We start from the raw sequence: 144,179 nt of genomic DNA on the forward strand, positions 1-144,179 counted from the left end.
GAAAGGGAAACTGAGTAGCACGGTGTCAGCAATGACTAGTTCAAATGTCATAGATTCCAGCCCTCGCAAAACTTGCTCAGACCAATCCTATTTATTACAGAGGCATTTAGACCACCTGTAAAATGTTAGCTGTCACTCTCACGCATGGGCACGGAGGTCTGGTGTATGCCAGATGCAGGAAATTAGCTCCTCCCTAGATTATTTGCAAAAAACATTTGATGCAACATAATGTCACAAATGTCAGGTCTAAAAAAACCCAGACAGAACAACTACTTTTTCAGTGGGCCTAATTCCCAGTAAAAGTGCAGATGCTTCCTTGTTAAATAATTTGACACTAGAACACGTTCAGACAAGACAAAATTCTCCACCCAGTCTAACCAGTCTTGCTCTCTACCTTGCAGTGACACTGCAAATTTCTGAATGCTTTCAGCTTTCGGAGACTAAAGCAGCAGTAGAGGCGGGAGAGTGTTTAATGGAGCTGCGGTAGGGCTGTGCTGCTGGGATGGGGATGAGGATGAAGACGAAGACGTGAAGGGAGCTGCTGGTTTCTTTCAAGCTCCAGCCCTTGGCAGTCGTCTTCAGCAAAAGTAACGAAGGCGCTGGAAAGCCTCGGCCCGCACTCGGTGGTAACCGAAGCGGGAAGGACGGGATAAAGGACCTCCAGGACACCCCCTCCCCGCTCCGGCAGGCCCTGCCGCGGGGGGGAGCGCGGCGGCCGGCTCTCCCGGAGCAGAACTACATTTCCCAGCACCCTTCCTTCCCCGCCGGGCTGGGCGCACGCCCGTGCCCGGAGCCGCACGGCGGCACTACAGCCCCCGACAGTCCCGGCCGCCTCTCCGCGCCCTCGCCTGTGGCGGCAGCGGTACGTCGCCCCCTGGCAGAGGCGGTTGGAGCCGCGGCCGTGCCCGGTGCTGCGCGGGAGGGGGCGGGCGCCATGGCTGACAGCGGAGAGCCCCCGGCGGCTCCGGCCGCGGCCCCTCCGGGCTCGCCGGCGCAGAGGCGGCGGCCGGGCGGCTCCCCCAGCGCTGGTGCCGCCGGGGCGGAGGGCGCGGCGGCGGCCATGCCGCGGCTGCCGTTGGGCGGCCCGGGCGGGGCAGCGGGGATGTCGCTGCCGCGGCTGGAGAAGCCGATCAAGCAGGCCTTCTACAACACCGGGGCGCTGCTGTTTGCGGGGCTGTGCTGTGGCGCCGCCGTCCTGGTCTACTTCATCCTAGAGGCCTTCTTGCGGCCGCTGCTCTGGGCTGTGCTCTGCGGCACCTTCCTGCACCCCTTCAAGAGCTCCCTGACGGCGCTGGGCCGCCGCTGGCTCAGCCGCCTGCACCGCTCCCGCACGCCGGTCCTGCTGGCCGCCCTCCTCCTCCCCATCTGCTTCGCCAACTACGGGGTGGAGGCGCTGGGCGAGCAGGTGCTACGGCGGCGGCGGCTCCTGCTGCTTCTGGGCGCCGGGGGACCGCTGCTTTACGGGCTCTACTGCCTGGGCAGCTCCCTGGGCGTGCAGGTGTTGCTGGCTCAAGCCGCCCACCTCATCTGCCAGGGGCTGGATTACTTCAGTAGCCAGTGGGTGAGTGCCCGTCGCGGGCGGGAAGGGACTTTCGGAGGTGGCCGAGTTCCCCTGGTGCCTCAGAGGTGCGCGGCCCACGGGGAGGGGCGGGACGTGGGGCTGCCCGGCGGCGGCCGTTGCGCTGCCCTGGGGGGGCGGTTGCGGCGCGCAGTCTGGGGCGCGGCGCCGGCCGCCATCTCACTTGTTGCGCCGGGGCAGCAGGCTTGCGGACGCAAGCGTTTAAAATCGTAAGGCGCCTATCTGAAGTCACCCGGATTTTTTATTTCACTTTATTTACGCAGAACGCAGAAACTCCTCGCAGCACGTGGGTGCGACTTTTCGCGGGGCGCCCGGCACTGCTCGGAGGGCGCGGCAGCGCCAGGGATGCCCGGGGCAAAGCCACCGGCTGTCACCGCATCGCGGTGGTGTAGGGCAAACCGCGCCTTCGCTATAAAAACCCGGTGTAAAATAGCTTTAAAAAAAAGCTCCCGAGTTATAACCCACGTCGTGGAGAGGTGCTGTGTATCAAGTGGGTGCAGCAGAAGTAGATACGTTTTCTCGGTCGGTATTTCATGCCCGTAGTTTAGTCATGCCCCAGTTTTGAGATGCTGTTAAGTCAAAGGTGTAATTGAAGTGAGATCTTGGGCAAACGTCGACTCTGTTGAGCCGTAAGATGTGTTTTAAGTGTTGTGAAATAGCAGAAAAGCTCCGCAATTGATTTGGTGGAGAAAGGCATCTTAAGGCTTGTTTCTCAGTGTACTATTTTTGTTTTTTTTTTTTTTCCTTCTTAAAGTATTAAGCGGTGCAAACTCTGTTTGAACATTAAAGACTAGAGCTGTTTATTTAACTTATAAATGTTACTTAGGGTAAAGATTCTAGGAGCCTGCTTTTCCCTGTGTTCTGTTCAGTGGGTAGACTAGTTAAAACCTCTGGCAGAACTCATTTTCATTTTGTTAATTATAATCGAAAATGCAAAAATAGTACATATCTGAAGTAAATGGATATGTGAAAGCACAGAAGGTCAGTAAGTTGTACTTTTATTAAATACTGATGTACAATTGGCATGCTCAGATTTCTTAGTGTCAAAGGCTTTCGTTAAGCTGCTCTAGTTTTTTTAAACAAAACACACCTGGAGTGGAAAATGACATAGGTAGTTGGTTTAATGGGGATATACGTGGAAATAAAACTGAAGAACTACCTAAAACTGATCTTACGTGGGCAAGAGAGAGAAACTGTCAAGAAAAAAAAAAAAAGAGCAAAACCAAGCTTGTCCAGGCTTCTGATTTTGAATTACACATGTTCTTTGAATACTAGTTTTATTCCTTTGGTGGAGCTGGTGCATGCTGAAATCTCAAACGCAGCTTTGGAGGTGTATACCAGAAACAAAAAAGTAATAGTTCTCTTGAATGTACTGGCGAAGGATATTTTGAGCTCTTTCTAGTTTGAGTAGAGTGGACTGGAGAATGCGGTTTTGTCTCTTGAAGGCAAACATTCGAAGAAGAGATTTTCTTGGCTTTCTATTCCGAAGTTTTGTCATACGCTGGAAAATGTCAGGAGAGGCGCGTTTCTAGTCTGCAGAAGTATAATGAAGACTGAGTAGATAGACAGGGACACACTCTGTATTGTTGTAAAGAAGCAAAATACAACCATTTTTACCTTGAGCTGAGTGGTGGAAGAATGTAAGCATGGCTTGGTACTGATGGGAAGTTTTGATTTAATTGCCACACAATTTACTTGATAAGCTTAAGACTTTCCTTTGCATTAGCCTACCCATTTTATTTTTAACAAATCAGCAATATTGCTACACTAACCGACTTGGCTAAGTCCAGTCCTTTATTCGATCTTGGTTAGTTAAGCTATACTTACATGGGATAAGTTGCTCTGATTGAACCTCATAACTATGGTTGTAATGCACTACTGGATGCCTGTGCATGCTCAGTGCAATTTTGTTTGGCGGTGTCTGATACTTTTGTTTTACCCTGGTGTTTTTGATATGATGTTTGTGTCCGTTGAAGTGCTATAAGATTTTAACTGGGCAAAAGTCAGTAAACTCCCAGAACTCTTCTGAGTTGAGTTCCTTGGGATTGATTTCATGTCAAAATAACTGACCATGGACTTCCTTAAGCTAATCAGTTGTAGTAGCTTTCTAAGCAAGCTGCCTGTGTTTCTTTCTGGGGACCTATATGAGAGAGGAGCCGTGGGCTTCCCTTTGTAAATAACCTCAACTTAGCCTAGCATCATTTATACACTTTACAGGGTTTTTCTATTCCAGTTTGTGGTTTGTTTTTGTTTTGGGTTTTGGATTTTTTTTAAATTTTGCTGTTGCCTGATTTGTATTATCTCAGAGCTGTAGCAGCGTAACGTAATTTTTTTTTAATCCTTGCTGCTGAGGAACCTTGAGCTGGATCAGTTAATAGTGTCTGCTTTAATTTCAGTTAAGTATTTTAAAGCCGTTTAATTGCCATGTTATATTGTAGGACTCTGTTTGCATGTGTAGTCTGCTTGTTAGCTGCACAGGAATTTTGGATATCGTGAGTCAGTTTGCTCCATGGTACTGTTCTTCTCTAGGATCTGAATCCTCCATGGTTCCTTCTGAACGTTATCTTGCATGAAGATTACAAATATTTTTGTTTGTAGATACTCTGTGTGATAAGTAAAAGTAATGGTAATTTCATTTCTTGCACTGTGTATTTTAGCAGCCCACTAAGCCAATCTAGGTTTCTGTGTTTTGAAATACTTTGATTTGGAATAACTTAATTAACGTAAAATAAGTAAATTTTCCCTGTAGACAGCAAGGAATACTTTCTTGCCAAGAGTATAATATAGAAATCATTTGTTAAGAGCATAAAAGAGATGGGCAAGCATGGCTTGTTTTAAGTGTACCAGTATCTGACTAGCATAGTACATTTGTTTATGGTAAATTTCATCTTGTGAACCATGAATGTCTGTGCTCCAGCCACCAACCATTCTGCCTTGGGCTGCAAAGGTGTACAGTGTATTTAATCTTAGTTGGAGCTTTCCCTCACCTGGGTGGCCCTGCTGCTTATAGAGAGGAAGAACACGCATGGTTGCCTTCTCCCTTTCTGATTCCCTGTGCTGTACTCGAGAAGTCAGAGCATGCCTGTCATTGGAATTTGACTGAGACCAGTTACAGGGTTTGGGGATACCAGTTTGGTGTTCTTTAACTAAAGGTATTTTTATGGTATCTACCAGGCAATGATGCAGTTCCAGGAAAAAATCTTCTCCAAATGCAGGAATTGCATGTGATAATGGCATAGTAAGCTGTATCTTGGCACCAGTGTGTTACAGAGCTTTCTTGTACTGTTGTCAAATCTGAGAAAGCCATTCATGGTGTTGATGAGTGAAGATTTGCAAATGGCTATATTCCTGTCTGTGGTTGTTAAGTCACACCTGCAATTTAGGAATTAGGAATCCTAGATACCGCCATGATAGGACCGTTTGATAAGTGATTGCAAAACACTGCATTTGAAGAACAGTTCCAAGATCTTAAGCTAGTCTAACAAGCATCTTGTTCCCACTATCTCCTTGTTCCCACCATCTCCTTTTCTTTCCCTTTGTGCTTTACAGTTCCTGCGTCATCTCTAAAGAAGCTTGCTGAAGAAATGTAGTAGGCTGCTGGGCCTTAAAGTTAGGAGCTGGTTATAAATTTCAGATGAGTTCCTTGGTCTGACTCCAGCCTTCTCTATGGGTTGTTTGCAGAAGTCTTGTGTAGAGGATATGCGCTCTACATGAACTTCAGTTATGTCATAGGGAAGGGAAATGTTTTTCTGTTGTGTTGTGTTGGGGTTTTTTTTATGAAAAGGAGGGGAGTTTGGTCCATAGTGGACTGAATATACCCTTTCATGTTTGTATGCTATGACAAATTCTGCATGGTTACCCTTGCAGTTAGCATACCTTCTGAAGACTAATCTTAACACTGCCTTGTCCCAGTTTTGTAGGCAGTATGCTTGTATCCATCACTGTATCTAAGGGACAGGAAATTCTTCTGCTTTGTGACAAGACTTCAAACGCCATTAGCCTGACATTTTACACTTACAGTAATATACAGGAAATGCCAGCTATTGGTTGTATTTTCTTTCTTTTTTTTTTTTTTTTTTTCCCCAGCAGGGTTCACATGCTTATATTTATTTAGAAAATAGTTTGTAGATCCCAGCAGATGAAATGAATTACACAGCTGCTCTGCGTTGACTCTGAAGTTCATCTTAGTAAATTAAATCTGATATAATCATAATTGGCAGAATTCTCTGGAGTGAACTTGATTACAGGGCTGTCAAAATCTTTCTCCCATGGCCAATCTTTCTTCCTTGGTTTGTCACCGTTTGCCATGACTACTGCATTGGAATATTGTCAAAGCAGGCGTTGTCTGTTTTGGCCAGTCAACTGTCTGCTCCCTGTCAGGGAAGCTATCAAAGACATCCACCAGAAAAACCTCCATTTGTGTTGGCACTATATGTCAGCAGTCCCTAAAGTAACCTTTGCAGACTGAAATTCTCAAATGTGCTTCTTGGCAAAAGTTTTGAGTCACAGGATCCAAGGTGCTTGGCTTCCACAATGCTGTTGAATACCACCTGTGGAGGTGAAAAAAAATTAATCTACATTTTATCAAGTTCATGTGACAGGGCAGTTTTTCTGCTAGCAAAGGAAAGGGTTAAATATGACTATAATGTGGGAACATCTATAAATGAGGAAAACACAGTTCTGATTTTTGAATTGCATATAATTCCTATTCTTTAAGTGTTTCAGATAGGGTTTGGTTTTTTAGTTTGGTTTTTTTTTCCTTCCCTTTCTCCTTAGAGCAGGCTTCCAGGTTTTTAAAACTTGCCCACCATAAAAGCCACACACCTGAAAAAGCCCTTGAGTATTCTTTCTGCTGTTTCATTACTTGATATCATGACTTACAAATCACACAGCCAGGTACAGACTGTAAACATACCTTACCAAACCCACAGTTTTTGATTTATTTTCACAACTTGGTAGAGATCAAGGGTGTGGAGACCACATGTGGCCTACTTAAAAACAGGATGGGGAGGGGCTGGGAAAGACTGAGATGTTGATGGTGTTTTCTTTTCCACCTCTGTTTTTCCCTTCCGCACCCACCCTCAGTTTTGGGAGAACCTGCTGTGAGGTACCTTTCTTGAAAAGGCTTATGAGCTTGTTTAGATTTATATGTATGAACTGCAGCCCCAGGCACCAAGCTGATGCTAGCCTTGAGCCTAATGATATATGTTACATAAAATTAGTTATTTTTTGGTATTTATATGTATTATTTGAACACAATATTTCTTTTTCTACCACCTCTGAAAGGAATGATTGTTATGGAATTGTACAGCAAAATTTTAACTCTTCTCTCTATAGTAAAGCAAGAAGGCAAAGAAGTTGCGTGTGTTGACGAGCTCTCTCTTGTGAAAGTGTCATCATGAAGCATGTCAGAGCAGTTGCAGGGAGAGAATTTGATGTGCTCTGAAAAAATTATTTTCATGGGTGAATCTTGAAAAGTTTGATTTCTGAATAGTGTTTTTATTAACGATGTTTCTCACAAATGACTTTTGTATTAAGACAGGAAAGGTAAACTAAAGGAGGAGCATTTTCAACATCCATAGCTGCAATCTTCTTCTGAGATGTAATGGACTTCCTTAAAATCACAGTGTGGGAAACGTTGGAGGACACATGTGGCAGTGTTGATTTTGATGGTCATTCCCCCCCCCACCTCAGGATTCTAGTTATGAGTTCATACTTTTGTCCCTTCAAAAAGGGGTAGTCTTGCTAAACACCAGGTTTCTGTTTCACGTCGTTTAGCAGTCTGTGTGTGTTAATGCCAAACATACCTATGTGGATAGATGTCACAGTTGAGGGTTCTAGTTCTTTGGACTTAAGGAATAACCCAGTCTGTCAGGTTTATGCTTACATGTGTTCACTTAGGAAAAAAAATTAGGATGCCATTTACCTGCTTAGGTAAATGATGGCTTCTTTAGTGAAGGGAAGAGGTGGTTGAGTTTGCTCTGAGGTGGGCAATAGTATCATATGTGTGATTACTTGGTTTGGGGTTTTTTGTTCTAGTATGTATTTGACAAAGTCTGTCTCCATGGTAAACGAAGGTCAGTTATACTTTCTTCATTCTGCCAAACTGCACATTGTGGGATATTTCCTCTTGTGTATTGTGGAATATACAGTAAAAGCCACATGGAATTAATTTTGGTTCTGAAAACTGGAATCAAAATGGCATTTTCATAATTCCTCACCTCGTTCCTTATTATCTCTTTTATTGTTTAGAAAGCTATTTTCAGATGAACAGACGGATAAAGAAAACACTGGGATGTTACTAACAGCAAACACAGTTTTCCTTTCAGCAATGCATTTAATTTCTTGTGTCACTTTATTTTTCAAGTTCAACACTATTCTGCTTGGCTTTTATGTAGGTTCATTTTCCTTTGCCTTGCCACTGAGGAGGGAGAGGAAGAAGTAATGATCTGCTGTCATAAGATCACTTCTTCAACCAGCTTCACTCAGTGCAGCACTCTCTTAAAAAAGTTTGCAAGAGTTCTATGGGAATGTTTGGTCAAGTTTTTAAGGATTTCCTATTTTAAGAAAAACTAATGAAAATGTCTGTTTCAAAATGAAAATTTTATTTTTCAATGTTAAAGGGAAGTAGTGAGATAGGATGACTTTTTTGTCATAGCCCTGAAACAAACTGGAAAATAGGAAGCTGTTTGAATTAGATCCATAGTTTCATCAAACAGTTTTAAGTATCTCAAAAAACACCCAGCCAAACAAACAAAAAACCCCCAAACGAAATGTTAAAAAACTTTGCCATATGATTTCCAAGTGGAAAAGAGCAGCCTGTGAAAAAACAACACTTTGAAATGGCAAAAGGAGAGGGTAGAGCTACACCTAGAAAAGGTTGAAACATGCCATTTGGTATGTCCTGACTTGTTTAAAACTGGACACTTTTGGAAGGTTGGCAGGGCATATATCGAAAGAAGTAACTCTGTTGGTTATTCTGCTTGGTCTTGACAGTTGTGTTTACCATGGGGTGATTTACATGAAGAAGGTAGGAAATGTGTTTGTTGCTGGATGCTGAATTGTTGGGGCAACGTTCCAAGGAAGGCTGAATTGTTCTGACAGCTTTGCTACCAGTGAGGAGCTGTTCTGCTTATTCTGCTTCTGACATAGGCTTCAGTTGCCCTGATATCCGTGCCTGTCTTATCTCTTGAGCCTGTTTAGCTGTAACTGAATTAGATTATAAACTCTTGGGGGTTTTTTCTGGATAGTTGTTGTTTGGGGTTTTTTTGGGGGGGGGGCTGGATTTTTTTTTTTTTTTAAGATCAGCTTAGGGACTTTGGCTGGACAAACATTGAAGTTGGTATGCAGAAGAGGTGGGACTGCCTGACTGGCAGTGGGAGAGCATGGACTGCTGCTTTCAGTAGCACTGAGCTATTACATGAGCCCATCTGTAAAACCTCTCCCTTAAAGATTAACTTGCTGATAGGAAGAAAAAAGGGAGTGAACTGTGTAAATAAAGAATTTTACTCTTCAATATAAATGTTGTCAAAGTTGAGTAGGAAGAAAGAGTTCACTTTCATTGAAAAATGATGCCAAACCCAAAGGAGTGTCTTAGATTTTCAAATTCTCTCAACTTTAACTGGAACTGGAAACAAACATTCAGTAACATTGGTGGTACAGTCATGCTGATAAATGCTAGACTTTCCAACACTGAAATTTAAAAGAAAAATCAAAACACTGAAGCAGATGCTTGAGCTTAATATAAAAGCTGCATCTTTGTATGGTGTAATTTTGCCTCCAATTGGCAATTTAAAGAGAACTGAAGCCCTTCAGACTTGCCTAGATGTCTCTAAATCTGGCTTTTTAAATTTACCACTGTAACCCAAAAGTAGATGCTGAAATCCAAGAAGTTACGCTACAATCTTACAGCTGTAAGAATGAAGATGAGGGAAGAAAGAAAAAGGAAAGCTTACAGGATTACACCATCCTAAATTTCTGGTATATGGGAGTTGTGCACATCTGTAAATATTAATTGTGATTGAATAGGCACTTAAAATCTCAGAGTACATGGTGAAAGTTAGGCATCTGCAACTGACTTCAGCTTGATAAATAGATGGTTTATGGTAGCTAATGCATTCTGCAGTATCTGAACTGTGTCTATTAGTTACCTGGTTAGCTATATACTCTTATAAATCGAATTTATAGGCATTTTGGTTTAGCATGGAATTTGTGTCTGTTCTAGTTTCAGTGCAATGTAATTACAGTAGCTTAATTTTAATGAAAGTAGACAGTATCTTTTATTCTTCATTTCCATTATGTCATTTGTTGAAATGGACATATAATAGTAAACAAGCTATTAATATTCTCATGCTTTTGCAGCCATAACCTTTGGAGACCCTTCAAAAAAACAGTGGGAAGGGTTATATAACATGCACTTAAAGGGTTAAGGAGGAAAAAAAAAAAAAAGTGGGCTGTTGCCAAGTTAGTATGAGATGAAATCCTAGTCCATGTCATTTTAAGTTAATTTGCTTTGTCAGTTGCTTTCAGCTATGAATTATTGTGAAAGTAGGCTACCCAAGTTAGAGAAGTAGGCTACCCTAGTTCCCATGCAGTGTATTTCTTGCAGCATAGGGAAGTGCTTGGCCGTAACATTAACTGATAAAGAACTGATTAGTCCATGGTGTACTGAAATTAAACCTCTTGCACCAGTCAATTGACTACATAGGGTTTTTGTACAGGGCTTCTGGATTGTTATTGTTTGATCTCCAAAACAAGATGACTTGTTTATTTTGAAATACGCTATTTCTCTCTATTCAGTAGAAATAAATACTTTTACTTGGGTCATTTGCTAAGCTTTTAGAAATGAGAATTGATGAATTCTTGTAGCTTACAACACAAAAAATTATTGAATACCTAAACCCTGAAATGCTAGCTTTTAGTTCAGCTACATGCATAGCTAAAAGCAGTGTTATGTGGTTGCTTTGTTGGCTGTTAAATATAGGCTTATGCCCTGTTAGACTCCTACTTTTGGTGTATTTTTAATCAGAAAGTTTAATTTATTGAATTTACTGAGTCTCTCAATTGTAATTTATCATTGAACTTAAAAGCTAAAAATTGCCTTGATGCTGGAATATTTGTTATGCAAAGATCCTGTATGGCTGGCATTAGGGAGTAGGATAGCACCTTCATGCTGAATTATCGCTGGCAATTACAGCCGTGCTGTAATATGCCTTGTGAGTGAATTAATGTTACAAACCTACACTGTATAAGGAGTGCTGCCGTGCATTTCAGATAAAAATATTTTTGTTTATGACTTTCGTCTTAATGTCTAAGAGTTGTGTTAGTTTTAGACATTTGTCTTGAGTCCACATTTGGCCATAAGCATTATGCAGCTCTGTTGATGCAAAACTAGAGGTAGGTAGCAGGGAAAAGTTGGACTGATGAGTTTTGATGAGAAAGATTAGTATGAGAAGGGTATACATTTGTTCACATTTCTTAAGTGATTTTAAATTAACTTGTATGTATGAGCATTCCCTCTGAAGTTAATGCTTGTCTGCTGAATTCAGTACAAATAAGATCTCCTCTACACCAAGTAGGTACATGGGAGTAGTCACACAAACCGGCTTTTCACAGGGACTGTTGCCTCTTCAGAGTGAGTCATATAGCACAGAGTAAAGAGGTGAAATCTCTTTTGGTGTCTTCTCTCTTACTCTGTGTCTCTGCCAATGCATTCTTACAGTGATGTCTGATTCAGCAAATGCTGTTAATAGAAGTTCTGTTTAAACTTTATTGGGATTTATGGATTTATAAGCATAAATTTGAAGGTGTCCTTAACTGGTTATGGATAGGGAATGTTTGTGGACTTTGAGCCAGAAATGTCAGATTTTTTTTTTTTTTTAAGAAAGCAACAGGGAGTTTTTATTTTTACAGATTTTCATACCTGTTGTATTGCACATCTGCTGAGTACCAGCTTTTCACCTCCTGTTGCCTCTTCTGGTTTCTGCTTTCTTCTTTTCAGCATTTTCAAGTTCAAATTCTTGATCTCAAGATTCTTAATTAGAATTCTGTATTGTGATGTGTCTGATGAGCCAAGTTGTAGAAGGCAGTTAGAAACAGCAAAAGCAAAATGATCGCATCTGCCTCTTGATACATTGTCGTGGACCTTTTTCTGTCTCTTCAGTGTTTTTAGTTAAATGTTTGATAAAATGATATGTCACAAGTTATTCGAAGGTATGACTGTTTTGTGGACCAACACTGCTGAGGAACAGCAATTTCTGTTGCTTTTCCTAATGTTTATCTTTGGCTTAAACACCCCCCCCCCCCCCCGCTTTGTCTCTTTGGACTGGAACACAGGAGCTGGCAAGCTGCTCTGTGCTGGAATGAGTGGTGCGCTGCTGGCTCTGTGACCCTGTGGCCCCACTGGTGCTGCTGGTGGCCCTGTTTCATTTAGGTTCTCACCTTGCAATAGTAGTTATAGAGTAATTGTTTGGTCTCAGCTGCAAAAACATGTTCCTTCAGGGTTTGTGTCTAGCAAAAGAGAGCCATACTGGAGGCAGACCAAAGGCATGTCTAGCCTATTCTTACACTTCGCACAAACTTTACATTTCTCTTACATGGAGCAAAACCTCCCATAATTACTTGACAGTTCTGAAATGTGGACTTCTTAAAGAATTGGAACTGGACTTCATTTTTCTCAATATAGCAGCTAGGGGTACGTGCATGTGTGTATATACACACACATCAAAATATAGCTGTATTGTACTCAAATATGTATACATACCTGTGTGTATCTTTGTCTTAAAGATATGGACGTTGGTAGTTGGTTACCTGCTGATGGTTTCATTCAAGTGGAATATAAGCACTGAACGTTACTTAAAAGCAATCTCTGTCCCTGTCTGGATTATGCTGCTCTTTCACTTAGGTGAGTAACAAGAATTTATTATTCTAATGCATCTGCTGGGATTCTGTTATCTTCCAAAGCTACTCACTTGTTCTTCCGCTAAATCCATATAATGGATGTTTAGCTAGGATGCAGGCTGTTTTCTCTGCTCAGTAACTCTGGCTGCATGTGGCCAGCAGGGTGCATGGAATGGGAAGGCAACGAGATGCTGAGCAACATGTGTCTTCCACTCCTCCTGCCCAGTTTGTACTTTCCATGGTTTTCCCTTATTTGGCTCTTGCAGTCACAGACCTGGTGCTGACTGCCTGACAGTGGGGAAGGGCTGGGGTCACGTGGGTGGATTTAGACTTTCACTCGTGATGATTTTTAATACTATTATTTTCTTGAGAGCCTGCAATTGGCCAAGGCTGAAGCTGTAAAATGCATTTAATAGTAGTAATAGAAGCAAGAAAAACCACAGACTCTTATCAGGTAGTCAACAAGCATGTCAGTATGATATCAACAATATCAAATAAATTTTCCAGTAATCTATATGATGTTAATACAAATATAAGATTATAGTGATCTATTAGTATTAGATTTATTCTACATATTTCATATAACAGATTATCTGAATATATTATGAGAGTTTGTGGTGAAAGTATCATGCAGATAATAGATGACTGTCATGATGGAAGTTTCACAGTGTATTTCATGATTTACTTTGCTTTAGCAGCGGTTTTCAAGGGTTGTTCTGACCATGTGGGGACACTGTCCTGAGGTTTTAAGCTACACAGAATGGCTTTGCGTTTGCTTACTTTTTGACAGTCTTGTATTTGCTGGAAGTACTAGCTGAAAAGCCAAAACCCAAGAAGGCACTGCTTGGTGCCACTCTGTGGAGATTGAACATAAATACAGAGTTTATTTTTTTGAGAGGGAACTTGAATTGCCTCTGATATCTAAAATGTTTTTATTTTGTGTGTATTTTCATGTAATTTTGCATGTTGTTTTTAAAATTGTTCTCTAAAGTATATCAGCATAAAGTCACTGAAGTTAGGAATGGTAACAACTTGGTTTATTCATTGAGAAACTTGTTCACCTGTTTTTTTTTCTATTCTTGCTTTCTGTGAACGTAGAAAACTTCTTAGTTTCTGCCCAGATTGTTCTTGGTTGATGTGGTGCCTTCCTTGGTTTTGCTAAATGTAGGGTATATTAGTGGCATAATTTTTCTTATAAAAAACCCCTTGTATCTTTCAGCTTCTGTGGCAGGTTCCTGGAGAATTCCTGTATTTCTGGTTATAGTCGTTCTGATGACTGTAGGCATGTTGCATGAACAGCATAATGGAAAGGAGTCTTCTGGTAAGAAAGGAGTCACTATTTCTTTTGGAAGGCCAAAAAGCAAACATCAGGTGTTAATTTCTAGTACTAGCTGTGTGATTATTTTGGGAAACTTTTTTCCTGTCTTGCTGTTTTAGTTTTCTTTAAAGTCATCATAAACTTTGTTAAGTAAAATAGATTATCTTTTATAGAGATTTTTAGATTAATCAGACTGCCGACAACTGCAAATGAGTTGGTCAGTAGTAGTACAATAGCAAGGAAAATGCTAAGCAAATAACTGTTTTTGTGGGTTTGGTTCCAGGTGTATTGTAATACTAAAATTAATAGCACTCATTCCTTTTGGATTGTATTGATTACATACAATACATATTAAAAACCAACAGTGTCTATCCATATAATTTCTGTTGCTTGTCAGCTTCAGTGGATATCAAGCAACAAATAAAACATTTTAAGACTTAAGCTTTTCTTTATTTACATACACATATCTATTTCACAGGGGCAGAGCTTCCTGGTCAGATGATTTCCATTGCTGCTTCAACAATTGCCATGGCAATTTCAATGACAGAGGATGACTCCAGTAGTGAACATTCCTCACAACCCTCAGGTGACTGAATACTCTGTAAGAAAACATTTGAATTTGCTCTAAAGGCATGAAATTGGAGGGAGCTAAGAACAAATTTCAAAATAGTCCCTATCCTGTTCATCCTGACCAAAATTGCACATTTATACTTACCTTGTGAAACAAGTTTATCTGTTTTTAAAAATGTTATGAAGATGGTAATATAAAAGCTATCTTTCAAATGATAGTTTACATTACTGTCTGTACATTTAGAAAGCCTGACTAGAAGAATTTATTATTTTATTATTATTTTAAAGTGCGGGCGTGGTTTTTCCCTATTCTTTATTATTCTAATTTTTTAATTTTCCCTAGCCTTCTTTTGGTTTGTTGGCAGTTCCGAGATATATGTACTGGATTTCTGGACCAGGTACAGACAGACTGGAATAATTTTTGTGTACGTCACAGTGACAAAAACCCACTTTGCTCTGTTTAACTATGGTATGCTCAAAGTCTTTCCTGCAGTGAGTTTACTTGGCATTGTAGCTTGACTCACAGTACTTTCACTTGCAATAACACAACTAGAAATCTGTAAGAAATGGCTTGAAAGAGTTGCAAAGAAGGTGCTTAGATGTCCATCTCTGCTTTTGAACCTTACCGTCATTTTTCTGGTTAGGCCTTTGATGGAATGCAATACTAGAAAAATAAGCTATTACGGAGATCTCTGGAAATTGAAAGGTTTCATCCATTTCCTGGAAGTAGACAAAACAGGTTGTTCAACTTGACAGAATGTGAACTTCCAAAATTTCAGTTTGAAATTGGCTGTGTGTAAGAGTTGTCTACTTCAAGACAGTATGTTCTTAATATTTTTTGTAATGTGTAAATGTGCTCCAGAGGAGGAAACATGGTGATTGTGTAGGAAAGAATGCTTTGAGCAGCTTCTGGCTAAAGGCCAGTTCATGAAACTAAAAAGTTCATGAAACTAAAAAGCTTACTTCAGCCACCATGTGAAATGGTGTAGAACAAGCTCATCAGAAATCTTTTGATGAAATGTAGGCACACTTCCTAATTTTAAATATGTCAATGTAAGCTGTTGAAAACATATTTCATTTTTAAATATAAAAAGGGCAGCTTTCGACAGCTTATTATTTTCTTATCTTTGTTTCTACATTTTACGTGACTATCATAAAAATAAATATAAAGCCCTATGGATGTCCTGAAACTTAAGAACAGCATCAAGGTGACAGTTTTCCTATATTGCTGTCTCTAATCTTTAATTTTGGAAATGAGATTATTTTTTTTAGCTGGATTTTGAATATCTGGCCAAGCAACAGTCTCCCACAAATGTGTTATGTAAGTGGTTGTGTTCTTGTTTGTGGCTTGTGTGGTGGTTTGTTTGGTTTTTTTTTTCAAATTTACATACCAGTTTTAATTTTTTTCTCTTCTTTAAGACTTTTTTTTTTCCTCCTTTCAAGTTGTAACTTCTCTTGGCCAAAAGAAAACTACAGCGGTTTTACAAGGATGTCTCTTATAGTGAATTTTTTTTTGACTTACTTTCTTGAGACAGTTAACCCGATTTTTTTTTTTTCTTTTTCTTTTTGTCTTGCAAATTCTGTTGTTGTTTTCCTTCACAGCAGGAAAAGAACAAATACGGAGTTTCCTGCTTACTCCTGTCCTGTCCCACTTGGTGGGTGAGAGTGAGGTTAATTTTTTAATTCTCTGCACGGTAGTCGGGAGTAATGACAATTAGTTGAGAGATTCAAATAAATTACAGATTTACTTAAACTCAGCGGAACTATGAAAGATAATGGCTTAGCAAAACTTGTAGCGATATTACCCTAATGTGCCGAAAATGAAGTTACACACAAAGAGAGTGGTGGAGAGGAAAAGAAAGAGAGAAAGAAAGAGAAGATATCACCACCCTTGGATCCAGCGATGTTTTCTGCTCATAGTGGTAGTCCTCAGGTGGCAGGTGCGCACCAAAGACTTAGATTTCCCCTTTTTGTAATCCAATGTGCCCGCCCTGTAGGTGAGGGTCTGTCATCACTGAGCAGGCACAATATGTACTCAGGAATATTCAGAAATGTTCTAGAAATGAATCAGTAGGTTGTGAGAGTCTTGGGGGTCTCACTGTCTCCCGGATTCGGGGCTGACCAAGTGATAATCTTTAACAGGCACACGCACAGAAGACAGATGCTCTTTGCATGTTTCAGGAATAGGGCAGTTGGCTCACGAGGCGGTATCCTGCCTTCATGGGTTCTGTTCTTGGTCAACACTCCCTCATCATCAGCCCATCCCCACCCATGTCAAGACGGTTATTTGCGACATTCACTTGTTATCAGAGCCTTACCACTCCTAACAATAGTTTATATAATTTTCCAACAGTCTGTTGGGAATTAGCGTTCTGTTCCGTGATGTGTAATAAGTGTCCTTTTGGTCATCTCTGGTTTGGATCTTCTGTGCTAATGGTGATGAAACTTTATTCTTATACAGCAAAAGGTTTTACCTGCAGGGTTAAACTGCAACTCCTTTGGTTTTCCTCTGCGGTGATTTTTGGATGTTTTGTTATCTTGCTTTGGAACTTGTAATGTAACACGCATCTATTTTATGAGAAGTTTAAGATTTTGAAAGTTTTTGTATCTTCAGCCAGGTGGATAGCAGACTTCAGGAAGAGATTTTTCCTTCTATGTATTGTAAATATGTCAGTGGTTGTGATGATTGATTGATTGTCAGTAGCAATAACAATGCTTATACTGTATTAAAGCATTTATAGGACAGTCAGTGCTACATGTTTTTACTGATCTCCTTATGCTTAAATTTGTTCATGAAAAAACCAGGAGAGAAAATAAGCTGTATTGATTTCACAGGTTTTTCTGAACACTCATATTTTTCCTTATTTTGTTGTTGAATACTGGTATTTAGTGTTGAGGGTGAGGAGTTTAATTATACCAGTGAAGGTGGTCTAACTTGTCCTTCCTGGTGTCCCAAGAATTTCCAGTGTATACAGCAAATAAGGAGTCCACAACTTAAGAAGCAGATACCACTGCAGTATTTTTTTATCTGCCCTGTAGGCAAGATTCTGTTGTCTTGTTAGTTTTGAATATGATAGATACTGAAATCCTTAAATGTAGTCATGTCTCTTACCCTTCTTCTCCCCCTTCTTTGTTTTCTTAAAAAAAAATAAAAATCTTTTTCTCTTGAAATTACAGAAAGATGTGATTATTCATGAAGGGGTACCTTAGTCCTGGTGTTCTGAAAGACTTTTTCATTAGTAATAACAAAATCACTGATTCATCTTAACTCTGAAGATTTTGTTCTGATACTCAGCTCCATAGAGATACGGACACACGCCTTCCTGTTTATGCTGCTTTTCCTTTTATTTAAGGAAGGGGAAGGAGAATAATTCAAAATGCTGTGGCCAGCAAGAAGTTGACTTGACAGAGAACATATTCTGTAAAGAAGAGAACAGCCTGGAAAACTGACTTTTTTTTGGTTGTTTTTATTATATTCAAATAAGTACCATACATTCTGATGTATGACATCCTGATGAGACGTTGTGGCAGCCCCATCCCTGGAAATGTTCAAGGCCAGGTTGGATGAGGTCTAGAACCAGGTCTAGTGGAAAGTGTCCCTGCCCATGGCGGGGGTTTGGAACTAGATGATCTTTGAAGTCCCTTCCAACCCAAACCATTCTATGATTCTGTATGATTCTATGATTTTGCTAGAATTCTTTATTGAATATTATGCTAGCCATTTGGGAAAGGCTGTCATACGTTGATTAGTTGAAGATAGAAAGGTGTTTTTCAGGTTTCATCTCTAAAAATATCATCAAGCACACTAACTGGGGTTTTACAGAACCTGAAGTTACTCTAAATCAATATTCTGATAGACCTTTCTTCCCTGTTTGTGTTGACAAGGCACTCATGCCTTGGTTTGCAGAGCATATCTTACTAACTGTCGTGGTTTTACCCCAGCCGGCAGCTGAGCACCATGCAGCCACTCGCTCGCTCCCCCCCAGCAGGATGGGGGGAGAGAATTGGAAGAAAAAACAGTGAGAAAACTCGTGGGTTGAGATAAAGACAGTTTAATAGATAAAGCAAAAAGCCGTGCGCACAAGCAAAGCAAAGGAATTCATTCACCACTTCCCATGGGCAGGCAGGTGTTCAGCCATCTCAAGGACAGCAGGGCTCCATCATGCGTGACAGTTACTTGGGAAGACAAATGCCATCACTCCGAACGCCGCCACGCCCTGTCCTTCCTCTTCCCCAAGCCCCTTATAAAGTGAGCATGATGCCATATGGTATGGAATATTCCTTTGGTCAGTTAGGGTCAGCCATCCTGTCTGTGTCCCCTCCCAACTTATTGTGCAGCCCCAGCCATCGTGCTGGTGGGGTGGTGCAAGAAGCAGAAAAAGCCTTGGCTCTGTGTCTGCTCAACAACAACAAAAATGTGTCCATATAACAAAAACATCTCTATATTATCAACACTGGTTCCAGCACAAATCTAAAACATAGCTCCATACTAGCTAGTATGAAGAAAATTAACACTCTCTCAGTTGAAACCAGGACACTAACAAAATGTGACTTTTTTTCATTTGCAAAGTTTGGTGGGTTTTTTGGGTGGGTCAACTTTGTGAACTGACTTACGATACAGAACTGAATGGCAGTTCCGATGCTAAGGAGTCTGGCATGGAGAGAATACTGGCTCATTGGCAGTGCCAATTTAGTTTGGCATAAAGGGCTGCAGAACTGCATTCTGAAAAAGCTTTCTTAGAATCATAGAATGGTTAGGGTTGGAAGGGACCTCAAAGATCATCTAGTTCCAGCCCCCCTGCTGCGGGCAGGGACACCCTCCACTAGACCACGTTGCCCAAAGCCCCATCCAACCTGGCCTTGAACACTTCCAGGCATGGGGCCTCCACAACCTCTCTGGGAAACCTGTTCCAGTGCCTCACCACCCTCACAGGAAAGAATTTCCTCCTACAATCTAATCTAAATCTACGCTTCTTCAGCTTGAACCCATTACCCCGTGTCCTGTCACTACACTCCCCCATAAACAGCCCCTCACCAGCTTTCCTGTAGGCCCCTTCAGGTGCTGGTAAGCTGCAATTAGATCTCCCTGGAGCCGCCTTTTCTCCAGGCTGAACAACCCCAACTCTCTCAGCCTGTCCTCACAGGAGAGGTGTTCCAGCTCTCTCATCAGCTTCGTGGCCTCCTCTGGACTCGCTCCAACAGCTCCATGTCTCTCCTATACTGGGGCCCCCAGAGCTGGACGCAGTATTCCAGGTGGGGTCTCGCCAGAGCAGAGTAGAGGGGCAGGATCACCTCCTTCGACCTGCTGGTCACACCTCTTTTGATGCAGCCCAGGACACGGTTGGCTTTCTGGGCTGCAGGCGCACACTGCTGGCTCATGTTGAGCTTCCCATCAATCAACACCCCCAAGTCCTTCTCCTCAGGGCTGTTTTCAATCCATTCCTCACCCAGCTGATAGTTGTGCTTGGGATTGCAACGACCCACATGCAGGACCTTGCATTTGGCCTTGTTGAACTTCATGGGAACTTCTTGTCTTGGGATCCCCTAGGAATTTTTAGTCTATTTTTAATTTTTTTTTTTTTCTTCCTGTCAGTTCTCTCCTATCTGTGTTTTGCATTCTATGTACAGTCTGCTTAAGTTAATAGGGAAACTGTAAGAGAATGAGGCAGTTTAATTGGTACTACTCTTAACATTACTTTTGCTCTTATTTAATTTTTTCATTGCAAAATCATGTTGATCAAATTTTTCATTACCGAAAGAAGGAATATACTTTTTTTTTTTTTTTTTTTTCATAAAAGTGACTTTACTAAGGGCTTTGGGGGCAAAAAGTGTTGGATGACTTTATTTTTGAGGTATAGGCTTCAGCATATTAAATTCTTCTGTTTTTTCTATTTTGACTTTTAGCACTTCCTTCCCTTTGATAAATATTTGAGTTTCTGCTTGTTGTCAGGTTACTTCTTATGTTTATTATATTAATGTTGGAGGGGAAAAAAGTGAAAAGTGTTAAGTTGAATTGTTAGGGGAGAATTCTCAATTATGGATATACTGCTTTCAAATTTGTGATTCTTTAGTGCATTGTAAGCTGGATCCATTTTTTTCTGTTATTATTCTGCTTCGTTAAAAATAGACTGAGAAGTACAGAGGAATGATAGACTCTCTATTTCTTATGTCAAAACCACTTTGTCTGTCTTTTTAGGAAAGCTGCTGTTTACAGGTAACTTTGTCTCCCCTTACGAAAAAATAACTTGTGTCTTTTTCTCCAATGTGTAGTTTGTATATGACAGGGCTGGCCTTCATCCCTTTGAGATATGAACTGATTTGCCAAGAAGCACTACACCTGAAGCTGCTGCTGTGTTCAGCTGCTTGCAGAGTTCCTTTTTGCAGGTTGTATTGGGAATATTCTGTTCCACCAAAAGTGGAAAAAAGTTCTGCCAAATATGCTACCAGCAACCAGCTCATGTTTCTGTCATCGTGCTGGTGTCTATCAATTGGTTGAATCAATAGATCTGTGTTATTTGTATTAGTGTGGTGGGGAAGTGTTGATAAGCTCTAAAAATAGTTCCACTTGCTTGTAGAACACCAGTGCAGATTTCCACAACAGAAGAAGAGTGTTCATCTAGTGTGTGAGGCTGCAGAATTTGTCACTTGCCACTACTGTACATGTATGACAAATCTGTCTTGTCTTTTTTACGTTCTAGCTGTCATGCTTTAGGCTAGGATGGGCTTTAGTAACACATTGCAGTTAAAACCCACCTGCGTGGAACGTGAGTTGTTTGATTCATGTGCATGTAGTATATTGTAACGCAGTTTTTACAGCAGTTTTTGTTTATGGCAGGAAAGTGGTTGGTGTTGATGTGACACAAGTCCAGTGAAAGAGTTGTGTTCATTGCTTACCTGCTGCAGTACGTACCAACATAACAAATTGCCTTTTATTCTTCAGCGTAGAGTAACTTTTCAGGTTTTCTTGTGTGTGCGTTCTTCCACCATGGCTGCAAATTTTTTTCAAGTAATGGTGAGTGGGAAGTATGTGTATTTCACCATCAGCGTGAGGCCTCAGTAAAAGTTGATACTGGTGGTGTCAGGAAGAGATTCTACATACAGTGACTGTGATGGATTTGGTGTCAAGCAGACTAGTCTGATACTAGGCAGATGTGCCAAATAAAAAGTTAAATGAATAAATTACTATGTTCTCTATACAAGAATTTTAATTTGGATGTAATATTTTTGCCTGAAATGACTATTTGCTGTTTGTTTATAAGTGCCTTTAACACATCAGTTCACATTTTTGAAATTAATTTCATGTTTACTAACTTACGAATGAGACAATGACAACATTTGTTAATGACTAATTTATGCTTGCTGATGTTACTAAAATACGTTACACAAACAAGTCATTTAGGATCACAGTGTGAGTGCTATGTTTGTAATGTGAGTGTTTGGGAAAAGAAAAAGTGTAATAAGACATTTGTAAGATACAAGCTTCCTCTTGAATATACGCTGTATTTTTTCGTTTTGCTTAAATGAGCTTTGAGCAAATCTAAGATTTCTTTCTTTTTGAGTATTTGAAATAGAAGTAAAAGATTTCTTTTAAGACTTTAGATTTCTTTTAGAAGTGAATTACACTTTGTGTTTTTCAGGGTTTTAAGGTTATTTGATAAAATGTATTTGACTTGTAATTTGCCTGCAGTGACAGGAGGCCTCTTAGAGGCTGTGGCATCTTTTCTTCTCTCCTTCTCCTGGCACTGCTTGGCATGGTGTTGCATGATGTGGCAGAGCATACACAGCCTTGTTCTAGGGACTAGGGAGCATATTGTCTTCTGTGGTGAACATTAATGTGATAATTTCCACTTCTTTGTTTGCATTTGTTTGTTTTAGGATCAACAGAAGGTGATCAGCCTCCGCATGCTTCATCATCTTTCTCCTCCTCTTCATCCTCTTCTGGGAGCAGACAAAGACCTGAGATTGGATCTTTTCTTAGAAAAAAGAAAACTAGTGATATTTACTTTGTTACACTTGTGTGGGCCATTGTCATTGTCCAGATATGGCTAAATTTCTGGATTGTGCAGCTATTGCCAGTGCCTTTTGCAGGTAATAATGCAATTATTTGAAATGTATGTTAAATGTTGACTTTGGATAGCCTTAGGCTTTGTGTTAAATAAAACAGAAGGAAAGGCTTGTAGGCTTTTATGAGTTTTAATTTAAAACTTTTCCAAGATTTTTTGTTAGGAACATCAGGAACATAATGTTCGTGAACATTATTATGTTCTTGATGAATTGTAGCTTCAAATAGGAAGATTGAAGTGCACTGTCTGTTACCATGTAGTGGACAAGCCTGTAAAATTGCTTTGTCTGTCAACTGTTGTGGTTACCTGGAATAATTTAGTGCCATACCTTTCATTGTAAGAATGCTTTTGGTTTGGAGTACTTTGTTTTTATTCCTCTTTATATCTTGTCTTTTCATGTTTTTGCACCTATAGATAAAGAATATTTTAGCTGTTATTCAGTACTGAAGTACAGCTCGTGCTACCTTTTAATTTCCATGAAAAGTGGGTTGCTAGGCTCTGTGGACAAGTTGCAAGATAAATTTGGTTCTAATTCTAGCTCGGGGGTTAATTAGCTTTGTTGCTTCACATCTACATGCATCTGTTCTCTTATATATCAAGCAAGAATTGAGTAGTTATGATAGCTATCTAAAGAGGTTATTTTAAAACTGAATGCTACTTTTTCCAATACTCTTTTGGGGGCTGAATAGGGAAGATGGGAACTCAGGAAATACGCATGAGCTACTATGAATCTGAAGGCATTTCCTCCAATCCCCCTTCTGTAAACAAAGTGAGTTTCCTAATTTGCTTGGATTTTCTCTAAACTTCAGTTAAAATGCTAGTTTTCTGCATTTTTTAATGTATTTAACACTTAAATGTAGCTATGTTCCCTTTTACCTGGTGTGGTGGGTTGGCCCCAACTAGCAGCCACAGAGCCACTCACTCTTTTCCTGTCTTCCAGTGTGGGCTCATCCATGAGCAGCAGTCCGTTTCGGGAAGTACCAGCTCAGGCATCTCCTCATCCCTAGGCAGTCCCTTCAAGAGATGTACCTACTCTAGCATGGGTCCATAGGCCGCAATCCCTCAGAGTGGTGTGCCTGCTCCACCATGGAGCACTTCTACTCCCCTGGCCTTTTTATTCCCTCTGTTCATCCCTCTGTTCCCTCTTCCACTCTATTCACTTGCTCTGTGTTCCCTCCTCTTCTCACTCTCTAGTGTTCTCTGCCCTTCTTAAATATATTTTCACAGCCATGCCTGATGGGCTCAGCTTTGGCCTGTGGTGGGTCTGTTGTGGAGTCAGCCCGAACAGACTGTGTCTGGTGCAGGGCACCCCTTGGTCTTTCCCCATGGAGGCCACCCCAGCGGCCACCCTGCTACCAAAACCTTGCAATTTACACCCAATACACAAAGTCCAGTTCTGGAAATCTGGACATTGGGACTGTGGGGCCATGCTTACAGGTTCGAGGGGCTCTGAACTCTGAGAGGCACGGTGAAAGGAACAGCTGCACGTTTGGCTGTGGCACTGTAGCAGCAGCTAAAGGGTAGTGTGATGATTAGGCGTATAAATGCTGAATACAGGGTAAGAGGAGAGAGGGGTTTGATCTTTGTTTCAGTCCTGTGTAGTTGCTACTGAAGAAACTGCCCAGTTTTGATGTCTGGGCAGCATGGGAAATGGTGATGGCAGGTTGGATATAGCTTATAAACGCATTATAAAAATAATAAAGGGATTAGAAGATAAATTTTAGACTCACTAGAAGCAGAGCTTAGTGGCTTAATTTATTGAAAAGTGAGGGAGTGACTTAACCAGTGTTTAGAAATACCTACCTGGGTGGGAGGAAAAATAGGTGTAATAGTTGTGCAGTTAGGCAGACGACAATGGCTGGTTTTAAACTTGAGCCAGACAAATGTAGATTAAAGTGCACATCTGTAGCTGAAATGGATGAATGCTCCTGCTACCAGTCACTAGGTCTAAATTAGCTACGTGAGCAATAAATTCACGCTAAACTAGAAATTAGTTTTAAGACTGTATGTGACCTGTTGCCTTAGGAGTAACACTGGGCCATTAAGTGCTTTTTCTTGGCATATGACTGAATATAACTCAATCACCACAAGAATATTATGAAAAAACAGTATAATGATGAACACGTTAAGTGTTCATTAAGTGGACCACATTAAGTGTCAGAGAGTGAATGATAACCTGGATTTTAGAAAGAGAGGTGGTATTAAAAATACTTAGTACTGGAAAATAGTAAGACTTATAAAGCAAGTTTCCTTGTGACTTTTCAAGTTTAAGGAGACTAATAGCTTTAAGCATTTCTGAGACCTTCAGGAGAATGCTTCTAGTATGTAGAAATAAAAGTAATAAAAACCACCCCTAAAACCTTAAATAGAAGGATGTTAATTTCACCAGTCCCCTGTATTAGTAGACAAGACCTACATGAAGTAACATTTAGATTATTAGAAGTATATTGGTACCATTAACATTTTTCCTTGAATGCATTTGTACTTCGGTAGAATGAGATGCTCTTTTAAAATTGCTTAATGTAGAGGGTGGAAAAATTATACCATAAAATGAAAAGATGAAAAAATGACTTCTGAATTCAAAAGCTAAGCAATAAATGAGGATGTGGAACACTTTTGCAGCGTTTTGCTCAGTGATGTGAGCGTGGGAATCCTGTTATTGTCTCTTTTTAAGATCTTTCATTTACTTCCTTTCTTGTTCTGTTGCATTTTTTTTTTTTTAAGTTCTATTTTTGTCTTCAGGTCATTTTCTGCATCCTAGAGATGTTTGGAATTTCTTACTATGCAGCCTTTCTCTTCTTTTGTTCATATCTTTCCAATAACAGTCATCCTCTAGCTTTTTCTCTCTTGCTTCTTTTTAACATAATATAACTACAGCTGTGTGATTGACTGTAGCACCTCCTGGTGTCATCTTGTAATGAGCGTACACCCAGTTATTTTAGAGGATAGTATTTAAATACTTATTTTTAAATAATAGCAGAAGGTTAGAATGCCATTCCAGGTATGTTGTTCACCTTGTAAAATGCAAGCTTGCCCTGTTTTGCTGAGCAGCATTTTGTATATTTACCATGAGTTGCATTTCGTCATACAAAACTTCAACCTGCAAGTTAAGTGCTGGCACTTGCACTGTATTTTCCCCTTTTTTGTATGTTTGCCACATGATCTGCTGTAGAAAGATTATTAGATTATTCTCTGTCTGCAAGAGAATCCCATGTTTGCCACATGGTGGTGCCAGAGGGTAAGTAAACCAAGTATCAGAAAACCGTTGAATGAGCTCTCCATGAACAAGAATGTAAACTGTTGCACAAGCGGCTTACAAATAATGGGCTCTTGTGGAACTTTGGTAAATGTCCTGTGGATTTTAAAAGTTAACCTTTTCGACTCTGTATGTCATTTTACAGCTGTCCAAGTAGAAGCATGATGTGAATTTTTGAGGACGAGGGAATTATTGTGGTGTTGATGTATGGCAGTAAGCAATGAATCAAGTTTGGAGAATAGTCTTTCGTAACAAAAAAAAAAGCTTTATTAAAAGTACAGTTGGATCTAATGATGGGGAATTTAGTATCAAATGTTGCTATAAGTACTATATAATTGGAGGAGCTCTGCTAATGTTTTCACAGAAAGTTATTTTACTGTGTAAGTAGAATTTTTAACACCATCTGTAATTTTTGATCTACATGTGATGTTCACTGTTACTAAATTCTGGTTAAAAAAAAAATTAGGGAAAATCTAGGAGAGTTATGTGATTCTATTGCTAAAAGTTTCATTTTGTTTCCTTTAGAACCATGGTTTTCAGTATTTGGGGATGCAGTATGCTTTTGTTTAGAGGTTTGTGTGTCAGTAGGTCATGGCAGGACCAGGTTGTGAGACCTACTGGTACATATAATAATTATGATCCTTTAAGTTGATGTATCATGTAGGGATGTTTTTGTGACTGGTATGTTTGCATCAATGCTCCAGTAAAATCAGTTGTAATTAATTCACATTATAAACAAAGATTTGTATTAACTCCTCTGTTCTGATGTTAAATTTGCTATTGACTTTGGAAGATTGCTCACCTGCCTTTTCAGTGATGAGAAGATAGGTAACTTGAGTGGTATAACATTTTGTTGGATAAAAAAAGAATATGGCAAATATTTCATTACTATTAAAGGTCTGTTAGCTTCCAAGGGAAGTTTCATATGCATCATGCTTTTTTGCTTTTACATTCCTGATTGTGATGATTTACAAGTTTTGCACGTACACTCAGTAAATGAGGGAGAGCAGTGCCATCGCAGCTTTCGAACCATAAGCCTTATGCAAAAGTGTGTGGACTTTATTTCATGGCAAGTAAATGGACATGAGCTTTTATTTCTGTAACTCTAATGCTAGACATTTCTCGTGTTACTTTCAGAACCCACATCTGTGAAGCATGGCTGTAAAGCAAATGAGATTAGTACTAAAACCACTTGAAAATTCTGAAAGTGGTTTCTAGTGGGAAATAAAACTCAAGAATTTCTTTTTTTTTTATAAGTCTTTTAGAATGGAGTAGGTAGGTAGTCTTGTCGTGCTCCTCTGAAATCTCTAATACTTGATTTCCTTCTTGTGGTTACAGTTTGGGCACTTAAAAAACTTGTGATTCATTTTGGAGTTTTGAACTTCATGGCAAACCATTGCAAAAGTTGGTGGCAACTTGTTGAAAATTTTGTGAAGGAACGTCAGGAAGCTCTTGCTCCACGGCCTATCAGAGGGCTTGGAAGAGTCATGTTAAAGCTTGACAGTAAGGTATTTCTACTTATTTCCTTAAGCAACCAGAAAGTTTGTTTTATTCTCTGTTCACTGTATGCTGAGATGCTTTAATTCTAAAATAAATGTCTGTCACTAATGGACATGTCTTTCATGTAAAACTATCTGTTTTATGGTGTATTTTAAACCATGTCTCTTCTGTCACTATTCACACTTAAGTACACATTTAAATTTCATTAAATGATTATGTGCAAAGCTTGACAGAAGTCACTTTAAAAATGTTGAGTTAGCTTTGGAAAGATTCCTTACCTGAGTAAGGCAAACTTCTCATGGTTCAGTCACCTTACTCGATTATAAAGATTTTGAACTTACTGAGCTTTAATCTGAAGGATGAGACGTTCCTACTTCCGTTGTGAAAACTTAACTTGAAAAGCAACCCATTTTATTCTGTAAGCAGGGCCCGAGCTAGTTTGAACACATTCGTTTATAGTGTGTGGAACTATAGTTGTTGAACACAGTGGTGTGGTGGTACAGAAGGGAGGCTTCCCTCTGTAAGAGAAGAAATATGTGGGATAAGGTATTTGGGAAGTGCCATAGAATAAGGCCACTGTGCTCCCCTCCCTTCTCCCCCACTCAAAATGCACCCATATTCGCATTTGTAAATTGCAAAGTTGGAAAGCTCCATAAAATTTACGAAGGCTCCTCCATTCAGAATTGCAGGTTTTGACTTAACCTGATAGATTATTTTGTTTGTAATAGCTATGCCAGTATCTAAGAATGTGCTTTCAGTAACTGTGTTGTTGAAGTGTTCTCTGCTTTAGAAAAAGCCTTTACCTCAGAGTTTCTATAACTGAAGAGCTGAACCCTATAAGTACATTTGTCAGACCATCTGTACTTCAGCAGATCTGTCTGCAGTTTATAGCTCTGAATTCCAAAAGCATTAGAATGGCTGTAGGAAAATAGTTTTGCAGAGTTCATTGAGGAAGACTTTGAAAAAGGAAAAGCCTTTCAGACTACAGCTATAAAGAAGATAAAGGGGGTTTCCAAAGGTAATGGAAAGTATTAACATGTTAGGATAACAGCTTACATTATACAAAGCTTCTCATTAAAAGCTTTTGTTCTGTAAGTAAGAAAACTCTCTAGACACAATATTGTATGTATTGTATTTCATGAGTTGTCAAGTTTAGTGCCCTTGTATTGCATAACTATATGATGTAGTATCCTTCCTAATCCCGCTAAGTCTTTTCTTCTTAAAGAAGGTAGGGCTTTTGTTGTAATGTGCAGCAGAGCTTCCCACTCTTCAGCTTAAATGTATTTAAGGTCAGTTTATATTCATGTTGTTCTTGTATGGGCAAAAGAGCAGTGTTGGCACAACTCATTTCTCCATCCCCCCCCCCCCATTTTTTAGACAGTCATATTCTTTCTGAGTCTGTTCTGTGTGTTTTAAAGCAATTCAAGCTCTTCTAGCCTTTATAAGAAAGATATTTGATACTCTGCATGATTCTGTTGTCCTCGTTTTGCCTATTCTAATTACAGTTCACCTCGCTTTATTATGGGTGGCTGGAATTATATATGGTCTTCCAATACTTACCACACTAATGCTTTCACATCTTTTAAGTTCTACTGGGTATGCTTATTCTGTGCATTGTAAGGATCATCGATGCATCTTATCTCTGAGAATTTGGGACGCAATGCCATAGGATATTGACAATTGTAATTTTTGTGGAGACAGGGAAAGGAGAGGAATGAAAATTACATCCTTCCAAGTTTTTTTTTCTAGAAAGGATGGATGAGCTGTTTTTAAGTTGGATTACCAAACATTTTGCCTTCAATAGGCACTGTTGAAGAGGAAGTGAAAATACACAAACACAGAATAGAAATTCATGGAGTAAGTTGTAATAGCTTACCTTTTGTGTGTGTGTGTGAGAAACCAAGATTGAAGGACCATTTCCTTTGCAATTACATGTTTAATTTTTTAGTATTTTATTTGTACTTTCTTTTCCTAGGAGCTGAAGCTACTTAGTGATATTTTTGTTTGTTTCGGTTTTGTTTTTTGTATACTGAGTCAATGGGAGGCTGAATCTTAGCATCAGAATGTATTGGGGCTCTTGACTAAGTACAACAAGCCATTGGCAAGGTCTGTTTCACACAAATATCTAGTTATACTACTTGGTCTTTCTAAAGTGGTATGGCTGATTAGAAAATAGTTCCAGTTTTGAGTGAAAGGTAGTGAGGACGAGGAAGAAATCTTAGATTGGCATGCCTTTTTCTCCCAAACGAAGTTTAGGAGGGTAGTGTAGATGATCCGGAAAATAACCCATTGTGAGAAATTATGGGAGAGTACTGCTTGTGCATGCCAATCTTTGAGCTTTACTGAATATGTCTATTTCTTAAATAAAAGCAGTAAGGAAAGAACTGCTCCTCTTCTTTCCCACTGCTCAGCAACATCTGATTATCTTGGTAATACAGACAAATTCGAACTGAAGAGAAGTTCTGATCAAGTGGAGAGAAAGTAGGGCATTGCTTTTCATTTTCATTATAAATGGTAGGTCAAGCTGTGCCTGTATGTGCAGGCTTGCTTTAAATATGGACTATGAAAATAAGATGTCCTTACTGTATTCTTTAGTTCCTGGTTGTGCATTTACCCAATGGAGCCAACAGATACAGCAGTTCAGATATGAGAGACTTCCTGGAGGAAAGAGTAGGGAGGTTTCTCTTGTCATCCATTGAGTCTTTTTAAAACTTAACAGATACGGTATCATGCATGTTCTCATACACAGTCAAGAACTACTAATTTGCTGCACTGATATTTTTTTTTTTTAAAAACGACTTGTCTTTTAATATGGTGACTAGTTTGATTAGAGTTTGTGAGGGAGTGCAGCAGCATAGGCAGTTGCTAAACTGCATGCGCTAGACCTTTACTAATTGCAATGTGCTAGTATTTTGCATGCATGCTTTCTGGTAGACTTCAGTGAATCGTGTAGTTATTATATGCTTTTTGTAGGTATAGCATACAAGAATTTTATATTTAGAGGACTGTAATAGATTATTTGGACTTTGGGTAAAGTCAAGGTTTGGTACCAAGTTTAGCATGTAGTTAAAACAGGCACAGAAAACAAGCAGAATCTCTATCAGTTCATGTATTATTCTAGGAAATATGTCCATCGACCTGTAAGATCTTATATAAATAGTTTTCCAATAAAATACTGGAAAAGTGGTTGTAGCATTATTAATTTTGGATGACTTGAAGATTAGAATTAAGCTGTAGCCTATTTTTAAATGTAGATTGATTACATTTGCAGAATTACTTAGTAATTACCACTATTGGTGAGATAGTAGGCAGGTAGAGCCTCCCAGATATTGTCTTAAACATTAATAAAAAATGATTGTTATTTTTTACATATAATGTTATTTCCTGGTTATTGTAATTATCATTATATTCCAGGAGGCTGAAATTATAGAAAAATACCGAAGACTTCCTTTCACATTCTGCTAAAATCTCAGTCTAACAACAGAGCTGTAGCTTTTGTTGTATTGGAGTTGCAAAGTGGAGAAATAGAGCCATGAGATCTACGTTCTTTCCAAAATAAACCTAATGTATAGTAGGTTTTAATATGCAGAAGTAAAGTTAAAGCCAAAAGTATGTTGTTGAATCAGTAAACAACTTTACCTTTTTTTCACTGATAAATTATTCCATAGGTGAAGAGGTAAACTAGAAACAAATTCTATAATGTTAATTTGAGGCTTTTCAAGCTTTGTCATTGCTTTATGTTACTGTTACTCTTTCCATGAGTAGTAAAAGCTGGTAAACTGGGTGCTTTGTGACATATTTTACTTTCATGTTTCCTGATGTTCATGTTTGTCCGTTAATCTGCTTCTTGCTTCCGATAGAACTTAGTTAGCATTCTGAGGTTTTATTATTATTATTATTATTTGAAAGGTTCTTACATTTTGGTTTTATTGGGAGCTAATAGAATTTCTGGCTACTGGTAAAAACACTAGATTTATTGAGCATTCAATGATCTTGTTTTCATGGAGAAACAAACTTCACTTACTTGGTCTTAACCTCTAACACAGATGCGTAATAACATTAAAGCTTTTCCATATTATGATTATACTGCTAACTGATTACTAATGGTTAGAATTAAGAGTATAGTCCTACATAAACTAGGTCTTAAGATGGATGTACTTGAGTATGACTGAGAATTAGTAAGGAAAAATAACTAGTACAAAAGGAGAAATTGACTGTTGAGAAGTGCAAAGAGCCTTCTGCACAACCAATAAAATTATATGAAATCCATACATTTATTTGATCTACAATTTGCTGTTGTGTATCACATTTAATTACGTATCTGATGTTATGCCATTGAATGTGAATGTTGTAATACAAATGTGGCACTAAAAAAACATGTAAATTTTGTTTAACAGTAGTTGACATAATAGGAGTGGTTTGAAATACATAGGAAGCTGCCTGAATGAGAGCATTAAATGCAATAAACAAGAATCTCATGTTAAGTTTTGTTGTTTTGGTAAAGTGCCCTCGTCAGAGTACTTTTACAAGTCCTACTCTGAAATCAGAAATGTTAGCTCTCTGTATGATTAAACTGGAATTGCCCAAATGATACTGGTAGTTCTGTTAATATCTTTGAAGTTGTTCTTAATTTTTATATCCGTCTTTGTTTCAAAAAGTGCATGTTAATAGTAAAATCTAGATTCTTGAATTAGAAGTTGTTATGATCTTTCCTTCCTATTGCAATTTACCTTTGTGTCTGGAACAATTTCATTTTCATTCTGTGGATGACTTTGCCTGCCTGTCACTGCTTTTTTCCTCTATTACTGCATTTTTCAATAATTTTCCACTATGTTCTTGTCTTTTTTTTCCCCTTTTCTTCCATTTCCCCCTGCCACTGACAAGCTGTGGCACTGGCTTAATAAGAAGGTAAATAAACAGAAAAATTGTGATTCCAACTAATGGATTCTGTGGTTTTGGGGAGTTGGTTTTTGGTTTTTGGCTTTTTTTTTTCAGCATGAACACTCCTTAACATGCCTTGCTTCTTAGTTTTCTCTCCCAAGTGTCTTTTCCAGCTCTTGCTATAAGCTACTGAAGGTCATATAATTCTACCTGGTCTCTTGTCATCTGCTAAAGTGAATGCACATAGTAAAATGTTTTGCACAGCAGAATATTGCATTAGCCTTTCAAGCGGTAGTATGATTTAGTGGCACTTTTATTTAAGAACAGTTGATCTCCACCTGGTCCCCACTTGTATACATAACAAAACCAGTTCTCTGCTGCAATGGAGAACTGTTCTCTTCTCAGAGAAAGTATCAGTTAACTGAATTAACATGGGAGTGGTGAGGGTGAAGCACAGTTGTAAAGCTACAAATATAAGTGCTTGCAAATAGAGCATTGACTGGCTCCGGTCAGTGCTGTTAATCTTTTACTTTTGTAGTGTCACATTGGCCTGTATATACTCAGTGGTATTCAGTGTAGGAGTGACATGAGAATGTTCACAGTCCTAGAACTGCTGAATCTAATGACAGTCTTAAGGGAAGTGAGGCTAGTTAAAAAAAAAAAATAAAGCAATTGCTATAGCTACAATAATTTTTCTTTTGTGTGACTTTTAAAAGTGTGTGGTGTGATTTATAAGATATTTACCCCTCAGTTCCCATGGTTCATCTTAGGCCACTAGGGTTAACTATTGTTCTTTGAGGAACTGTTGTCCCAAGAGAAGTTAAAACTGATTCAGACCAAGTTTGGTCTCGTGTGACTCCTCAATGCAGTGATCTCTCTCTGGGACAGCATCATTGCTTCAGACAAGCACAGAGCTGGAGAGGGATGCCTGTAGTATGTGTACATCTGGAGGACCTCAGAGTTTTAAAGAGGAAATTCTTGTATGTGATAAAATATATGAAAACCAAGTAATTAAGTGAAAGAGAAAAAATTAAATGCTGTATCTGGAAATGGTTTATGCTTCCAGCAGCAACTGTTATCCTCACTTTACCACTTCAGTATTAGTGGGAGAGTCAGAATGATTGCTATGGTTTTATAAACAACAATCTATCCTTTCTATTCAGTAGCAATTGCAATAGAAACCCTAGATCTTCCTTGAATGTTGTGAATGACACCTGAGATACTGTCATTCTGAAAGCTGTTGAAAACAAGCAGAACAGAGTAGAGTGTGCAGGCCAAGGGGGCACTGGCACAACTCTCTAAAAGGTTCTTGTGAACAAGGAAATGGGGCTGCACAGCTGGTATCTGCTGTGGGTGGCAGCTGGGAATAAAGCGGTGTGTAGTGTCCAGGCTGAGCAGCTATAAGGAATTTAGAAAGTTTGATCTTCAGTATTTAATGGGTGAGGTCAGGGTTATATGATGGGGGACTGCCTGTGTTTCTGAACAAGAGGGTAGAGTTGCTTGCTTTATGATTCAGTTATAATTGTCCACTAAGAGGGCAAACTTTGAGTGTTCTTTGCCCTTGAATATAGTTTAGTTGGTTTAAAATTTCATTTTTATTTCCTGACTTTGAAATGTTTGTGTTATGTGAGTGACTTATGATTAGTTAATATGTGCAACTGTAACCCTTCATAAAAATTTTTTGATTAGGTGTTGGTTTGTTAGGACAGTTCAGGCACAGAGCTGAGTTCAGCAGGCCACAGGTGAAAATTTAGTCTCAACTACTTTTTTTCTGGCTCGGAGTTTGTCACTGGCTTGTTTGAAAATTCATGTATGTAGATCAATTTTTGCCTTGATAGGTTACAAAAATAATTTCACTGTAATTACTTTGAACTCTAAAATGTCTGGATTTTATTTTTACTTTAGAGATTTCAGAGGTCAGGGGAGGTGATTCTCCCCCTCTGCTCCACTCTTGTGAGACCCCACCTGCAGTACTTCATCCAGCTCTGGGGTCCCCAGTACAAGAGAGATATGGAGCTGTTGGAGCGAGTCCAGAGGAGGGCCACGAAGCTGATGAGAGGGCTGGAGCACCTCTCCTATGAGGACAGGCTGAGAGAGTTGGGGTTGTTCAGCCTGGAGAAGAGAAGGCTCCGGGGAGATCTAATTGTGGCCTTCCAGTACCTGAAGGGGCCTACAGGAAAGCTGGAGAGGGACTGTTTACAAGGGCAAGTAGTGATAGGACAAGGGGTAATGGCCTTAAGCTGAAGAAGCTTAGATTTAGATTAGATTGTAGGAGGAAATTCTTCCCTGTGAGGGTGGTGAGGCACTGGAACAGGTTGCCCAGAGAGGTTGTGGATGCCCCATCCCTGGAAGTGTTCAAGGCCAGGTTGGATGGGGCTTTGGGCAATGTGGTCTAGTGGAGGGTGTCCCTGCCCATGGCAGGGGAGTTGGAGCTAGGTGATCTTTAAGGTTCCTTCCAACCCCCAAACTGTTCTACGATTCTGTGATTATTGAGCGAAACCCCATCAATATAGTTTCTTAAGGGAGGGGTGTGTTTAGTTCCTAGGAGCTATTTTTGAAAACTACTGTTTTACTTTACAGTTTCATAGGAGGAGATCCTGAAAGTCTTACAGCGTTACATGCAGTGCTGATACCTTTGCACGACAAGCAAGTAGTAATAATATTATAATCAAGATGGAAAAAAAAGGCAAAAAAATACTGTGCAAACTGTATCAAGTTCTTGCAGCTTTGTTTTGTTGGGTTTTTTCTCTTTTTTGAAATAGAGTATGATTTTTTTTTTTTTTTTAATATAATTAGAGGCAAAGGAGGAGATTTGTAATACTGAACTCTGGATGCAGTTAGAAGATTGCTTCCTTTGCACCTTTCTCCTTTTTGCCTGTGTTTGAAGGGAATTACTTGTGAGAACACCTAGATGAATTTCTGATAATCCACCAAGAAACTAAAAATATACCACCTAGAGATGGCAGAGTTTGAAATGATGGTTGATTATGGTTGCTAGTGATAAACATTTTGTTCTTCGTGTTCTAAGAGCACCTGTCAAAGAGCTGCTTGAAACTCTTTGCTTTCGGCAAACAAGAATATATAATCACATAGTTTAACATGATATATGTAGCCCAAAATAAAGAATAGGTTCAGTTGGGCTAGTATCATTTGTTCTTTGTAATATTGTCTGTGGCAGGAGTCTTTAGAAATAATTGCTAAATTCTGCTGTTGCTCGGACACTGGTATGAGTAGACTTGAGACCTCATATAGACTGTTCTCTGTCTTTTCTAAATTAACTACTCATCTGATTCATTTCAACGTAACCCTGAGATATGTCCTGATTACAGGCTTCCTGTGGTTCTCATCAGATTATATTAATAAGATGATATCCTCAAATATTAACTGAACTAAAGGGAAGTGTCAACAAGTCTAAGAAATGTCTTGGAAAACATTGTGATAGATAGTCAAGCTGTTTAAAGAAAAAAAAAATAATAGTCCTGTTTGGTAATTTCATGTAGATTTAATTGAAAATAATGTAGATGTCCGCTGTGGATGTTTCACTGTGTGGGTAATGCAGTAGATAAAACATACTAGGAAAGCTAGCATTCTAATGACTATGCAGTGTGAAATACATGAAAATATGAATTCATAGTTAATGTATAACATACTACATAACATAAAGAACCTGTCTAGATAGTAGGATTCCCAATTGTTAAGCATAAGCTGTAGTTCTGTTACAGCTCAGTGTAATATGGTTTGTATCATCACCCAAAAGTTGAAAATTGAGAGGCATTTTAACAGAATGCAACTCATTTTAATAACTTTTTTTTTTTACTGTGAGCTCAATTAAAAAAATTAAAATAGATTGATACCTTTCCCTTCAAAACTGTGACAATTAAGAATAGTTTTTTGTGGACAGTCTATCACAAATCAGTAACATTTCGGTTTGGTTTTACAAGTGTGACCTTCTGTAGCTTAGGAGCCTGGCTTTCCTTTACCTTTGCATAATTTTGGATGTCATGGCAGCATCCGCTTCCTGCTCTTGACTAACCTTTAGATTAGAAGCTTGGATCTGAATTTAAAACTTCATGATCTCTGGCTAATGACTAGTGTTTAGTCAGCATATGTTTGTCTTTGTGTGCATGTCCATGGTCTACAGGAAGGATGTAAAGGGGGGGTCTGACAGGGTTGGGGTAAGAACAGAGTCTGGACCTGATTCAGTGGTAAGTACAAGCACACAGGGATTTAACAGTCTAGCTTACCTGCAGTAACATAGCACCTATGCATTTTGTAGCATGAGTGTGCAAAGGTGAGTGCTTCCTAAGGAAGTATTGTGGGTAAATGTAGAGGAAGGAAAGCAGATTTAATAGCAAGCAAATTAAAGGAGAGGGAGTAAATACAGCCCTAAAGGAATATTGTGCATCTGCTTTTGCTTCTACAATACTCAGTCCAATTCAGTCTTCTCCTGTGATTTGTCTGTACCAGTTGTATAACTTGGATCTCCTTAAGACTGTGGTGAGAGATGTAATTGCAGTACCTGTAGACATACCAGAGTTGGCTTTCATCTAGCGTGCTTGGGCCGCCCAAGTAAATAAACACAAGGTGGGCTTGCGTGGCTGAGGCTGCTGCCTCTTCTGGTACAATGTCAGTGCTGCCATTACCTTACTAACTAGATTAAAGGTAATTCAGGCTGTACACATGCTGCAGCCACACCTCAATGGCAATGTAGGTATACTCCAGCCCGCAGTAAGGAGTGTCAAGAAAAAATCCTGTTGGTCATGTTCCAGTTCAGAGGGAGTCCTCATCGTGGTCTTTTGGAGCTTGTTCTTCCAGTAGTTGCTACAAGGGTAAAACACCTGCAGCATCCAGCTCCAGCAGCATTGAGATTTCATCTGTTGGATACCACTTTCACAATCACTGAGGCGTTTTTGGAAATCTCTGACAGTACCTCCAGTTTCTTGGATTCAGTGATTCTGATTAAGATGCTATATGTAAAACTAGTAGGTTTCTTTTATCTCTAACTTAGAAAGTAAATAGCAATTAGTTTGAACTTTGTTAAATAAGAAATAGCAAGGGCAGCTTTAATTTTTAATAGCTTCATTTTGAAACCTATGCTATAAAATTTCCATCCCCTGGCATTTTTCAGTGATGTTTTTGATTTCTGACCTTTAAGACAGGGACTTTTATTTCTTGCTTCTCTTGCATAATTCTTAGTTGTATCTGAGGCTTGGAAGGGCACAGCAAATCCTGTTTTGATTCTTATTTCCGAAGAGGTAGCAGCCCCAGGTAGAGACTACTCAGATTTTTTTCAGACAGCTGCAGTACTGCTGCAGGCAGGTAACCTCCCTCTAGCACTGGCAAGGTATTTCTGATGGCTGAAATATTTCAGCAATGCTGAAAAATGTTAAAAATATCTTAGACAAAAGATTTTGCAGATTCCTTCAGGTTCTCTGAATTCCTTTCTGCAGGTTATAATATAGCACAGACTTTGTTACCAATACTTGCTGGCTCAAACACTTTTTTTTAAAAGGATGTTTTCTTCATCATTTTGAACAACAGTTCTAAAATGCTGAATATAATCCTTGTGTTAATTTAGGTCAAACAAGGAGCTGGTTGTAAAAGAACTTGAATTGTAAAAATAATTGCTTAATGTACATTAACTGCTCAGATGCTGCAGGATGAGCACCAAAAAAAAATCCTTACTTTTTTTCCAAATAGGAGCTATAACTTCAGTGTTAACCAATTAAATCATCACACAGCAGACTGTAGAAGTTACTTGTTCCAGGGCCAATTCCATGTTTAGGAATAGGGTAAATAATGATGAAAGAACTCATGTAAGCCATCACCAAGCATATTAGTAGTTTTGTAAGATCTCTAACTAAAAAGTTACCAGCCTAATCATTGAATATATAACTTGTACTCACTGGGACATATTTTTATCTACTGCACATTGGTTTTGACCTCAGTTCTCTTAATGTACAACTTTTACAGCTGTACTTCTACTGCTTTTTCCTGCAGAAGTGCCAGATGAAGTAGAAATAGCCTTGGTATTTGAACCATGGAAGCTAGAAAAATGTATTTGGTCATATTTGCATGGGCTTTCACAGCTTTTTATGTAAACATTCAATTTGTGTATGAGACAAAGCTCAGCTTGCACCATTCTAGAGCACTCTGCATAGTCACGTGGCTGAGCAGTTTTATGATTTTGAATGACATTATCAGAATTTCTCTAATCTTAAGTGGTGTCACTGTTTGTTTGTGGACATCTATAGAATGGCCCTTTCCATAAACTGACAGAACAACATATACGCCTGTTTCCTGTATGAGTAGGTTTAGTTGATGCATGTTTAATGCTGACCACCCTTTCAAGATTGAAAGTGAATGGAAATAGTGCTGAGTATTTGGCCTTATGTTCAAAACTGTAGAAAACCTCCAGCCCCATTTCAGTACAAAAGGGGATGAACAGCTTTAAAAACTTGGTAACTTGCAGAAATTCCTCATTTGTCATTTAGATGGCTGTTAGCTATTCAAATTTGAAAGTTGTGATTGTACTTTACGTATACCTTGAGAACTTCCAAGTGCTGTGCAGACAGCATCTGTAAGTTTCCGAGTTGCCGAAGGACAAGAAACAAATATCTAGGTTTATAGCTGACATGAATGCCAGCTTCTTTAGGTCTAGTAAGTAAATGCTGAATTATTGCTTGCTTTGCAGAGGGCTTGCTGTGTCTTGTGGTAACGTGTAAATGTTGTTTGCAAAATCCAATGTCATACCATGACCTTAATCATGCTAACATTGCTTGTTAATTGTTCATCTCCAAGCTTGGGCGTAAATGCTGTTTGATTAGAGCCTGATTTTGCACTCTGTAAATAAAAATAGTAATACTGCCATATAACACATAGCATTGCTTTCATTAAAGATTGATGTATATGCTATGATTTGTTTTTTCTTTTTTCTGAACAGATGATCGTGTGGTTGGAGAAAATGCTAGATAAAATAATCAGCATTTTCATAATATTTTTGCTAGTGATAGGAACCCTTCTGCTAGCCCTGCTCCTTACTGCAAAGGTACAGTGCACTGAGGAATGTAATCATAGAGCTCATTTTAAATGCTGAATGAAAGTTACTGATATTTATGCAAAATTGTTTAGCTTTTTTTTTTTTTGAAAAATTTAGCAGCTAACTGCTCTGTAGTTGAACTTGTTACCATGCCAAGACTTGTTATATATAAAATTCTATATATTTATATTTCTTTATTTTGTATATATGTTTATATATATGACAAAACTAATATATAGATGTTTGGAAATACGAAATTTATTCTAGTAAAACAATTACTAGCTTATGTATTACAGAAACAGATTTGTTTTGCATCCTGTTACACTTTTCTTGTCAATGGTAGAGCCACTTAGATTTCTTTTCTTTTTAATTTACTTTGCATCAGAAATATATTAGAAAAATGCTGAGGTGTACTTGTCAATTTGTTTGTGTAATAGCCTGTAATAACCTCATGGTATCCTGTTCTGAGTTTAAATGTGCTGAGATTCATGATCACATGTTGTCTGAATGTAACTTTTGGGTTGTGGTTGGGGGTTTTTTTGCTCACCGGAAGAGGTCGCTCGTGTACTTTTACTTTTTTTAAAATGGAGCTGTGCTCCTACTTAAAACAGTTAATGGAGATTGAATGTTTGTGTTGAATACAGTTACGGAACAAAAATCACTGGGTTCTGATGTCAATCTCCTTTTTCCAAAATGTAGCCTTATATACTGCTGAGTACTTAAAATCAAAAGCTTTAAAAGTTGTGCAAACGTTCCTGCCTAAAACTTCCGTATATTCATAAAAGGAATATTAAGATATTTATAAAAGGTGCATTTTATCATTCTTATTGAAGAATTAATTTGGTGAAGCACTTCATAGCATGGTTTGTCATGTTAGAGCTGAGCATTCATTAATTTTTGCACTTCTTTGATCCATGGCTTTAAAACGTATATCTGAAACTGTGCTTCCATTGACAGCACTGCTGTATTGTTAGAATTTTTTCCACTGATGAGATGAGGTTTAAATTTCCATTTGCTATTACTAGTCACACTGTGTGTGACCAAAATTGTCAGATGAGAATGATGATGATTGTATTGACTGCTTTTGGGGGTTAATGGCACTTTATTTATCATGATGGGCTGTCTGCGTTGGAAGAATTATTCTTTAAATGTACAAACTGGTCACCCCACCCTCCCCCAAAAAAACCCCAAAGGCTCTTTGAATGTAGGAAGAGTTCTAGTTTGCATTATATAACATTTCTCCTCTCTATATTTAATTTAGGTACATCAAGAGAGCGTTCACATGATTCAAGTCACGAGCAGCTTGATCAATGAGACAGTAGCCAGTCACCCAGAATGGGCAAAGTAAGAATCCTGAAGTTAAGTGAGTAGTATAGGGTGGATAAACAAGCCTCCAGGTGCTGTTATGCACAGGTTTTAATTTAAAAAAATCTCCTAGGTAAATAGAAATGGGAGTGACTGTTACAGCAGATCTCAGGCAGCAGTAGAGTTTATGCATTACTCTGGGAGACTGTCAATGTGGTATCTCATTTGAGGACTGGTTGGACTTTGGTGGAGAGGGACAGGTGTATAAACTTTTCTAGTTACAGTTTTGGAGAAAAACTTGCATAGTGCAGAGAATAAAGAGGTCATATTCTTTTCCCTTTTACCTGCAAAAGAAAAGTAATGGCAAAGAATGCTCTCTGTAGAAGGTTGCGAGATGAAAGCTGAGTTATTTTTTTAATGTGGAGAGCTGGCTGCAGAATGCCTTTGAGGGAATAGGAGTTGAAGAAAATGTTTTCAGAGTGAGCTGAAAAAGAGTTTGAGGGTGGAAAGAATGGTGGATGGGGACAGTTTGGTATGAATCATTTGGGAAGGGCTGTTCCTGTTAAGAGTAGATGTGTATAGTGTACACAGTGGGAACTTTATAAGATATGGTCTGTGTAATGATTAAAGCAAACACCAAGGCAAATATTAAGAGAGAGAGAAGATTTCGAGAGGAAAACAAGGGCACACTGGTGAGCAAAGAAGTGATTGCATGAGCAGCAGAGGGGGAATAGGTAAGACTGACAAGTGTGACTTTAAAGGGAGGATGTTCCAGTTTGCTTTCATTCTACTTCAGCTAAACAGACATTGAGTAAAGGTGAGTCCAGGCACTTCCCAGGAAAAAATAATTGTCTCCTGGACAAGAATGGTTGATGCTTTTCAAGGGCATTGTCTAAACAAAAGTGATGATGGTTTAACAGGATTGAAAGAAGGTGCATGCTGTATTATAAGAGCAAGATAAATTTTCAAAAACAGAACTAAAATGATAGAGTTAATAAATGCTATAGTAGTATGTGCTTTACTAATACTTAAGTAATCACAATCAAGAGAACAGAAAGCACTTAATGTGTTTGTTTATTCCTTCATGGCATTTCTTGTGTTATTTGGCCTTTCCATTTTGTCATAGGATGTAAATAAGTAGAACTAATGAAAATGGAAATTTGACTGTCAGAAGCTTATTCACATAATGAAAATACTGCAGCACTAGTTGAGTAATTAACAGAATTTTAGATAAATTTTTTACTTCCAGTGTTTGCATCCAAATTTAAAGCATCCCAAACACTGTCTTTTAATCCATTAGGAGTAAGTATATCTCAAGCTTCAGAGCTTGATGTTCACATTACATTTAGAGGTGAGTGACTGAAATGGCTTGGAATTCCAGTACAGAACATTTCTGAAGGGTTACACAGACAGAAAAGCTTCCATGTTGATCTTCAGTCAGGTGAACAAATGCAGCAGTTTTATTTCCTGAATACTTTATTGTTTTGGAAGGGCTCTAACATGTGCCATTGAATCAAGATGTAGAAAGAAAGTCAAAGCAGAGAATGTGTTCCCTGTATTCACAAGTGTTGGAATGCTGGCATCTCAGTAGGTCCATTGCCTGAGAATGACATGAATCCCTGAAGATGGTTTGGTGGGGACTTAGAAATAGCTGGTGCCCAAACCTGTTGCTTCATCTGGTCATTTTTTCAGGGAAACTATGTTAACAATTTACATTCAATTCATAATTGAAAAGGTTATCTTTGCAGCTAGATGAGACTGCTTCATACAGTATTTTCAGAAAATTAGAACACTAGGAAAATTTCTAAGAATGTAATGTGAATAGCATGCATACAGATTGAAGAGCAGATCTCTTTTGAAAAAGTTGAGATACTAATTTAACTGAAGTTTCAGGACCCTTGGAGAATTCCAGTGACGTGCCCTAGATTTAATTGTGCTTTTCTTATGAGAAAGTCTGTTCCTTGATATGTAGAAGGAAATATTCTAGTTGTAGTAAGTTTATATGTATTTAACCGTAACTGTTTGCTGTTGTTTCCAAACGTTAATTTGTAATGTGCTTCATGTGTAATGGAATGGGTAAAATACACAGCAGTTAATTTTGTTTCCCTTCTTTAAAAAAACTAGCTGGCTCCCAGAAGCCCAGGTTATTCAGAAGGCCCTCAATTCAGCAGCTAATAATGTATACCAATATGGCCGCGAATGGATTACACATAAGGTAAGAGTGAGCTCCCCCACCTTTTTTAATATTTTAGTTTCTGGTGTTTCATAAAAGTAAAAAAAAAAAAAAAAAAGATTTTTGTCAGTGATTCTTTTCTGTGTGGTGAACCATTTTGTTGACAGATCTGTTCTTTCCACTCTCTAGTTTGTGAGTGGAAAGAAGAGTGGGAGTGATTTCAGTAGTCTTTTCTGCTCAGAAGACTATTTATTTTTAATAGCCGAAAATGATCTGTCATAATTTTAATAAGATTGCCAGTGAAAATGCATCAATTAAAGATGAATTATTTTTTTTTAATCTGGCTTTAGCTGTCTAATTGTAGGCAACGTATTCCCCACCAGTATTCTAATTTCTGTGTGGGCTGGGTGTGGTAGATGGGATTTTTTTTTTAATTATAATTTATTTATTTAACTTTCTTCACCAGAATTTGCCAAGATTCTTATTTGTACGTTTTGATATCTAGCACACATCTCAAATTATTTGAAATATTTACTGTAAAGATGATCAAGGATTTTGGATTCAGCATTTTAGAGATGATGTTTTTTCAGTGCAGAAAGAAGTCCTCGGCTTAGTGCAGCAGAATGTTTTTTACAGACAAAATCTTCATGTTACGAACCATGTTGTCTGAAGCATGTATTCCATGCTGATACTCAGCTTTTCTAATCAATGGGATTTGAGCCATGCCTTTACTGACAATCTTAAGTGATTCATCTAGTTGGAGTTTGTCGTAGACGTCAGTTTCATTCTGTCCTGTATAATAAAAGATTTCTCTATGTTTTAGCTGCATAAGATTTTAGGAGAAAAAGTTAATAACACCGCTGTGATTGAAAAACAAGTGCTAGAGCTCTGGGACAGGCTTTATCACTCTTGGTTTGTGAAGGTAGGTAACTTACTTAAATGGTGTTTATATAAACTATAAGCTATCACTTAGTGCCTTGAGGTAATTATGCTAAGTGTGCATTTCTGAGAAAGAGATTAGCGAAAAGTTGGAATGCTGAGTAAAGGTCATAATAATAAAAAGTTGGTAAGAATTTCAAGTGTGTAAGATCATTCTACAGTCACAGTTTGCGTACAGCCAGAACTGTGTCCTTCACTTAAGTAGTTATGTGTGTTTTTATCTATGCCATTTAATTTACGCTTTGCTCACTTTTTCTATTTAGTATGTCATATTTTAGAGCTTTCTGTTGAATTTTTGTGATCTTGAGGGATTAGGAAAAGGAAACTGGTATTCTGCATGATTTGTGTAACTTTTATTAATTTGAAATTTTGGGAAAGAAATTATCCTTTCACTAAGTTTCTTACAATGCATTTTTGCCAACTGTACGAGCCTTCCTATAATGGGTTCTGCATACTGAATCTTGAAAAGGTCATAAGAGTTACATCATTTCCATGCTGCCAATGCTGTTTGCCTTTTAAAGGAATAAGCAAGCAATTAATTAGCCATGGAGCAATGGAAATATCAAAATCCAGAAGTCGTACCCCTGAAATATTAAATATATTTAAATAATTGCAACTATAATATATTAACACTTTTATTTATACAGTTGTTTTTAAAGTACTCTAAAGTTCGAAGAAGATCTCTGTATTAAAAGAATTAAGAGTTTCGGTGTAGCAGTCAAAATAGTAGGGGAAAGAATCAGTTTCTTTTTCTGACAACATAATGTTGTAGAAGAACATGTAGAGAGATAACATGACACTGTTGAGGAATATGGGACCACTGAGGAGAAATTAAAACTGAGTCTATGATAGATTTTGCTGTCCTTAAGCACTCAGGAGTATTCAGTGTTAAATGCTTGACGAGGAAAAGCACTTACTTACTTTTGATGCAGTTACACTGATAAACCTGTTGCTTTTACTAATGTAACCTGTGTGTCAGATGGTCCGTAGCAGTGCACCGTTCAGTCAGGCTCTGTGTCACTACATGTGCTGTAGGAGGTGTTTTGTTGCTGCAGTATGCAGCACAGGTTGCATCTGTGTTCGTTGTGTTACATGAGTTCTTTCTTGCAGCTGTTATTTGAGGGAATACTGTGAGGCAGCTTTCTTGTAGATACTGTTCTGGTAGGGTAAAAAAACAGCTTTCCTAGTAATTAAAATGGCAGAAAGAGCTGCTGAAACGCACTGATGCTCACTGCCTACAAAGTCTGGCTACTGTTTGCATGCTAGAGACCCTATGTTACCATTGGCATGCTGGGCTGCAACCGCTTATTTGTGGGCTGCAGGTAGCTCCTCCAGAATCTATTTCTAATCTTCCCCCTTCTGTCACACTCCATATCCATGTAAATGTCTCATCTGAGTGCTTTCCACCTGGCTGTTTCCTTCTGTAATATAGGAATAGCCTTGCGTTGTCCTTCAATGTCTCTGAAAACTGGTAAACTAGATGATAGTGCAGTGTGGAGGACATCTGTACTATCTCTCACTCTCTCAGTACAGCTTTCAAGCTCTCCACTATTTCAGTTGTATGAGCATAATAATTGCACTTCATTTTGCAGCCCGCATAGTGTTGCCGTAGTCTCTAGGTGACTGAAGAACCCAGGCTCTGGTGACACTTTTCCATGAAAGCTGTAGAATTGAGGAAGAGTTGCTGAAAAAATGTGGATTCAACCATTAACTGCTGCTTTCTGAGATCAGTAGATAGCAAATGGTGTATATTTTAAAAGGTTCTAGAGAAGTTGTAATAGATCAGTTACCACTGTGTCTGTGTTCCCAATGAAGTAAACCAGTAACAGAATAATAAACCACTGGAAAGATGATGGCATAGCTCTCCAATCAAGATGTCTTTTTCAAGAACAAGAATCTCCTCTTCCTAGTCCACTCAGGTGTGAGGTTTTGTTCTTAAGATTTAGTGAATTTGTTGAAGTTGAACCAGTTGACAATTTCTTTGAATCCCTTATTTATCAACACCTGAGGCCTTAGGTGCTACAACAGTATAGTTGCTGAATAAAAATTAACTAGAAATGTGTATTAATAACATATTACAAAACTTGCAAATGATACCTAATTCTGCTAGTTAATGGTAAGAGCTGTGTTTGAAAATAGAACTAGATTAACAGAAAATAGGTTCTTCATACAGTTTATGAATTCAGAAGGCCTATTGGAGGGAGATTTTTGACTACTCATATGTTTCTGCTCTAAATATACTACCAGCTCAGAAAAAAGATCTCTGTGTTTCTGTGGATTGTTAAAGAATGTTGCTAATTTTGCGTAAAGTGTAATGATGCATCTAGGGAGAATTGGTAATAAGCAGAAAATGTAATGGTCTTAGATAAATCAGTGCAGAGACTTCACTTGGAATACTACTTCACATGTATGCTTAAAAGGGTACTGTCATTTCAAAGGTCGGCTGGTATGGTTAAAAGTTTTTGGAAAATTTTAACAGTAGTAATGGGACACTTACATAAACACCAGGCTTGAGAACCTGAGAAGTCTGTTGCTGTTAAAGATTAGGATGAGATCTGTTGCAGTCAAGAGGATCGCTTAGACTTGCTTACAGTAGAATTTTGGCATCCTCTGAAACACTGGTCACAGTCCCAGACTGACTCAAATAGTCTCATGCTAGATGGTAATCAGGTGTGATTCAGTTGGACAATAGGTGTCCTGGCTATTGGCTAGGACAGAGTTAATTTTCATAAGAAGCTGGGAGGGGACACAGCCAAGAACAGCTGACCCAAACTAGCCAAAGGGGTATTCCATTCCATGTGATGTCATGTTCAGTATATAAAGGAGTGAGCTGGCCGGGGAGGAGGGATCGTGGCTTGGGGCTGGGCATCAGGTTCCGGGTGGTGAGCAAATTGCATTGTGTATCACCTGCTTTATATATTCTTTTATGAGTATTGTTGTTTTCCTCTCCGTTTGTTGTCCCAGTAAACTGTCTTTATCACAACCCACGAGTTTTACCTTTTTCTTCTGATTCTTCTCCCCATCCCACCGGGGGGCGGGGAGGAGAGAGCAAGTGGCTGCATGGTGCTCAGCTGCTGCTGGTGCTAAACTATGACAATAGGCAACTTCGTAATTAGGGTGAAGCCACTTAAGGAATTAACTGTTGTGGTTATGGCCGTTTCCTGTTGTCCTGCTGTGTTGCACTTAGAAAGCTGTGCAGTCAGAAGAAGTCTTCCATGCGTCCAGTTTAACTTTTAGCTTTTGCATAACTGAACATTGCCGGTGGACGAGTAGACACTAATCGTGAGAAAACCTACTTGTTTTGGCTTCTGCTTGTATTTTCCTTTGGGGGTTGTACTGGGAAAAGTTGTATGTTGCAAATGGTAAATTATATATGCAGTAACTGAAATCATTACATCTTTCTTCTGTGCTTTCATAAAGAGCAAGATAGATACCATTGCATAAGTCAAGCAGGAAAGCTAATGTTTAACTGAGGTGAGTGAGTACAATATACAGAACTGTAAATATATGGAATAATTAACTAAGTTGTTTTTCAGATTTTAATTTTTCCAGTGTAGAGAGTACTTCCAGGTATTTTTAAGGATGCCAATTAAAGCAACTCTTAAGTACTTAGATGCACGTTGGATCTGTTCCTCATTAAGAAAACATTAGTCTGTGCCTTTCTCATATCTGTAAGTTATTCAAATTGTTTTCTTTATGTCTTTGTCTCTCTTTTTAAGAATGTAACACATTCTGGAAGACACAAAGGACACAAATGGCACATAAACCGTCAAAACAGCTGGCTTGGTGATATTTTGGACTGGCAAGATGTTGCATCATTTGTTCATGATAACATTGAAACATTTCTTTCGGTACGTGGTTTTTGCCCTTATTACCAAATTGGTTTCATTTTTAACTGATAACAATTCTTCCTTGGACTACCACTGAGGTTATGGATTCAAGTACGTGGAAAATTATGGAAACAGTGTTAGTGTTACTTATAATTACCTAAGCAATTTTTGTAAGCCTACTTAGGATATATCCATACTGCAAACAGAACTGGTTGTGATGAAGAAGCCCTCCTGAGTTCAGCATCTTCATTAATACTACCTACCCAGACTTCTTCCTGAGACAGATTTTTACTATAGGATTACCTGTGTCACCTGCAAGCTGGTTTTAAATGCTTTATGTTATGTAGTCTTTTAAAAAAGAGACCAGTTTGTTTAGGATATAGTTGAGGAAACTATTGACCAAGAGGTCGTGAAAATATTTTTTTTTGTAATCTTACTTTTTTTTCCTCAAATTATTATTCATTGGGTTGAAAGCAGCTTATTTCTTTCTTCTTTTATGAAAGTTCTGTGGAGAATGAAATTAATATTTTACACTGTGTGAATTCCTGAATTAATGCACTGGACCTTTCACCTCATGCCGAGAAGAAGAAAAGTCGTTGAAAGCAATCCAAACTGAAGCAACTACATTTCTCTTAAAAATGATGTTACGTCTGAAATGCTTAATATACAGAGTCAATCCCTGTTATAGTTCATCTTTGACTTGAGCTACTGTCATAAACTAGAATTATCTTCAGGTTATTATTTATCCATTTTGGAAGAATGTTTTTTATGCCTAATGCACAACATAACATTTCTGTGGATACAGTTAAATCTAGTATTTGCCTTGAGGCAGTTCTTGGTTTAGACAGATGACCACATGGGCTTCTTTTGTCCTTCCTCAACTGCTGCTTAAATGGTTGCAGTTTCTATCATAGAAGAAAATGTGAGTCAACAAAAAGTTGAGAAAAACTTCTTATTGCAGTGAACCTTTTTTTCAGTTAATAGTGAAATTTGCTTGATACTTTCTCAGAGTTGACCATGCATGCTTGAGGCAGAGTTACAAAAATGCACAACACATCATCATTTAAAATCAATATGGAGTTTCCTTCTAGGCAAGAGGGAGAGAAGGAGGAGAAACTACACGATAGGTGCCAGCTGTGTCGTTTACAGCATTGCTGCACAGTGCACAGAAATCACGATACATGTGCTTCAGTAATCCAAATGGGCTAGAATAATGCAGGAAATAGTTTAAAGAGAATAAATATTTAAGACTGCAATACATTAATAATAAAATTTTCATCTAGCTAGCATGCTTTCCTTTACTTGTAAAATCTGGTTCAGAAGTTCGGGGAAAAAAGTGCCAGCAGTTGACTTGCTTTCCTGTTTATTTGCATGAGCTCATTACTCAGCAGCTGTGGGGAAGCACCTGTCCCTTTTCTCCACGCACTCATGTCCTTAATGCCAGACTGTAAACCAGTCGGCATAGTATATAGCTCTAAATCCTGATTTCACATCCTTACTGGGCAGCATTTTCTTTGCTGGCTTGCTCATCCATAATGCATTGCATAAATATTACTCACACTGATATTTCCAATTTAAAATTGATGAAAATCTGATTTTTGTGCTTGTTTAGGTCATTAAAACTAGGAGATGATGAAAATAAGAATAGTTTTGACTTAAGTCTGGTGTTTGTAAGCAAGTTGCTTACCTACCCTAGGATACAATAGAAGCTTACTGTATCTGGGATTTATGTTTTTATCAGAACATGAAAATCTTTCTCTTGGTATTTTAAAGAGAAACGATGAGTTACGAGAATGGCATACTGAATTGGGAGGGATCAATATTTTAAATTATGTGGGAGGGATCAATATTTTAAATTATGTAGGTGCTTTTGAGGGGGGTTGTTTTGGAGGGTTTCTTTTTTCATTTGGGTGGGTGTTTTGTTTGGGGTTTTTAATTTTGTTTGCATTTTTGTATTTTGTTGGACTTTGGGTGGGATTTTCTTCTTGTTACTGAGTGTGTTGTGTATGGTGGGGATTGTGGGAGGGGGTGGGAGGAGATTAAAGAGGTTATCTATAACTCAAACTGTAGGATGTTTCTGCATTTGGACACTTGAAATCAGTGCTAACCTGCAATTCTTAAGAATATAGCAAGACATGGTACAGTCCCAAAATTGTTTTGACAGTTTTTTTAAAAACACAAACCATTTAAAAATAATGAGATAACTGTAAAGAAGTGTGTGTGGATACGCAGCCGTAGTGAGATTTCCTCCACCTTTGGAAAAGAATGAACTAAGATTACACTATTTGCACATTAAAAATACTTATGCATAGATTGAGGCTAGAGTTTACCATAGAATAACTGGCTTGCTAGCCCCTTGGCTTTCTGAAATACTTCAGAATAGTACAGATGACTCTCTATTCTCTGAAAATACAGTTATTTGACAGTGTCACAATCACAAGCAGATAAGCTCTTTTCCATTGATGGAAATCATAGGAAATGTTCATCCTCTGTAGTAAAAGAAGGAACATTTGCTGTAAGAAAAATGCTGAAAGAAGACAGATGCAAGTGTTTAACGTCAGACTTTACCTGTAGTAGAAGAAACTTTCATATTAGAGTTGAAAGTATATAATTAAATCCCTAGTTTAGCTGTGCTGGGGAATTACTGGCATTTGCTTAATTTGTAACAATATGCATCGATTCAGTACTTTGAGTATCAGATAAAGCACAGAAGACTTCTGTACCCCCCTCAAAATGTGCTGTTCATTATAGCAGTTATACTTAGCTCTAGTTTGATGTAGACAGACCTTAATTATTTTAAAGTAATTCACTATATAAACATGTAAATTGCCTGAAGATTTAATACGCAGATAAGCTTTTCCAAATCTTTGGTTTGCATTTTTCTAAAAGCTTTGGTGTTAGCAACACTGCTGCCTTTCAGCTTTGGATTTTTCCAGTATTCTTTAGAAGCAGTAGTGTTATAAACAAGTTTATCTGGTGATATGTTTCTGAAGTGGGGTTTATTTCATCCTATTCTTAGTTTGGGGAGAGAACTAGAGTGGATCCTCACTTAGGCTTCAAATTTTGCACCCCATGCTCTCTTCTAAGGTAGTTTTTCAGGTGAATGAAATATGCAATACATAGCTGGACTATTAAGTTTTAATTTCTGAAAAATAAAAAAGCCTCGTTCATTCCCCACTCACCTGCTTTTCCATTCATACCTTTTTTCTCCATTTCTTGAAGGTGTGAAACCTTGAAAAATTAAAGGACTGCTGGCTAAATCTGTGAATGATCACTCAGAACTCCCTTGATAGTATATGAGACACTGCTAATGTCTCCTTAAATCGATCTTTTTGCTTCTTTGCACACGAGTATTTATCATTCCACCAGCAGCTGCTATGTCATTCAGAAATTTCCCAGACAGGAAGACAGAAGACCTTCCATTAAGACATACACAGCAAGCTTCAGCTCAGCTAGGTTTCTCTATCCCTGCCTTTAGCATGACTGATCTGTGTGTTCCAAAGAAGTCAGTTTCTCAAATATTTCACTGAGTTACCATATATCCTAATGTTTTCTCTGGCCCTGAGAATTTCTTCAAGTAATCTCCCAAGTTTATAGCTAATACAGTCCATTCTTCAGTAATAATTCAACTACAGTGCTTTTTTTTTTTTTCTAGTAAGGTAAATGTTCAGAAGTGTGGCATTCTCTTCTTCATAATGGGTGTTGGTTTTTTTGAGTGTAAGTGAAATTCAACCTGATGCATACTTTTAGAGAAGGAGTTGGTTTCTTTACAGTCAGAAAGTCAAAGACATGATGCTGGAGGATAGTCCTTTTTCTGTTGCTGTTTTGTCTGTTTCATGTAAAGGTTAAGCAAAAATGTTTTTTGAAAAATAAGCTGTTGAGCCCTGAAAGGTTAGCCCAGAACTTTATGGGTAAACTTTTATTTGGAAATCAGCTTTTAATTGGAGCAGGAAGCCCTTGATGTTGTGCATACTATATTATTCTTCACAAAGTCCGTTGCTGGTCTTTTACCTGAAAGGATTATTGACTTGTTCTGTTGCTGTCATTTTTGAGTTGTCAGGATGATACATCTTTCTGAACAGAAAAAAAAAAATCAAAAGTATACAGAAGGACAATTTTTTTTTCCTAATATCTCTTTGTGTCCAATTTTATTCCCTTGATAAATCTGTTAATGATCTCTACAATCAAATTAGGTACATGAATTTACCTGGCTTCCAGAAGTTTGTTGAATTGAAGTTCTCGGCAAAGAACTTGTTTTGGTCAAGTGCCTTTTAAAACCTTGCTTTCAGATATTGGCCAGTTTAAGTGGCCAGTAGGACACCTTGTATGGCTAAGAACATTAAGTGCAATTTTGATTTCTTGCCTGTTACAGATTGGAAAGGCACAGCAACTGATGCTGATGGTGACATACCACAATGTACTGTATAAGGGAGTTTTGTTTCCTGTACAGCTTCCTAGCTCTTTTGAACACTGATCTCTTAAGGCTACTTACAAAGCATTGTCTTGGGGAAAGAGGTGTGGTTTTCAGTTATTTAATAACAGTAATAGTAAAAGTATCATTATCGCATAAATATTCACACTTAGTTGTGTTTTGGAGAACTGGTCGGCTGGCAAGGTGTTGGAAATTGTTTATGCATAGTAACTGAGCTCATTAACTCAGCTGCAGTATGCTCTGGGAATCAAACAGCATTATGAACTCTTAGGTGCAGGTACATGTATTTTGATTTTGTGACTCTTAGTGAAGTATCTGAGCACTTTCTGATACTGTATTCAGTAATGATTAATGTGTTCTATGTCTGTCTTCTCATCCTAGCGATGAGAAGCATGCGTCTTGAAATTTTAATGGTACATATGCATAAAGAGAAATTTACTCTAAAGCTGGAGGTGAGTCCTAGAAGATGCGCTTGCTTTCATAAGACATAGTGAAGCTGAATGAAAAGCACTACCCATGCTTACTCTGAAGCAAATGCTAGTGATAACTAGTTCAACGGTTCAAATCAATGACTCTACCTAACATGGGTGATGTTCTAGGAAAATCATTCCCGATATTGATTAAACCACCTGATAACTGCATTCAGACTAACTGCAGCTGTATACTCCTGGTTATCAGCTCCTTAGGCTAAAGCTTCTAGGGAAAGCATTAAACAAATACAGCCTATACTGGAGGAATGTGCTATTTTGAAGGAAACGTTCCCAGCCCCCACCAGATGTACACTCTCTTGTAGCAGATGGAACAAGCCCCTCTCCTTGTGAACCACTCACCAGTATCAGCTCAGCTGATGTGTGGCAAGTGATGGTGTGCAAGGGAGGGAATTAATGATTGCTGTGATTAATATTTAGAAGACTGAGAAATCAGTCCAACTACTAGACCAACTTTCATTAACAACGCACTTCATGCTGATGGTTTGTTTTACAGTCTACTAATTGTTATTGTTATGTATTTAAAGAGATCAGTCCTTAGCAGTCATATCCTACATGAGGTGTGAGAATAGAATACCATCGTGGTGACACTGTAGTTGGCAGCAATAGCTGCTATCCTTGACGGTCTGAGTCACAGAAGTGTAAGTGAGCAGGCTCAATAGCTCTTAAGTACGGAAAGCTGGAACTGAAATGCACATCTTCTTCCCTCAAATTAAGGAGCTTGTCCTTTTATAAGGTGTTTTTGTTTCTGGACAACTCCCACTCTTGACCTCTGTCCTGGACTATATGCTGTGTGATACTTGGAGAGGCATTACTTTTCCAGGTCATGGCAGGTGCCATATCCTGTTGCTTGTCTGTTTGGTTGAGGGTTTTTTTCTCCTTCCTTAGTTGCTACCACATTTTCTTAAAGCAAAAGCAATCTTTTCCTAGCTCTTAAGTTTGTGCCTGTTCAATGCCTTCTTCCTCAAGAAACTGCTTGTGTTTCAGGGGCCTTTGTTTTCAACCTGTGCCCCTATTTTCAAGTCCTTAGCTGCTGTTCTGTGGTTAAAGTCCACATCATAACAGGAGACCTGTGACACCAAGCTCCTGTTCACGTGCCAAGTTCTAGTAACAGGCTTAAACATCTGGGACTGGAGCCTTGCACAGTTAGCATTCAACTTACGGCCTGTTATTAGCAGTGACAGTACTATTTTTACTGAATACCAACTGAAAGGCCTCTGCTTTAGCTACAAACTGTTCCCTCAAAAATCACTGTCCTCTGTGTTTACAGTCCTCATAGTATAATGTACATTTAATAAAGTCACCTGGTGGCTGTATGAATTCATACCACTGCTGCACTCCCAGAATTAATCCTTAATCTGTAGAAGAAGGAAGGGGACAAATACCAGAGGGAGAATGTTTTTCAGCAGAACATCCTCTTTACTTCTAACCTCACTTGAATTCTCAAGAGAGACTAATAAAATCTGTTCAAAAGATGAGCCTTAAAATTCATAATTCCCATTAAATAGTGAGAAGCATGAATTAAGTAGATCTTCCTGGTTTTACTGTGTGTTGTAATTCCCCGTCACTTCCCCCAGCACTTAGTTCCTCCCAAGCTTATGCTTTATAAATTATCTTCTGTATGTTTCACTCAGTTTCAAAGGACAAGTGATCACACAGCTCACACTCTATTGTCTGCTCTACAAATGCCAGCTATTGGGTTTTTTGGTTTGGGGCTTTGGATTTTTTTTGTTTTATACAGTCTAATTGATTAAGATATTCATTAAACCAAAATTAACTGTTGCTAGTTTTGAAGTGTTTGCTTACTGCTTTGAACCTGGAGAAGGGCTTTTGTGTCAGACCTTTTACAGTTTTTCTAGTTACATTAATTAGTCTCAAAGAGGCATGGCTTTTTGTTTGTAACCTTACTTCTTTTATATCTTTGAATCACTTTGGCTAATACATTCTTACTGTATTTCTTCTGAATGAAATACTTGTTATGAAACTACTGTGCGTTGCGTTTAGGATGCCTCCGTGTGCCATGCCATGCCTTTATGTCCTTAATGTCTCATGAAGTTGCTGCCCTATTCAGATTGACGTGTCTGCATCCATACATAAACTAATTTGGCTGTAGTGGGTATTACATATTTAAAGGCATGTTTCAAAACTACTCTTTACTATCTGTAACTCATAAGCAATCAGTTCCCCAAGCCAGTACAAAATTTAATAGATTGTCTAGCATAATTTGATCTATTTTCTGTAATTGCTTGACTAACTGATGCATCACTACTCAGAATCACAATTTGTGTGGTTGTCTACATGCGTTATAAAAATTATGCATCTCATTACCATAAAACGTTTTTAAAACAAATTTTATTGAAGTAGTAATTCTATTACTTGATTTGAAGTTGTCTTCAGATTTATTTCTACCTTGTGATGTTACTCAGTGTTCTTTTCATTTTAGCATTTCTGCTTTTGAAAAGATGACTTTTCTCTTCCAAGACAAGATCCTCTTTCAACTGATGGTGATGTTAATCACAATAAACAAGTGTCACCGCATCTCGATTTTTTACAATTTTGCATAATGAAATAATTTTGAGCATTGGGAGAAAAATTCTAAAACGTAGTAACCATTTACCTAGAAACTTGTCTTTTGGTAAAGTAGATGTTTTCACTTGATATGACCTGCTGTAATTTAGGAGCAAGGGAAGGTGATTATTTTTTTTAAAAAAAAATCTTCTTTATATGGCTTGATGGAGATGAATCACTCTGTAAGCAATTCTCTGTCCTAGCTAATACTATCTGGTGCCCGACTTTGTCTTCACTCCCCCTCCTTTTCCAGATCTTGGAGTCTCTGTGGATAGTGATGAGTCGCAATGTGAGCCTCTTGTTTACTACAGTTACAACGCTGGTGACAATCCTCTTCCATAGTGGGACAGCTCTTCTCAATTTTGTGCTTTCAGTGGTAAGTAGTATGTCATCGATTTACATGGTCCATTTTACTGCAGGAACCCAATTGTACGTGTCATAACAATGAAAAATCAAACCTAAAGCATTGAAAACATCTTCTAACCTTATCTAATACCAAAATTCTTGAATATTTTTCAACTTTCAAATCTGTTGTTTGGGGGGCATTCTTGGCAAAGGGCAAGATTTGTGTAACTTCCACATTACCGAGTTGGCAGTCTTCCTATCATTCTGTTCATGGAAAACTCTTGTTTCTTGCCTTGAAGATGCTGAGCTGTAACTTGTGATACCCTATATAACTACTGAAATTTTATAGCATGTCCTCAAACAAGGCAATGCTCTCAGAAGAAGCAAAAAATTGTTACAGGGAAATGTCAGCGAAAGTATTTATTTCTCAAGGATTACCTTATATTCCCTTTTTTAATGAAATGCCTTCAGGAAATCTGTGTGAGGGGGTTGTTGCGTTGTTTTTATTTAACTTCTGTGAGCTCTAAAATGCAGAATGCTTCCTACACAAAGTTAATTCTTATTAATGTTATTGCCCACACTGAGTAGTAGTATTCGAAACCTTTTTATTAAAGGTGTTTTCTTTAAAGGATGTATTACTTTTTAGTGTATTGTGTGAGCTAGATGCTTCTAGTTTCTTTTGTTTCTAAATGCCACAGCTATGTGAAGTAATTTATAATGGTAGAGGTAACTTCTTTCTTGTGACTGACTTTGACAGGTGTTAATTAAAATTACAATAAAAATAAAAATCTGGCTGGCCTGGGACTTCTTCCTGTTTTAACTAAACAAATACTGATCTTGGAAGCTGGACTGAAATTCATGTCCTGGTTTTTAGTTCAGGCTTCAAAAACATTTGTTAGAAAACAAAGTGTTTTGCCAGTTTAACTTCATTGTCTTCATTGATGCTTGCTCAGGAGGGAGATCTTTGTAGACAAAACTGCAAAATTGAAATAATGTTTAACAACATTTCAAGGCAGCTGTGTGGATTCTTTTCAATGCTTAAGAAAGAACAGATCACAATAAGACTTAATGGAATGGCTGTCTTGAACTGAAGAAAATCACTGCCACTTAATTTTGTTGTTCTCCAGTTATCTTTCAGTTTGTAAAGAAAAGATTGCATGGGAATATTTCATTTCTTTTCTTCCTTAGTCCACAACTTCAGCCATGATGACACATTGAAAACAGTGGCTGACAAGCTGGTATACTTAAAAATGACGGGTTTGGATAAAAATTGCAGATGATTGCAGTGCTTTCATTGCTCAGACAGAAAATTTAGCTCTAGATGCCTAATGGCTTATACCAAGTTCATTACATGCTGTTGCTGTGATGTATGATCCTGCATTTCTGTCTGTCAGCAGGGTCCTGCCACTTGCTGGGTCACTGTGCAGTCAGCTGGATTAGCAGAGCTAGTTGGGATATTGCTGTGTTGGAATTCTTTTAGAGATTAGATGCTCTAAAGGCGACGCTGTTTCCTCCACTTGTGTTGTACGTTGAACACGTTACTTAAAATGGCCATAAAAGCTTTCCCCACTAAAACACATCAGTCCCGCACTCTTGGTTTCTTGGATTTCACCATGAGCTTCCATTTTGCGCTCCTAGTGATCTTACATATATAGGAAAGATTTAATACATGTATAGGTTCTTTCTGTAGATTCTTGATAATGGTGGCCTTTGAAATGCAAACAGCAGAACTGAAATACTTCCACTTTTAAGAAATAAGGCAAAAAATCACTGAACAACATTTTCCTGTTAACTGTACTTCGGATATGCCAGGGTAAAGGGATGTGCTTGTCTCCATTTCTGTGCACATAAGATGTCACTATAAGTGTTGGTGTTCTTGTAACTGTATGAACTACCTCTTTTGAAGGCATTTAAAATCTGCACGCCTACCTGAAGAGTAGTTATTAATGCTGTTAAACCGTGCGGGAAAGTGCTTTAACTTAGTCTTGTTTACACTGTCCATTTCATGGGCTGTTGTATCTGTTCAGAGGCATGGTTTCTCATCTTTATGAAAGTCTTTCGCAAAGGCTCTTGCTACAAAAACTAAACAGATTTTCTTAAAACACAAAAAGGTAACTTAATGGAACTTGTTTTAATATTGTTTAGAGTGAGTTTGTTAACAGCTAATGACTGAAAGAGAAAGGACTTAAATGTAGGACATTGAGTAAATAGCCTGCACTAAATAAAAATTAATACAGTCCATTATTTGGGGCAATAAGTAAATGAAAATGCTAATTGTTGTGAGTTTAGATGAACCTTAAAGTATTTTTTAGGATAACCTAACTTGAACTGTCATGGAGTCCATGTAGAAATAGTATAACTGCTTATTAATTTTTTCTTGTGCTTTTTTCCCCTCTTTCCCTGCTGCAACAACTTAATGCAATAAGCAAAGAAAATCCAGATGTGATCCTAGGATAAACCACTGCAGCTTTCTTAACTTTTGTGATGTACATTGTTACTGAATCCCATTTGGTATTATGTCATTGTTAGGTTTGCCTGCTAGTCACGTTCCTTCCTTCAGAGCTAAAGAAAAACACCCTCCAAGTGAGGAGGAGAAGACCAGAAGTGACCTTTACAGTTCTTGTTCTTCTGGGGTCTCAAGGCATACTTACATCTTTTGCTCTAGAGAGACTTTTTTTCAATAATTTGCTTTCCAGGGGTGGGTATCTCTAACAGTTTAGTTCTTCCTTAAGCTGAGATTTCAGCATGAGCCTTTTTCTGCTCTCTTTTGGAAAGTCTTGAATTAAGAAGTTCACGCTTTCCTGGGAAAACTCACTGTTCTCCAGCAAGGAGGAAGAGCTTCTGCATAGAGTTCAATTTGAATGTGAAGGCAAATAGTTTCAGAGTTTTTGATTTTTCTAGTTTAGTTGCTGCATCTTTGACTGCTACCTGGCCCAATATCCTTTCCCTATCTCCCTTTTTTTTTTTAAAATGCGGTTTTGGAATGGAATTTTTACATTTCGAACAGGCTGAACCCTAAAACTAGGTAGGCAGCATTTGAACACATCTTGTGAGTTGCTGTGGTCCAGCCAGCAGTGTCTGCTGAAAAAACTGACTCTCTTGAAAATGCCATGTCTGTGTTTTGATGAAAGATACATTTAATGGGCTGCTGAGGGAAGTTTGGTTTCTGGGGGTTTTCTCCTAAATGTGAAACAGAAGGAATTCTTTTGAATTTTGTCTAGGTAGAACTGTGTTTAAAAGAAAGCACTACTCCAGCTTTAACTGTACTCTTTACTTTTTCATTTTGCAGGATTCTTAGTTGCTACAGAAGAGTGTTTAGTACTTTTAAGTGGCACAAACTAATTTAAAATTTCCAACAAGATAATTCCTGAAGTGTTTGGCTTTTCAACTAATTACATTTTGGTCCAATTTTAGTCATCTTCAAAAAAAATGAAAATAGTGAAATTTATTTTGATAAATCATTGAAAAAAATGTGTTTTAAAACAGAAATAATGGACACTTTGTTCAGAACCTCCATTTTGAAAATACATCTTCCATCAAAACATTCAGTAGGAAGTGATCTGTGTAGTGTATCCATCCATGATCTAGTAAAACTATATTCAGATCCTCAACAGACATTTGAAAACTGATCATTAGTTTCAAGAGTGCCACTTCTGTTTCACTTCTGAATACAAGTTCCTATCTGCACACACATGCACATGGATGTGTATATATATGTATGCATATATATGTATATGAATACATATACACTCACTCATGCACGTGCACACGTACACACACTGCTCGTACTCTGTTAGAAAATTTAGGAGAGAAAAGCTCCATTTGGCTGATGGATAGCTATAGTCCTGTGGGGAACATGCAAATTTTTGATGCTGTAAAAGAAAAAAAAAAAGAAAAGAAAAAAGCCAAGAATAAAGCTTTTGGGCAGAAAATTGAGTATGAAAGGCAGATAGAAAAATATTTCACAAGTGTATGGAACAAGCAACAAGCAATTAAGTCACGTGTTTCTTCATATATGTGGAAATGCTGAATTACCATTTTAGTATAGACTGTTTACCCATAGCTTTCTCCTTGAATTCAGTCAATCCCCCCTCAAATTAGAGTATTTAATGTTTTGGTCTACAGAACAAATTTACACCAAGAAATAGTAATCCATCAATTGCTTAACAATGGAAAGATCTTATTATTTTATTTTTGGTGAATTCCTTCTCGTAGTCATCAGCAGGATCTTGAGTTGTTGCTTAGGAAACAATTAAGGTAATGTCTTAAATCTCAGGTATCCTTTAATAGAGGTCTGAAAACTGTCAGACTCCAGCTGGTATAGGGCAGGACATATCTTTTTGCTGCTGAATGTACTGTTGAGGCTATTCTACTTGTTTGAAGTCAGCAAGCCACTTTGTAATAAAGTATTATATTTTGTGATGACTACTTGTTTTTGCATTTCTGTACCTATTGAGCTAAAGAAAATGTTAATTTCCCCAATAAGAATCTAAATTAATACTGTAAAATTCAGGTGATTTTGTATGGTGCTGTGGTGTCGTGGTTTAGTCCAGGTTGAAAACTAAGCACCACACAGCCACTCGCTCACTCCCCTCCCACAGGATGGGGGAGAGAATCAGAAGGGTAAAGGTGAGAAAATTCCTGGGTTGAGATAAAGACAATTTAATAGGTAAATCAAAAGCCGCGTGCACAAGCAAAGCAAGGAATTAATTCACCACTTCCCATGGGCAGGCAGGTGGTCAGCCATCTCCAGGAGAGCAGGGCTCTATCACGCATAATGGTTACTTAGGAAGACAAACGCCATCACTCTGAACGCTGGCACCCCTGCCCCCCCACCCTGTTTTTCCTCTTCCCCCAGTCCCTTATAAGCTGAACATGATGTCATATGGTATGGAATATCCCTTTGGTCAGTTGACATCAGCTGTCCCAGCTGTGTCCCCTTTCAATTCCTTGTGCACCCCCAGCCTACTCACTGGTGGGGTGGTGTGAGAAGCAGAAAGGGCCTTGGCTCTTTGTAAGCACTGCTCAGCGGTAACGAAAACCACCTCTATATAACAAAAACATCTCTATATTATCAACACTGTTTCCAACACAAATCCAAAACATAGCCCTGTACGAGCTACTATGAGGAAAATTATCTCAGCTGAAACCGGGACATGCGTTTACATGCATCTTACCTTGAAAGAAATTGAGTTAGGTTTGTCTCTTTTCCTAGCTTGTACTTCAGTTTAACACCATTTTATTCCATTGCTGTTTATCCCCAGCTGTCACTTTGGCTTCTACAGTTCAGATGCGTGGGTATGTGTATGTTGGTGCACTGTTACTCCCCAAGAAACCAAGCTGCTTCTGTAAACATTGGGGAAGAACAGCTTTTCCAGTCAGTACAGGTGCTGTGCATGTTGCCACTTGAACTAATCCCTGGCTCTTATTCATAGCTTGCCTCAAGTCAGCCCTGTATGTTTTCTCATACCACAGGGAATCAAGCTTTGCCTGTTTGCTGCAGTTAATTTCCTCATTCCCTGGTTGCCGTATTCTTTTCAAAAGGCAACATCTTCAGAAGTTAACTGACGCTGTCCTAATAAAACAAGATCCAACGGAGCTGTTTTTTCACTTTGCTTTTTGTGAGCGTCAGGATGAGCCGATATTGTTCTTAGTGCAATATGCTGCTTTCTGTGTTGAAAACTGCACTGCAAGGAGGATCTGTAGCTGGATACCAGTGTAAGGAAGACAAAACACCACCTGGATGCTGCTTCAGTATAGGGAGTTTTGTAGCAAAATGGGAAATATTACGGTAGCTTAGGAGAAATGGCAAGCCCTATCAAAGAGAAAATAACCAACCATGCTTGCAGCATTACAGAGGATGCTAAAATCTGATCCAAGTTTTAAGATTTCTTCATTTGAAATTGTGGTGGGTTGACCCTGGCTGAGGGCCAGCTGCCCACCAGAGCTACTCTATCACCCCCCTCCTCCTCTAGACAGGGGAGAAAAAGTATAACGAAAAGCTTGTGGGTCGAGATAAGGACAGGGAGAGATCATTCTGTAATTATCGTCAAGAGCAAAACAGACCGAACTTAGGGAATTCATCTAATTTATTACTAAGCAAAACAGAGTAGAGGAATGAGAAATAAAACCAGATCTTAAAACACCTCCCCCCACCCCTCCCATCTTCCTGGGGTCAACTTCACTCCCGGCTTCAACCTCTGCCCCCCCTCAGCAGCACAGGGGGATGGGGAATGGGGATTACGGTCAGTTCATCACGCGGTGTTTCTGCCGCTTCTTCATCCTCAGGGGGAGGACTCCTCCTATCGTTCCCCTGCTCCAGCGTGGGGTCCCTCTCATGGGAGACAGTCCTTCATGACCTTCTCCAATGTGAGTCCTTCCCACGGGCTACAGTCTTTCTCGAACTGCTCCAGCGTGGGTCTCTCCCACGGGGTGCAGACCTTCAGGAGCAAACTGCTCCAGCGTGGGTCCCCCACGGGGTCACAAGTCCTGCCAGCAAGCCTGCTCTGGCATGGGCTCCTCTCTCCACAGATCCACAGGTCCTGCCAGGAGCTTGCTCCAGTGTGGGCTTCCCACGGGGCCACAGCTTCCTTCAGGTACCTCCTGCTCCAGTGTGGGGTCCTCCACGGGCTGCAGGTGGAATCTCTACACCCCCTCATCCTCCCTCCATGGGCTGCAGGGGGACAGCCTGCTTCACCACGGGCTACAGGGGAATCTCTGTTCTGGTGCCTGGAGCACCTCCTGCCCCTCCTTCTGCACTGAACTTGGTGTCTGCAGTTTCTTACATCTTCTCACTCCTCTGGCTGCAAAAGCTCTAACTGCTTTTCTTAAATATGTTATCACAGAGGCGCTGATGGGCTCGGCCTTGGCCAGCGGCGGGTCCGTCTTGGAGCCGGCTGGCATTGGCTCTGTCAGACACAGGGGAAGCTTCTAGCAGCTTCTCACAGAAGCCAACCCTGTACCCCCCCGCTACCAAAACCTTGCCACGCAAAACCAACACAGAAATTGTAACAAAACATAGCTGATATTACTACTGGCACTGGATTATTTCCTGTTGAACCAAGGCCTAATTCAGTTGTGGCGGGGGGAGGGGGGTGGTGGGTTTGGTTTGGTTTTTTTGTGATCTCAGATTGAATATTAACAGTATGCTGTTTAAATGTGCTAATGTAATGACTTGTTTTAGTAGGCAGATTAGTTTATCACCCAAGGCAGAAGTTACACACCTGGGAAGATGGAATAGAGCCTACACCTATATACATTTTGGAAAGGGGTCACAGTAGGTAAACAGCTGAGTGTGACTTCCCAGTGGGAGGATGGGGGGAAGTAGTAGTAACGTTTCACTGAGTAGAAAGGAATTAGGAACAGAGACAAATGATGGTATTCTTGAGACTGGTAATGGAATACTGCATGTTGTGCTGTCTGTATTTTTTTTTTCTGAGTGTGTTCAGAGAGAATGCAGGAAATGGGCATGAGGTATCTGCAGACTGGATAAAATGCTTGCAAGTAAGAGACTTATGGAGGTCAGGCTGTTTGGCTTATCAAAAGATTAAGATGTGGTTTATTCTAGCATATGAGTATGTTGGAAGTAAGGAAAGGGAAAGAAGTCTTTTTAATCTTGTGAAGAAAGGAAAAAGATCTAAGGCTTGCAGATGAAGCAAATATAAGCCATAGTTTACCACTGGAGCATACAGAATGGATTTTCCTTGTTTAAGGTATTCTGTTTCAAGCTGGACACATTTCTGTGATGTATGCTTAGCCCAAGAAGTTGCTGAGCCCACTGACAGGAAAATAAGGAAGACATAATGGACTGCAACGTACAGGAAGCTAATACAATCTGATTTTATTTTTTTGGTCTTTAAACTGAAATAGTGGAACTGCCATCACTTCTAAGACTCATCTTCATCACTGCTAAGACTCATCTTCAAACTCACAGAAGGAATATTAGTGAGGATTGTCAGACTAAGAAATATTTTAAATTTTCTGTTCATGAGTTTTTGTTTAATTCATATCTGATATCCAACTGCATAATGACTCTTGAGACAACTCAGATTTATTTGATGAGTTTGGGTTTTGTTTTGGTGTTGGTTTTTTGGGTTTGTGGTGGGGTTTTGGGGTTTTCTTTTTAAGAATAGATGTTACTATTCAGCAAGTCTTTGATCTGCTAAGCATGCTGGGGAAAAAGAAAAAGCAACTAGAATGTTGATCTAGTTGACAAACAATACTCTAGTTGTTTGATCTAGATGTAACTTTGGGAAGAGGCTGAACAGGGCTATAAGTTTTATAATGTTTAGCTATAACTGTTAAGTCCTTCATGGAGCGGGCGAGAAAATTATTCTTCTAGCTCTGTGTGTTTCTCTAAATCCAAGCTTGTGGAATAGTATTTTGCACCTTTCCAATGAAGTTCAATATCTGAAGCATAGCTGCATACTGTAGTTCTGGAAAGTATTTATTGTCTTTTAGTTTAAAATTCCCAATATGTTTTGCAGGTGATTTTTCTGACCACGCTGTTCTACCTGTTGAGTTCCAGTGATGAGTACTACAAGCCAGTAAAATGGGTGATAAGCCTGACACCTTTGTCTCAGCCAGGTCCCTCCTCAAATATAGTTGGCCAGTCTGTGGAGGAAGCAATAAGGTATGTTGTTGATTTCTTGCCCTTTTTGGAAAATTCCTTTTTAAATTTGATGTTCAACTACAAATACTTAGCAATTGCAACAGCTCATGTTTCAAAGACGAGTTGCAAATCTCAAAGATTTTCAAGAACCTAGCATTGATGATTTTTTTTTCCCCTTGATTGTTACAAAAAGCAATATGATTGGACTTGCCTAAAAAGAATTTCAGAGGTCTGTGCTGTAGTGAGTACTAGTATTTTATAAAACTGATACACCCATGACATCCCTAACCCATCAGGAAGCAGTATGTTTGTAGCTATGTTGGCATTAATGGCTAGTACAGCTCAGTAGGAGCAGATTGATACAGCAAAACAGTTGAAATGGAGGGCCTGACATCTGTGCAGTACAGATATCAGAGTTACTTAGTTTGAACTATTTTTAGTCTAATCTTGAGGACTAAGTACCCATTTGCAGCTGGAGTGTATTAGATATGCTCCTGCAGTGCATTTTCCAGTTCAATTTCATCTGAAAGAAATTTACTTCATGATCTCCGTGAACCAAATTACACCAAAGGCAACAACAGGGGAGCGCTCTCCTTATCCCACTTAAAACACTACTGTACTACACCTCCAGAGTGCATCCACTGTGCTTCATGCTTAGTTACCATTCTTATGTTTCATTTCTAAACTACTACAGTAACTGAAGGAGGACTTTTTGTGCTTTTAAATATGGTTCACTGAGACTTCAGAATAAAGCAATTTTTGGGGTGGTACAGTAATGTATTTAATTCATCACAGATGAATGAAACTGTCAGCTTTTACCTGTTAGCAGCTTAAAACACTAACACGTTGGTAATGTAGTAAATGGATTTTAAATAAAGTATTTAAGTCATAGCTCACTTTTTGTCAAAAAAGTTGATGGACTGGGCAAAGTCAACAGACGCCATGCTAAATTCTATACAGCCCTTGTCTCTCTGTATGCTTTGTGTGTCATCTGGTGCATACATACAGAACATGAACAGGCAAACTGGTGATGTATTAAAACTGTTTTCCAAACTTACTGCCAAGTGTTTGCCCTTGTTCTCAGGTGTACCTTACGAGAGCATTGTTCTCTGTTACTGGAGAAGATGTTTCTGGGTACATCTTAACAATGAAAAGGTTATATCATGCTGTGAAAATTTTGAACGACGATAACTGCTATAGTCATTCAAAATGAAGGGGCAATCCAGATAGATAGAAAACAACAAATTTGGAATTCTGTCAAAAAGTTAATAGCCCTTCTCTTGAGTGACTGCTACTGAGTTTTCATTGATCACATGATTAATATCTTGGTTCTATCTCTTCTGAAGAATGTAAGCAGATTTAGAAACTGAGACTTGTCTCACAGATTGTTCTCTTTAACCCTTGATAGAGGGAAACAGTGCCAAAAAATAGAATATGGTTTCTCTGATCATGGATACTCTGCAGGGAGGATTGTGTTAAATGCAATTTTGGGTTTATAGGTCTGTGACACAGGTGACCAAAGATATTTGTCAGAGTTCAGAATGGTGGAAAGAACATAATGTTAGAGAAGCCACAGGAAAATGAGCAGGAAAGAGCCAGCATGCATCAGTAACTGCAAATATGATGAGAAAAAGCCAGTGTCAGGAGAATGTGGAATGTGAAGCTGCTTGTTGTATGTAAGGGAACTCAGTCTGTATGTTCACTAAGGTAGCCTGAATCAGTCATTCACGTTTGTTTGTTTGGAGTAGCCTGTACTTGGTGTTTTATTTGAGTTCTTTGGAATACTGCTTCTGAAATTTTCAGGAGTTTTTCTCGCTCTTGCTCAGTTGTGTGTAAGGATTTATCATAATGCTTCTAGATTAGCTTGCCTTTCACTCAATACATACTGTCATTGTCAGTATGTAAATATAAAGAGTACAGTAACAAATTCCTGTGAGTTTATGCATGCCTAGTTTGTTGCCATCTGAAAATCAATTGCCACTGCAAGTAATTTCTTTTGTCACAAAGTAGCATCTATCCTTTGATTTTGAAACAGAATTGTTGCTAGAGGGGTAGGAACCTGAAAATGGCTAGTTCACCTCATCTATAAAAGGCATGCAAAATGGGTGTTAATGCTTGGTGGTAGGATGGCAGGAAGAGGCTCCATTTGTATTATGAATTATCAAATAATGAAGCTTCTGTAGTCAGTTTTATCATTAGACTATGACAGCATTACACAACATGAATTCAGCCTCAAAACACGCGTACAAGTTGACCAAAAGTATAGAAAGGTCAGGTTATAAATCTTGACATTCACCAGCTATGTTCCAGCTCCCATCGCTCTCCAGCAGGACATAGCAGTGTATAAAACTAAGAATGCATCTAACTAGTCCTGTCCAGAGGGCAGGGATCCTCCTGGCAAAAGATGCAGTTACATCTCTGTTGCTCATGGACCAAATTAGATGAAAATACTATTCTTCCATATTGACAGTCACTTCTGTTGTTCTTTTACTTAAACTGTGTCATGAAATGTACTAGGGACCTTGGTTACAATCAAGGAAGTCTGTTCCTTTTTGTGTCCTTTGCCATTTACTTGTGAGGAGAAGAGCAAGGCGGAAACAGGAGGAGGGCAATCAGGAAATGGTTTCTGTAGCTCAAGAAATCCGTTAACTTGAAGCTGTTATCCAGCAAGCACCTAATCAAACCAAGATCTTTACACATTGCAGTATCCCTCATCGGAGCTATCTTCTGATTTTTATTGTAGGGAATACAAAAAGCTATGGATTTTATAAATATTTTTCTAATTCCAGTGGTGATGAGTTTGCAAAGATATTGACAGTTCACTGGTTAACTGTTCGTGCGCATTGATTTATGAGCTGTATTTCGGTAAGAACAGATATCCTGCCTATTTTCAGCCAAGTGCTGAACCTGACTGTTTCTGTCAAAATACTTTGGATGTTAAATGTGCACTTGAGTAGCGGGAGAAAAAAAGATGTGGCTCTGGTGACACTGCAACGCTTTTGAAGAAGTTAAAGGGAATCCAAGAATTACATACTGAAAGCAATGGGATGCATGCCATCCCAGATTTTAATAGGAAATCTATTCATCCAGAAAAGAAAGGAGACAAAATGCCAGCAGCATGTATCAGGTGGTGGGAACGAGCAGGGATTACCAAAGGGCAATCCATGACACATCAGTTGGAGGCACACGACGACCTAGGTGACATCTGGGAACACCCAGCACAGCTTCGCCAAGGACAAGTTGTGCTGGCACCAACGCGAGCCTTGCTTTGAGGAGGTGGCTGTCCTAGTGGGACAAGGGGGGAGCAGGGCCTGCCATTTACTCTGACTTCAGCAAGGCGCGTGACACAGGCTCCCACGGTCTCCCAATTCACAGATTCACAGAGCGGTAGGGCTTGGAAGGGACCTCTGGAGATCGTCTAGTCCAAACGCCCTGCTGGAGCAGGATCACCTAGAGCTTGTTGCGCGGGATTGCGTCCAGGCGGGTTTGGAATATCTCGAGAGAAAGAGACTCTGCAACTTCTCTGGGCAGGCTGTTCCAGTGCTCTGTCACCCTCAGAGGAAGGAAGTTTTTTCTCATGTTGAGCTGGAACGTCCTGTTTTCCAGTTTGTGCCCGTTGCCCCTTGTCCTGTCACTCTGGTCACCGTTGAGAAGAGTCTGGCCCCTTCCTCTGGACGTCCACTCTTTAGGTGTTTGTAGGGGTTGATGAGATTCCCCTCCCAGTCTTCTCTTCTCCAGGCTAAACCGACCCAGGTCTCTCAGCCTTTCCTCGTACGAGAGATGCTCCAGTCCCCTAGTGGTCTTTGTAGCCCTCCGCTGGACTCTCTCCAGTAGTTCCTTGTCTTTCTTGAAGCGGGGAGCCCGGAACTGGACACAATATTGCCGACGTGGCCTTAGCAGGGCAGAGTAGCGGGGGAGGATAACCTCCCTCGACCTGCTGGCCACGCTCTTTTTAATGTGCCCCAGGACACCGTTGGCCTTTTTTGGCCACAAGGGCACACTGCTGGCTCATGGAGAGCTTGTTGTCCACCAGGACTGGCAGGTCCTTCTCCGCAGTGCTGCTTCCCAGCAGGTCAACCCCTCACCTGTACCGGTGCCGGGGGTGGTTCTTCCGTAGGTGCGGGACCCTACGTTTGCCCGTATTGAATTTCATAGGGTTCCTCTTTGCCCAATTCTCTAGTCTGTCAAGATCTCGCTGATGGGTGCAGCGTGGACAGGAGAAGGGGATGACAGGGTGGGAGGGCCGGTGCCTTGTGCTCAGCAGGCCAAATCCCACGCGCGGGGCAGCTGCTAGTGGTGGTGCGCCCTCAGGTCAGCGGTGGGGCTGATGCTGGTGATGGTCTGAAGTAGGGGCCTGGGCAGTAGTGGGCCAGGCCGCCTTCCGCAAGGTTGTGGGCGTCTCTTCCCATGTGGGGAAGGCAGGACAGCTGATGGGGATGTCCCTTGGCATCTGGGGAAGGCAGCAGCTCGATGGAAGCCAGGCCCTCTCCTCTCTTCCCCCTTGGGGCTCAGTGCGGGAGAGATGGCACCTCTTCAGGAGGGGCGGGGGTGGTGGGGGGATGGGAAGAGAAGGGCCCACGCAACCCTTGGCAGTCAAGAAAAGAACGGTTTCTTGGTGGGAGATGTTGCAGGTGGGCCTGCGGGATGTCCGTAGAGTTTGTCTTCAGTTAAACAGGACTTTCCCCTTGTGAACCCGTGTTGGCTATGACCAATGACTGCATTGTCTCTCAAGTGTTTGTCAGTAACTCCCAGAATGGCCTCCGTAACTTTACCTGGCACTGGAACGCGACCGATAATTCGGCAACAAGAAATTCCTAGGGTTCCACGGTGTTGTGGTGATGATTTTAGTCCATTTCAAATGCTAGTATCAAGTTATTGCTGTTACAGCCTCAAAAGCCCGGAATGTAAGGCACCGCCAAAGCACCAAGGTGGGCACGGAAGCAGAAAGTTTCCAAAAAGAGCCTCCTACTCCAAGACAGAGACCGGGAGGGGACACAGGAGTGCAGAGGCAGTGCCAAATAAGAGAGGACAAAAGGGGTTTTAATCTTTTGTCGTTGTTTATTGTCCAGTCATGAAGGTGCGGAGGCTGAGCCGCCGGTAGGGATCCGCCCGGGCGCTCCTGCGACGCTGTTGGCGCGGTCTGACGCAAAGGAGCCTGGATGGTTGGGGTACTGCCAGGTGACCCCTGAGGCAGGTGGACCCGCTGCCAGGGATGATTGTTATTGAGGTGGATCCACCTCCATGGGCTCCACGCTGTTGTCTGGTGGATTAAGAGGTGTCGGCCCCACTCCGTGCTGTGGTGGATCCACCTCCGTGGGCTCCACCTTGTCTTTTGGTGGTCTGTCAGGCCCGGTCCCCAAAATATGCCTGAGCAGGTAGGCACGCCAGCGCTCCAGGCTGCCGCCCTGCGTGGCCGCAGCCGAGCGCTGGCTGACGCGGGTCGTACGAGCGCGGGCGATGAGTCTCCTGGCACGAGCGGTGGTGTTCCTCCTCCACTGCTGCACCATCTTCAGGCTCCTGGGAGGCGCCTTCCTGTTTGGCAGTTGTGGGAGCCATCTCCGTGCTGTCCCGCGCAGAGGTGGGCAGCCACCCGCCTCGCTGCCCCGGCTGCTCCCTGGCAGGCAGACCCGCTTGGTCTGGATGGCGTTCTGCGGTGGGCAGCCACCCGCCTCGCTGCCCCGGCTGCTCCCTGGCAGGCAGGCCTGCTTTCGCTTGATGGCATTCCGTGGCGGGCAGCCACCTGCCTTGCTGCTCTGGCTGCTCCCTGGCTGGCAGACCCGCTTGGTCTGGGTGGTCTTCTGTGGTGGGCAGCCACCCGCCTTGCTGCTCCAGCTGCTCCCTGGCAGGCAGACCCGCTTTGGCTGGACGGCGTTCTGCGGTGGGCAGCCGCCCGCCTCGCTGCTCTGGGTGCTGCCTGGCAGGCAGACACGCTTGGGCCCGGCGGCGTTCCCTGCTGGGCCTACAGCCATGTGCTGCATGGCCGTGATCAGCGAAGCGAGGTCAGTTGTGCTTGTGGTAGGAGGTGCAATTTGGTTCCTCCTCCTCCTCCTCCTCCTCCGCTGCCTCCGCTTCCTCCTCCTGGGAGGTGCATTGCTCCCCTGCGGCTGCGGGAAGCGGTTCTGCGGCGTCCCACTCCAAGGTGGGCAGCCATCGGCGTCGCTGCTCCGGCTCCTCTTCCTTCCAAGCATGCTTGGCATCTGAGGGCCTCGAAGCTCCGCAAACTGTGGGCCAGCTGCAGGGGCCCCTCCTTTTATAGGCCCCGAGCAGCAGGCTGCCATTGTGATGTCGATTGTGAGTGTGGCTGATGCGTGCGGCCCAATATGGCAGTTTTGGGCGTGGGGGCCCCGTGGCCTGAAGATGCCCAAATGTGAGTGAAGGAGGAGGGTCGTGAGGGCGGAGGGCCCCTTTCCAGGGGCTGGCTCCCACCTGCCATCGTGCTTGCCCCAGAGAGAGGCTGCCCCTTGGGAGGCCCATTTGGCTAAGTCAGGGAGAATTCATGTTTAAAGAAGCACTGAAACACAGAGGTGGGGATATTGTTTTTTCCGTGTCTTGCACATGTGATTCTGTTTGTACGCTGACAATTTGCCTTTACCCCAGATATCTGCTTTTGGTGATATTGTCCCTATTCCCACAATTGAGTCCTTTCGCCTCCAAGCAATCCTTCAGAAGGTGATCAACATTGTTTGAACTATAGAATAAATGTGGTTTTGTAACCTGTTAATAAATGAGTTTTCACAGTTTTGAGTAACTGTCATCATGCACATGCTCCTTTCATATTAGAGTAACCACTTCATGTGCTTTGTTGCCGTATACTGCCTTTGCTTCTCCCAATGAGTTGCATCTTGGGGAAGGTAATATTTAATGTGTGGGGAAGAGCGAAGATCAGTGCTTGCACGATGATTCTGTAAAAAGTATGGGAGGAATATCACTACCAAAGGCACGTGTGACTGCAGGGTTTTCTGACTGATGTACGAAGTACTGGTTCTAATTGAAATAGAGCAACTAATTCAGAATTCAAAATGCCAAATGCTATGCTGGAATTTCATGTGCCGTTGCCTGGCAATGAGTTGGGAATTAAAAATAGAAAAAATGCCAAGAATCCTGAATACTGCTAATGCCTCAGTAGGAAAATAGCTTCTGTTCTCTAATAGTTTTGGTGTTTCATGCCCAGTTGGTTTATCTGTTCATCGTCTTCTTCAGTTTGCAATCAATCTCAAGTCCTTCTCACTCTATTTCTAAGTTTCTTGGTGTGGCCACACTTCATTAATATTTCTTCATTTTGATAAAAGCTTCATTTGCCCTTTGCCTTTCGTCCCTCCTGCTGTTCTGTCCTTTTTTTTTTTTTTAATTTTTATTTGTTCTTGTTTTCCATATTACATAAGTGGGTATCAGCACAACAATGTGAAGAATTATCAAGGTCGTATTGCACTGTCATTATGGGCAAGAGTCTTCCTTGACTGGCAGTGGTGTTTTGTGGCCTGTGAATATAGTAAATACATGATTTTTTTTACTGAAACTACTAAAAGCCAGCTACAGCAACCAGTGGAGAAAAGGGAATAGGGAGGCAACTCTTGACTCTGTCAGAAGGGTTATGCCAACATAGGTTGAGCTGCAGGAACTCTTTCAGCAGCACTCTCAGTCAGGGTTAGGAAGATGACTTGCTTTACAAATGTGAGAACCACTTGGACTGGTTTACTGTATTTAAATAATTTTAGTTCTCAGTACTAGTTAGTGAATTTTTTTATTGTAATTACATTAATAATGTAGTATTTTGAGGGTTGGGGGGAAATCGTTATCTGCACATATCAGTGTGAGATTTGCTTTGTTCAGAAAGGTTCTGTATAACCAAGTTAGTTCATAAGTCACCTACCTCACTGCACTAGTAGGAAAATTATTTCCTTTACTCCTGAAAAAGGGAGGTGGTGCTCTTGTCTGGAGGGTTTTTTTTCCTGAATTGATAAGCAGTAATTCTCCAATTCGCAGGTCCTTAAAGTAGTAGCATGCACACCTTTGCCTGAACCATTTTCCTTTCCCTGAGCAGCATGTCGTTCTCTTCCTGAATGCACCATACCCTTCTTCCCTGAAGCTCCCATTCTGCTTGCTCTGGTGGAGATATTGCACATTACTAAGTTGCATGTTGTCACGGCCTCAGTGCAATTTAGTGTGTGCGATATTTTCACATGAGTGCATGCACACGGGTATGGCTGTGGCTTAAAGTTACTGCAGCTTTCAATTTTGGTGGGGCCTAATTACATTGTGAAATGGTCTTAAACCCAGATCAGTGTTTTGAGTGATGCCTTGAAACATGTGTTAGTGTGTTCTGTAATGCCAGGAAGATGAGTACTGTTTGTTTTCAATTTGAGAAGGGTTATCATTATTTGCTTCATTTTCTTCATTTGCCATGTAGACCTCAAATTTGATCAGATTTTTCACTGATTATATAAAAGTTAACTAAAATATTAGGCATTTCCAAAGAGGAAATAGTAATCATATCCTTACCTGAAATTTGCCAGAAAGTCAAAGAGAGATTTGATATGAAGAAAACCTACAGTGCCTTAATGGCTGAAATATAGGTTCTTACTGTTTATTCAGCTCTTATTTATTAACATTTAAAGAGATCTGAAATGAGCTACCATGCAAACAAACAAAAAAATCTCAGCTGTTTAAGCATCTAGCTGGTTTGCAGTGGCCTCCCAGCAGTAATGATGGAGAAAATGAGATGGTGATACAATTCCCACAGAAAACAATAATCTTCCAGCATGTTAAGCTAATGCTTAGAACAAGCAAAATGTGTGATCTTGTTTAGTTTACTGCAACATTAATAATGTCTTTCAGATTAATTTTTGCAAAGACAACTGTTAACCGATTATGTTTTGATTGAATTTTTGCATGCAGTGTATGTCCTTTAGTAGCAGGAGTATCTCTTGCAGAAATCTCTTGTCACAGGAATGCATTTAACAGGACCTTACTGAAATACTATAAGCTCTACTTACGGTGTATGTTACGAGATGGGAATAGAATTGAAAATGATTCTGTCTTAATGAAATAATTTCCTAGTCTAAATCTTGGAAAAACAGATACTTTTTTTTTTATTTCATGGAGAAAAGGAAAGCTTCATTTGAGTTACTACAAAAAAGGAATGTGGTCTATATATCTAGAAGAGATGCCACAATGTTTCAGTACATTTGCAGAACCAAACTGACAGTAACTGTATTCTGATTATCCTGGTGGGATAGATAGTAGTATTTGTCAGCTGATTGTTTAGTAGCAATAACCACATGGCTCACTCATACTGCTATATGCCAAAGAGAAAAAAAAGGATTGGTCTTTACCTGTATTTCCTTTTCTTTTACATTGAAAATACTTGTTCTTATTAAACACAGCAGTCTATATATTGCTTTGCATATACATGATTTTTTAAAGTTATTCAAAGAAAAACATATTCAAAGAACTTTTCAGAAAATAATTGATTTGGTCATGCTTAATCTTTACTCTTTTTCCAAATTTACCTGAAACTATGAAAAAATGTTCATTATTGTACACATATAACTTGGGTCAAGCATGTCACAAAGTCTGTAGGAATTTTAAAGTTTACTACCTGTAATTTATGAGATTATGTAAGTGCATAATCTGATGCTGAAACAAACAATTCTGTTCTCTACGCCACACAGACTGGCATAGTGTATTTTCAAACACCATGATGGGTTATTGAGGGCTTCCTTGTTTTATATCAGGCAGTACCAATATTCTGCCGTTTGCTTCTTTCATAGTCCAGATGACACATTCTGTATGTTCTAATAGCAATTCCTCGAGTGCGTTTTTGTAGTTTGCAATTCTGTGACTGTCCAGTTTGTTTAAGACTGAAGGTGTCTGTAAACACGTAGAGGATGTGGGTTATTGTGTGTATGTGTGCATGTACATTTAAACACAAAAGCAGATTTGCACACAATCTTTAAGAATAATGTAACTACATTGCATCTTAGATACTAGTCCTTTAATTACATATTGCAAATATGCAATTATGTATATATGTGGTTTTTTCTACACCATCAACTTATTTAAACAGTTGTTTGTAGGTCAGAACTTGCAATCTTTATTTTAATGAAAATTTAGTCGGTAGGTGACATAGACTGTATCAATAAAAACAGTGACAGTTATTGCATCTGGAATTCAGCTCAGCCAGGTAGTTTTTCCCTTTGCTTCTAAGGCAGGCCTAGTAGCTAACTGGGAGGGATGGAAAGACAAGGGTTGCTGAAGGAATTATTAAATACATAGAGAAGAAATCTTCTATCAGGCATTTCTAAGAAAAAAGGGGTACTATGAGAATTATTTTCAGTATAACATTGCAGGATTCCATCCTTCCATATCTAATATTTCTCTACATCTGTATTTAAGGTTACAGTATATATTATTATAACCGTGGTTAGACTTCTGCTATTTAAAATACAGATTTATTGTAATGTAAGAAGACAGCATGAAAAAAAACTTTAGGATTTCTTGAAGTTTCAAAAACTTAATACCACACCTTTAGCTTTTTGCTTTTTGGTCATATTAGGTCAAGTTATAGGGCCAATGCATTATTTATTCTCTCTACCAGCATAAGCAATCAAAATACCCTCTTCTCTATGCTTGTGATTCATAATTTTATAATAGTAATAATCTGAACAGACTGGGAGTTTCTTAATATAAGACTGCAATGGATCTTCAGCTTTATTGAGTCCAGCCAGCTGTTGCTCTCATTCATGAACTTTTCAAGCTAAAATGGGGATCTAAAAGAATTACATCCTGACAAGTGGTGTGGAGAATAATAAATGTTCAATGTACAGTGCTGGTGTACGCTAACAGCTAAGAAAGGCTTGAGTAAGGCTATAGAGCAGACTGACTGCACAGCTGAACAGCAAAGTAACAAAGGCCAAGGAATTGAGAAACTATCCTTTAAAATGCTGAATTTTTAGCTAAATGAAGAAAACAAAAGGATCATCAACTTTAGCAGATAGAAATAGGCCTAAGGGCGGGGGGGAAGAAGTTTCATTCGTTTGCTCAAAGCTCCACAAAATGCTGTTAAACCAAAATACCATTTTTCATATGCAGCAGGAGCAAGAAGCACTTGGGGTCTGAGGGATGACAAGGAGTACTCAGCAACAACAAGGCTGCTGCAGGCTGTTGCAGGAGGAGAGTAAATTGATGCTGCGTTGTTCGTTGCTGTGAAGGAGGGAGTCACATTGTAAAACCCTTCTTATGGGTGAGCTGCAGCTGAATCTCTCAGAAATTACAATGACTGTATAAGAGGTTGCAGAAGAAACAGATAAAATGAGCAATAGCAAATTGCTGAGAGTGGATGATATTAACTCACCAAAGAAAACTCAAGGGCAAAATTTGAAAAAAAAAAAAAAATGTTCCAGGGAACCTAGGAAGTACAGGCATATAAGCTGTACATCAGTACTGTGCAGCTTAGTAGGAACTAAAGTTAAGGGCATCCCAGCACCTGGTGAATATGATTTAGTTGCAAAGAATCAATGGAGTTTTCACAGAGAGAAGTTCTGCCTTACTCTTCATGTTTTTTGAAGTGGTCAGCAAGCAAGGCCATTAAGTTTTTCTGACTGCTGTGTTCTACTGACATTTCATAAAGGGTTTTTACAGCAATCTCCAAAGACTTTCAAGGAAATTAAGTAGTGATGAGATAGAGAATGTTTCTGCATGGTTAAATAATCAGTTAAAAAGATAAGAAACAGAGGGCAGGAGTAAATGATGGTGTAGGTAGGGACCTCTACTATCCCATGTATTCATAATTGTCCTGGGCAAGAAGTAGAGAGGGACACCTCATTGATGCTGCAAAACTGTTTGAGCTAGTAAGGATGAGGACTGATTGTGGAATTGCAGCAGGATTGTAGACAAACTCAGAAGACAGCAGTGTCTGGGGAATAAAATGACTGATGAAATATAATGTAGATGAATGTGATGCATGAGGGTGAAAATCAGTCCTAACTTCCCACATAAACTGATGGCCTCTGTGCTGACTGTTACCACTTGGGAGCTGTATTTTCAGGTAGGCATGCTAGCTCAGTGCTTGATAATATTTTTAAGACATCTGCCAGGCATATCAAACATTAAGATTTGTTACAACAGAAACACAGAATATTACTCCTGTTGTATGAATCTATGGTTTGCCTATACCTTGAATTACTGTGTGCCATTATGGTTCCTGCATTGCAGAAAGCTAGCAGGGCAACGAGACTGATGAGAGGAATGAAGGTATGCATCAGTTTCTGTATTAGAAATGACTGAGCTGGTTAGGACTCTTCAGCTTGGAAAAAGGATGTTACACAATTGAGGTTTGCAAAATTAGAACCAGTGTGAAAAGGATGACTGGGTTTGGAGTGCTTATGGTCTCTTCCACCATAGAATCTTGGGATCATCAAAAAGCAAGCAGGCAGTTTGAAAAAATAAGAAGCGTGTGTTGGTTCATTTGACAGGCAGTAGACATGGGGAAGGTCTTGTCAAAGAATGTTGGAGTCGCAGCAACTTGCAGGACTGTACAGGGCTAAGAATAGATACTAATTGAGGATTACTAAATAGACAGCCTGCATCAAGCTCATGATATCCCTTGAGGTAGAAATAGAGGCTGGAAAAATGTTGAAGGGGATTGTTAAATATGTTTGTCCTATTTCTTTTATTCCCTTAGCATCCGCTTCTGGCTTCTACTGGAGATGGGATGCTGGCTAGACACACCTTTGGTCTGAACTATTTTGGCTGTTCATATGTTATGTTCCAAGGTCCATTTTAAGAATAGTTAGGTGTTGCACTTAGTAAGCATAATGGTCTGCTCATGATAAAAATCTGGAAATGTTGGAAATAGTTGATTCAGAAATAACTAATGCTTTCAAATGTGCTTCTCAGAAGAATAATTGTAAGTTTATGTGGTATATGTGACTAAAACAGGCCAAAATAGTCATTAAAAAAGAATTACAAATACTATGAATACAACAGTATTGCGAAGAAATCATAGAATCATAGAATGGTTTGGGTTGGAAGGGACCTCAAAGATCATCTAGTTCCAGCCCCCCTGCCATGGGCAGGGACACCCTCCAGTAGACCACGTTGCCCAAAGCCCCATCCAACCTGGCTTTGAACACTTCCAGGGATGGGGCAGCCACAACCTCTCTGGGCAACCTGTTCCAGTGCCTCACCACTCTAACAGTAAAGAATTTCTTTCTAACATCTAATGTAAATAATCAGATGTAGAATTTCTTATACGTTGGACTACATGTTAATTGTTTTTTTGAGAATGTAGACGTTTCTCGGTTAGAGAAGAAAGTCTGTTTGCTGCTGTGTCCTTTGGACTATTTGCCACTGTTTAAAAATCTGAAGTTTTGATACAGTCACTGGAGCCCTGTCCTGCCTTCAGAAGTGTAATGTTTGCATCAGTTACACCATCTCAAGGACATGTGCTTTGTTCAAGACTGTATCACTTTATCTGATTAGTGTCATTACTAGTCTCCATATGTTGGAGCTGTTACCTCTCTTTGTTCACTTGTATCATTCCTAAGGAGAAATTCATTTCAACAGCAAAACTGTTGAAATCTTGTCATGGTGTCATCTCTGAAAATAATTTGCATATTTATATTGCTCCTGAGATGATCTTACTCTGTCAAGAAACACTTACTTCCACTTCTGCTTTATTCATAGCTGCAATAGATCTTAATGCTCTTTGCTTATTTTCATGTGTAAATTGAAACCTAAAAATAATGAGGGTGGTTTTAATTCCTAAAAAACGAGAACAATCCTTACAGACAGGCAACGAACAGCTTAAGAGGTTTTTTTGCAAAAGGACTTATTTGAGTCATTTCATTCTTCAGTCTTCTCCCGGTGATCACTTGAAATCTGGGGGATCATTGTAGAACAAGAATACTTCAGTCCTTTTTAAGATAATAGCTGCCATTTCATTGTCACTGGTAGTTTGTCTTTTGCAAAGGATCTTGATGGTGTCTGAAGGAAGAAAATGAATTATTTGGCTTTGAAGTGACGGTGACAGCGGCTGTTAGTTTCAGCCGGGATAAGACAGCGCTATTGTGCAAAGAAGAGTTCCTGCCCTCCAGGCACGGTGTGCTGGCTTCTGTCCTGGTGGGAACTCAGCTATTTATGCCACTGCGGTATAGTTGGATGAGGAGTAGAGAGCTGAGCTAGTTAGTTAAAACTAACCCAGCAAAAATAATTATTAGCTGAAGTAATTGTAAAAACTGTCGTGGCACATGAAAGAGACTGTGCTGGCAGGTAGAGAAAGGAAGGGTGGTCTGAGGCAAAAACTAATGCTTGTGAACAGGGGATGGGAGGACTCTTCTGGCAGTTTGGACTTAACCTGATTTGAAATAAGTTGTGGAACTGTGCTGTGAAGTTTGGAATGCATTGCATTTGTTTTTATATCTTGAACCCTCTACTTTTGAGATGCAAAGGTTGTATTCTCAAAAGAAATTGAGTAGCTGGAATTTCTTAAAGCATCATTTTGAATTAGTCAGCTCTGTATTCAGGAAGATTTTGCAACACAGATACAGTACAATCCTTGTAATGTCTCCTTAGAGAATATGGGAAAATACCAAACTTGTAAAGAAGATGACGAAAGACTGAAATTGTCTTTTTCTAATAGTATTTTTGGTTTAGGGTGTTCCCGTTGTCAAACTTGCCTTTTAATTGGATTGTAAACCACTATATGGCTTGTAAAGTGTTTTGTAAGGTATTTAGGGAAATGCTAATTCCTGAAAACATTTCCAAAGACAAATACCATTTTTGTCTAGTTTTTACTCTTATGCCCATTCAGCGGCCAGGGTTACTATGCTTTCATTATAAATTTACTATAGTAAGCAGTAAATCTCTCTGCTGAACTTACTATATGCTTACTCTAATCTTTCTGGAAAGTCCCAATTCTCATCATTTCAGCCCATACGCTCTTCTTTCCTCCAGTGCTCTGGGAACAGAAAGATCTAGAAAATCAAATTAACTCTGAGATCAAAAAGTGAATGCTCTGAGTTGAAGCTTGAGGTATATTCTGCATCCCAGGAGTCTTCACTTTTCTGCCTCTTCCCTTTCAACTGCGGTTGTTGCAGCGTTGGGTTGAAATTTTATTGTGTTGCTAATGGAGAAGAGACCTTACTTGCAGGCTCTGTGAAGTGAACCTCACTTCAGGTGGACATATATTTAATGTAAACTTCAGTAGGAGCAAAGGGGAAGCTGTAGACTTTTTATGGCAAATCAGTAAAAGAGAGAAAAATAGCCACTAAAACCCACAAAACCGATAAAATGAAACGGTGGCATTTTCCCTTGTGAAATCTACAAGCAAATTCCATAGCTTTTCAGTGAAGTAGAAAGAACTATAACAAAAAAATATTTAGGCCAGCTATGCGGAAATATTTGATAATTTGACAGAAGTTTATTCATTTTTAATCTGAATAACATGAAGTATGACCCATGTCCTCTGATTTTTTATTTTATTTTTAATTTTCCATGCTTTTCAAAGCTCAGTAAAATGGAATATGTATGTCTAAGTATGCCTTACAACAAATTGCCCTGAAGTGCTCATAAATTACACATTTGCAGATGACGGCTCTTGTAGGTAAAGTGGTTCATCCAGATACAGTGCCAAAGTGAGACATGAGCAGCAATTGGATTTTCTCATTTCTGAAATATACTGTTACTCTCCTATATAAAAGGAAGCTCTATGTATGCCAATAACGTATTAAGAGATGCAATTAATTTACTGTCATAATTTCACCAGGAAGGTCTATATTTTACAGATGGTAATAAATTCATTCAGCATTTGCACTAGCATACCACATCATCTTTAAGATCTGGTATCACAGACGCAGAGTAGCTGAAGCATACTGTTGATGAAGGTTCTGGTTAGTGTTTTCAGCATTACTTTTTTTAGCTGCCTTAACCATGAAGTCAAATGGATATAAATTTCTAGAGACTTTAAGATACGATTCTTGTTTTTTCTGACAGAAGTAACAAACATGACTTTTCAGAGACTGTAGAGTTCTCCTGGGCCACACTTGCCACAAAGTAGGATCCCCTGTGCTTTTTTCTGAGTAGTTGAGGCAGCCACAAAGAAAGGTGAAGGAGAGGAGGAGAATGAAATTAGGTATAGCCTCATCCCGCTTCTTGCTTGACCACTGGCACCTCCCAGCTTCTCAGCACTATGTGATGCCTTCTCCTTTCAGATGATTAGTTGTGTGTGCTAGATGCAAGGAGCTAGAGAGATGCTGTACAGTCTTCTAAAGGTGTTTGCTATTTTGCTATGGAAATATATTACGTGTCAACTTGCAGAATGACATCAGACCAAGACATACCTGTTGGTCCGTGATTAACTTTTCTCTTATTCTACTAGTGCATCTGTAATGAGTAATGGACTTAACAGTGTAAAATTTTCTTATAAGCTGCATGACTACATCAGTGAAAGACATGGCAGAACCTGAATTTAAATTTGAATAAAATTAATCTGAGGATAAAAGTTATGCTTGTCTGAACTGAAATGTGAAAACTGTGTAGATTAGAATGGCAGTTTTGGATGCTTCCTTAGCAATAAGAAATGGTTTTGCAGTTACATCCTAATGTAGTTAAATTCACAGCAATTCATTCTGGCTGTTGGAATCTTTTTTCTGGCTTGTTGTCTTTCTTTTAGTTACCATAATAAGACTGTCTTCCCTTCTTTTGTACTCTCTGTGGGAAAATCTAAAATGACTGCTTGTTCCTGTAGTTGTAGATGGATATTTTAATTTCAAGTGAAGTTGATACTTCTGATACTTGCCCCAATCCAGAGGCCTGCCTTGCAACCTGTATACTGAAATGTAGTTTTGCGGCATACTTACAGAAGTTGTTAAGACCTTGTTAATTTTACCACAGTACAGAAAACATCTTTATGGGAAAAATAAGGAGATACTTCAAGGACACTTTTAAAATATTTTTGACAACTGAGATGTATTTGTGCCACAGTTCCTGTTTGATTGATAGGAAAAATATTTACTCGAAGATATAGCATGTTGCAATCTGGGTTCTCACAGATGCTATTAAGTATGTAGATTTAATGCTTCCTTCAGACAAATTGTTCTGGATATGTGGCAGGGTTTTTTTTCTTTTTGGTTTTGTTTTGGAAGGACCTGGCAAATTACATTAAAAAAAGTTGAAAACATTGTGTCACCAGTGAAGAGTTTCAGAAATTGTGAGATACCTTCTTTATAGTGCAAATGGATTTCTATGGGACAGGTCTAAGATTTAAAAGACCAACAAGACTGAGGAAGTTGTCTTCACAAAAGCATAAGGGTATAGTGGGAACAAATGTATCTTTAGGGCAACCAGGAGAAGTGATGGGGGGTTTTTGTTGCACCCTCATCATCATTGCAGTAGAGATAGCGCTTCATCTCTCCAGCTGCCTGGAGGCTTCCAGTGCCAAAGACCCTGTTGTAATTTTTCATGTTCTAAATTCTGAAAATCCTACCACAGATAATTTGCACGGATGGATTAAAGTGGTATTTAGCCTTCTGGTTTTTTAAGCTATCCTTAAATAAAATGTTGATAGATTATTTTCCCCCCTTTTTGTATGATGTTTATACTTGATGGTTGACAGAATCAGTTTCAATTAATAAACAGGTTCTTGTTACAAAAATATTATGCTGCTTTGATAACCTCAGAAAGAGCAGACATGAATTAAATGTCACAGAAAATGCAGAAAATTATGACTTTTGAGTAGCTAATGTATGAAAACATCTTGAGTTCTTAATACAAACTCACATTTAGCATTCTTACTGCGGCTTTGGCTTTTGAGGTCTTCTCTCTTCCTTGCCAATTTTTTTTTATGCCAGAAGGTTAATTTGCTTATAACTAAACTATAGGTGAGTGTTTATTTCACAGTTCAAAATCTGTAGATGCTACACATTTTAGTCTGTGATTTCCCATTTTAATATTATAGAAGTTTATCTAAACTGCAAAGTATTCAGGCTGTTTTCACTGAGGCCACCACATATTTGTAAATATTCCTTCCCCTCCTTCACGCACCACATAAATATTTATCTGTCAAAGGTTGGATTTGTTCTTTCAGGTCATTCTTTAAAGCTTGTTTTTTCCATATTTTCCCTTTCCCTCTTTTTGGGGGGAAAATGGTTGACAACAGCTGCTCCTAGTTAATCTGTTAAGAGAATCTCACATTTTGAACAACAGTGTTGATGTGTGAGGTTTATTATGCACTCATAACTTCCAGTGGGTGAATTTTAAATGAGATAATTTTGGTTCAGCAGTCATTTGGGAATCTATGCATGCCTTTAGGTGGGAAAGGAGGGCAAAAATATGCAAACTGCCCATGGAAATAATAATGAGGATAGTGCCCAAAGAAGCAAAAACTGGGAGTCTTGGAATTCTTGCTGGTAGTACAGAAGAGAAGACTCTACCTACTAGTTCAATAGCAGAGAAGGTTTCTTTTTTAGAAGGCTTTATCAACTCAACAGGGGAAAGAAACTGTGCTCTTAGAGGCTTTAGTACCAGAAAGGACCATTTTCTGTGCAGACTGGGTTCTCTTCCAAGTGCAATTAAAGCCTTCCCACTAATCTGGCTCCATGATTTCTGTTCCATGTCTTCCTGTCCTCTCTGCCTTCCTGCCAGAGTTCCCAAAACTGCAAAGACACAAGCAGCATAACTGCAAGCATGAAATGTAAAGTCATGGGAAGTTAACCTCAGCAAACTTTGCAATTGTCTTTGCTAAGGGAGTGTGCACGCCACCACTTTTGCAATGATGTAACTGGTAGGACTGCTCTGAGGAGAGGAACTCAGGGACAGTTTGGTTACTTTGATCCAAGCTAAAATAATAGTTAGAGGAAACTTCATGCCTTTCTCAAGTTAGGGTGAAAAACTGGCATAATACAATGGTGAAATATACCCATTTTAGAGTATAATTTTTGTGACTATAGTCCTAAGGCACAGGTTTTCAGTTCAGTTATAGAACGCTCCACATGTGTAAGTGTGCTAGCGCTGTAAAAATGATAGAGCACTTAGCTGCCTGTTTGCTGTCTCATGAATCTGTGGTCACACTTAAGGGAGGAGAACTTTGTTTTGTGGCCAGCATGTTGGATGTAGATTCAGCAGGATTGAATTAGATTACCAGACTTTCTATTTGTTTTTCAGTAATGTAACCTAGTAAGCAAACTAAAAGCTAGTAATATAAAGATATTGAGGCTAAAATCCAGTAATGAGTCTGAAGTGCTCAATTATTTTCATCCAGAAAGCCATGTAAGTATGTAGGAAAGAAAGAGTTTAATCAGCCTATTTCACTTCACAGACCAGCGGTTTTAATCCAATGAGAATAAGCAGGTATAGAAATGTAAGCAGGTAAAGAAAATGAACAAACAAAAGTGGAAAAGGGCAAAGAAAAACTATTTTGTGCATAGAATATTACTGCTTCTTGTAGATAAAAGGTTATTTTTGACAGAGGATGTGGTCTGATGCTTGAGCAGTTTCTTTCAAGGAGTTTATTGTGGAACCCATTGTCCAGTAAAGAACAAGCTGGGGATTTTGTGTCTAAATGCCTTAAATGACCGATGTGAAGGATGCTTACTCTTTTCATAGGGAACAAATGCATAAAGGGTCCAGTGTTACGTTTTGAGTTATTTGTGGCACTAACAGGTTTGCAGTTTTTCAAAGCAGCTTGCGTATATCTTTATAGTTCCCAGAATCCTATTGCCTATAAAATTTAACAAGAGTTTCTTTGATTGTTTTAGAGGTGTATTTGATGCTTCCCTCAAAATGGCTGGGTTCTATGGACTCTACACTTGGCTGACTCACACTATATTTGGGATTAACATAGTCTTCATACCATCTGGTAAGACTTTGAACAATTATAATCTATTTATAGATAATATTGCATAATTATTTATTGTACAAGATCAGTAGGATTAAATGTTCCTGATAAGATTAGTCTTGAGGTTCTTTTTAGAAAACATTAAATCAGAAGCTGGCAACTATCAGAATTATTATTGCATAGGCAACCTTAATATGGTTGATTTGTGCAAGTATCTTAAGACGGTTTCTAATTACAGGATTGGCTACTCTTTTGTCATAACACCTGAGTCTATTGATGAACTCAGTATATGGTATGAACTTAATGAGTACCTAGTCAGATTTTTTTTTCTTTATTCCCTGTTCAATATGTAACCTCATTTTTATTTCCTGTTTATTGTTCAAACCCCATGATTAAATACTGTGACAAGTTTAATACTTCTGTGATATGCACAGTGGTTCCAAAGAACTTCTTAGCATTGATTTTTTTCTTCCAAGTTTAAATTAAACTACCATAGATCTAATTATTCCATGAAGACTGTACAGCTTTTCATAGCTCGTATTTTCAAAATCCTTAGTTCCACCTGTGAATGTATGTAGCATTGCTGATAACTGGCCATGGGCAGGGTGGAGAGAAGTCCCTGATTGCTGTCTTACCTTTGAGCCTTGCCTTTTTCTGTTTTCACATTCCCTGCCTGCTATTTTACTTCTCCTGTCTGTTTCTTTTGCTGGATGTAATTCTTTCTCCCTTCTATTTAGTCCAAGTCTTTCCAGGTTTTAACCTCATTCTGCCTGCCTTGGCTTTTGTTTCTTCCATAGTTGACAGGTGCTGATTTTTCAAGATGCCTAAATGCAGGAAGATGTGGTATCATGAAAACGCATGATAGAGGCATGCGTCTTATTCTCGGTACTGTTGCCTGACTGTATTTCCAGCCTCTACTTTTCTGTTATTATTTAATCTTAGCTTCGGAAGTGGCTGAACAGTTTTCACTGAAAAATAATCTCCTCTGTTCCTCTTTTGCCTCTCTTCCCCTAATAATAAGAATAGTAATAGTAATTAAAAAAAGTTTGTACCTTCATGTACAAGGGAACAAAAGGGGAAGCTGTAAAGCAACAAAAACCCAATGTAATAGGAAATGGCTGTATTGTAAGGAGCAGCTACCTTAAAGGCATTGGTTGTGTTAGACATGCTTAGAAGATAATCATTCTTTTTCTTTAAACTACATGCAAACTCTTGAAAGTTTTTGCTTCCTGGTTAATGAGACCAAAAAAGAGAAAAAAAACATAATTATTTTTTATATTGTGTTCATTCCCATTGCATTAAATTAGAATGAAAGCAGTACTGCATCACTTTAGATTACAGCAGGTATTTGTATAATCAGAAGGGTGTATCCCTGTGTGTACATGGTGCATACAGAAATACATCAGTCACGGATTTTATATTTGCCTGGTTTCTCACAGTACTACGTACATTAGTATGGTTCACTACAGGAGATCGGTAAGTTACAGTGGGACTTATGTTTGTATACTTTCTTGCACACAGTTGCTAATTTGTAGTGATGTAAAAGTTTCAAATGTGCGTGATTGGTATAACTTTAAATTTTCTGACTTGGTGCCTCTTTTGGAAGTAACTCCTTATGACTGACAGTTGGTGAAGCTTTTCTGTATGGGAAATAGTGTAATTTCCTTTTTTTCCTAAACCACAGCTATAAAACACCAAGGGCCCTATGTGGCACTTCTTCAGTGTCTTATTTGCAACAGTTGACAGAAGTGGGACTACCAGTGTGGCAAAAGTGTCAGAATTTAACTGTAAATAAAGTTTGAAATATGTTTCTCTGGTCTTTTTCTCACCTCTGCTTCTGTGTGCTCTAGCATTAGCAGCAATCCTTGGAGCAGTGCCATTTCTGGGGACATACTGGGCAGCCATCCCTGCAGTCCTGGATTTGTGGCTTGTGCAAGGACAGGGATGCAAAGCCATTTTGCTCTTGGTTTTTCACCTCTTGCCAACCTATTTTGTAGATACAGCAATTTATTCAGATATATCAGGGTAAGTACATTGAAGACTTTTTAAAGTTAGTATTGTAAAAATGCTTAACTGTCATAGACACTTTAAACTTATTTTTCTGCTGCATGCAGAACAGTATGTTCAAGCATACCTCATAGAAAGAAGTCTTACTGGCCTAAGTGCGTTTACGTTCCCAGGCTTCTTTTCTGTGAACTTTGTCACTTCAGAGGGCTTGAACTCGTTCTCAAAGTCAGCAAAATCAACTGTTTGGTTGCTAAAGTAATTCTAAGAATGACTTTGCTATTTACCTAATTACTGACTAAAGACGTGAAGCATTTTCCTTTACATCACCTGATGCCACATGACACTACAGAACAAACAAGAAATCGATGAGCTAGTTAGGGACCTGAAAAAAAGAATTTTTCAGAATGGACTGTGAGAATTTTGAGGACTTTTTGAAGCTGGCCTTTGGTTGTGTCATCGTACCCCACTGTAAAAATCTATTGATTATGGATTGATCTTTAAATGTGTTGAGACAGAGGAAATAGCAAAACTGGAGATAGGCTTCTACTGAGACAGTGGCCGGTGCTGTTTTCTTGTTGTGGGAGGGAGGCACAGATTTCTTGGCAAATCTTGCTAGGTGTTTGGCTGCCTCTGTTTACTTGAAATCTCTCCTGGTTTTAGCTTTGAGTTTGTACACAAACTCCAAACTACGGAGACAAAGTCAACGTCTGCAGTTGTATCTGGAGTGCAACTGAAATGTCCACCGATATTTTCTGCTGCTAAAATATCTAGTGAATCCTTTTACGCAGTTCAGATTAGAAGATAAAGCAGCACTGTTTAACAGAGCTGGCAAAGATACGAACTGTCAAGTTTCGTATGTGCAAGACGTGTTCACAGTCATGTACAATATAGATATAAGGCAGTACTCCTCTAGTCACTGCTTCAGTCTTGATCATCAGAAACAGTCCTAGCAAACTGTTTGCATTGAGAACTTCATGGTCCAGGCTACATGCTCGTACTAGTCCCTTATTTATGCTGATTTTTATTATAATTAATGTAGAATAAGGACATTAAGTGTTTCAGTTCGGTGCTAAGTTAGAAAGTAGTATTTTTGTTCACCAAATAGAATTACACTGAACAGAGCAAACCTAATGATAATATGCACAATATTAGTAATAAATTTCATAGACTGTGGCACTAGTTATTGTGCGTGAATTAAAGCTAACAGGTAAACTATAATGAAATTAGGAATTTTTTCCAACAATAAATCATGGATAAATTTAAGGCTAGTAGCTATTTAACCAGCCAATAATTCTTCCACTTACTAGAATACATTTTTTGACTGTAGGGGATGCAGGCTCTGTTTACTGTCCAGAAAATATATGTGGCAGGAATAGATTTTCTGACAATGGAGTAAAATTGTGTTCTTCCCATTAAATAGAACAGTAAGCATCATGCTGTCTTGCAGATTAGATTAAATCTATTTGAAATAGCTATAATTAGGTTATGCAGGGTTTTCTAAATGCATTACATTTATACTGTAGTCCTATTTCATCAGGTCATCTGTTGTTTAATTTAGCAAACTAACCAGAAGAGCATTTAAACTGATGCAAATGCTGAAAAAAATTATTTGAAGTTTTTAAAGGTTTAGAAGTGAACATGTGTCTGCAGTTGGAGAAACATGAAACTTTAAGGTCAAGTCTGTCCCCTCAAAAACAACCTGGCCCTACCAGTAGGTTTAATTTGATCTAGGTAATAATGATTGAGGTGTATATGATGTAATAGGTCATGTTTCATGGTCTCATTCCGCATATGGTTGTGATGAAGACTGCCTGAAAATTGGGTGCTAAATTTCAGATGTAACTTTTCCTATATAATTCCATATTACCATCATTATTTTAGCTATAAAGATTAAGCATGATGAACAAGTTTTGTGTAAGTGCTGTTGATAGGATTTGTGTTGTGCATCTGAACTGAAACATGGAAAAGAAAAACGGCATGGCTTACTTGCTGACATAATAGCTCTTATCAAAAGCTCCATTTTCCCCAACTTTCCAGTAAATATTATTCTGTTCATAAAAATCTGGTTTTGCTTTTCATCTAAAAACATTAAAAGCTAATGATAACAAACACTGAATCTGAGGGGTGGTTTTGTAACAAAATGAGACTTTCTTTAAACATGGCTGTTTATTTAAAGAATATATGCTAACTATTCTTTGAAAGATGCAATGCAAGTTGCTATCATCATGTAAATTAATGTCTTTGCTCAGGGGCGCTCATGTTGCTAGTTGTCTTAAAATTAAAAATTCTTGACAATAAAGCATGAACATTCTTTGCGATCAATCATCTTTCTGTTTTCACAATGAAAATGTTTTTGCCATTGACTCCTTCAGACATTCTTCAGCGTATGTCTATAAAGTAGCTACTCTGTTGTGGATATTATTATATGCTATAAAACATTGTTTGATCTGTTGTGCAAATGTAGCACAGAATACAACTTGGAATATTTGTGCAGTAATTCAAACAGCGGTTTATAGTGTAAATATGGGTATTTATAGCTAGCTATGCCATTTTCTAAGCTTAATAAAACATTTCATAATTGATAGTATTGTTGTTTGTTGTTCTTAATTCGATTTTATTCTGCTTGTGCCGTAATTCCAGAGGTGGTCATCCTTACCTGACAGGTCTTGCAGTCGCTGGTGGAGCATATTACCTGGGACTGGAAGGAGCCATCATAGGACCGATTCTACTTTGTATACTTGTGGTTGCCTCCAACATATATAGTGCCATGTTGGTGAGTCCAACAAATTCAGTGCCCACTCCATCACAAGCAGCGTGGCCATTACAGATTTACCGGTAAGTTATAAATGTCTTACATGTATGCATTATATTTTTACATGGATCAGTGTATGTACACGTAGGTATAGAGAATGTGTGCATGACTTTTATATATGAGTGTGCATACACATCTACACATGTATTGAAGTATTTGGAGAGGATTCAGCTATCCTGTATTCTAGAAATAAAAATTGTGATAAAGTATTCACCGGAACTTGAAATGTGTGTTTAATGTCTCTCAGCTTCTTCCAGAAGAGTCTTTCAGAAAATTCATTGATAATGCCTTTGTATCCTATAATACATATGTTGTCATTGTGCTAGGAGATGATTTAAGATCCTTTTTTCTGTGTAAAACTATTATTTGTGGATATCTAATAGTCAGTGTTCATTGTTCTTAATAAGAGACCTGCCTGCAAATAATGCATTTGTATATGTTACTGTACAACACTGCAAAACGTAAATAAACATACTTGAATTTAAAAAATGAGACAACATTAGATGCCATTTTCCCATTAAAAGTATGATCTTGATTAATATCTTTATTGAAGTTACCAAGCATGGAATATAGAAATGTATCTTTAAACTGTACAGTTAAGAAATGGGACGAATAAGCTCCTAATTGAATACTTAATTAGAGTTGGAAATCGTATCGTGAAGTTATTAATGACAGTAGCCATTTTAATGTCTCTACTGTCTTGTTCAATTACATAGGTTAGCTCATCATACATATATCCTAGAGAGGATTATGTGCTTGTCAGAAATAATCCTTTGCTTCATTTATATGAATAACGTCATCTTTCATGTGGATAACTTAGGAGAAAAACCACTAATTGGACATGTCCATAGTCTCTGACCTGTAGAAGTTATGTTCCAAGACTTTCCATATACTCAACAGAGCTTCCCACAGTACACACAAAAATCTGCATGTGTGTTTGATTCCTGTGTAATTTGTAGGAAACTAGATAGTTGTAATCACTCAACAGATTTGAGTCTTACTTTTTTTTCCCCCTCTTGTCCCCCAGGTCATCTAGAGAGAGTCCTGAAGAGATGAAAATGGCTGCAGAGTGATGAAGATGCTGTGCTGAACCTATTCAACACGAGAGAATCGCTGTCTTCTGTCTTGAGTTCACAACAGCCATGGCCTTCTGTACCTTTCCAGCTGTGCCTAGGGGCAGCTCACAGGGAAGCATAGCTTGGGTGTTAGGAGAAACAACTTCTCGAACATCTGCTGGCCTTACGTTATTGTGCACTTTGCCTCTTCAAGAGAGAATGTCTGCTTCCCATGGCTTTGCATACTAACAGACAGTTCAACTGCCTTGTTGAAGACCTTGAAGACCTTTTCTCTTCATAAAAAGAATACTTAAGAGGACAGGTATATCCACTGGAGTCATTAACTCATCTGCTGAAATGACTAACTCGGCTTCTATTTATTGGGTTATTTGTGTTATTAAATTGCAGTAGCTTTAAAGAAACCTAATTCCAAAATATTTATTCTCAGTTAATCTGATAGCAAAAAAGGTGTAAACCACTCATTGTTAAGTGAAAGTAGAATATAATTATTTGCTGCTCCTTAAAAGTATTTCTTTTGAGGCTTCGACCATCATCTGTAACTGATAATAACACTTAAGTATTGTCCTCTTATATGCACTGAAATTTAACGTTGTTGGAGACTGGTATTTCTAATATCTTCCTGAAGTCAGTAGACATGCAAATTGTTAAATGTGGGGTTTCCTCATATTAAATTAGGAGGACTTGTTTAAATAGTTTAAATCTTGCCCTCATTTCCAGTGAAATCTGATAGTATTTTGCTGCTTACTCATTATCCCAGTGGAGTCATCTTGTCAGCTAAATTTAATGAAGGGCTTTAAGTGTTTTCGGGCAGAGGTAATGCATGATTGTCCTGTCTGCTTCCAGTAACAGGAAGAAGTTGAATGGGGATTGTTTAATGTTGGTTTTCAAATGCTGTGGCTGAGTCCAATTAACTGTTCAAACAAATTCAAGTTTATTTCCAGAGAGGAAGGGGAAAGAGCATGGATTTTGGTTTGGTTTAGTTTAGTTTGGGTTTTTTGCCATGTAAGGCTCTGGCCAAATATTTTAATAAGATATATCTTATATATTAAGATATATCTTAAGAATAAACAGAGTTTTAAAATTCCTGAAATGGTGTGTTGCCTAGGTCACAGCACCAAACTCCTCTAGTGCTTTTCTTCCATATGTAATTTTGCTTAAGTTGCAGCTGTGGTGACATTTAAGGCCTTTTGTATTGATTGTTGAAATATTTTGGCACACTGGATCTTTATAAATGGATCCTTTTTTTAATAGGAAGTGGGGGTTTTTGTAGATATTTCATACTTGAACAGCTTTTCCACAAATACAGTGAGGCCCCGAATACAAAGTAGCAGAGGCACATGCTTAACCAAAGAACCACCTTTCAGTTTCTAGTAATTTGTCTTGAATTTCTTTCAGAGCTGGATTGATAATGAGTTATACAAAATACAGGCATGCCTTGCATTTATTGTTGATGGTAATGCAACTGTTGGAACAAAAATCTGTTCTTATCTAGGGATAAGGATATCTACAATTTGTGTACAAACAGCTCTTGGTAATATAGACGTTTGTTTTACTCAAGTTGCAGAAGTACTGATAGATTTGGACGACTCTTATTTTCATGGTATTGCATACATTTTTACATTGTTTATAAAAATACATTGCCATAGAAAGTGATTGGAAAGTACTCTCATACTTACTAAGCAAGAAAGTCCTGCTGTCGGTTTGCAATAAACAGGCTGCTTATTAAGACACAAATACCCTACTCCTCAGATTCTCAAAATTAGCTGCTGCAATTTTACTGATGAAATTTTATGCTTAAACGAGGGGTTTTGAGTATGCCACTTTTCCACTTGCAAACTTGCAGGTATGTCTTTGGGGGACAGAATCAGGCTTAATTTAGTGGTTTGACTCAAGTTCATTGAAATACAGAAACATCCCATTTAATATTTTAAATTCTGAAAGACTTGCACATCCATTCCAACTAACTGAATGGGAAGGATGTATTGCTTGAAGTACGCAACTGTCCTGTGGTTTTATTTCCTTGGTTTTGTGGCTCACTTCAAATCTTTAATGAAACACATTTTTACAATTGTTGTTGGCTAGGGTGGAGGATGACAAAGAACCTGAGGCCGTCCCTAAGTATTCCTGCAACACTCTCACCAGCTTGAATGAGACCACCGTGATACTTGGGAAACGTCTTTATTATATTACTTTTTTTAGTTCACGGTTTTGCACTGAAATGTTGTGTTCTCATTATAGCTTCTTGTAGACAGCATTTAAAGAAGATTACTAGCAAGAAATATGCATCCTTAATGTATTTCCAGTTTTCTCTTGTTCCTCTTTGCTCACTGGTCAAGACATTTCTATTGTCCACATTTGCTATCCCAGTTATTTCTGAGACAATCTTTCAGATTCCTATGGTGCTTAACATAGTCATTTTAAAGAGTCATTGTAAAGCATTATTTTGTTTGTTTTTAAGTTTTCCTCTTCTCCCTCCCCCTTCACCTGACTTCCTTAGATCAAAGAAGGGTCTCTGCTGTGAAGGTTAAAATGGTATTTCAGACAGTTATCTTCAATAGTGGCAAATCAGTAAAATCAGCTGAGAAGGTACATCATTGCTATTTTGAAATGTTCCTTTCCCAACGTGAAGAGAGATCGTTTTGTATAGAGAATTCATATCTGATATAGTCTTGTTAGTTTGCCCTCCTTTGAAATGAAGCTTCATATTGATGCTTCCTGTTTGAAATTTAGCTAAGACTTGCCATGAAGAACCAGCCGTAGTACAGTCTTTCTCAGTAAATGTAGTTTAAGAAGTTCATGCTATGTGCCATGCCTAATTGAGGAACCAATTGTATAGTTCCGTGGCAGTACAGTAACAGTATACTGCCAAAAAGAAAGGAAAAAAAAGAAACAAAATCTCCAATAATACCTTCTCAGAATATGAAATATTCACTGAATTTTGCCATGGTTTAAAAAAAAACAACACCAAAACAGACAACAAAACACCACCGTATGAAAAAGTGTACCTTGATTATTTAGGGTTTGTCTTTAGTAACTGTCTAACTACCAGTAGAAATAGAAGAACTTGTCCTTGCATATTTAACAATCTATATTCTTTTCTGAAAAAACATAGCCTCTTTAAGAACAGTTTAGTTAGATCAATCTCACATTAATATGAAAACAGTCAAACTGGTCGTTTTGGCTTCTGGTCATTGCAATGTACCAGTTCCTGGTTATATTGCCTCAGCTGCAAAAGCCAGCAGCAGTTTGCAGCAGTGGGATAAGCTTTTAGATAGCTTGTGGGTTTCAAAACAAAACAAAAAAAAAGGTGGAGGGGAACTCTTCATGCACCCTTTTCTGGAGTGGCATTAAACTAGTTTTCTTAGGAGACACCATCTTTTTCATAATACTTACAGGCAAGGAGTTGATGGTCTTTAACTTTACTGTGAACAGTCATTCCAGGAGCAAGTACGAACTTGTATTTAGTACATTTAGTACTCAGTCTGAACAAAACCAATTTGGAATTCAGAAGGGAATGCTTGTAGTAAACCAAGACAATGTGGTCTCATGGTATTGTAAAACACAACTGTGCTGGGTTTTGTCATTCTCTCCTAGCAAATCAGGCTTGTTGCAAATAAGCGTGGTGTCAAAGGGCTAGTGGTAACTGGTTTTTGCACTAAGTTAGCCCTTCCTCTCCTTCCTGTACCTTAGCTGAACGTTACTGTGCCGTACCAGAGCTAGCAGAAGTGAATGTGTGCCAGTTTACAGCCCAGCATGTTAACTTCAGGTCACTGTAAATACTGGCTTAACTGAGTACACAAAGCAACAAACTGCAATGGATGAGAGTCTGGCACACATTCATTTTGCCAGCCTTACTACAGTATGGTGACTATAAGCACAGATGCACCATGACTGGTTGGGAGCAGTAATGATTTATTTTGAAAGATTGCTTGTAAAAGAAAAAAAAAAGTTTAACATTATAGTCATACATATGAAATTGATACCCACATATCTAATAATGGAGATAGCAGTCAGATATTTCCATGCACAATGGTATGTATTTGCAGGTCATCTAGGGTTTAGGCTTGTCTGATTTCAAGGACTACGTGGCTTCTCTTCAAGACTTTGGGGAGGAAGATATACTTAAGTGTATTTTGTCAGTGATTACTGGATTAGGAACTCCATAATCTGTTTAATCAAACAAAATGAGAAAAAAAACATTGTGTAGGGAAAATTGGTTGCTGTCTCCAGTATTATACACTGTGGGTATCAGTGTAACTTCTGAAATATGTGCATGGCTGAAATGTTAAACATCGCTTCTCAGAAAACCTGAAAAAACAAAACTGGATAAAATTGTTCCCCAGTAAAAGTACCAGCAGAATTGCTATGCTCCTAGCCCCTAGGACTGGTGACAGAATACTGCAAAGAGCACTGCCTTTCCTACAAGTCTGATGATACACCAAGGATGGGAAAATACCATTATTCTACTGAGACTCTATAGCTTTGCATCAGTAGTAGAAGATGCTCCCACAATGGCCTTTATTCAGTCATCGTGTTTCTGTTATATTGGCCTAAGTTTGTCATTGCAGATAGTGCCACCTGTATGGATACTACCTCTGGTACCAGCTACAACTTCCTTCAGAAGGTACTGAAAGCTGTTGGGATTGGAATTAGTATTCATTATGTTTAATAATGGAGGTAGCATTCTTCTAGAGATGCAGTTGTTTGCCTCGAAGTTTGCAGTTTTACAATAGAAAATTGATTTCCCAATTAAATAATCTTTACTGAGTGACAGATGGCATTTCTTAAATCCATGGATGCATCATCTTTATAAATTCTATCCTGGCTTGTATTTCAAAGGGATTATTATTATTATTATTATTACTATTACTACTACTACTACTACTATTATTATTTCTTACACATTTTTGGTGAAGCATACTTTGGCAACTCCCTTATTTCTATTTCTACAAAACTAATTGCCTGAAACTCTTAATAAACATTAGGGAGGCTTGATCTTTAACCTGATACTGTTTATCTGTCACTTCTAGTAAAATACCTTAACACTTTATGGTAAAAATCTCCAAAGTTGCTTTTAAGTGATAAAATTGGAAATTAAAAAAAAAAATAATAAAATTGCAATGTAGAGAATGAACTTGGTATTCTGAAACCAGAAACAATGCCAGAAGTAATGAGCGTGTTCAGGACTCTACATTGGGATTGTAAATGTATGTATTGATATGCAGCATTATATAAATAAGAGCAGTGTCTGTCCTATTCAGACTTTAACTGAAATTTTGTCCTATCTTGTTTTTTAAGATATCTGAGAACAAAATAGTGCCTGTATATAGTGAAAATAAGCAACACTTTCTAAAATTAATGTTTACTTGATAAAGGTTGGGGAAGAGCCAAGCAAATACTGGTACGGTGACTAGAACTGTTTTGTTGTAGTTAATACAAAGTTGGGAAAAGCTGTTCTTCCATCTAGTAATACATTGCTAAGAGATTATTGTTCCTGGAAGTATTTGCACACAATCTACTAAATAGCTGCCAAAATTAATAGGTCGTGAAATACATCTTCAGTTCCCCAGTCTCTTAACCTCTTCCACACCTTGTCTGGTATCTTGTTTTGAACCTAGTTTAGTACATGAAAGTATTGCTTGATCCTCATTTGGGATCGATTCCAGGACGTGAAGGGCATGCTTTGAATGTCCATACTGAAATAGTATGTCCAATTCAGGAAGGAATTGCTAATTGGCAAGTAAATGCATCCTTGATGTGCTCTGCATATGGATGGACTTGGACAAAGATAATTCATGTTGCATTGCATTAGAGATTATTCTTTGAGTATAGCACTATGTGGCAATACCAGAGCTGGGTCTGAGTTAGAAGCAGGGCATATTTGCTTGCAGCAGGATGCATTTGCAAGCTAACAAAGGCAGAGTGAGTGCTCTAGCATCCACGTATATATATGAAGAATTTTCAGCATGATGGTTTTAGAGCGAAAATGTTGATTTCTTTTCCTAGCCTCACTTTTTGCCACTTGACTATTGTATACAATGATCCAATGAGGACCTAAAGTCAAAGTAACTTTTCATGGCATTGGTGTAGAATAAATCTAAGAGGTATCACAAAGCTAAAAAGTAGCCACAGAACAAAAGTTCCTTAAGCTTAAGAACTGACATCCAGGCCATAAGGTTGGAAAAACAAAATCCAAATTTTTTGCCTCCTTTCTGCCAGTCTCAGCCCAAAACTGAAGCCTTTTCAAGAAGTGTCAGTAAAATATTTTTGTGTTGTTTATGACTTACTGGCTGTGTAAATCGATGTTTTCAGTTTCCAGTGTCATCACTGGTATATTCCGCAAGCATACAATTTGTTCAGATTGTGACCTTTAAAAACAAATTTTCTATGCTTCAGTGGTGGTTGGAAACCAACTTTTTATACTGTTAGGTGTTTACCTATATATATTTATATGTTAACTAGTGTTTGATGTTTTGTTCTGAAGACTAGGGAAGGCGGGGGTTTTTTCCCTTTGGTAAATTTCACCAAACCAAATCCAAAGAAACTTTTGACATCGTGTCCTCAGACTGGCTAGCTAGACCTTACTCAAATCTAACAGCAGATCTTTTGCATTACAGAGCGCAGTTTGTTCTAAAGCCTGCATTCCTACCCACAACCTGGGGGGATTTGGAGCAATAACTTCTGTTGTCTGTTGACTCAAATTTTGTCTGTAAATGTACATGTGATACATCTTACGAATGGAACTATGTTCAAAACTAATGTTACCATAGTTGATTTTGGTACACTACCTGGTTTTGCATGTATAATATTGAAAATGTAATCCCTGTGTCCATCTGTGGCAGAACAAAATGTGTGAGTTAAGATTGAGAAGTACTCATGTAGACTGCAGAGGTATTTAAACTAAATAATTTTGATTGTATGCACCAGTCCTCTTCCTAATAAAAAAGGTTTTTGTAGCAGGTTTAAGAAGCTTTTAACTTAATATTGTATTCACACTGCAGTCCTTTGTAAGCACAGAATGGTTAATATATTTTGAAATAAAATGCTGTTAATGTAAAGAAAATGGAGTTTGATTTAAATGGTGGGATCTTTGGAATGAGCCACAAAGGTGGTAGTTAATCTGGTGAAATAACAGGTTTGCTGGAGATGAAGTACAGATACGGCAGCGGATCCGCAGTCCCTGACCATAACTTTCTTTTACTGAGAGAAGCCATACTTTTCCTTTTTTCTTCGCATTTTCTGCACGGTAAGGAAGGACACGTGCCCCAACAGTAACCATGGTTCAGCTGACATCTGGCAACTTGCCACACTGCCTGCAGTAACACAACCACACGCCCAGGCCCTACAAAAGCTGACATTCAGCAGCTGTAGGTAATTCAAGTTACTTCCATTGTGGCTTACTCTCTGAAATGGAAATGGTTGTTTAGTGTCTGAGCATAATTTTAGATGATTGTATGGACTCTAAAGCAAAAGTGATCAAATCCTCCCTGCATGACTGCTCACACCTTTTAAAAAGAGATATGGCTGATGTTCCACTTGTCATCCTTCTCACTGTTCTGTGACCAGAATCATCGCCTTGAAGTAATTCATACAGCACAGTCAATTTTAGCTAATATCTCTTTAGTGCTCTGAAGGCATCAAACCTTGTTTAGTTTAGTTCCATACAAGGTGGGGGAGGGGGGTTTGCAATTGAAGCTAGTAACACAATATTGAAAATTGGGGCAAGTCTTCCAAGATGCTCAGAATTCCTTTTAAGTTGGAACCAAGACAAATGCATCTATAATCAGACAGCCCACAGCATATGCACTTCTGTGAGAACTCCTTAGCTCCTGTTTGGGTTTTTGAGTGGTTTCAATGTGCAGATACAGTGTTGGCTTTTATTAAGAAAAAATAAGTTGTTCTGTTCAGCACCCACAGCAGATAAAGCTTTATAATGACGTAGCACTGGTGAAGCAGCCTATTTGCTCAGTCTCAACTGTTCCCTCAAAGTAGTTCAGGAGGTACGTGTCCAATATAGTTCATTAATATTTTGGAGGTGGGAAGGTAGAGAATATGAAAGGGTTATCAGGCAGATACATAGGCAAAAATGTGCTGAAAGAAATACGTTACCGATGTGTTTTGAGCTTGACCAGAGATAGAAATTAAAAGATAATTCTTTCATTGTAAGAAGTCATCTTCATTCCAAGCTACAAATTTATTCTTTGAAGAATTCAACTGGCTTGTTAATCTAAGCAAAGATTTTTCTGGTACAGTAATTTATACTGTAGTAGATTTCCTTGGAGATTAATTTCTTTCTCACACTGATGGCCTTTTTAAAAAAAAAAAAACCAAAAACCAAAACCCAAAAAACTGTCTTTTAACCTCAGAACAGACTCAGTATTGCCTGCTCGGGACCACAGTGTTGTAATGCCTCCATCACTTTTGAGAAGGACATGCACTGAATATATGCAAGCCTCTGAAGGCCTTACACCTTCTCCATTCCCTCCTCAGTTTGGCTTGTTGGAACTTGTTTAGCATTAAAAATCAATTGCTGGGGAAGGGGTGGTAAAAACCAAGATGGTTTCAGCTTTAGCATTTAATTAGAATGTGATAAGAAGTCTTTGGCAAGTAGCTGGTTGCTACTTGCAAGACAAATCTGTCAGGGGTTTTTGGGACTGGTGGGAAGTCCCCCCAAAAAACCTGGAAGAGTAGCCTTTACCATATATCGCATTTCTTCATCCTGAAATAATTATTGTTGTATCTGTTATAAATTGGAACTAAACTATCTTAGGTGGGTTTCTAATCTATTTTTCAAAATTTTTCAAGATGAGCAGTGACACCTGCATTTCCTCTCCCTGTTGAGTGTCCCAATGCACACGACTGCTGTGCAAAACACCATGTCTGCCTATATCAAAATACTCTCTCTTGTATGGCCGTGGATGTTTATGTGTATGTACACTGAAAGCATATTAGTTCAGGTGAATTTATTTTGAGTAGATTGGTGATGGTAAAAGACAGTTTTATGAAGCTTTAGGTCTGGACAATTAGCTGTGAAGATGTTTGCTTTGTAAGGTTGGAGTTTCTTTTCCTAGATAGTGAATAGACACAGCCCACACCTTCCACTTGAAGGAAAAAAAAAAACCAGATTGAAACTCTCACTAAACACTGGTAAATTTTCCAAAGATTCCTTTCAACTGTTTTTATTCTTACTGCTTCAGAAGAGTGTAGTGATACACTTAAGTTTTGCTTTTTAATTAACAGCACGGAAAAGTAATAGTTTTTATTTTTTAAATTTATTAATTAATTTTTTTAATTTTTTTTATCTTGTGAATATTAAAATCCCTTGTTCACAAGGCAAGTGCAGTCCTTTGGCTTTACCACTCATAAAAATAGCAATTGGCACTTCGAGGAAAAACTACCCTAGACATTCAAGTACATCCAGTTGACGTCAATCCATCTACACAATGAATGATAACAAAGAAAATAGTATGACGAATGAAAGCAGTTCAGAAAAACACCGAGATGGTATCTCATGCTGCTGTGTAAAATTCCGTGCTGCAACTGAAATAGATAATGTTATCCTAACATATCAAATGTAAAAAGAATTGAGCTTCCATATGAAACATTAAGTTTATTCTTGCCTTTGACTAAAGGATGTTTAAAACCTTTGACATAGCTTTGTGTCAAACAATAGCTTTCTTCTGCCATCCCAAGTCAGAAACTACTCCATGCTAGTTACTTTTCACAAGGAAGAGAATACGCATGAGTAGTACCAAGACCAGGTTGCGTATCTGGAAATGCCTGGAAGCAGCAACAACTATTGAAAGCTGCTTATGGAGACATTGCCGTCACTGTCACCCCACCCAAAACTGCGTTTGTGACCACGTGCAATAGAGCTGATGGTGTCTGCCTGGCAGGAATACTGCATCAGTCCCCTGTGCAATGCACAACCAAAATGAAGCACACTAGACTCTTCTACTGTTTCTACACCATTCTTTGTGTTGTAGCAATAGCCATAAAATATCTCCATCCATTCCTTCAGCGAGTTTCTCCTCCCTTCAGTACAACTCGATTTTAAACGCTGAAGGTATTTGCAATGCATGCAGTTGAAGGCTGGAGTGTGTAACAGCAGCTCTGTGGGGTGGTTTTTGTGTTGGGTTATTTTTTCTCTTGTAGACCTAGAACAGTACACACACTTGCACTCTTGGTTCACAGGTGGAATCAAATCCTTATATCTTAGAAAACTAAAACAGGCTCTTTGCTTCAATTTTGTCTTTCTTACCAGAATCTAATCTTTTTTATTAATAAAAAATAAAAACAAAATTATCTTAGGCAAATACCTGCTTTTGTTTACTTAAGAAGACAAACAGCAGAGAAAAGACCATTGCGATAAAACCTGTAAGAACCTTTGATGTTTTCATAATTTCTTGATAAGTAGCTTTCAGCTGAAATTGTCTGACAAGTTTTAGGGAAACTCACACATAATCTTGGCTGGCCTAACTTAAGGCCTTCCTGGGGGTTTTTTATGGGAGAACAAAAGTTTAACTGAAAACCTTTGCATGATCCTACTGAGCACATCATTTTTACAGCACTGCTGTTGCTGACTACACACTGTGACTGCTCTTAGAACTAGAGAGAGGTTCGGTTGCAAGTTTTGCATCTTAGTCTGTGTTTCTCAGTTTTTGGAAGAAAAAAAAATACTCTCCATTGTTAGGGCTGTGAGTGTAATTGGGCTTGTTTAGAAAAGGCATACTTTGGTAATTTTTGGCTTGTGTGGTCTTTAGCAGTTTCTTGGGGTATTCACCCTTACACTGGTGAGTTAAACTTGCTCCCCCCAATCCGGGATTACGGATTGAAAAGCTGAGAGCATTTGATACGGAGATTTAGAAATTAATGAGTAACTAATGGTACAAACAGGTTAATGATCACCAGATTAACAAGAAACACTGTGGCAAAGAAGTATTTCCATATAATTCTCTTCTACCTCTGTTTTACCAACAGAGATAACTGACCTATTACTGTTTAAATAATTAATCTTTTCTAAGATGCCACAGTCAATGAGTTTTAATGATGTACATGTTTGTTATTATTATTTGAGGGAGACTTTATCAAGGTAGGTTTATCAAACTAGGGGAATTTTCAAGAAAAGACCTACCCTCAGTAGCTTTAGAACTCAAATTAATGATGGCAAAGTTAGGAGATGGCGGCCCTGCCAGCCAGAACCTTCCCAGGGATTTTGCCATTGGACTGATGACAGGAAGGCTTTATAGGCTAAATGTCAAAGTAACATGTGTCCAGTTGGTCTTAAGGCATAGCAGTTCCCGAACAGTGTCCACATACAGGTTACCAGTCTATGGATCTCCAAAAATAGGACAAAAGAGTTGAATAATATTGATTGAGAATTAAAGGGTGACTTCATTATTTTATGTTTGCTGGTTGGGAGTTTGCTGCAGTATTTTATGACAATGGGAATGTTGGTTTTGCAGTGAGAACAGTATGATGATCCAAGAGGACTATGTTGTATGGCCTTCTGTTACAGGATTTTGCTTAACTGTGATGAGTTTAAAAAACCAAAACAGTCTGTACAATTCAGAAAGGGAATCTAGATCTGATTTTTATCAAAGGAAATAGTTGCTTAGATCCCTGTCAAAGAAAGGTCCTCAGAAAAATCATCTTCCCCTGAGGTGTTCCTGAACTTTTTCTTGGTCAAGACAGTTCAGTTCTACTCATTTCAATTCAACCAGGTAAAAAAATCACAGCTTCCTGTTCAGATGTCTGAATAAAAGCCTGTAACCAGTATATATCCCCATCAGGAGGCAGCAATGTCAGATTTTCTTTAGATAGATCTTTTTTTCTTTAAGTTAATAATCTACTGAATTTTTCAAAGAAATTCTGTTCTGTGAAGAGCAAGGCTGCTGGCTTTCATCAAACGCTGGTTTTGCTGTAGAGTTTCAAGAACTGAGACATTGGCAGGGGAATTCAGAAGCTTACACACTAGGAATGTCAAATATTTTCTTGTATGCTTCTCAGTGGTCTGTAACTGACATGTAATAAGTTATTTCTTTGCTTTATGAAATACAGTTAGTAGATAGTTGTAGCTAGACTGTCACTAATGTGCTATTGCAATCATTCTAGCAGTGGTTACTCTACTCTCATTTTTCGATACATCCTGACAAACCATAAGCTGCCTGTACACTGTAAAGCCAATTTCTTTGCGGAGATTTAAACTAAGGAATTTTTTGTCTCAAGGATGAAATAACTGTTTTTCTCTTTGGAGTATTGCCAATTATTGCAAATTGATGAAGCCCTATATGTTTTCCCAGCTGTATTTATCAGGAAAATGTCAACCTTATGCCTATGGGTTCCTAATAAAACTACAGAGATGGCAATACATTTGCCTCTCTGCTTGCCATCACCACTGGTTTACAGGCATTAAGGAGCTGGCCTTCAAAGCACTTCTGGTCTCTTACGAGAGCAACTGAATGTCCTGTGGTGTGTGTCCTGACAAAAGCTTCCAATATATTTAATTTTCTGGTCAGAATGAACTGCCTTGCACTGGTAGTTATTAAATAGCTAAATTGAAATTTCTCAGTACCTGTACAAGAACATCAGATTTGCCTGTGCACTTTCAGATATCATTACTCTATCTCTCAGAAACTAATATCTGAAGAAAAGAATTCCAAGGGTAAGTTCTCCCAGCTGGGAAAAATCCACCATATCCATGGCCGCAGAGCAAAGACACTCTCTTCTTCCTAAGTACAGCAGATTATTTCTGTAGTTATGTCTTCTTTCAAAGTAGAAGTGCTCTGAATGTTCACATGAATTAAATAAAATATGAAAAAGAATTCTTTGGCTAAAATGAAATGTCCTTTGATAAAGGGAATTCCTGTCTTCTGGACAGCCATGCACATGGCAGGTGTTGCCAAAGGAAATACTTTCATTTTGATAGACTGTGAAGAATTTTTTTGACCTGGTAGACTCCTGTGAGAGTTGCCAAACACCGTGCCAAAATATCATCAAGATTAAAAAATTGGTAACACACAGGAAAACTAGATGGATTACACACTAGTCAAGTGACTGCAGAAAGCAGAAATGAGAATACTCATTCTAGAAAACATTGTAGTAGGTTCCTGGGAAAAACTGTTCTTGGTCTATCACGATATTGTTGAGGTATATCAAGATAGGAAGAAAAATTGTAATTATTTGAAGGTTAAAAGTGTTAACTCTCAATATTTGCAAAGATAGGTAGAAATTGCTTCTGAGAAATCTTGGTTATAGGTCAAACTGATCTCGCTTTAACAACATATGTGTTAACAGAGCCAAATGCAAGGTGATGTATTCAGGATGATACATCTGTTATGAGGACTGTATTTTGGAAGCAAATGCCTCTCTAAGGGGTTTATGGTTCAGCTTAGATAACTGACAGGATGAAACTTCCTGGTGTTGGATGATAGTTAAAAAAAATATGGTCCTTGGATGTATAAAAAGGACTAGGTGTACCAAGTATATGACTATGGCATTGATGGGAGAATTGAGAAAGTAATTGGGCTGGTCCTGAGGCTTATGCATTGAAAAGGATGTTGGATAGCAGAAAAAGTCCTGAAACAAAAGAAAATGGTGATTCAGGCCTGACAAATTTTCCTTCTAATGAGAGATTAAACAAATTCCATCTCTGGAGTTCAGCCAAGAAATGGGTTACTGACGGTGGATTGATCAAACTCTAAGGAAAAGCAAATTTAAAAATCAAAAGGTCCCCCTTTCAAGTAGGAAAAGATGTCAGTATCAGATGGCTGGAAGTTGATTTTAAACAAATTTGGACTAAAGGCATATGTTTTAACACTAATTAACCAATGGAAAAATCTCACTGATGAAGGTATTAATCATCCCTGAGGATTTAAAATCATTAATTACACTGTGTCTAGCACAACTGAATTTCTGAATGAAAAAATTCTGTGGCCTCTGTTGTATAGGATCAAAAATAGGGGCTAGAACAATCTTTGTCACAAAATTCTATGAATGCTTAAATTAGGGAATGCTTCATTCAGTTAAACCCTCTTATGTACTTAAAGCATCTGTAGTTGTCTGCAAAGATAAGCAAGGCTTGCTGCCTTGGCAGCTGTGAGATCAGCACCTGAAATTTTGTGATAGTTCCTTGCATACCACTGATCTTTGTCCTTTAATGTATCTTTTTATTATAACACAAAAATGGTGGTTGCAAAAAGGCATTTTACTGAGGATTTAGGAGTGGAAATGGGTTCATGAGTCATGCTGAAGCAAGATAAATTCTTCAGCTCTGTGTTGCTTTGCTTTGATGTTAGCTTGTTGACTTTTATGTTTTCCAAATAAATATCTGTGATGCTGAGTGAAAAAACATTCTACTTTTTTGGTCTTGTTTTTTAAAAAAATGATGCCTTGCCTTGATCTCTCTTAACAGTAACGTTTGTTGCTTTTGGTGCTGGAAAATGCAAGTTTTCTGGCTTGCTGAGGTGCTGCTTCATGTTCTTCCAGGGTCAGTATATTTTCCGGAATGACACGTAGTGTCCACCTATACTCCAACTGTTAATTGCTCTTTAGTGAAGGAGCGATCCATTCCATAATGCTCTAGGGTGCACAAGAATTACCTTGTAGCTGACCTTGTAGCATTGCTGTGTTGATAAAAGAATGAGGAGGTCCCACTGCACCGATTGGTTTTTTGTTGGCTTTGTTTTTTCTCCCTATGAAATCCAGTTCAGAACTGGGTGAACTGCTGCTGGCTGCAGCCTCTTTGTCGCGAGGCATTGGGGCTGTTGTAAAGAGATTGACCCTTTTCATGTACTGTTTGCATACATTTGGAGCAAGACTCATGGCTTTCATTTTTATCTTTAAAATAATTTTTCCCCTCATAATCCAAGTATTTTATTAAAAAAAAAAAAAGCGGAACATTTTTGCTGATGCATGGAGTCCTTTGTGGAAAAACATGGATATTCCTACTGCCAGATAGTTCTTTTTCTTTTACTTCTTTCCAGATGAGAATGATTGGGTAAGTTGTTAACAGCACATCTCAGCCTACTGAGAAGTAGGAAACTGTTGATAATTGTTTATAATTCACAGATAAAATGAGGTAGTGGGAAATTCTGGATGGGATATACAGTGTTGATATAACTGTGCCTTCACTACAAACAGGAGTTTAATCAGGTACTTCAGTGGCATCAGGGTCAAACCAATACACTGAGTGATTTTGAAAAATCCCACCCTGCAGAGTTTGCTTAGAAGATGGAGGAAGCCAGCAGCACAGCGGTAGAAGGCATCAGGGATTTTGGTTTCCTACGTGTTCTACCTGTATACATGCCCGCTACAACTATGTGCGCCTGCTACCACCAAAGCTGCTTTATCTGAAGCAGACCTTGGGATGTTTGGGATAGCTCTCCAGCAGATAAAGTGGATTTGCATAAAGATGAAGCTGCGTGATTTGGGTAGACATGTTACAGGGGCTGAAAGAGCCCTTTAGGTGTAACTGGATGAAGCCTCCCGAAACCGTCCCTTCTCACAGCCTGCCACCTCCAAGTGCCAAAACAGCGGTGTTTGGTGTCTCCCTGACATGTGCGGTAGGCGACATGCTCCCCCTCCCGCCCCGGGCCCTGGGGCCACGGGTGGAGGCGGTGGCGGCTGGCCTTCCCCAGGCCGCGCAGAGCCCACAGCCTCACCAGCCGAGCCCCGTCTGCTCGGGGAGGGGGGTGAGGCCTCAGCGCACTCCCCGCCCTCCCGGCTGCTTGGACTGCTTGAACTAATTGGCTAGTTAATTTTCTAATTAGCTTTCACTTAGATTATTTCGATTAAAGCCTTTTCGGGTTTGTGTAATACTCTGGCAGCCGTTTTTTCCCGCGTGGCTGTTAAACGGCGCCTGTCTCACCCAGCTGGGACAGCCATTGCATGGCGGCTGAGGCATTTAACGTTAAGTAGTGTGTGGGGCCGTGCTTCGGGTGGGGGCAGTGGGAAGGGGGGTGTGGAGGAGTGAGGCTGCGTGGGGTGAGGGCAGGGGGCTGCTTTGTGTTCCCCTGCCTGCCTGTTTCCTTGTGGTGGTCTGCTCTGCGAAGCAGGAGCAGTGTGTGGGAAGTGGGCATCACCATGCTGGATCTGGTCTGGATTTGTCTTTTGGCTCAGTGGGCACCCTCGTAAGTTCTGTGGCTTGTTTAAAGTTCATGTCAGTTGTAAACCATTGAATATCCTTTGTTGCTTGCTGCAGATTGCGTTTATAGCTGTCTCTTCCCCACTGAAAGGCTAAAAAGTAATCATGGCTCTGCTGATGGTTCTGGCAGCGTTGCTGCATTAGGGTTTCCTCAGGCTCTGTCAGGTGCTTGAAGGTTTGGGCTCTCATTCTGACTGCTGATGGTGTTGATTATCTCTTGGGTTTCATTCCTCTTTTACTTTCCAGGCAACCCTTTGCTTTTGAGTGCCAACAAGTATAGCGTATTGACGAGCGAGGGAAGCTGTTATTTGTGTGTTGATAAATGTTCACGGAGAGGCACAGAATGGAGGCACAGGCTAAAGGTCAGATCTGGAAATGGAATTGGGATTTACATGCCCAATATCACAAATGCTATGATGAGCTATTGAGTTCATTTTAATCCTCAAGACAGGTAAAGTTTGTAGGATTACTGTTTTTATTGCTGTGTTCACCCAAATCTATTCTTGCATGAGCACAGAAGCCTATCAGCTTGGCAGAGTTGAGCGGCTCAGGAACAGGCACGCACCTGAGCTCTCCCAAAACCGTAATGAGGTGTTGTTCCTCTGCTTTGGTTACATGCACATACTCTCAGTAGACCTACTCTGTATACCTGAATTTGAGGTGTTAGCCTAACAGAGAAGTGACTGCCATTGTATTGTAAAACACGGTCAATATCAGTGTTTTATATGGGAATTTTATTCCCCTTTCTAAATTAGCCTGGCGGCTTAAATATTCATTGGGGATGCAAGTTCAGCTTACTCCTCTTCCTGAGAGCAGCCCACGTGGAAAAGGATCCTAATTCTTTCCTGCTGCTCTGGTAGCAACTTCATATAAAGTAAGTGAACTTATTTTTATACCTAGGCTAGAGCCTGCTGCTCACTCTGATTTAGTTGCTATTTAAATAGTCAACGTGCAACAGAACAGCTTCAGCTGAGAATGGAAACTGCTTTCCCAGCTCTACATGGAAGAAGCAGTGAGGGGGAAAGAGTAATACTTTAGTCTCTTTAGGCAGAAAAGAGTATTGAACCCTCTCGGGCAGATGTTCAAACGCTTGACAGTTGGGTAAGAACGGGCTGGATGCAACCGCCTTTGTTTTGGCTGCTTTATAAGAAAAGAGTTATTCCCTGCTGGTCTCCATCAAAAACATGCTTTTAAGAGAAGGTCCTAAGCTTTTAGTCCTAAGCCAAAGAGTGCCACTAAGCAAGGTTGCTTAAGCACCAGAGAAAAATGGATGTATAACACATCTTGGCCATAAACGTCCAGTAGGTAGTGCTCAGAGCATGTCTGCCTGCACTGGGAGGGGAATGGATGTAAAAAAAAAACCAAAAACCAAACAAAACCAAGGGTATGATTCTGAATTCTGTAGTTGTTCTGGAAATGGCAAGTTAAATGGACAGTTGCTTAGTAGGTTCCTGAATAGGTTAGAACTTCATGAAAAGCAGATGCTGCTCTTTAAATAATAGCCATTTCTCCAAAAAGCAATGGCATCATAGCATTGGCTCTGTGGTAAACCCTATTTTCAGCAGTAGATCTGTTTTCATGGAAAAGTAAACCATCTTACAGTGGGGTGAGACTGCACAGTTAAAAATTAAATTCCAAATTCCTAATTCCTACTTGGCAGCTTACGTAACAGAAACTTGTCAAGACTTGCACGTTTAGCAGGTCCTGATGTTGCTGTTTGCAGCTGTGCTGATGACCATGTTCTTTCTAGGAGCCACAGTTCTGTAGAAAAGATGATCATCTTGCAAAGAATTTTGATGTTTCAAAATGAAGTTTTAATTAAAACAGGAAGTGAAACCATAGGAAAACAGCACAAAATGAAAACGCAAAAAATTCCCATCAGAAATGGCAAACTAAAAAGGTATTTTTCCTGAAAACAAAAATTTAGAGTTGCTTTCATCTGTCATTGACCAAGTTTCAGAATGATTTTTTTTTTCCAAGCTGAATATTGAAGCAATATTTGTGTTGAACCCATAATTATCCCTTGAGTATTCCTCACTGGTTACCTGAAATGTTTGCTGAGAATTGTCACTTTCCTGTGGGAAAAATTCAGTTAAGAAGCTTCTGATAGGAAGATTACGTATGTAAAATTTTTTGGTTGTCCCGTTTAGGAAGATAGAATTGATATTCTCCCATATCCTCTGAACTGAGAGCTTAACCAATGAAGTCCAGCAGAGAAAAATATATTGCTGGCATGGTGTGGGGCACACAAGATTAAAATATAAATTTCATCTTATCTTCAACAATGCACAAAAGTCATGGAAGAATGTTTCTTAGTAGGCTTCCTTTTTCACGAAGCAGAAAGTTAAAACTCTCATTGATTCTGCTCTGAAAAGTCCTTTCTGATAAGGAAGAGCCGAGGGATTATTCTGGCTCTGTTGATCTTCAGGGTACTTTGTGTGTCCTTATGATGACTCCATTAGGGGAATGTTCCTGTAAGCACAGGGAACAGTAGCAGTGCCAGCCCCAGGCAGTTTTACTGTGTATTACTATAGCGGCTGTGGACCGTAGGAGACATGCTCTGCATGCAACTTCATACTTAAATGACAGTCTAAAGCAGACCCTGAAGAAAGAAGGAAATGTCAAGACTCTGTGCTTGCTTTACTCCATGTTGATAATTTTGCCCTAGACTAATACTGTGTGGTCAAGTAAAGGAAGAGTTAAAATATGCTAGTCTGGAATGTGGTGAGCAATAAGGAGGAATACCTACCTATTATGAACCAACAAATTAATTCAAGACTACTTTCCTTTTCAGAGTAGCCTGGAACAGTAGCTAAAATAAGTATTTAGGCAAACTGTTAAAAAAAATAATTAGAAATTAAATATGAATATTTGTGTGTTGTGTGGAGTCACTTGTAAGCACAGCTTGTAGGGACAGCATGTGATTAGTGCAATGGTTGATATAAAATAGTGTAATATGATTAGTTACGGAAATGTGTATTTGACAATATGCCTAGACTTCAGTAAATAAAACCAGATACAAGTGATGTCATAAGAATTCTCTTAAGGCTTGTGTTTAACATGCACAGTCCTTACTGCCAGTCAATATTATCACTTTCCAATAATGTTAATCAAAGGCTACTTTAGTTTGAAGTTGTGGTGTATTTTTTGCCTTAACAGAACAGTGCTGCTGTTGGGAAACTGACATCGTCTTGGAAGCCAAAAGATACTAGATCAGCAAAGCAACAGATAGGCTTTGAACTTCGTAAATGGAAGTATTTTTGCATAAAGGCATTGCTACAGATCCTATCCTTAGCCTAAAAGTAGATTTGAAAAAAAAGATGGATTTGAATATACTGTTTGTTGTAGTAGTTTACCAAGCTACGAATTTCCAAGTCTTCTACATATTTAATACACTTCTTTAATACAGAAGCTTTTGTAAAATAGGAATGCAGCAGTGACCTTAGAAAATAAAGGTAGTTCCTTTGGTTCAGGAGAATTGTGGTTTACAAAACTGGTCTCTCTGCATCATTAGAACAAACAGTGACTCCCAAGGAAAAGATCCTGATTTGAAGTGTTTATCAAATTATTCGTGGTGGTGTGATAAACTGTATTATCTTTCTCATGTGTACTGTAAATACCTTGGGAGAGATGTGTTGTATTTGCATATATTACAGTTTTATCTCATTGGCACTTTAATAATAATCACATGATCTTCAGTGTCAGCAAATAGTTTCATCCTGGGAACAGCTGAGTATCCTATGCTCATCAGGTGCAATTACTGACTAACTCTTAAGCCAACAGTATTGGAGAAACTGCTACTTCGACTGGATTATTTCAGAATTTAGTATGCACGGCTGTCAACAGATTTACACTGTTGTAAAGTAAGGCTGTTATTTCCTGGAGAAAGTATCTATATTGATTTGCTGTGTCTTAGCAGGAACTTGGAAGACTGTTTTCTGATGCATAATTAACATCTGAAAGTAAAGCTTACTTGAAAGCATTATCATTTAGCAGATAATGCTGGCAAGCATTTGAGTCATTTTTTATTTCTTGTCTTAATAAAAATATTTTAAAATCTAAACTATGGCTTTCACGTACATAATGGAGCTGGCAGCTGTTCAGTCTACTCTTACGCGACTTTTCATATAGATACGTATATTCCCTTGGCAGCTGAACACTTCTACCCCAAGTCATACATTTTTCACAGAAAATGCGACACTACTGCCAGTTTCATTCTTAAGTCTGTCAAAGAAAGGATACTTAACTGTGAAAGTTTTCATTGGATTTTCAGGTGTTGGTGTAACTTTTTATTGCTCTCTTTTATATTGTCAGTCTTGTCTTTGGACAAAAGAAAGGAGGGAAGACATGGACTGCTTGGTAGATGTTTTTGAAATGGTATAGGAAAGTTTTGTTTTGAGTAGCGTACTGTCTGAGTACCTTTGGAGAGCTTAGCTGCATCCCGAGGAAGACAAGTTAGGAATCTAGAAGGTATAGATGGTCCTGTGAGCAGAATAAGTCAAGGGCAAGATTGTACATGTCTAAACGTGATTTAGTTATAACAAGGAGATATAAACGGCAGCATTGACTGCGTGTTTATGTGTATTCTTGCAGAAAGATCCACTTGAGACAAGGAAGAGTGCTCTTCAACCATTACTTTTCCTAAACTTGAGCAGAGTCCTAGCCTACACTTGAGCCTAACAATTGGGGAGAAGTTCTTGTGCCGGTGGGTAGTGTGGTCCTTTGCTTTAGACACAGGCTACAGTTTTCTGGTTTTGTCTCTAACAATTAATTTAAGCAGTAGAGATATGCTGTAGCTAGAGACCCCCAACCTATGTGATGACAGTGGAGGGCAGGGATAAAGACACTTGCCTTTTTCTTCAGTCTCTGACTCCACTTAACATGGAGTTGTCTGAGAGTTGCACCGTCAAGGCCAAGCATTCAGGCTTGGGACTGAGTTACAACATTTCTGCATGTACCCGTGTGTGCGCTTAGCCCAGGGCAAATGCAAAGGAAGTTGAGTTAATCGAGGGTGTTTCAGCAGAGTTGCCTTACCTTACATTTTCCCTAGTATTAGAGCATGCTCATCGGCTATTTTTAGTGCTCACAGGACCCATGGTAATTTGGTTGCATGTCTGAGCCCTCAGGTGTCACCTCTGGGAAAGATAGGGGGAAAATGTATTCTGCATGTGTAGTGAGGCACAGAAATATGAATGTTTTATGCTGTAACTTTGCATTATAATTTCTCATTTAACAGGAATAAAGGGGAAAAGTTAAGAAACCACTGGATTAACTCTGTAATAGTTAGATTTTAAAAGTGTAAAAGTTTAAAAATTCTGATTTTTCTAGATACTGTTTGCAACGTTCCCCATGAAGTCTAAATGCTGTTATTTGGAAACTGTGTGGTATGCCCTGTGAGACTTGACTTGGAGCTGCTAACATATATCCTCTGTGTATGATAATCTTGAGGTCTCAGTAATGCTTTCAGAAAAGACAGAATTCAGCCTGTACTTCAGCAAAGGAGTGTTCTCAGGTGCAGGAAAAAGGGGAACACAATTGAATTATATACTAATTTGTCTTGGTTTCCTCTTGCTTTGTTATGCTACTGCACAACATCTAAGGACAACAGGGATCAGATGATTTTTTTTGTATTATTTGAAATAAATAAGAAAACATTTTTTAATATCAAGTATGTTTATCCAAAATAATAATTAAAGTAATTTTTTTTATTGGATGAGCAAACAGCTGGAGGGCAGTGCCCATGGTATATAATAGCTATTGTGTATTTGTGCCTGCATTGCAGAGAGAGTAAAGAATTTCTTCAGTTTTAGCTGAAAAATCTGGTGATAATTACATCTATGTGCTTATCAAACATCTGCAAATTTTTCTATTTCAGTGAATGCAGCTAGTGCCTACAACTGGTTATTTGTAATCATCCCTCTGCATCAGTGTAATGAAGAGCTTAGATTTTTAGAGTATAAGAATGCAGTTTGCTGTTGTGGAACTAAATGAGTTACATGCTGCCTGACAAAATGTCAACCAAAAGGTACTTCACTCCTGCTGTTTCTTGGGGGGGGGAGGATCATCCCACAATCACTCCAGGTTTTTTTCCCGTTCACTGGGAGCTTTGCTTTTGGTCTAAGAAATTGTGGTTTTGTAATCAAGGTCTTTGTTATTTTTTAACTTATTTACTGGATAGCCTGACTCTTAATTTAGAATAGATTTTGAAGTGAAGTAGTAAATCAATGCATTTAAAAAAGAATTATTTGTTCCTAACTTTAAGCTATTGAAGTTGCATCTAGAGAATGAAATTTGTGTTGAGATTTTCTATGTAAAGATTTTAGCTTTGAGAATTTTATGGGTAAGTTACAAATATCCTTTCACTAGAGATTATATAATGGAACTGGTGAAAAAGGAAAAATGGTAGAAATTCCCCAAATTTATACTTTTTTGTGGGTTTTTTTTTCCCCCCACTCTGTTGTAAATTTTAAAAACTTTTATTAGATATATACCTCTCAAATGTCTTTCCTCTTCCCTCGGCTGATTTGATTTCCATTAGTATGAGCTGTTGGTTCCAAATCTGCCTGTCATCTAGCTGTGATATAAGTGATCCTTTCACAGTAATTTACCAGCATTGTGTCAGAACAGAACTTAAAAATCCCTTTCCTTCTAAAATGAGGGTCAGCAGCTTTCAGCTCTAAGGAGAGGGAGGAATCCAAGGTGCAGTCAATGAATTAAGAGAGTTTTTGGTTAGTGATGAAAATAGTAATTACTGCATAATGCTAAGAGATTCAGTGCTGGTTAGCTGCTGTGTTAACGCTGTCTGCAGTATGCTCTGGTCAAAGGCTCGTGGAGTGTGGGAGATGAAGCTGGTATGCATTTCTTAAGATGAACCTTGCTCACGGGGGAAATAAAGCTAGCAAAACTATGGTTCTGAGTCCATGAAGCGCAGTAAATAATCAGGCGCACAAATGGACTTCTCTCGGCTTCATTCTCGCGCTCTCTGAAAAATTGTGCAGAAAGAAGTACTGTAGGAAAAAAAGTATCGCAAAACATTTCAAGCTACACTTTTGTGAATGGATTGAATGGATTTTTTATGAGGTGCTGTGGAAGAAAGCCAAATCACTGTTTAGTATGTCTTTCATGAAGAGTTAAACTTTCTTTAGAACTTGTTTTTTACACAAGTGCCAAGTATAATTAAGGCTATGTAAATACACCAGATCTAAATTGTTATTTAAAGAAAATTCTTCTCTTAGTGTTAAAGATGTCAGTGCATTTTACCTAATTATATACAAAACTATTACTATTTCATATTTGATTTTAAAATTTTCAGTAAAATTTAAATAAATCTTTCACATTCTTCTTTCATATTTCCATAAGTAATATAAAATGATAATGTAAAAAAGTAAAAAAAAAAAAAAACAAAAAAACCCCCAAAAAACCCAAACAAAAAGCCACCAAAAAGTCCACTGTAAAAGATAAGGATGTGAAATTCTGCACATTTTAGCTGAGTTAGAAACTGTTGTGACAGCATTTGTGTTACACAGTGAACACATTCTTCAGCTGGAATGTTTCATATGGAATGGATTATCAGATTCCTTAATTTTAAAACCTCAGTTTCTACTACACAAGTACTTGTCAGACAGGAATTTATTTAAAGATTTAAGTAAATAATTCATCTATCATTTAAGAAAAACTTAACAAGTTTTTAAAAAATAAAGCTACATAGGCATCCATCAATTCAGGTATGTTCAGCTCGATAGACAACAACTTCAGTTTCCCAGAATAGATAGGTGAAGTGAGGTTGATTGCACTCATACTGTCTTTAAACCATGATTTTCTGTACATTCTGAAGGAGGAGGTATCTATCAGGGTGGAAATAAGATTAGATTTTGATAAGATTTTGTTTGGAATCAATTAAAGCTGATAGATTTAAGAAATAGAAACACCCCAAGACTCTCTACATTTCTGAGAGTATGTAAATGTTAAGTCTCTCGTGTGTTTTGACTGTTACAAGAAAGAGGCTTTGCGGTTTTTTGCATAGTTCGCCACTTACTTCCCTTCAAACTTATGTATGTAACAGCTGAGGTGGAGTCTCTCCCTAGTCAAGTGAGCCTTAAGAAAAAAATTTTGACAAGTCTTCAGTCTATCTTTGCCTGGGATACATGATGCAGAAAGCCGTGAGCTAAATGCAGCATGGTGGCCCTTTTGCAACCAACAGTCTGCCCTGTCATCCAGCCTGCTTTTTTTGCCTTTAACTGTAGGAAAAAGGGTGCAATAGAGTCATAAGAAATAGGAAAATTCTTAATGTATGCTTTTAGTTTACTTGTAAGTATGTATTCATGTGTATAGTTTAAAACAGTTTTCCTAGCTATAGAGTGGCCTCAGTGTGTGCTTGCCTGTATCCAGCTAGTCTTTGGTGCCTTGTTGCACATGCATTTGTTTTCATAAAATGCTTTATACAGGTGCAGATCTCAGTTCTGTGAAATGTTGAGCACCTGTAACTGTGGGAGTTCAGTAGCAGCCAGGAGTGTTTAGCATGCAGGAGATCAAGCCCTCTGTGGCTAGGTCTTTTCGCTGATGAAGAAAGATGCATGATTATGTCAACACAGTATGCATATGATGTGAAAATATTTAAGAGTTAGGTGTTACTCATACTGTGTATTATTAACTTAAGTATGGGTAGTTAATAGACATACTAATTTTGGGAGCAGAAGCACTGTAACTTCTTAGAAAACTTTGCTTAATTTTTGAGAAAATATAGGCATAAATCCATTTTGTTAGGTAAACTGAAGCTTAAAAAGTAATTAAGTGTACGTTTTCATAAATCTCTGAGGTATTTCTTCATTTGAAATGGGGAAAAATGTGATGTTTACATTAGGTAAAGTGTTTGTGACTTTATTCTCTATTCTGAATGCTTCACAATGATCCAATAGGCAGTGTGGATGACTTGCATGCCAACATCTCAAAAGTAGATAGGAGTCACAGGGTGATGGTATAGGATAGATGGAAGAAGCCTAATCCTTGCAGGCAAACAGTCTAGTTACTAATAAACAATTCTCTGCCACAAACAGTGACAATCCAGTGACACTCTCTGAAAGCTGGTACAAAATATTCTGATAGAAAATAAATTCACCAGCCAGGGTACACAGACTCTTGCAAATGACTAATCCCTGTAAGCATGTGTGTGTTACAGAGGAGCTACCCAAGCTGATGTTAATGGCAAACATCAAGGCCTTTAAAATTCTTAAATCCACTTCAGTGGATATTGACTTCACTAATAAGAAATATTTCCTTAGGGAAACACTTGATAAAAGACCTTAAAGCAAGGGGAAGTGATTTTGCAGTGCAGTGAATGTGAAGAAAGAGAATATTTAACCAAATGGCAATCTCTGTGATCAGTTGTGTTTCTCATTTTTTATGCTGCAGCACTGGACGTGCTTGAGTAACTCTTCTGGAGTCTGCAAGTACTGCTGTCATCAGGGTGATTCTGCCCTTGACAGGAGAAAGGCTGCTGGTGTTGATGTGTGATTGCACATTCAGCTTCATGAGCTCAGATGGGAGAAGTGGGTAAGGCATGTTAGCCTGTGTACCAACACAAGGCTGTAATGTCTGTTTTTTGGAAAGGCTCTTCCTCCGTGAGCAGGGGCTGCAAGGGCACTGAGTCAGAGTGTAGCTCTGCAAGACAGTAATATGCCCAATGGCAGGAGCTGTGTGCCAGGTTCTTCCAGCACCACCAGACCTTCAAATCTGAAGACCCAGTCTGCTGCTGCTCTAAAGACGTATGGCAAAAAATAGGAATCATTATGAACAGACCTTGCCTCAAGTTTGGACTGCCTCTTTCAGCAGCCCAGCTTCTGCCACATCAGCCATCGGGGTTAAGTTCTTTGCATGCTGCGTTTATGCTGGGATACTGGGATGACAAACATGCTTGAAGTGTGTGCTGAGGAGAGAGACATTAACAAGTAGAGAGGAAGACAAGTGATCAGTGATGGGTTTTCTTATGAAGAAGAGTGACTTCTTAGTTTATGATGCATGTGTATTTGGGCTCGCGTCCAAATGTGGTCTTAAGATAATTAAATTAGAGCTAAATAAAAATACAGCCCTTTCTGTCACCTCTCACCTTCTATTGCAGTCTAGATCTGCTTGATGTTTTTCAGCTACAAGATGAGCACTGCCCCTGACTTCTCTTCAGTCTGTTTTGTGCATTTGGAACAAGGCAATGATGTATTTGTAGAGGGTGAGGATGGTGTCACAGAAAGCAGAGATAGAGGTCAACTCAAGAGGAAGCATTTCTTTACTTCAGCCCCTTTCAGTGTTGTTCATTGGCTGTTACTCAGTGGCCCAAACATGGGCTTTTTTGGTTTTGGGTTCCCCCCACCTCCTTTGCTTTGCATTCCCACCCTATTGATTTGCCAGGTGTTGTGATGGCCCTATCCAGATCAAGATGACTTAAAAGAGGCTGAGTATGTAGGATCTGAGGGAAGGTGAACTGAAGCTTGGTGGGAGCACTGCCCAAGGATGCAGCAGGGGAGACCCCATGGAGTTGTGACTGAAAGGGTTGAGTAAAATGTGAATGCAGTGGAGCGTAAGAAGATTTCCGGAAGATGAGTGTTGGTACACTTCTCATTCAAAGCTCTCCAGTTACACCAGTAGTTAAATCTGGGCATGTTGCAAAAGCACTTTGATAAGGGAGTTCAAGGGATAAAGTTATGTGGCAGCAGTGTTAGGGGACAGTATGGGATTATATTCAGCATGTCAGCCAGATGAGAGACAAGTAGACCTGGTGCGGGGATTGGAAAGGAGGAGGCAGATACAGAGCAAGAGACAAAGGATTTAGAGGTAGAAAAATGGAAAAGGGGTGGGTTTTGTAATACCAGACTTCTTTGTGTTTTGTTTAGAATTGAAGAACAGAGGAAAAGTTTGTGGGATATTTTATATCCTTCAGAATGAAATGTTTATTTTTTAAGATACGTGTGACATGCAGATGTTTTTTTAGTAAAGTGAAATACAGGGTTTTTATACAGAAAGTTTTAGTGTGATGAATCTCTAAACTTCCAGGTTCCTGAATTTTTCAGGGAGAGGGAGGAGGAAAAGGGAAGGTTCACCCTATGTTTAGAATCAGTTAAATACTTTGGCATGTTTTAAAGAGGGAGAGAAACAGGAAATGTCAACAAACTTCAAATAAGAGTTAAGCATGAATAGTTTACAGGATGGATCTAGGGTAGTCATATATGCCAATCCTATTAGGGGAGCAGCTGCCTCATATCTCTGGCAACTGCATAAACTGACCATTACCTAGAAAGCACCTTGCTAAAACAGAGCATTGCAAAAGGCGAGGGTTTTTTTTATGTGGTAGGGGAACTTTCTTTCTTTGTTACAGGTTAGAGGAGTTAGGACTATCAGGAACACTTGTCTGTGTGTTTTCTGGAACCAATATTGAGCCCCAAACAAAAATTGTCATGAATTGTGATATGTCTCTGTGTTGTGGTACCAAATACAATATATAAGTGCATTTCAGTAAGTATAGAGGGCTAGATGCAGCCACGTCGCTGCTGGGAACGGGAGGGGAGGGAAGGTGGTGTAGATCCATTTTAACAACTTCTGTATCCTATGACCAGAATATGTAAGAGGTGTTGATGGAAGAGGGAGAAAGAGAGGAGGTGTGAGTTTGGGTTAGTCCTTGCCTGCAGGATTGTATCTGCAGCAGAGTGGTCAGTGCCTCATTCTTCTACTTCTGCATAAGAGGAAGATTTGGATGCCTCAAGGAATGCTATGAGAGGACATTTGATAGGCCTTTTCAGAGGCAACAGTAGCTTGGAATGGGTGAGGCCTTTGAAGGTTTGTGAAACTACTCTTAGAGGTCACACAAGCAGATTGAGTTTGTGACCTTATAATAAAAAAAATCTGGTATGTATAAAATCTCTGTAATAGAGTTGACAGAGAGATAGTCATGAAAGTAGAATGTAACAGATCCAAGGCTAAAAAAAAAAAAAAAGTCAATAAGCAAAGGTCCAGCCCAAGCATTTCTTCTGTTCCTAAGGCAGGTATTGTTAACTGTTCTTGTGATTGTTAGGTCACAGTGGTTGTTCAGTTGTTTTTGTTTATTTTTTAAAACATCAGCAGCTAAAACCAAAAAAGGTTCAAAAGTATGCTTGAAAATTACCTAGGGAACCTAGATAATGGTAGTTGTAAATTGAATCCGGCTTTGTGGGGTAAGGAACAGAAAACCATTCTACATTAGCTTAATGTTTTAAAGCACTTGAAATTGGCAGTGTGGCATACATCTTTGTGTCCACTGTGTTGGTTCACTGAGATTCTTCCAATTTGGATTTAGTTTCCATTTCTGCCACTGCGTTGCTAGGTGACGCTGGTGAAACGATTTCATGTGTAAGGTTTGGTTTTGTGGTTTGGTTTTTTTGGTTTGTTTTTTTTTTTTCCCATCTGCAAAATGGGAATAATGATACTTATCTTGCTTTGGAATACTTAATGGCCTGCTGATGAAAGCAAGTGGTGGTGTGAATGGGAAAATGGAATGAGTATCGGTTGTAATTTTTCTACAAGTATAGAAGTAGCCTGACTTGTATCCCATTGGTATCAAATACTCCCTCTGCTTTTGGCAGAACACTGTGTAAATGCCCTGTACACTTCTAACAGCGACTGAAGAGATCTGGATAATTTAGACACCTGTGTTAAGTGATGAGCTTCCTCTCTATATCTTTGTAAATATGCCACACAATCTACCTTTGCTTTCATGTTCGATCTATATCCAGGGGGAATGTGCATAACATAATGGCTGCTGCTAGTTGACTACAAAAAGTATCTTCAAGTACAGTTCTATGTGTCTTCCTTTCCCAGGCAAACAGTGATAATGAGAATTTACAAGCATCATTACAATTAATAAAATACAGGAATTATAATGATGAGTCCTTAAATTTCAATCCATATATGGCTCATATGCTTTTCCATGTATCAGTTAGGCTTTCCTGAAACAAGCAACATTGCTTCTCTTTGTTTACAAGTTCACAAGATCTGGCTGTTGCTTGTTTGAGATCTTTTTGAGTCTTAGGGCCCTTTATCTTTCATCTTAGGTTGTCACCTGATTCTGCAGACATGTCCCTTTTTGATAACTAGAGTACCCTTTTTAAAGTTGTCATCTGGCTTGTTTTTATAACTGCTGTTTCCTCTGCAAGTTGTGCTCAGTATTACTTACCTGACTTGGTGGCAGCTCATGGGACTCCAAATTATGGTGACTTGCTTTTCTCTTGCTTGTCTCTTTTGCCTTGAATGTTTGTAGAGCCCTAACATGTTTCTCACAATACAAGATGTTCTTATTTCCTGTTGAACAAAATGCCAGCAGCTCCCAATGCAAGCATCATTCCTGCTGTTCGGACCTGCACTGTGCTGTCAGAGGCTTCCTTTTCTGCTGACAGACTTCCTCAGACTTCTTTCCTTTATTTACTTATTCATTGTCCCTCCACTGTGTGTGCCATCTAGGTACAAACATGTTCTAATCCAGAAAGTCTAGAAGTGTTAAAAATGGTACTTGTTCACCTTTGCTATTTACTCACGTTTTACCTCACTCTTATAGTGAGGGTTAGCTCACTATTACAAAGCCTATGAACATGTTTTGTGACATCCCTTTCATTACTCATGTCACTGTTTCTGATACCATCTTGACTGTGCACTTATCTAACTTAAGCATCCCAGTTGCTTTCAGGCTAAAGTTGTGTTCATCTGCTGCTGCAAAGTTGTCCACAGTTCTCACAGAAATGTTCTTATTGACCTACCACTGCTATCACAGTCGTGCCTTGAAGATTGTCAGAAAATTCCAAGTGCGTTCACATATGTGAGAAGAGTGCTTATTCTTTGCTAGTGCTCTAATTACTATATAAACGTATAAAAAAGCAATTTTTCTGCCACTTTGCTGCTCAGTTCTTTGATAAAATGTGGTTTTTTTCAAAGTTTCTTACAGTGTTTAACAACTTGAAAACATTGATGTCATCCAAAAACTTGATATTCTTTGTGATTCACTCCTTAGTATATGAACTAGCTCTTGTTTCTGCACCCATCCTGATGGGCCTTGCTGTTGACTTTGCTCAAGTTTGAGAAGTTGGCTGTTTATGTCTGGTTTCTGTTACTTGCCTGCTTTTGTCCCATACTGTGAGCTAATGGAAGGAGGCTTGACTGACTTCTCCAAATAAAGCTTCTGTGAGGATCATTATCAAAAGCTTTCAGAAACTCCAAATAAATTCTTCTCACTGTCACCTTCAGAAACATCACTCTTGCATACTTTGTTACACGGTGGATAACTCAGAAGCTGTTTATTCGTTTCTTCACATTTTATTTGGATTAAGGAAGTATTTTATTAGACAAAAATTTTGGAATGATTAGGGAAGATTTTGTTTTAACTCTGAGAAGTTCAACTTAAATGTTCTGGTTTTTTTCCTTTTTAAAAAGAAACTTGCTCAACAAGAAAGTTGCTTACACATATTTATGTAAGGCTTAATTGCCATAAAAATAATGCTCTGTGACACTACTGGCTTCCTCTCAATGTCAGAATGGGGGACATAGATTATTGTCTTTATATATATTTAAAGAGGTGTGCGAAAGTATTTCTGAGACTTGGCAAATTTGACAGGTGAGGCATCAATTTTCAGAAATGCTCTCTAGATATTTTTGTACTATTTCTAAAGTATTTATGACACTTCTGGAGAGGACTGACAGGTTGATGAGATAACTATGTGGCTGTTAAAAAGTGTGTGCATGAGTGCTGTGTCTGGTTGTGATGGAAATATCTGTATTGCATTACCATATTTTTCTATAATATGCTTTGGGTTTACAGTCTTATTTTCCCATTATCATGATACAATCATGATGGCAAAGAGATGTTCCAAGGCTAATTACATTAAATAGATTTGGTCAGAGCTTTTCAAGTCTCACTTCTCTGTCCTTTGATGGAAAGAAGATACTGAGCTAAAATCAATATTGTTTACTTTCTCAATTATTGTGTGTAAATTTGAGTTAAGTCTGAGCTTTTGCAATTCACTGACAATAACCCTTAGCAAACCACTCCTCAATCATTGATTGAGGATGCTAATTTTTCTCACATATTTACTTTTAGTTGAAAGGAAGTGAGAGAATGAATTTCATGTCTAAATCATGCCTACTTGAGAGCAGTTATGAACATACTGGAAGTGTTGTGACATCTTTAAGCAATTTGTATTTGCAAGCAGAAATGTAACTTCTCTGTTTTCACAGCCACCTTGCATCTTAAATGATAGATTAAAAACTAAATACAAAACAACAACCAGATATTCCCAGAGGCTTTGGAGTATTTCAGGTTGAATAAAGATCACTGGTAGGATAGCAGATAGTCTAACTTATGGTTAGGGACCATAGAAATAAATCAGGTTAAAAAGTGGAATTTCTTAGAAATTTCTTTACTATCTAAAGTTTCTTTTCTTTTTCCTTTTTTTTTTTAAATTACATCTAACTTTCTGGAGAGAAAGATGAACACACTTGCAATGCTGTGACCTCTCTTTTGTTGATCTTATGGAAGAAACAAAGCCTGATACGGGTCAGGCTTTTTTCTCGGCCAAACTTTATTTTTTTAAAAAGCTGTCTTCTGTGATTTTACAGGTAAGGTGAACCTGCAACACTGGTATATGTTTTTACTAGGCAATGTATTTTCTGACTGTTGTATCCTCTTATTGCCTCTCATATTTTGTTCTGGCTGATCAGGTCTCATCGGAACTTCTCTTGGGGAGACCTCCAGAACTCTTGGGGACTTCTGTATTTAACTGCAAGCCCCAGAATAATACTCCTGGAGTAATCTGGCTGCCAGTCACTGTGCAGATCTGTGTGTGAAATGGTATACAAATCAGAAGAGAATACCTTCTTGAACTAATGATAATTTTCTCACACACCACCACCCGTCCGTTTTTATTTAATAGTGTGGATGCAGTGCTGGTAAGAGCTCTTGATAGCGCTGTGGAAGAAGATTAACTAGAAAAAGTGAGTGTCATACATAAATGTGCAAGCATGCCTTTTGGGAGGGAAGAGTTTAAGGAATTTTCTTAGGAACAGTCATTAGTCATCTCCACGGTCCATATAGGTCTGGTCTTTTCTGCTCCCTCTGCTAATTACTGGAAAGTGCAATAATAAGCTAGTTTTCAGATGAAGAAAATACATTGCATCAACATGTCACCACCTGGCCTAAATGGAAACAGAATTTAATCTAGACCCAAGGGTAAAGCACATACAGTTCACTCTGAGGTGATTATCTGTGTCCTTGGGACACCAGTAACTTTGCAAAGAACATTGAAATTGTGTAGTTGAACTCTGTGAATGCAAGAGGAAAGGTTACTTGTGTAATCCTTACTCAAACATGGATCAACTTGCATAGCCACAGCCCTTAGTTTCAGGAGAACATACCATGTTTTCCACATAGCTGTCCTAGGCTTCTATCACTTGTGCTAACATAGCTGTGGTAACAGATCAGGGTTTCTCTCTTACATGTGGGGTGCCTGTAGAGGATGTATCTCTAAACTTCGGTTCTAAGTTTAGGGATTCTGGTAGCCAGTGTATTTTTGAGCACTGTTATCATAAGCAGCAGCTTCACTTTCCGCAAGGTGTAGCGTGGTGGCTGAAACAGTGCTTACACACAGACTTGCAGCATATGCAGGTTTGTAGGTTTGGCCTGTTCTGAAAATAGCACAGCAAAAGTAATTAGAGTCTCATTTCTGTCTCCAGTATGCCTGGACTGCCTTTGGGCAACATCTCACTTGTCTCACTGATTTTCCCACTCAGACACCGTTGCAAAGGGAGATAGAAGCCCTCATTCATGTAACTGCCGTGAGCTGTGCAGAGGCCTTTATATGGGTCTGTAGTGGACACTGGGTAGGAATACATAGGTCCTCCCTAGGCTGGAGGCAGTTATTTGGGGAGATAATTTAAAGTATTTCTGAAAAATTATGTTTTCTTCCATCATGCATGTCCTGGTTCTGGCTAGGATAGAGTTAATTTTCCCAAGGAGCCAGGACAGATGAGCCAGGCTGGCCAGGGCCTATTGCATACCATGTGACACCATACTTCCCATAAAAGGGGGCTAGTTGGGGAGGGGCAGGTTCCTCATGGCTCTGGGACAGGCTGAGTGTGTGATGAGTGGTCGGTCGGTCGTTGCATTGGTAAGTTGCTTTCTGTTATCACCCATTGTGTATATTCCGTTTTCAGGACAGTTGTTTCCCTCTCCCTTTGCTGTCCCAGCGAACTGTCCTTATCCCAACCCACAAGGCTTTTCCTTTGTCTTTCCCATTCTCCTCCCTATCCTGCCGGGGGAGGGGTGAGCGAGCGGCTGCCTGGTGATCGGCTGGGTCTGAACCACGGCAATGCGTTATGACTACTGAACCCTGTAAACAAGTATCAACAAGGCTAGAACATCCAGGGTGATGCCATTATTGTCATGAGATTATCTTTTTAACTGGTCATCCTCTGCTGCTCTCTCAGAGGCTGAATAGCATGTTGAGGTGACACATTCTTCTTTGTGCTTTATTTTCTTTGAACTACATAATAAAATATTTCTTACATATTGTTTGGCAGAAAGTTGAATTCCTGCGGCTTATCCTGCCTTACAAAGACGTGTATCACTGCCCTGGAGTGCTGGTCCCATCACTGGCTTGCAAGCAGTGAACTCCCAAGGTTTTCTGCTATGACCCTGTGGCTTCTAAAAGGAAGAGAAAACTAATGATTTTCTAGATGTCTTTCTCTCCACCACTTAAATGCACTTCCACAAAAAAAAAAAAACCACCCAACACAACCGTACAGCCCATTCCATAACCTTTTCTAAATTGCAGGATTCAACCATGTTCTCTGTGTGCCAGAGAGATACGGAGGGGTTGGGGGTGGGGAAGAAAGGGTAGAGTAGACATCTAGGGAAGCAAAGATCCATTATAGATTTTGCATAGCAATTACCATAGCTATGAGTAAAGAATCCAACAGGGTGGGCTAAAAGAAAATTGAATATCAGCTCTCTGGAGTTGGATGGTTAATTTCTGGACTACAGCCACAAATACTGATGCAGGCTGTGAGTGCCTGTGTCAAAAAGGAAGTGAGAATATTTTGTACGTTCTTGTTTTGTTGGTTATGGAATGACAACTTGGCCAGGTGTTTGGTTTTTAAACAGAAAAAAAACCACCAAACAAAGCCCCTGGTATAGGGCTGCTTTGCTTGAGGAATTAATGCATTATAACTGGCATGCACATACATAGCTGCCAACTACCTTCTACTCAGTGTGAACATTTCTGTTGGAAAACTGGAGAGCAGCAGTGCTGTGGGTGGATGTACTGGCCATTCCTGCACCAGGGCACTGTTACCTTGCAATATCATTTTCTGCTGAAGGAAAAACATGAAAAATCAGGGGTAATTGTCTTCGGCATCTGAAGTGCTGTGTTTGTGACCCTCTGTAACTCTGTGCAGGACCTGGGTGGTGTCCCTCGGCTGTGAGCAGCTCTCCAGCCTCCTGTGGAAGCCACCCGATCTGAACAGAAACAGTATGTGAACCAGGCCTCGGATGGTCACATACAGGCAGTAAACAGGATTGCATGCAACCATCTATACATGTGCAGTTTCCTTCTTGCCTTATTATACTCAGCTGAGTCTAATGGCATTCTGTGAGGTGTTTTGTGACTATGTCACTTTTATTTATAATGGATAATTAGTTAGGCTGGAGTTTTCCCATTCACAATTTCCTCCCTCCTACTTGGTATTTTTCTGATACTTGAATTTTAAGTCACTTGGGGTTTTTTTATTATGAAAACTTCTCTGTACTGTGTGTAAATGCAGATAAGGGTGAGATTTGAATGATTGCCATTTAAATCTCCTTGAAAGTGGTCTGCTCTCATTGTATTTTTAGGTTGTCTCTTGATTAGATATAGATGACTGAATCTGGTGGGGTCTAGGTGTGAAGATGAATGTGACAGGGTGGTGTGTCTCGTGCTGCTTTGGGGAGCAGGAAGGTGAAGGTGCTGAGGATCTCCTCAGCAGTGCACAAGAGGGGGAAGGCTGGGGGCTGGCACCTGCTGGAGGCTGGAACGAGCTGTTGTTTTTAACCACCTGTCTTAACTGCTCCTGAACTCTAGCCCAATTGCCCTGGTCTCTCACTAATAGTAGGTTGGGCAGCGTAGCAAGGGGGAGGGAAAGTCATTCACTCTCTAGTTTGTGATTTCCAGTTTGTGATTTTCATCTTCCAGTGAAGGACTTCCAAAAGTCCATTTGTTTAACTTGATTGCACAGAGAGGTGACTAGATGAGTAAATTTCACAAGTACTTTTATGAGAAGAAAATGCTGGGTTCTTAAAAGGCCCTTTAATCTTGCAGAGAGAAGCATAACAAGCAGCAAAGGCTGGAAGTTAAAGCCAGACAAACACCATTTGAGGGAGAAACAGTTGAGTTTGGGAAACAGTGCATGTTTAACTGGGAGAGTGATTAACTACTGGGATAAACTGATAGGCTCTTGAAGTTTTCAAGAAAGAATATGATGCCTTGTTGCAAGATGTACCATAGCAAAATATAAGTTGTCAGGTTGAAGCAGGCTCGGCAGACTTTTATTGTATAGCAGATTGAAGTAAATGATCTAGTAGTAATTTCTGGTTTTAAAACAGAGTTCTATGCACATAGCAGGTCCCTTCATCCATATGTATGCATTCAATAATATTAAAATGGTAAATATTGAACTATGTGAGTAGACTATACTTCCACAATAATTAACATTTTTCCAAAATACATAGCACAGAGCAGACACATGCAATTTTTATTTATTTAATTTACATATGGAGTAAAAAGAATTTGCTTTTGGGTATAAAGATAATTGTGAAAATGGAAATGTGGTATTGCTCAAAACCACCTGTGAGTCCAGCATCTGTAGTTGCTTTAATTGATATTTTTGCTCTAATTTTGCTGTCTTGTAACTTAAGTTTCTCATGATAATGCAAAAAAACCCAAAAATAAGCAAAAAAAAAAAAAAAAATCACAGGTAAAATCACGTATTTGAATTTGAAGAAAGGGCATCCTTCCAGTGTCTTAAGACTGGGATTCTGAAGGGCAGTGTGTTCATTTTGAGTTGTGTGCCTTTTTCCTTTCAACATCAAAACATGATCTAAAAGTGTAACAGACAAAATAATTAGTCACCTGAACCCTGTAGTTTTATGACTTTGAGGAAAATCTTCCTCTGATTCACTTGTGCTTTTAATTGATGTGGCAGTGATTTTATTGTGTTGTATTTTTTTTTTTTAAATAAGGGCTCAAGATGGGGTGCTTAGAATTCATTTGTGTATTTTGGGTTTAAGCTAAGAAAATATGAAGATTAGAGTAACAATAACCTTGGTTCTATTGTTTTTGTTAGTAAAATATATTGATAGGAGTGCTTTTACCTGTTGCCTGAAGGTTTCTCCATCAGACCTGTTCTGCAGATGTTCACCACCTTCCTGCCAACAGCCGTATGACCCACCCCCACATAAGGAATGCAAGTATAAATACCCCGACTACTGGAAGTGAACTCTCCAGAGCTGCTCTGTTCTTCACCGTGTTAGTATTTTAGGGCATACCCTGGGCACTGATATTTTTGGAGGTCCTGAATGAGGCAGACCGCATATGTGGAGTAGGCTTTTTCAGTTTTTTCCACAAACACAAACAAGGTGCTTGTCTGGAGGTTGCTTTGGATGTTTAGAATTTGGGGGAGGATCTTGCATTTATATGTCATCAAAATGTGCTAGGTTGTGTGTATCGTGAAAAATTTGGGAGAAGGACTTCCATGAACTTTTGGTGTCAGCTTTGTTACCTCCTTTATAATAGAAAAATAATGAAGAGATCTCCATTAAGAGTAGCTGGCATGGATATTGCAAACTAAGAGATAAATATATGACAACATATTGGCTATTAATAAACAAATTGAAGAATCGATGCTTGTATGTGCATGTATGTATACATGTACATTTGCACGTACACACAGAGTTTAGTACAGTTGACAGCTCCTGCAAAATAACATTTTGCAATTGAAAAAGGAAAGAATGCTGGCACATGGAGGGAAGCCAGAGGTGAAAACAAAACATATTTTTCACTGTTCATGCAGAGCATTTTGAAGAAGAATGAGCAGCAGGGAGGGTTTTGGCTTTGCAAGCAGGCATAGAAATGTCTGTCAGCTCATAATGAACCTGCTTTTGCCTTGCTTTCCGCCTGGGTTGTCAGTGCTTGTTTCCTTTTTTCCTTCCTAGCTGAACTTCTTTCTTGATCAAAGCTCGTATTTTATTTTTAAACTTTTCATTCCTGTAAATGATTGGAAGCTCTCCAGCAGAGCTCTGCTAAAGCCAGAGGGGACTGGAAGCAAAGAGCAAGGACAGACCCGAGGACAAATTACAGACACTTTGGGGACACTCATTTAAAGCAGCGAGAAGCAACTCCCCTTCCTCTCCTTGCATTTTACCTTTTCCAGTCCTTTCTAAGGAACAGAGATCCTACATCCCAATGCAGGAAGAGATGTCAAGGAGATGGGGAAAGACCTTGGCTGTGCAAATAGCTTAGATATTTTTAAAGGATGTGAGTACTTATTTTGGGAAAGTTAAAATAGACTGTTCATTCTGAAGTAGGCAGCTGCACATAAGATTTACACTGGAATGACAGATTTGAATGCAGAAACATTAGGACTCAGCCAAAGGGCACTGTCACCTGAACAGTTTATGCCCAAATAACCAAGTATAGCATCTCAAATATTTACCTGGCAAGAAGTAACGGGCAATGGTAGGCTTTGCTCTGTGTGACTGGATGCAAAGAAGGGCAATGTGCCCTGTAACCAATTCGTGCCTCTCTTTGCTCTTACCTGAGGCATGGAGTGTACCAGGCAGATGGAGAACAGAGTGAGGACACAAGGTGCTTAGGTTGTTTACATTGCTGATGGTAGCCTTGCATGAGCCATCTGTCTCAGTTTCTTTCTCTTTGAAAGATCCATGGATGAAGGATGAATGCAATATTGCCATTGCTACTGATGATGGCAGTATACTAAAAGAGTCTGTTAGCATTAAAGCAGCATAAGGGTACTACTCAGAAAGTTTCTCTTCAGGCATATTTAAACAGCAGTTGTATCTTAGTAATGGTCTGCCTCATCAGTCATGTTCTCACTAGCTCTTAAGCCACTTTTTTTTTAGCGTTGTTTCCCTGTTGACCTGGTGAACTATTTCCATTTAAAGAATGATATTACTAGTATTACTGCCATTGCATTGGCAACAGAGGAGGGAGACATACTGATGCTAGCTGGAAAGCAGCTCCTTTTCATCATATTGGTGAGATCCCCTTCACAGTGTGGTCCAGCTTTTGGATGGCTCTCCATTCCTGTATCAGCTTTGTAAAGGGACCTGATGACCTTCTCTCAAATGCCGCCAAAGTAAAGCTAATCCTGGCATGAAGTAGAAGTTCATATATTTATAGGAATGTTGAAGTTTATTAGACTGTAGAAGTAACTAGCCTTAACTTAAGGAGACACTGTCAGCTTAAATCTCACCCATCGTTAACATCTTGTATAAATAAGCTGTAAAAAATACTAAGCCTGATGGGAGAGGGGAGGGAATCTTCTCATTTTAAAATAAACAAAATGTGCAGGCATCTCCCTGGACTGTGTGAAAATCCAAATCCCAAAGCGCAGAGGACTCATCCTCTGTTGACAGTAAATGTAAACAGAAGTGAAATTAATTTCTCTGTGCTGAAAGAAATGCAGTTAGTTTAAACTGCAGTTAGTTTAAAAAGAAAAAAAAAAAAAAGAAAATGCTCTCATTGGGAGCGTAACAGGCCTTGAACACCACTGCTACTCTGCAGTAGTATCTTAGTCCTGTCTCACTGTATGGGTGTTGAGGAATGTGGGATATGGCAGTTTATGAATAAAAACTTGTTTCCTATGAACTGTCTTATCAGTGGTGTGGATGTCTCCCATACTCCATGTAGTTTGGATGAGCCAGATGCTGTGTATGAGGTGAACCTGCTTTAGCAAGGGAGTTGGACTAGATGATCTCTGGAGGTCCCTTTCAACCCCTACTATTCTGTGATTCTGTGGTCATCATCCCACAGTCAACCCTAGTCTTGTTTTAGGCTGCTGCAAGGTCACTAACAGTGCTGTAGCCCAGCTCTGTGCTAGGTGCTGGGTTGATCTGTGTTCTGCTGAGCAAATGTGCCTGGTCATGGGATGAGGACTGGATCACAGGCAGCACTAGAACTAGGGAGAGGTCTCTGCACTCCAAGATCCCGGCTCAAGGAAGTCCTCTGAGGCTACAGTATGTGCCTTTGTCACCACCTAGTAATGTGGCTCTTCTGCCATCTCACGACTTCACACTTACTGAGGGTCTCTTCCCCTAGCAAATCATCCCATGTCTTTTAGGTGAATAAAGCTTTGAAAGACATCAAGGCTGTAGTTCCCTGTTTCAAAGAGCTGAGAGATTTGGTAATGGTACTAGATCTATATTGTTACTGCAAGGGATGGCTACTATTGGTATCCTGGTGCTGCTACCCTTGGTTTCATTTCTCTGTTTCATCAGTGCTTTTACCTCCAAATGATTCTCTAAAGAAAGCCATCTCTCTTCCTTGACTTCAGAGTGGACTAGCCTTGTAGCTTTCCTGTCAGCTTCGTGATCCTTTCTGAGCATTGCATACATAGAAAGGGTCTAGGGGCTTTCCTACCAAGAAATGCACTCCCTCGTGTTGCTGCTCAAATATACGTGTAACTCTTGGCTTCAGCATATAGGATATCTGAGCTATGCTATAGGTTCTGTGAATTATTTTCCAACAGTGCTGCTGTTCTTTAGCAAATTAGAAAGTACTTAATGTCTTCAGAGTGGAGTCAGTGAGTATATGACAGTGTGACCATAAACCAGCCAAGCAGTACTTCCTGAAGGGAAGAATTTGGAGTTACCAGAGCTCCTCTATAGCTAGAAGGCCTAAGGCTGCTGTTACCTTGACAGGTGTAGACAGGACATGATTTGGCCTGGCCTGGATCTGAATCTTACTGTAATTGCTGGCATAGATTGGTCTATCAAATCTACATCAGTGAAACACCTGTTCATCACTGTTAGAAAAATGAATGTTCTGGGTTTTCCCTTAACAGGCAAAAGATATTTTTATGTGCGGAGTTCAGTTCTCAGCCCTGCCACAGACTGTGCGTGACCTTGGGCAGATGCTTAGCTGTATCTCCTTGCCTGTGAAATATACATAACGATCCTCTCTGTTATCCAAGAAGTACTATGGAGCTACAGCAACTGTAGCTATTCAACAATAAAGCAACATATATATATATGTTGTAAAAACATATATCTATGTGTGTATGTATATAGAGAGAGCAACAAGACTATTCAACTGTTACTTGAGAGGTTTCAATTTTCTGCATCCATAAAATGTCTGAAGGGAGCAGCCATTCTTTCAGTGGGAAATGATGCATACTCATACCTGAAAAGTGTATGTAGATATCACTTATTAAGTAGCCCATCTCTTTGGTTAGCCTAGACCACTGATGTCAAAAACTAGTGACAGATGGGAATATGCTGATATTACTTTACAAAGCTCTCCCTATTCCTTTCATAAGATATGGATCTGTCCTCTCAGTGAATGACTACAACAGGAAAAGGACATACAAGGGCTATCCTTTCAGTTCTCACTTGCACATCAGAGAAGCTGTTTCCTTAAAAGCCTTGTGACAGTTCACATTTTTAAATTTAATTTTATTTTTCTCATCCCAAAATGAGAAGCCCCTGTGGCCCATATGCTGGTCAGCTGATGGTCTTTTGTGCAGCAGTTAGCAATCTTGGGGTCAAATTCTAATGGCTCTATAGGAACCCCACAGCTGCCAACTGTGAGACTTGGCAGTATGGCATTCAGAGGTGTTTGCCAGCAGACATCTGAGTTCCCTATAGAGATCAAGGAGAAGATTTTGAAGAGGCCAGGTGGGTTTCCTTCTTAATAGACTCCCAATAATTTTTTCAGGGTATGTTCCTTGTAGGGCTTCACCATTTTATGTTCAGATCTGTATGCAAATTCATTTTTCTCCATTCGAAAGCAATCTTCTCTATTCCTAGCAAACAACCTGTCATATACTGAAAGGGATCAGAGATGCCCAAAGTTCACAGTAAAATATTATCTAAAAATATGCCCTTTTCCTTATGGATAACTTCTCATTAGATAAATGATGTATAAATATTGTGTGTGGTTGTGTTCTCTAGACACCCCTTGCTGTATGTCTTGGTTTCTAAGTAGGTGATTTAGACAGGAACAAGTCTACTGTTATTTTTCCAGGTTTTCCTTAGGTGCAGACAATGTAAAATTCGAAAGCTAATGCAGGAATACTTTTGCTGTTGTGTGGTACATGTTCAGAGTCACTACTCCAAGAGGCCTTTTTTCTGTAACTGCAAATTCTTTGCACATCTAGTTTTTATATTGTTTTCTTTAAGGGAAATGTATGAAAGTGAAATGATTATATGCTGGTATTTTCTGTATAGTCACCTTTTATAATGGTTACTTGTGCTTATCACGTTCCTTCCTCTTCAAATTTGCTGTTTAAATTATACCGTTTCATACTTACATTCCCTTCTCAGCCTCTTTCTGCTAATGAAGGAGAAGAGAAGCCGTCAGGTTGTTCCAGAGAGGATGAGCATGAATTCTAATTTAATTCTAGCCTAGCTGGCTTCCTGTGTGTCAGCGCGTTTTTATCATTATGGTGTGACCTTTCCCCTCTGAATGCCAGGATTAGAGAAATCAGAGGTATTTTGCCACTTGGGCTGTCTGAGAGCTTCCTGTGCTCTGCAGCAACGTGGAAAAAGATACCAAGAACAGAATTACAGCCAGAAAAGTCAAATGTATATTTCAAATCCTGTGTTTTAGCAGAAATAGAAGTAGCCTCGCTTTTAACACATTAAAGGCTCATCTCTGAAGGCATGACTGATTTCAGAGTGTCAGTAATGTGGAAAGCACAAAACTTTGCTGGGAGGCAAAACTAGGATCATTCTGAACAAGTTTTTGTTTGTGCTGTGATTTCTCAAAGTTGCTGCGGAAACTGAGCTCAGAATGTACTTCTTCCCCTCCCTGCCAAAACTGTTTCCCATACTGAGCAGGAGCTCTTTAAAACCATTTTGCCCTCCTCTTCTAAATAGCACTTTTTGGGTTAAAAAATCCAAATATCTATATAGCAAAAGATGACAAATGCATACTAAGCACTGTTGCATGCTGCAGCCTGAAACTGCTGGTGGATTGTCCCAGTCAGTGTCTGGCTGTTGAATCTGATGGTATAGATTTCTATATTGTCTGCAATATGGATAATATTCTGGAAGAAACATGTAGTTGATCCCAAATTACTTATTTCACAAGTGCCAGAGCCTTCAAATTCTTTCTTATTTCCTTTCTCCTGCTTTAGTGATGTGGCTGTCCTATGTCCATGTACACAAATCTCTGGGAAAAAAACATACAGCATTTAAATAAGTTTTGGTTGGGTTTTTTGTGGTGGTGGTGTTGGTTTTGTTTTGGTTTGGTTTTTTGTTGGTTGGTTTTTTTTAATGTCCATCACACCACTACCACCTCAGCAAAATAATGGTTTTTAGTTTATTTTGTTGCAGGTTCTTCTTTCTTTCATCCCGTTAAGTTCCTAAGCTTATGAACTGGTTCTGTCATAGCACGTACAATTTGCTCTGACATTGTAGTGCTAAAATCAAAGATTTCCAGGAAGTCCTTGCTTACCATAGCCTGTCTAATTCCTCCGTCAGTGCTGAGTTTCATCTCCTTGATGTAAATCTTGGGAGCCCATGTAAGCCTACATAATCCAGGGTTGTAGTGAGAGCTGGTAATGCCTATGGTGTACACTTGTACTTTCTCACTGCTTACTACACTTTCAGTGCTCTACACTATGGTCCCACACCCCTTCTGGCAACACCATTGGCTTTTTTGGACTTGGCATACGTATCCATGTTGTATCCCTTTAACCCTCATGCTTGCCATGCCTTAAATAACATTTTAAGTGGTTTACTATGAACAACCAGCGTGAATAAAATGCAGAAACAAGCTAGAATAGGTAATTTCCTTGTCCTGTGGGAATGCTGGTGTCAGGCAATTTCTTGTGTCCTTCATGATAATTGTACTCCTTCAGTTTATGTCAAGGCTGACATTTGAACATCATCTAGCAAGGTAGATTGTTTTACTTCCTGTGGTTTTCCTGGTCACATACAGCTTTTTTGGTATCATGCCCTGGACATTTTGCACGTATCCTGTTGTTGAGGAGTGATTTTCCCACTGTTGCCTTCACTGTTTGTTATATTTGGCGGGAGGCCCCGGTGGTACTTTATTTCGGCTGAGATTTTTTCCACCTTGTTCATGAAACCTCAGAAGCATAGTACAGACTTGATGACTCGCCTGTCTCAGGCATTTAATGAATTCTCCCTTACCCCCATATTTAATTTTTATGATTTGGTCTGTCCCCTACCAACACATTGAACAGATTTTTTTCTGGTTTGCATTGAACATTTCTGCTTTTGAGTAATCATATTTTATAGCTTCTAATGATAGCTGGATATTTCTAAGACATGTAGTTAGTCATGGGAGAAAGTCCTCTTTTTCCATTTCTGCATGCTTTTATTCTCTCCGGTGATCCTGTTGTAAACTGTTGCCAGAAGCCCTGTAGGTGTACAGGTCTGCATTCCAATTTCTTGCCAGAGTATAATCTGGTAGATAATCATAACCACCTTGTAAATTGAGAGTCAACTGTCCGTATGATAAGCTGGTCAGGGTGTCTGTGTGATATGTCTTCTGAGGCTGCTGGTTACAAAAAGGAAATAATTTGAGGTGGGGTCCATCTGTTTTAATTTTGGCGAGCAGTTTCAGCCCCCTGTATTAAGTGTAGCTAGAATCCATGCAGTGACTTGTCATGTGCTAGGACAGGGACTACCGAGCAATTCATTTGTGCTGATTTAAAAGAGCTAGTATGGTGAAAAGTGAGGAAGTAACTCTCATTTGTCTCATAAATACTGATCACTGTTAAGTCCCCTTTCTCATGTTACTGTCATTTCTTATGACTGAATGTGCTGCTTCTGTAGGACAGCTTCTTCTAGATCAACAATCAGACATCTTGCTTTGTATCTTCCCCCCTCATTTAGGTTTTTGTTGTTGGTTTTCTGGGTTTTTTTAATTAATGAAGAGATGACAGCAAGACCAGTTTGTGGCCCAAATGATTGAATACAGATGGGCTCTTGAAAGCAGCACTGAAGAAAACCTAGCTGAGGTAGCCATGAGCTATAACTAGATCATTAAACTTTCGGTTTTTTTATTTTTCAGTCATGTCATTCTAATTGAATATTCTGCTTGGAATCCCTTCTGAAGTTATTTGAACAGAGGATTGAGACATGCCAGATAATAGATTAGAGACAATATACTTGGAACAACTGAAAAGAACATGTGATAAAAAGAGAAACCCACCCCTAGTAGGAAAAAAACCCTAGTTAAATGTCTACAATGAGAAAGTTTTTTTTCTTAAAAGGCATAAGATGGGGGGGTTGGGAAATAAGAAAAAGAGATAAATAATAAAGGGCCAAAGGTATCTTGTCCCACCTTAGCAAGGAACAAAATCAGCTGAACAATTAAGTGCTCTAATTAAGATCTAAAGCACTGATATTTGACATCAATTGAAAAGGAAAAAAAATACAACTGAAATGTTCCAAGTGGTGAAGCAGGAGGAAAAGAAACCCCATGCTGAGAATCATTAAGTACCCAAAAGTAATTCATCACCGGCACAATTGACCTTATTACAGGAAAGTTGCATTGTCTTCATGGTGCAGGCATTGATTCCAAACTAGGAAATGAACATGAAGGCGCCTTTAGGAGTAAAAGCAAAAATATTAAATTGCTTTTGAAAATTACAGCTGTGCTGTTTACTCTATCAAGGAAGCATAATGAAACTATTTAGGGAAGTCTGACCAGCAAAAATAAGGAATGTATTTTGTTAAATTTTAATTAAAGACTAATTTCTGCTGAATGCTGTCCAAGCAGTGAAATATTTATTAAAAAAGAGGAAGCCCAGGAAAAAAAACAAACAAACAAAAAGCCAAGGCATTCCTCTTTAGCTGTCTGGAAGCCACCTAAAATTTTAGTGAGTTACTGTCCAGATGAACTGTTTAGTTACCATAATTACTTGCCTACTAGCATAAAAAGGGAGCTCTTCATTCTTTCTGCTTGGGCTGTCTGGTTTGCATGTTGGCTAAGGGCCTTATCCAGCACCATGTATAAGCTAATGGGTCTTGCTACAAAGTGGAGAAGTGAAGTAGCCTGTGGCAGAGACAACACTGTGGCTTGTGGAGACAGTTCAGGTCTGAGAGTGTCAGTGCACAGCTTCAGGCTGGCAAACTCTGCTGAAACCAAGCAGGCTTTGTGTACAGACACTGTAGTGCCTGCAGCATGTTTTACACTTACCCAGGCTCTTCAGGTATTTTTGCTATCTTTACTATCTATATACTACTTCTTGAATTGATGCATGGTAGACTGAAATTGCATGGAAAGATAACCTGAAATGAAATGAGGCGAAACTAGAAACATCATCGTTCATCCCAGTTCTGATTCTGAATTGGCAGTTTAGTTCACAAGCAACTTGGCCTTCGTTTGTTAAATCATGGGCACATGTGAACCTACTGGGTAGTTTAAATTTTTATGCAGGAAGCAGCAGACATTCCAAGTAAAATCATGACAAATACATAGGTAACAGAACGTCAGCAAACTTTGACTTGGCTGTGATGTTTCTTTAAAACATAGGTGGAAAAAATATGGGGAACTCGGCATTGAGATTTCATGGTGAGCATGGACAAGAATAAGTGAGATTTCCAGATGAACGTAGATGAAGGAGCAGTTTGGGGAGCAGAGGAAGTGTCCCAGGTGCCCTCTAGGTTTCTGGTACATCTAAACAGTTGAGACACTCTTGTTAAAACTTTGATTTAGAAGGTGAGGTTGATACAAGTGTTGGATTTCCTTATGTACCTAAGTGGAGAGCTCTCCCCTTCTGCCACAGGCTGAAGTGGTGGGATGAAGTGGCTTTGAAAGCCAGTAGGCGTGTTAGATGTACTGACCTGGACTGTCTTCTGCAGTGCAAGTATAGTTGAACACAGATCCCTAAACACTCTGCATGGGCTCAGGGTGGACATCTTGGATTGCTTGTGGCTCTTTCCTTGCTTATGCCACTGAGTTCCTTCACAGGATTCCAGGGAGCAGGAGGGAAGGATGAGCATCCAGGTCTCATCCTGATGTGCTGTGTGGATATGGGCAGAGAATGCAGTGGAAGGCAAAAACTGCTGGAAATACCAAAGGAGTGCACCTCTCCCACAATTTAAGGACAATCACTTAAAAGTCACTGGCAATTCTGGGCTTCTTCTGTGTCATGGGGACAGGCCTGACTGCAATTAGGCTCTTTCAAGCCTAGTCAATGCAATATAATCAGGAGAGAAGCCTTTTAATGAACTGCTAATGCTAGCCTAGCAGCAACTCGCAGATGTTGAGAGACAGACAAGGGTCAGGCCTGCTGCTGAAGTATCTGATTCATTATTTGGATATTCCAACTTTTCATTGTTTGCTCTTTCCTTTGAATAAAAGAGCCGTTTGTTTAACCCTGGTATTTTTTTGCATCCAGGTGGGCATACTGCTTATCATGAATGCTCACGTTGTGTAATTTCATTTCTGAATGAGGACTATGCATTTTTTAAAGAACTTTGGAAGTCAAACTGCCTGGCAGAAAGGTTAGTACATGAAAGACATATCATATACTTGGATAAAGCTTCAAGCAAGTTGGTTGATAAACCAGCCAAAGAAGTTAAGCTGTGTTTTTTCGGCTTGAAAACTGAATAGGATCATCCAGTTCAGTGCTGGAGAAGCATGGATCATAAGGGTCAATTCCTTTTCAAAAGCACAGCCCATCAGAGCTAGGAGTTTAAGCATCTTTCCCTATGCGTGGCTCCCCATTGATGTGGCAGTTTCAGTGAGCTAGAGTTGGTTTTGAACTTTGCTCTCCCCAAGCTGGATCTCTTAACATTGAGGTCCCTTGAGTGTAATAAAGGTTCAGAAAATGGGTAGTCATTCTTCCAACTTTCAAGAGCTTGATCAGATCAAATAGATTTCAGTTAATGCCCGCTTACAGAGAATCTTTCACAAGAAGCAGATTTGACCACATCCTTTCTAAATCTGTAGGTGGTGTGACAGTCCACCTACACATCTTCCATATTACAGCCTAATTGGCTAGAACACATACTGAGAGAGTGTGTGATCAGGACAAATTCCTTCCTCAGCCTGAAGGAATTTTAACTTTTGTTACTGTCTTACCAGAGTAGAGGGAGTGCTGAGTGGAAGCTGTTTTCCCAGCCTGAATCAGGCTGCCTTCCCTGAAATAGGGCTAGTATATGACTGAGAATGTAAGAGTCTTTGATCAAAATAGGGCACAAGGGGAGCTTTACTGTAGTGATTGGGGCATTCAGCTGGGAGAAGAATCCTAAGCTCTGTGCTTTGGACTATGCTTCTGTTAGCTTCAGTGACTTTACAGGAAGAGGAAGCAGAACTCATCATCATCAGCAAGACTTAACAAGCTGATTACTGCATTCTCCTCTGCACTGTTGCCCAGAGTGCCCGGAAAAATTCCCCCATTTAGCCATACTTAGCATGTGGGTAAGCTATGCCTTAAAGAGACAAAAAAATAAATTTGAATCCTATCAGGCTCAGTTAAGCATTGACCTCAGGTCTACTATTTGTGGACTTACTGTTTTAAGGAGGAGGCAGCTAAAGGTAGCCCACTGTGATACCTTTCTCTTCTTTCTCCAAAGAAGACAGTGACCCTTGCTCAGTGTTCTTCTCCCCCCCCCCCCCCCCCCCCATAGCTGTACCTCATTTGCAGGAGAGGATTTGGGACTCTAGATTGAGGAAAGAGGTGCTTGCTCACAGCTCTTAATCCTGTTGCCTAATTTTTTTTCTAATTAATACATTAAATTATATTAACTAATTATTTAAATTAATTATTTCAATTTCCTAAGGGAGTAATCGATTTTGTTCACTATTATGTGTAAATTAGCTCTTTTTAGCTCTTTGCACAAACTGTATGATTTGGGGAAGAGGGCTGGTAAATTTGGAAATCATTTGGGGATGAGGAGGCAATTGATTTTTGGTGTTGTGGTGGGTTAGTGTTGGCTGGCAGCCAAATGCCCAGCCAGCTGCTCGCTCACTGCCTCTCCTCAACAGGCTGGAGGAGAAAATAGGATGAGAAAGCTAATGGGTTAAGATAAAGACAGGGAGACTGCTTACCAGTTAGTCACAGGCAAAACAGACTCAACTTGGGGAAAATTAATTTATTCCAATTAAAACAGATTTTGGTATTGAAAAACAGAAAACCCAAACATTAAAACAACACCTTCCCTCCCTTTTCACAGGCTCAACTTCAATCATTCATTTCTGACTCCTCTCCCCTCCACCCTAAGCAGCACAGGCGGTACGAGGGATGGGGTTTGTGCTCAATGCATAGCACTTTGTTTCTGCTGCTCCCTCTTCCTCATGCTGTTCTCCTGCTCCAGCATTGGTCTTTCCATGGCAATCCTTCAGGAAGAATCTGCTCCAGCATGGGCTCTCCATGGGTGTCAGTTCCTTCAGTATCCAACTACTCTGACATGGGGTCTTCTGCAGGCTGCAGTGTGGATGTCTGCTTTGGTGGGGTCTCCTCCAGATTGCTGTGGTGTCTGCTCCAGCACCATGGAGCACCTCCTCCCTCTCCTCTGACTTTAGCATTCCCCCTGTTGTTTCTCACTTCTATTTTTGTCCTGCCTGTCTGCTGTTTTCTGCCTTTCCTTAAATATATCTTTCCAGCACCACACATGTGGCTGATGGGTTCAGCTTTAGCCAGCAATGAGGCCATGGCAGAGCTGGCTGTGTTCAGCACAGGGCAGCCCCTGACCTCTTCCATAGAGGCCACCCCTGCAGTTGCCCCCTCTACCAAAATCTTGCCACCTACATACAATACAGGTGTTCAGACTATGTTGCTGTAGAAGTCCTTGTCAGGGCCTTCGGGGCACCACTAGGCATTAATTACCCTGATCAGCCCCGCCCTGGGTCTCCGCCCAAGAGCTCCATTTAAGCTCCGTCCTGGGCTTTTGCTCTTGTCTTTAGTTATGTTGTAGGTGTACCTTGCTGCAGGCCTCTCTCTGCCTCAGCTTTTGTTTTTGGCTGAACTCCTAGACAGACCTTATGCCATATCTGGGGCTGTCAGTGGAGCCTGTTCAGCGTCTGTCTGCTGTGTTCAGATGCTGTGGGACTGTGGCCCTGGTTGGTGAGAATGCTGCCAGTGCTGGAGTCACCCTTGGCTTTGAGAGGAGTCAGCCTTTGCTGCTTCCTGACGCTTCCATTTTGGTAGGTTTTGGTTTCCTCCTTTCTATCAGTGTAGTTGGTGATACTGATGTGTAGGGACTAGCATTGTCTCCCTGTCTTGACTGGAAATCAAATGAGAGGTGGTGATGGGAATGCATTTTTATGTGACTGTGATCACAGGTTTACTAATTCTTTTGTGAGATGTGGTAGGAATAGCAAACACATGACTGTGTAGAGGAGAAGTTTTGGAAGGGTGGTAGAGGGGCAGTGCATTTTGCAGCATTGTGATCTTAGTTTGCTTTAAGTCCTTTGTCAAGCTGCATCCTGCTCCCATTCCTACTCTGGGAGCCAGGCACTAGAAGTCAGGGATTGCAACCTCTAGTCCATGCATGCCCAAATCCTTTATCGGGTCCAGCACTGAGACTATTGATGTGTATAGCTTTTCTGTCTTAGGTTCCAAAATGTTTTTCTGCTTGTAAACATATTCTGTTCTCAGCCAGCACTCTGAGAATCTAATTATGGCCAGCTGAGGGTAAATTTGATCAGAGATGTTCCTGTGCCTCTGAGTCTCCAAAGGCATGCCTTGCTGCTCCAGCACTGTAAATGCCATGGTGTTCCTCAGGCCTCCAGGAATTTCTCTGTCTTACAGTGTTTCTGTGTATTTGCTAGACAATGCAACACTCTACAGACTCACAATTACTGTCTTGGTCTCATTTCTAGTCATCAGCAATTTGGTTTTGTAGAGATTTTTTCAAGTTTTAGGAGGAGATTCTCTGATTTATTTCCCTGGCTTGTGCAGCCTCACATTTAATCAGTTTAAGTTCTCTGGGGCTTTTCTTTCCTTTGGCACATCAGAAGAACACAAAAAGAGTCCCTGCAGTTTGGTTTGGAAGACTCGGAGAGGGTACGTTTATTGAAAGCTCTCTAGTACCCAGTTAATTCAGGTCCTACAGCAATTCCTCGAGCACATCTCATAAAAATCTACCTAATCTAAGGAAAAACTAGACTGGTCTTTATTATATCTGATGTGGCAAAATCTTTGGCTTGTCTCTAGCTAAAGTTGCTGCTTCACATTCAGGCCATAAGAGCATGCAAATGACTGAAGAACCAGTGTCTGCTCCAAAAGTGCTTTTGAAAATTTTACTGATAATTTCCAATTGTTCTAGCTGCCTGACCTGTGTTGGAGCTGTGTAAATCCACCACTGTGTTCAACTAATCTTGTTTTTGTCTGACCTTGCTCAGTCATCATTTAGCTACTGAGCCAAATTCAGTTTTATTTTACTTTCCATAGCTAGGAGGAGTATTTCTGCTGCAAATAGTCATTATTTTAGTGTTAATATGCCTTTCAATCTATTAAACATATCTTTTATCTTTACATCCATCCCATAGGAAAAAAAGCCTACATCACAATTCACATCTGCAGACTTTCCTTGTCAGCCTTTCTAGATAGGACTTTTGATTCCTGTGTATTAGAACCAAGTAGTATTTGGCACTTTGATCTTTGTTTCTGTGGCATTTTTGCATTACAACAACCTTTATTTTAAGAAATATGTTAATGCTTGAATACATTTTGAGGGTTTTTTCCTTTTTTGTGAAGACTTCCCATTTGCTGTAAGAGGGGGTGAGGGTGAACAGCTTAATCTTGCATAGTGAACTTTTAATTGGTAGCTCTTTTAACTTCTGCTCAGTGTGGGCACCTAAAAAAGATGGGCACAAAGAGATCCAGCTCTAAAGTATTTGAAGTATAACTGGGAGGCAGAACAAAGCAGAATACTAGAGAAGAGACATACCACTCCATTGTCTGTTCATTTGCCAACCTAGGGAAAACAAGTTTCAAAGTTAAACATGTACTTTTGAGCAGCTTGCTTTCACCTCTTATAGAAAATGGAGGGGAAAAAAAAGGCAATTTCCAGGGTGAAATTAGTCTCAGTCAAAGGTATGGGCCTATTCCCACCCTCCTCCTTAGCAGTCATGGAATTTTAACAGGTATGGGTAAAATCCTCCTTATGTGGTTGCTCTGGAACCTGATGGAGTTTTCTGTCTGGCTGACAGCAATATTGCCTGCTAAAGAGATTTGTTTCTCTCATAGATACAAGGTGATGTTGCTGAAAGAATAGCTGTACTGAAAATAAAAAAAACAAAAAATTGCTAATTTTCAGTCAGGGGAGCTTCTGGCCACAGACCCTGAAAACTGAAGTGCTGTTACTAGACTGTTGGGGGCGTGTGCATCCATCTGGGATAAGACAGGGCTGCTGCTTCTGGGGCTGCTGTGGACTTGGATCAGTTTGACTGTTTAGACTTTATGTAGGTTCAGTCAGGGTATTTAAGGGGGCTTCACTCAATGTGGACTAATTTAAAAGCCAAAATATTAATGATGTTTAGAAGGAGCCATATTTTGAGTGACTTTTTCTAGCAGCTGGATACTTCTGACATCTATACTCAAATAGACTGCATGATTTCTGGAAATCCTTTCTTGTTGTGTGCAGTAGCATGGGGACTTTGCCCTCAGCAACCTTATTTGATACCGGTACTTGTGTTGAGGGAAAATTTGTAAGTGCTGAGAGCACTATCTCCAGTTCTGTCGGTTGCTTTTTCAGAAATAGTAGTTTAGTTAATTGTTTTTATTTGCCTTGTTCATTGATCACTTCAGAAGCCATCTATGAAGTGATGGTAGGAGATTGAATTTCATTTCCTAGTCCCTAAGCCCCTGGATTTTCTGAGTTTATGAAAGGATGATACTGGTATTGTATAGAGAAGACTAACGTTGGTTGGTTTCAGTAGCTGTTTTGACAGTGCAATTACTGTCAGAGGTGTTACAACAAATACCCGTTTTAAACTTTAAACCATGCATGTAGCAGGTTTAAGTTCTAGGCCTTCTGGGCCAGTGAAGTATTCCAGGAGTTTTGCTGCATCACAGATCTGCAGAATTTAGCAAGTTCGTTTTAAAAAATACAATCTCTAAATATGTTTTATAAGACTTGAATATTTGAAAGGGTCTACCTTATGTTTTTATTATACAATCACTTTGGAATGCCAAGACCTAATGAAGGGCACTCTTCTGCTGTCAGTATCATCCAGTAACAATAACCCCTGCTTGAAGGGAGAGGTTGATTCCTGCTCTCTTGTACATAAACTGCTGTTTCGTGATGGCAGAAGGGGCTTTGTGCAGTGGCAGCCTATGTGAAATTGCACCATGAATGGTTGGTGTTTGCCCCTACTTCATAACATGTAGGCTGTCATCTCTTAGATGTATGGCCTGTCCTTTCACTTTATTTGATCTCAGAATCCATATTTTTTTTTAGTATAGACATGAAGAAACATAATTTTCTCTGTTGCCAGAGCAGGTGGTCACTGGGGATTTTTATGGCACCACAACTGCAAAATGCTGCTTAAGTGCACACGTAACCAGTGGCAACTACAATTCCAGTGAGTTGCAGAAATTTAAAACTCTTGCACTGAATGAGCTTGGCTGCTTACAGCTGCAAAGAGCATCTCTTAGTAATCCCAGTTTATACTGCTCAAAACACAGTCTCTTCTTTAGATTTTTGTGCCTCCTTCCAGCTTTCCTGGGCCTTCACTCTGCTTCTCTTTTGAGAGGCAGTGGCTATCAGAGGCATTTTGTTAAGGCAGTGCTTGCTGGTCACTGTTGCAGTGGAAGTAAAAGGAAGATCTGGGGTACAAAGCTCTGTTTTCACATTTCTATGTTTAGCTATTTAAACATAGCATTTCCAGGACAAAGTGCTTTTGAATCACTGTAGAAGTGTATGGTTAATGTTCAGTTGTTGGAGAATATCATCTGTCTGAGGTTTTTTAAATGTTCTTATTGCAGCCAGTGGAGAAAGGAAACAGGGAGGAGAGGGGAACTTTTCAGGAAAAACAGTCAGTCAGTTCTCATTGATTCTTCTAAGTGGGAGCATTTGCTGTTAGTGTGTCAGTTTTACAACAGTATGCCTAATCTGCTTTAGCTTTTTCAACTTTTGTCTTGCATGGATATAGCCATAATAGTTGTGGTGTCCTGCTGTATACTGTTTGAAGTAGCATTATAAATTGATCTAGGTGCCTGTAAACAAAACTGTTGTGCATGCTATTCACTGTGTTGGGCTATTCATTGTGTTGTAAAACTACTTCAGTGTGTGATATAGCAGTTTGACAGGCAATGTTACAGAGTTTTAACATGGCCTGTAGGTGAAGGAGAAAACCCAGAGCTATTATTATTTTTTCAAGTTGTTCCTCCTAAAACACATCCAGTTTAGAGTTTACTCTTTCTGTTGATCCTTTGACTGGGATTTCAAGCTCTAGCTACTCTTCAGATTGAGTTCCCAGTCTTGGTGCGGCCTTTTCTTTTAGAGCAGAACAGGAGAGCCACTAGACAGAGCCCTGGCTGGATGCCCTGGGGACTTTGCACAGATTTGTGGTATGACTTTTTAGACAGCTCACTTGATATTTTTTTTTTTTTCCCCTTCTGCAAGCCTGTCAAAATGTCTAACCATTTTCTCTAGGATTATGAAAAATTTTTATATTCACAAACATGTACAAGCTTTAAACCCATATTTTCCAGGCCTTTGTAGGCATGAAGTGAGATGTGATTTTCATGTAATTGCCAGAGTACTGAAGCTAGTGGGGAGGGTGGTTTAAAAATACCTGAAAAACATAATGAGAGCTAGCAGTGCTATTTAATATGCCTTGCTACTTCAGTTCTTTATCTGAACAATGGGAATGGTACAGGTAGTAGACAAGATTTTTGAGCGAGAGAAAAATGTGGTAGACTTGTTGGAGGCCTGCTTAGTCCCATTAAAACATTGTGGCAGAACTAGAAGTGGTTTGATCTCAGGATTCTCTATTAGCATCAGATACCCTGCTTTGTTTCTCTTAAATAGAAGTTGCTTAGTTTGGGATTTTTTTTATTTTTTTTTTTACTCTCAGTTGGGTTGGAGTTGGCAGAGGAAGGACAGTGCACTGTTAAGCACATCTAGTAACATGTACTTTGTGTAACTAGTGAATGTGCTGTGGGGGGACAATAGGAAAAGAAATATTTCAAAAAAATGATATACAGTACTGATGTAGCACATTCTTTACATCTGTTACTAGTTTTGAAATATTTTGAAACTCATTAAAGGATATCGTGAATAAAGAGAAATCATCTTTATA

General features: G+C 39.3%; 1 protein-coding gene across 2 annotated transcripts; it reads left to right on the forward strand.

Moving 5' to 3' along the window:
- The first annotated feature begins 796 nt into the window (after positions 1-796).
- Positions 797-96,584, forward strand: TMEM245 (transmembrane protein 245). Of its 2 annotated transcripts, XM_075744693.1 has the most exons (18): positions 797-1,561; positions 12,365-12,482; positions 13,698-13,799; positions 14,275-14,382; positions 22,242-22,454; positions 27,024-27,193; positions 32,070-32,093; positions 39,010-39,114; positions 40,367-40,449; positions 42,535-42,625; positions 43,407-43,505; positions 47,242-47,373; positions 55,094-55,216; positions 63,672-63,817; positions 83,551-83,651; positions 85,481-85,655; positions 88,278-88,472; positions 89,477-96,584. In XM_075744693.1, exons 1-18 carry the CDS (start codon positions 935-937, stop codon positions 89,520-89,522), a joined length of 2,658 nt encoding a protein of 885 aa, XP_075600808.1. In that variant the 5' UTR covers positions 797-934; the 3' UTR covers positions 89,523-96,584. The 2 variants fall into 2 exon arrangements, with proteins under 2 accessions (XP_075600808.1, XP_075600809.1); XM_075744694.1 differs by lacking the exon at positions 32,070-32,093 and having other exon boundaries at positions 798-1,561.
- Positions 96,585-144,179: the final 47,595 nt, after the last annotated feature.

This window comes from Balearica regulorum, chromosome 2 (genome assembly GCF_011004875.1).
Source record: "Balearica regulorum gibbericeps isolate bBalReg1 chromosome 2, bBalReg1.pri, whole genome shotgun sequence".
Taxonomy (NCBI): domain Eukaryota; kingdom Metazoa; phylum Chordata; class Aves; order Gruiformes; family Gruidae; genus Balearica; species Balearica regulorum.

Excerpts from the sequence above, each read along its gene's own strand:
- TMEM245 (XM_075744693.1), top strand. The coding sequence starts at position 935 with ATGGCTGACAGCGGAGAGCCCCCGGCGGCTCCGGCCGCGGCCCCTCCG. Across the intron at positions 1,562-12,364 it reads ATTACTTCAGTAGCCAGTGG|ATATGGACGTTGGTAGTTGG; the intron begins GTGAGTGCCCGT and ends TTTGTCTTAAAG. Across the intron at positions 22,455-27,023 it reads ATTGCCAGTGCCTTTTGCAG|TTTGGGCACTTAAAAAACTT; the intron begins GTAATAATGCAA and ends TTGTGGTTACAG.